Genomic DNA, 144,179 nt, shown 5'->3' with positions numbered 1-144,179 from the left:
CCAATGGCATCAATTGGTGCCACTTTAACCCTCTCTGACCAATCCATTTAATGTCTACATTTGGCAAAGCAAGGTCTCTCACCATATCTGTTTTCTCTGCATACTTTTCACTCCAGAAGACATAGCTGTGCCCTACAATCCACACTGTGAACATCTTCCAAGGAGAACTGGATGCACTCAGGAGGTGTAATTCAGTAGAATGGTAAAAAGAAATGAAAGACAGTTTGGAAATGGAGGCATACATATTTTTTTTATAAAAAAAAGAACTGATTGGCTGTTTCATACCATTCTAGAATAAAAACTAGGCTGTATGTGTAAATTAATAGAAGCATGTTTTGTATCGGTACAGACAAATGTGTTACCAAAGAACAGTACTATGGATTTGCTGTTAGGTTTGAAAAGTCAAGCACTCTTGCTCTGTGGAATTGAAACATTGTTTGGTGAACTTCTGACCTAACTCCACACAGCAGTGTTCCATGAGCTGTTGCTATGGTAGCAGGCAGAAGTCAAGTTGGGGGAAGGGTACTAGGCAGAAGTCAAGTTGGGGGAAGGGTACTTTTGGAAAAGGGTTGGTTTTCAACCAATAGAAATGTGTGATTACATTTGAAAAAAAGGGGGAAGCACTGAGATTTGAAATTAACATGTATATGTGTGGAAAAAGAGAGGGAAAGTTTGCCATTATCTGGTTCTGCTGAGAGGAGAGAGGTGTAAAGAACAGAGATCCTGGCTCTGATAATCTGCTGTTTGAGTGCCACATTTCTTTCACAGCTAACTAATTTTAAAGGTGAGTTTAGAGTTTGAGAGGGGATGTATATGGTAAATTAAGAAATGAATAATAGAAATGGAATTCCTTTTGTTGAAGTTGTGTTTATTATTTTCTGTTTTGGGAGAAATTTAAATGTGAGGAACATGTAAAATAATATGGACTATGTTTTCACGATAAATTAAGGTGTACTGGTAAAAATAAGGAATAATTTAAGGGTTTGAGGTTGGACTCAGTAATGCAAATACATACAGCATCAGTAAGGCTGGTTGCCCTTGCTGGAGTGTAGGCAGTCACCCAGGTTACACGTGGTGCTGGTCTGAAAAAGCAGTTTGGACATGTGCTTTTTTAAGAATCTGAAAAGTGGATTCAAAATGTGTCAGTCTGTAAAAGTGTTTATCACTTGCCAAAAAAAAGAGTAGTAAGTGTGCTTTCAAATTGGCAAAGAAATTTCGTTTTGTGACTAATATGAAAACATGACTCTGTGTGCAAAGAGGAATTACAGGCAGAGATTTATTGCGTATTGCTCTGGTGATTTCACAGTTGCATTAGATGGAAAGGGGGAGCCATTTGTTGGTGCAGAAGCAGACTCTTAGCACACACCCAGCTGCTTACCCTGTGGAATCATGCACAGTATTCACAAGCGAGTGGGGTTTGAGGTTTCAGTCAGTAATGCGAAAACATTCAGCATCACTAAGGCTGGTTGCCCTTGCTGGAGTGTAGTCAGTCACCCAGGTTACACATGGTGCTGGTCTGAAAAAGCAGTTTGGACATGTGCTTTTTAAAGAATCTGAAAAGTGGATTCATAATGTGTCAGTCTGTAAAAGTGTTTATCACTTGCCAAAAAAAAGAGTAGTAAGTGTGCTTTCAAATTGGCAAAGAAATTTCGTTTTGTGACTAATATGAAAACATGACTGTGTGCAAAGAGGAATTACAGGCAGAGATTTATTGCGTATTGCTCTGGTGATTTCACAGTTGCATTAGATGGAAAGGGGGAGCCATTTTTTGGTGCAGAAGCAGACTCCTAGCACACACCCAGCTGCTTACCCTGTGGAATCATGCACAGTATTCACAAGCGAGTGGGGTTTGAGGTTTCAGTCAGTAATGCAAATACATTCAGCATCACTAAGGCTGGTTGCCCTTGCTGGAGTGTAGTCAGTCACCCAGGTTACACATGGTGCTGGTCTGAAAAAGCAGTTTGGACATGTGCTTTTTAAAGAATCTGAAAAGTGGATTCATAATGTGTCAGTCTGTAAAAGTGTTTATCACTTGCCAAAAAAAAGAGTAGTAAGTGTGCTTTCAAATTGGCAAAGAAATTTCGTTTTGTGACTAATATGAAAATATGACTCTGTGTGCAAAGAGGAATTACAGGCAGAGATTTATTGCGTATTGCTCTGGTGATTTCACAGTTGCATTAGATGGAAAGGGGGAGCCATTTTTTTGTGCAGAAGCAGACTCTTAGCACACACCCAGCTGCTTACCCTGTGGAATCATGCACAGTATTCACAAGCGAGAGGGGTTTGAGGTTTCAGTCAGTAATGCGAAAACATTCAGCATCACTAAGGCTGGTTGCCCTTGCTGGAGTGTAGTCAGTCACCCAGGTTACACATGGTGCTGGTCTGAAAAAGCAGTTTGGACATGTGCTTTTTTAAGAATCTGAAAAGTGGATTCAAAATGTGTCAGTCTGTAAAAGTGTTTATCACTTGCCAAAAAAAAGAGTAGTAAGTGTGCTTTCAAATTGGCAAAGAAATTTCGTTTTGTGACTAATATGAAAACATGACTCTGTGTGCAAAGAGGAATTACAGGCAGAGATTTATTGCGTATTGCTCTGGTGATTTCACAGTTGCATTAGATGGAAAGGGGGAGCCATTTTTTGGTGCAGAAGCAGACTCTTAGCACACACCCAGCTGCTTACCCTGTGGAATCATGCACAGTATTCACAAGCGAGTGGGGTTTGAGGTTTTAGTCAGTAATGCAAATACATTCAGCATCACTAAGGCTGGTTGCCCTTGCTGGAGTGTAGTCAGTCACCCAGGTTACACATGGTGCTGGTCTGAAAAAGCAGTTTGGACATGTGCTTTTTTAAGAATCTAAAAAGTGGATTCAAAATGTGTCAGTATGTAAAAGTGTTTATCACTTGCCAAAAAAAAGAGTAGTAAGTGTGCTTTCAAATTGGCAAAGAAATTTCGTTTTGTGACTAATATGAAAACATGACTCTGTGTGCAAAGAGGAATTACAGGCAGAGATTTATTGCGTATTGCTCTGGTGATTTCACAGTTGCATTAGATGGAAAAGGGGAGCCATTTTTTGGTGCAGAAGCAGACTCTTAGCACACACCCAGCTGCTTACCCTGTGGAATCATGCACAGTATTCACAAGCGAGTGGGGTTTGAGGTTTCAGTCAGTAATGCAAATACATTCAGCATCACTAAGGCTGGTTGCCCTTGCTGGAGTGTAGTCAGTCACCCAGGTTACACATGGTGCTGGTCTGAAAAAGCAGTTTGGACACGTGCTTTTTTAAGAATCTGAAAAGTTGGTTTAAAATGTGTCAGTCTGTAAAAGTTTTTATCACTTGCCAAAAAAAAGAGTAGTAAGTGTGCTTTCAAATTGGCAAAGAAATTTCGTTTTGTGACTAATATGAAAACATGACTCTGTGTGCAAAGAGGAATTACAGGCAGAGATTTATTGCGTATTGCTCTGGTGATTTTACAGTTGCATTAGATGGAAAGGGGGAGCCATTTTTTGGTGCAGAAGCAGACTCTTAGCACACACCCAGCTGCTTACCCTGTGGAATCATGCACAGTATTCACAAGCGAGTGGGGTTTGAGGTTTCAGTCAGTAATGCAAATACATTCAGCATCACTAAGGCTGGTTGCCCTTGCTGGAGTGTAGTCAGTCACCCAGGTTACACATGGTGCTGGTCTGAAAAAGCAGTTTGGACATGTGCTTTTTAAAGAATCTGAAAAGTGGATTCATAATGTGTCAGTCTGTAAAAGTGTTTATCACTTGCCACAAAAAAAAATAGTAAGTGTGCTTTCAAATTGGCAAAGAAATTTCGTTTTGTGACTAATATGAAAATATGACTCTGTGTGCAAAGAGGAATTACAGGCAGAGATTTATTGCGTATTGCTCTGGTGATTTCACAGTTGCATTAGATGGAAAGGGGGAGCCATTTTTTTGTGCAGAAGCAGACTCTTAGCACACACCCAGCTGCTTACCCTGTGGAATCATGCACAGTATTCACAAGCGAGTGGGGTTTGAGGTTTCAGTCAGTAATGCGAAAACATTCAGCATCACTAAGGCTGGTTGCCCTTGCTGGAGAGTAGTCAGTCACCCAGGTTACACATGGTGCTGGTCTGAAAAAGCAGTTTGGACATGTGCTTTTTTAAGAATCTGAAAAGTGGATTCAAAATGTGTCAGTCTGTAAAAGTGTTTATCACTTGCCAAAAAAAAGTGTAGTAAGTGTGCTTTCAAATTGGCAAAGAAATTTCGTTTTGTGACTAATATGAAAACATGACTCTGTGTGCAAACAGGAATTACAGGCAGAGATTTATTGCGTATTGCTCTGGTGATTTCACAGTTGCATTAGATGGAAAGGGGGAGCCATTTTTTGGTGCAGAAGCAGACTCTTAGCACACACCCAGCTGCTTACCCTGTGGAATCATGCACAGTATTCACAAGCGAGTGGGGTTTGAGGTTTTAGTGAGTAATGCAAATACATTCAGCATCACTAAGGCTGGTTGCCCTTGCTGGAGTGTAGTCAGTCACCCAGGTTACACATGGTGCTGGTCTGAAAAAGCAGTTTGGACATGTGCTTTTTTAAGAATCTAAAAAGTGGATTCAAAATGTGTCAGTATGTAAAAGTGTTTATCACTTGCCAAAAAAAAGAGTAGTAAGTGTGCTTTCAAATTGGCAAAGAAATTTCGTTTGGTGACTAATATGAAAACATGACTCTGTGTGCAAAGAGGAATTACAGGCAGAGATTTATTGCGTATTGCTCTGGTGATTTCACAGTTGCATTCGATGAAAAGGGGGAGCCATTTTTTGGTGCAGAAGCAGAGTCTTAGCACACACCCAGCTGCTTACCCTGTGGAATCATGCACAGTATTCACAAGCGAGTGGGGTTTGAGGTTTCAGTCAGTAATGCAAATACATTCAGCATCACTAAGGCTGGTTGCCCTTGCTGGAGTGTAGTCAGTCACCCAGGTTACACATGGTGCTGGTCTGAAAAAGCAGTTTGGACATGTGCTTTTTTAAGAATCTAAAAAGTGGATTCAAAATGTGTCAGTCTGTAAAAGTGTTTATCACTTGCCAAAAAAAAGAGTAGTAAGTGTGCTTTCAAATTGGCAAAGAAATTTCGTTTTGTGACTAATATGAAAACATGACTCTGTGTGCAAAGAGGAATTACAGGCAGAGATTTATTGCGTATTGCTCTGGTGATTTCACAGTTGCATTAGATGGAAAGGGGGAGCCATTTTTTGGTGCAGAAGCAGACTCTTAGCACACACCCAGCTGCTTACCCTGTGGAATCATGCACAGTATTCACAAGCGAGTGGGGTTTGAGGTTTCAGTCAGTAATGCAAATACATTCAGCATCACTAAGGCTGGTTGCCCTTGCTGGAGTGTAGTCAGTCACCCAGGTTACACATGGTGCTGGTCTGAAAAAGCAGTTTGGACACGTGCTTTTTTAAGAATCTGAAAAGTTGGTTTAAAATGTGTCAGTCTGTAAAAGTGTTTATCACTTGCCAAAAAAAAGAGTAGTAAGTGTGCTTTCAAATTGGCAAAGAAATTTCGTTTTGTGACTAATATGAAAACATGACTCTGTGTGCAAAGAGGAATTACAGGCAGAGATTTATTGCGTATTGCTCTGGTGATTTCACAGTTGCATTAGATGGAAAGGGGGAGCCATTTTTTGGTGCAGAAGCAGACTCTTAGCACACACCCAGCTGCTTACCCTGTGGAATCATGCACAGTATTCACAAGCGAGTGGGGTTTGAGGTTTCAGTCAGTAATGCAAATACATTCAGCATCACTAAGGCTGGTTGCCCTTGCTGGAGTGTAGTCAGTCACCCAGGTTACACATGGTGCTGGTCTGAAAAAGCAGTTTGGACATGTGCTTTTTTAAGAATCTGAAAAGTTGGTTTAAAATGTGTCAGTCTGTAAAAGTGTTTATCACTTGCCAAAAAAAAGAGTAGTAAGTGTGCTTTCAAATTGGCAAAGAAATTTCGTTTTGTGACTAATATGAAAACATGACTCTGTGTGCAAAGAGGAATTACAGGCAGAGATTTATTGCGTATTGCTCTGGTGATTTCACAGTTGCATTAGATGGAAAGGGGGAGCCATTTTTTTGTGCAGAAGCACACTCTTAGCACACACCCAGCTGCTTACCCTGTGGAATCATGCACAGTATTCACAAGCGAGTGGGGTTTGAGGTTTCAGTCAGTAATGCAAATACATTCAGCATCACTAAGGCTGGTTGCCCTTGCTGGAGTGTAGTCAGTCACCCAGGTTACACATGGTGCTGGTCTGAAAAAGCTGTTTGGACATGTGCTTTTATCAGAATCTGAAAAGTGGATTCATAATGTGTCAGTCTGTAAAAGTACTTTTCACTTGCCTAAAAAGTAGGAGAAAGTATGCTTTGCAATTGGCAAAGAAATTTCGTTTTCTGTCTAATTTCAAAGCATGACTTTGTGTGCACACAGGAATTATTTTTAGATATTTAATTTGTGAAGGTGTTATTGTGATTTTCATTTATAGGAAAGGGGTTTATAGTATTTTAAGATTTCTAAAGAACATAAAAAATGTAGTAATATATTTAAATAAAATAAAGGAATTTTTTTTTAGTTTTTTTCAGGTATTGCTGAAGAGCAGTGAACAAAATTTAAGATGCCTACAAAATCCAGAGTAAAGAAAGACCACAAAAAAAACCTATATTTGAAGACAACTGGAGGACCTAAGTTAGTTGGAGATGCTCATGTTGGGAAAAAGAAAAAATCTTCTGGTAAGCAGACAAAAGATTTTTTAAAGAACATATTCAAAAAAAGGAAAAATGTACAAAATGTCTGTACTGGAAAGAATGTTTTCAATAGAAAAGGACAGGAAAAAATTGAGAATTTAGTTAATGCAAATATACCTTCTGCAACTATAAAGATTAACTTAAACAGAAAAACAGCGTTTAAAGAGATACGTAGAAAAATGTTTCAGAGAAGAGTTATGTCCAATTTGATAAAGGATGTGAAGAAATATAAGCAAAAGGCTAAATTTTACAAGAGAAAAAAAGAAATTGAAGCCATTGCAGCAAAGGCATTAGAATTAAAAAGGAAACTATTCATTTTAATTTTGAATAGGATGCGTACATTAGATAAAATGGTTAATGTACTGAAATCACAAAGCAAAAGGCAAAGAGTAGTGAACAGAACAAACTTTTGTAAAGTGTTTTTAGGAAAATGGATGCATAGTTCAAGTAGTGAACCTTTTTTTAATGAAGAGAGCTATTTTCAAAGTAATAGTTTGCTGCATGCAGTTGACACCAGAGGTCGTGCTTACGAAGTGAAAAATGGTTGCATAATGGAGAAGGAGATAATGGTTCCAAGAGATGAGGTACAAGTGATGGCGGATGAGGCTATGGGGAGACGTCCTAAAGCCCCAGTGTACACTTGGAATTGTAGTAGTATTTGCACTGTGCGTCAGGAATCTATTGATAAATTTCGTGAGTTTCTAAGAGAATATAGTAAAAAAAGTGTAAAACAAAAGATTAAGGTGCTTCAAAGTCTAGATCCATGCAGAGTGAGAGAGAATACTGGTTTGCAGGGTCATTCTCTGGCTTGTCTATCTAGAAAAGTGTGTAATAGTGTTTTCCATCATTTTAGGATGCTGGCTGTTCATCATACTGAAATGAGAAAGTTTGTGAGACGGTTGTATTTTGCTAAAAGTCCAGCAATAAAGTTAGATGAATTGAATAGGGCTCTGTTCCGTGGATCGGTATCAGATGTAGAGAAGGTTGTTGATGAAATTCAGTTTTGTTACTTTGGTCCTGAACAAAACAGTGCAGAAAAGGACACAGTAAATGAGGAAGAAGTGGAAGAGAATGTAGAACCCTCTGTAAGTAAGACATTTAATGATCACATAACAAAATTTGCAATAATCTCTAATGAAAGACCAAATATTACTTGTATTTGTTGCCGCAGAACTCATTATAGAAAACAAACTAGGAATGTTGATCTCTACAGAAAGAGTGAAAATGAAGATAATTATAAGTGGAAGGATTTTGCCACATATATATTTCTTGAAAATTGTTTTGAATTGGGTGAAGATCAGCGTATTTGTAAATACTGTTACAACAAGTTAGAGGAAAATAGAATGCCGACCAGAGCTGTACATAATAATTTAGAATTGGATGCTATTCCTGCTGAACTTTCTGAATTAAATACATATGAGTCTATACTCATTCAATGTGTTCATCCGTTCCAGACCATAGTACGTATGGAGCCCAAAACTGGTAAATTACCTCCTTCAGATTTACTGAGAGGTTTAAAAGGTAGAGTGGTGTATTTGCCCTTGGATTTGAAAAAAAATATGGAAACTATTGATGCGGATACTTTGGAAACTGAACCATTAATTATTCTGGTTAATGGTGTACCTACAAAGAATAAGAAGATTTGGCAGGAGCTGGTAGATGTACGGAAAGTACAAAGAGCAAATTTGTATTTGAAAAGGAATAACAAATGGTATGAATCAATTTATATAGAAGAAGAAGAAGAAGAAGATTTACAAGAAGACACAGAAACACCAACTGGACAAATTGAAAAAGTGGACAAGTCAAAGGAAGAAGAAATTTATGAACATTTTAGCATACATCCTCTTCATTCAAAAGAAGTTATGGGAGACAATATTGATCTGTTTCAGATGAAGAAAGCAAAAGGAACTCCCGTGAGTGTATGGGAGGAGAGCTTGGAAGCTCGATGTTTTCCCCAGCTGTTTCCTAAAGGAAAAGGAGGACGATACGATGAACGTCCAGAACAGATTCCAGCTTCTGAGTATCGGACTATAAGACTATATGCTGAAGATCCCAGATTTCGACAAAGTATTCCTTATTTGTTCCATCTTTTATTTGAAAGCGACTTGTCTGCACTGTCTTATGCAGTAAATCACATTTTAAAAAGTGGAGTACATTTACAAAATGTGTCTGCTAAGGAATTTATGGAGAAAGTGCAGCACCGAGATGATCATTTGGAAACACAACTGATCAATCTGATGGCTTGTCAGCGTGGGACAAATGAATATTGGTACCGACGCCATGGTGAATTAAAATGCATGTTACGGAATTTAGGAACACCAACATGGTTCGTTACCCTAAGCTGTGCTGAGTACACTTGGGATGATTTACTGGATTTTCTACGAGAGGCAAATTCAAACATTAAAAACATTGAATACAAGACAGCAGGAGAACTGTGCTCATTGGATCCGGTTAATGTTTGCAGATATTTCAATCATAGATTTGAGGCTATGATGTCCTTCATCTGCAATAAAAAAAAATCCACCTCTAGGAGAAGTAGTGGATTTCTTTTGGAGAAAAGAGTACCAGGCAAGAGGTGCTCCTCATATTCATATGCTGTTGTGGATCAAGGATGCCCCAAAGTTTGGAACAGATGCTGATGAAGCAGTGTTATCTTACATTGAAGAATATGCAACATGTGCTATACCAAAAAGCACAGAAGAGAAAAAGTTAAAGGAGCAAGTTTTACGTTTCCAAAGTCATCGGTGTGGAAAATACTGTCGACGGAAATACAAGAGCAAAGATAAATACTACACTAAATGTCGATTTGGATTTCCTAGACCTGTTCTTTCAAATGGAAGAGTAAACAGTTTTATGTCATCTGTGAGACATACTATCACAAGAAAATCACCTAAGAATACCTACAACCTTAAAAGAAAAGAAGAATCAAAAAATATAAATGACTACAACCCAGTCATTTTATCCATGTGGAATGCTAACATGGATATACAGTATGTAGCTGACAATTCCATTGCTGTTGCTCGATATGTAACGTCTTACATTACGAAATCAGAAAAAACAGAATTGAAGGAAATGTGGGAAGAGATTTCTCACGAGAAGACTGTCAGTAAGAAGCTGTACCGTTTCAGTTTAAAGATGTTATCGCATCGAGAAATTGGATCCTACGAATGTTCAGATAGGTTATCTTCTGCAAGTCTCTACTCGAAATCAAGAAGAATAATTTGGGCAAGTTTAGGCCTTGCAGCAATGAGAAATCGGGTACTGAAATCTGTTGGAGAAATTGAATATTTGGCCGAGAATGACCCAGAAAGTACAGATATTTTGAAATCAAACATGTTGGACACATATTATCCCAAGAGAAGTCATCATCTGGAGAACATGTGTCTCTATGAAGTGCTGCAGAACTACATGTATTCACGGAAAGCCGCAGAAGACATCAACAATGGAAAATATAAAGTCATTGGTGAGGAAGGATGTTTGGTGAAGCAAACAAAAGGAAGTTTGATAAATCACAGGAAGCTGAGTTGCGACAGTACTGACAAAAAGGAATTTTACTACTTGGCTCTTTTACAGCTGTTTAAACCATGGCGTACAGAGGATGAACTACTAGGAGAATTTCAAAGCTATGAAGAGTCTTTTAATGCTTGCAAAGACAGCATACAATGCAGTACATTCTCAACTTATCTGCAAATGTTAAATGAAGAAATTGAACAGGAAACTACAATTGCAGCAGAAGTAGCTAGAGACAGTTCTCAGGACAGCCAAAGTTCAGGAACACTCAGTCAAGATCCCCTAGGACAACCAATCGTTGAAAATGAAGCATCAATAGCCATGAATGAAGTGGAAACGGCTATGAATCAAGCTCAAGAAGAATTTATAGACTTACAAAATTTGGAAAGACAACTGAACGAAGAGCAGCAACAAATTTATGAAGAGATCAGAAACAAAATTGATCACGGATTTCTACATGAAAAAAAAGAGTGCTCATGCACATCATTTCATCCAATCAGGATGTATGTAAGTGGACAAGCTGGAACTGGAAAAAGTTTCTTAATAAAAGTCATCAGAAGCTACCTACAGCAAAAAACGGATTCTACTTTGTCTTGTGTGGTTACTGCTCCAACTGGGTTAGCAGCATATAACATAAAAGGAATCACCTTACATCGTTTGCTAATGTTACCAGTGGAGCATGAGAACAAAATACAATACAACAAGCTAACTGGAGAAGCATGCTTGGAAGTTTCAAGAGTATTGAAGAAGATGCAAGTTCTCATTATTGATGAGGTGAGCATGGTATCAAACTTAATGCTTGCCTTTGTGCATTTAAGAATGCAGCAAATTCTAAGGACAGACTATGACGTGTTATTTGGTGGAAAACATGTCATAGTTTTTGGGGATCTTCTACAGCTTACTCCAGTTAAAGGACAACCAGTGTTTAATACTGTGACACATGAAGACACAAAGAAGTCATTGGGAAGCATCGGTAATGCAAATATTTGGTCCTTCTTTGAGTACAAGGAACTTACTACTAATATGAGGCAAGCAAACGATGAAGAATATGGAAGTATTCTGAAAGATATCAGAATTGGACTACTCACTGAAGCTGGCACAAAAGCATTACAGAGTCGGTTGCTACATAATTTATTTCCAAAGGAAGAAATAGTTGCAGAGAAGATATACAAGAACATTGCAGAAAAGAAAAGTGTCATCTGCTTAATGCCAACTCTACGTGAATGCTCAATATTCAATGAGGAGCTTTTGAAATTGGAAAAGGAAGATATCAGGAAATTGGAAGCAGTGGACAAAATTGAGGATGGAAGAATTAGTATCACATTAACAGGCACACTGAAAAATAAATTGGATTCACTAGAGAAGAACATTTCCAAAACAGCTGGATTAGAAAAAAATCTATATGTTTGCATGAACTGTAGAGTATTTTTAAGGAGAAATTTGGATGTTGAAAAAGGTTTAGTTAATGGAGCTATGGGAAGAGTTGTGGGTTTTATTAATTATCAGAAAAAAGATGGAATTGAATGTTTAAAAATAAAATTTGATCAGATAGAAGAAGTTAAAGACATTTGTCGTTGTTCAGTTCGTTTCATGCTTGTGAAAGACTTATATGTACGTAGGAAGCAGTTTCCGTTTTCTCTAGCATATGCTGTAACTATTCACAAGTCTCAAGGATTGACTGTAGATTGTGCATTTGTGAACATTGGTTCAACTGTGTTCAAAGAAGGTATGGCATATGTTGCTTTGTCACGAGTGAAAACATTATCAGGTTTATTCATGATAGACTTTGATGACTCAAAAGTTAGTGCTGATACAAATTGTGTAAAGGAGTATAATAGATTAAGAAGAAGCTATGCTCCTCATTTAGGTCAGTATCCTGTGTTGGAGAAACGTGTAGTTTCTCGTAAAAGGAGAAATGAGAATATCTGTAATGAAGATGTAGAGAGGAGGAAAAAAAAGAGGAGTGATGTAATTGCAAGCAAAAAGAAAAAGGAAAATGAAGAACAGGTTGTAGGATGTCATTTTGAAAATAGCTCTGGTGTCAACTGCTACGCTAATGTAGTGCTGAATGTTGCATTTTATCTGGAAAGTGTGCAAGAGCAGATAATAGTAAATCAGGGAAAAAGATTCTGTTCTGAGTTGAGTCTCCTTTTTCAAAAGCTGAGTAATGATAAAACTCAAATAGAAAGTGCTACTGAAATTAGAAAACTTTTAGATGTATGTTCAGGACGAACACAGTTTTCTCAAAATGTACAGCAAGACGCACAGGAATTCTTGATGTTTTTTCTTCAGGTACTGGAAGAAGAAGGGGTTCCCATTGAAAATTTATTTGGTCTCTCTTATAAATGGGAACATAGTTGTGAAAACTGTTATAATATATGTGGCTCTAATGTTGATTCTGAAAGGTTTATTTATTTAACATTGCCAGAAAGTAAAACAGTCACTTTTGCTAAATTAGTTAAAGATGCTAATCATAGCATGGAATGCAGTGAGTGTCAATCTGACATGTTTTCAACGTTCATTTTAAAGGAATACGGACAGTATGTAATTTTAATGATGCAACGCTGTAAAGCTGATGGTTCAAAATTAGATACTTTAATAAAGAAGTTTACAGGACAGCAATTATCAATTTCAGGAAAAACTTTTGTAACAGTTGCAATAATTTTCCATGATGGACCTACTGTAACTTCTGGTCATTACACAGTTTATCTTAAATGTGAAAAAGGCTGGACACTGTGTAATGATTCCCAATTGATTTTTAAGCAACGTTTGCCTTTTGATTTAGCAAATTCCTATCTAATCTTCCTGAAACCTACATTTTAGAGAGATTTGGCAACATCTGTACAAAACAATTTTACCATTTTATTGGATTACCATTGGAATTTTCAAAAAAAATGATTTTACAAATTATCATTTGGCCTAATGGAAAGGTAACCAATTGTAATGTGGACTTTTTCAATTTTTAAAGAAACTTTGGAAAACCAAAAATTTAGAAAAAATCGGTAACATCTGCACAATTTAAATTTTGGAATGTTATTGGATTGCCATTGGAAATGTATTCCAAAAAGATTTTTAAAATTACTATTTGGCCATGCGGAAAGGTAAACAATTCTATTGTGGACTTATTTAATTATTAATTAATCTTTCGGAAACCAAAATGTTACAGACAATCGGTGAGATCTGTACAAGTTAAACTTTAGATTTTTATTGGATTACCATTGGAAATTTAATCAAAAAAGAATTTTAAAATTACTATTTGGCCTAAAGGAAGTGGAACCAGATGTATTGTGGAGTTATTTGAGATATATTTTTGTGATTATACTTCTGAAACAAAAATATCAGACAGTATTTTAAAGAAATAAGTATTGATATTAGATGATATTTTTTAAGAATATTATGCATTTCTATAAAGTTATGTTTATGCAAAAAGAGATTGTGGGCTTTTTTAAAACAATCTTTGAGATTGTTAATTTTTTTTTTGCCCGCTGTTAAATGATGAATGCAATTGCTTTCACAATTTATAGTGAAATGCAATATATTCTGAAAACAGCAAAAAAAAAGGCAATTTTTTTTGGGGAAAAATATGTAAATATGTGTACTGTATTATAAAATGTTTTATTAAATATTAATACTTTTTTCTTTTTTTTCAGATTGAGATAGAAAATTTTCGAAAACTAGAACCATTTTTAAAGCAATTAAAATTTTTTTTAAATGAATAAATATTTTTTTGAGTGGGTATGGTAAGTCAAAAATTTCATGGTCCCTTTTTTCCACTTCTCCACAATCACATTTTCAGTTTTTCATTGTAGTCTCTCAAGGACCTTGTAATGTGATAATTGATTTTTAGTGTTTTTTTAAAAAAAAAAAATAATTACGCGTACCGTACGCGTACGGTAAAAAAAAAAATTAAAAAAAAGTTTAACAAAATATATAAAAAAAAGTTGAAAGGTAAGGTTGGCTCTTAAAAGAGCCGTTGTGTTCATGCAGGGACAGAGGAAAGAAAGAATGGGAATATTAGTCGGTACGACAAATGTGCTGATCTATTTTATTGTTCACTAGGGAAATACTGGTCTGCCTATGACAAATTAGATCATGACAAGTGGCGCACCGTATTTCAACCCTCAGAAACCGAGGGTTAATTTCCAGAGGACGAGAAAAGGAGATGCTCCCCCCACAGATGAAGGGCTCACCTGACCTGTCGAAGATGGACTCGGCCCTGCAGATGATGGTCCAGGCTGAGCTGCTGTGGATGTGCTTGGTTGACTTACTGAAGGGTTACCTTCAGTATGTCGAGCATGTGTCCTTCCGTGTACATCTTTAAGGTGTCTCAACATGGTGTGATTCCCGAAGGAATACTTCTTGTTGGGATTCCCTCTTGAAAGTACACGCTTACACAGCTTACAAGTCACTAAGGGTGCATTTACCTTTTTCTTGCCCTCTGGAAAAGTAAAATACTCCCATATGAAAGAGGTCTTTTGTTTCCTCCTTCTCTGCCTCAAGGTAGTGCTGCTAGCCTCACTCTCAGAAGAGTTCTGCTGTTCTGCCATCGTATCACAAAGACAACCCAGCTCCTTCTCCTAAGCGATCACAAGCAGAAATGAGGGGAATGGGTGTGGTGTAGGAGAGTTCTAGAACTGAAAGTTGTAAAAACCAATCAAAAGTCTTGTTTCTTGATCACATGATCTACCGTGCGCGTATGTTACGCTTACGGTGCGCTTACGGAGCGCTTACGGCAAAAGTACGCATGCGCGTAAAAAAGACACGCGCACGCGCGTATTCGCAAAACAGGCACGCCCCTTCACTTCCGCGTAACGTGCGCGTGCAGCGTACGCGTTACGCGCTGTGCGCGCGTGACGTGCGTCTACGCAAATTGCGTAAATGAACGCAAACAGCGTAGAAATCTAACGTAATTAAAACAAGACGTGAGCTTACCGTACGCGCACGTTAAAAAAAAATAAAAAAAGAAAAAAAGGAAAAAAAGAAAAAAAATGTGTTATACTAATAAATCTTACCTGTTTATTTTATAAAAATGGTAAAAAAAAAACATATTGTAGAATTTTTAACATTTAACCATAGTCTTTAAAAAAGGATAGAAAATTAAAATAAAAATATGTCAAAAAAAAAGAAAAAAAAAAGAAAAATTAGCATTTAAAAAACCTTGCAAATTCACTGAAAAAACCATGGGTTTCACTCACGTTATAGTTAGGAATTAGCATTTAAAAAACCTTGCAAATTCACTGAAAAAAACATGGGTTTCACACACGTTATAGTTAGGAATTAGCATTTAAAAAACCTTAGAAATTCAATGAAAAAACCAAAGGTTTCACACATGTTATAGTTAGCTGGACATTTCACTCGTAAAAAACCAATGAAATTTCCCCGTTATAGTTAGTTCAGCTAACTATAACTCGCGCGCCCGCAATGCACTACTGATGATGTCACATATTACATCACTCATGACATGGTCACTGACATCACTCATGACATCACTGATGACATCTCAAATGACATCACTGATGACATCACTGATGACATCATCCTTGTGATAGAGTGGCAGACCTCCTCTTCCCCTAATATAACCTTTGATACACACATTCAAAAATAGAAACTAAAATGTTCAAAATAATGAACATATCAATATCAGTTACAATAACCTATTCAGTAATTCTAAGAACCACATACACATACAGTCATTCACCAACAGTCCTCTACAGTCACTCATACATGTACTCACTCATCATATGTATTCATACACCTATACATCCTGTTACACAACGCCACTCATCCATAGAGTTACTCACACACATAGTCACTCATGCTAATAAAGAATCAAACATCCATTTACTTGCATATACAGTTATACACACACCACCACACTTACTACTACAGAAACTTACATATACTTACTCTTTTAAACAATAACTTATAGAAACACATACTTATTCATACAGGAACTCTTCCATACTCTCACTCTCACATATACTCACTTATATACACCAATAGTCACATATACTAGTTTAAAACATATGTAGTTACTCATAAAGACACTATAGAGACAGTCATTCACTCACTAACACACCCATGCACACACTCATCCACCCATACAGTCCTGCACACATGCTGTATTCAACACATACAAACAGTGAGTCACTCATTCATGCACCTATGCACTAAGTAATACCCCCACCGAACTATACAGAAACTCAGACACTCATACTGATAAAAAACCAACTAATAACCTATATAGACACTCATGTAGCTACTCACCAACCCATGCAGCCACTTATACACAAAGTAAGAAACTGATACAGATATTTTCATATTTAAACATTACTCAGTAAGCCATGTATTCACTATGATACACTTAATCAGTCAGTTACACAAACATTTTTTTTAAAAAAAAGCATCCATTTAGACACTTATATACCCATTTATTCTTCCATTGACCTTGAGATATACATAAATATAAAACATATTTAATTTTCAGAAAAACACACAATCACTGGATGATGTCATCAGTGATGTCATCAGTGATGTCATTTGAGATGTCATCAGTGATGTCATGAGTGATGTCAGTGACCATGTCATGAGTGATGTAATATGTGACGTCATCAGTAGTGCATTGCGGGCGCGTGAGTTATAGTTAGCTGAACTAACTATAACGGGGAAATTTCATTGGTTTTTTACGAGTGAAATGTCCAGCTAACTATAACATGTGTGAAACCTTTGGTTTTTTCATTGAATTTCTAAGGTTTTTTAAATGCTAATTCCTAACTATAACGTGTGTGAAACCCATGGTTTTTTCAGTGAATTTGCAAGGTTTTTTAAATGCTAATTCCTAACTATAACGTGAGTGAAACCCATGGTTTTTTCAGTGAATATATATATATATATATATATATATACTTATATGTATACACAAAACAGCTTCCAAGTGTTCCAGTGAGTGTAAATGATGGGTAGTGCGATTTTTTAAACAATTTGGCTGCACGTTTTGGCATTTTCCAGCACCTTTGTCAAAGTCTCTCTTATTGTAAACAAAAGAATCATTGAGCACATTGCATAATTCTAGGATACAAAAATCGAATTTACACAATGAAACAATTTACGTACCGATTACGAGTTCCGGCAGTGCGGGGTGGGCTGTACACCACAGCCGTGCCCTTGCACCAACGAGACTAGCCGCCTCCCGCCCGCCAGATTATGACTTTAAAGTGATCTGGTGGGCGGCATGTCAATTCCACGGCAGTGCCTCTTTCAAAGGTGGCGGTGTCTTTGAAAAAGGCACCTCAGTGAGAACATGTGCGCCATGGACTTGAAAGTTCATGCCTTTGCAGGAACTGTTTGGCATGCACACAGGGAGGCACATGTTATGCCCCCTGTGTGTATCCACAAGTGTAGGAGGCACAGGGGTCCCCTATGCTTTCTCTCCTATACAGTGAACATGAGGAGGAACCTCATGACACCGCCAGCGGAAAGGAAACTCGTAACATGCTTTGCAGAACCTCGGTGGTCCCGCCAAGAACATTATTGCCTCCTGACCTCCACACCACCTCCAGGGAATGGTGGTTCCCTGGTGGCAGCAGCAGTCCCAGGGTGGTCCAATAAGCCAACTTGCAATGGGGCTGTCAGACCGCCAGTGCAGCAGTGGCTAGACCTCCACTGCCGCGTCTGCGCAAGTCTGGTGGTCCTCGAACTGTCAGACTCGTAATTAGGGCCTTTGTGTTTTCTTTTTCTTTTTCATGCTCCATGGCTTGTAAGGATTTTGTAATGCACACATGAGTGTCGGCAAGCGTGGCAGAGGGCTAGTATTCACTGAATATTATGTGGGTAAAGTGTTCCTACGTGGTTGCCATTTTGTAATGGTATCTGACCGAACTATCTACAATCTATAGTAGGTGTAACACCGTAGTTCCTTTCTATCTTCATGCACTAATACGCTTCCATGCCCTGCTAGTGAAAAAAAGGTGAACGAAAATGCAACATGGAACCTCCTCAAATTGGTCTTTTAATGATGTACTAATTAAGAAGCCAAGTATGCTGATGGATGTTTACAGATTCAATATTCATTCATATCCATTCACTCCAATGGGCAAGTCCATGAAATTAACATAACTAAAAAATGTGGTACCTATTTCATAGCTACTAATTCTCCCTGCATTCAACTCACCCCAGTGGGCCTATTGGGGGTTATGTCACCCAATGGACCTCTTTTGGTACATGTATTCAAGGGGGTATCTGCCCAGAGAGAATAAATGGACTTAACCATGTTCACCAGCCATGGCCCATATGCGTACACAAACCACCATATATCGTTACAGTCCATATTCTCATAAACTCCAACAGGGAGACCACTATAAATTACCAACATTATGAGGGAATACGTTTTCAATTTAGTCAAATATTAGTCCATGAGATGATGAGGAGACTGATTGGAAAACTTAAGAAAAATGGAATCCAAGATGATCATTGAATTAGGAATAAACAGGCACATGCATCAATGTAAAAACCGGTCGCAAACGGGCAGATTCTCAGAATCTGCCCCTTTGCGACTGGTATTTTTGCATTTGGGATGCATCATCCCAAATGCAAAAATCGCAATTTAAGGAATCTCTAAATTGCGATTCCTTAAATTGCGATTGCATTTAAGGAATCCCAAATTGAGATTCCTTAAATGCAATGCATGAAAGTGAAAAAATTAGCGATTTCGCTAATAGGGGGAGCAAATTACCATGAAGTTGAACTTCATGGTAATTTGCAAAAACTTTGAAAAATGCACTTTTGTGCATTTTTCAAAGTTTCATGTTGCGCACACACATGCCCTTAGAGCATGTGTGTGTGCAACATATGTGCACAGATCAATTTCAGGGGTGCAATAGGGTGTCATTTTGACACCCTTGCACCCTTGAAATTGCATGAACAATTTGCGAGTACCTACTGGTACTCGCAAATTGCTCATGCAATCTCCTATTCATTCCTATGGGCCTGGAGGCCCATAGGAATGAGTGGGACGGCATTCCTTAATTGCGACTCGCAATTTGCGACTCGCAATTAAGGAATTTGTAGGAATCGCTATTTTTATAGCGAACCCTACATGCATAGGCTTTTGCAATTCCTTAATTGCGATTCCTTAAAAATCGCAATTAAGGAATCGCAAAAGTCTTTATTGATGCATGTGCCAGAAAATCTCTAAGAGGACTCAATGCCGATGAGTGGCTTTCAACACACACCGATGTATGAACTCAATGTAAATACTTGGCTACATTGGAAATGCATTTCTTCACGATGTCTTAAATTTATGGTGATCCTTTGTGTAAGGGTGGGACAGAGCATTCATGAGGGTGCCACACACTGCGCACTTCTCAAAATCCCCAGTAGCTCTAATGACATCCTAGCCAATCTGAGCTTCAGTCTTGTCTATGATGTCACATGGAAACCCCCCCCCCCCTTTATATTAGCTTTCCTGTGTTAAAAAAATCGAACAATTCTATTTTGCATGAATTGGGTAAAATACATTTAGCAGTAGCAGGTACAACTAATTGTCCAATCCATAGGGTGTTATTTAGCGATAGCAACTGTTACTCTGTCTGTAATCTGTAACAACTGATCTGATTATACATTGCCACTCCTATGAAATCAAATCAATGTTTACTTCTTGCCAATTTTAGTAGCTGTTTGTTTATTATGATGATTATCAATTTTAATTGAGCAGGTTTAGTCCTCAATTTTTATTAAAAGTGGTTTCAAGAACATTGCTACTCTAATGTACTTGTTGCATCGCAGTTACCATTACAAGTGTCATTTAAGTAACTAAAATTCCCAGATGACTCAATATCATCAAGGACGCTGTGCTCTAGTCCTGAAGTTTCCTTGAATAATCTGGTGCATTCAGGGTGCTATGCCTTAGTTCACTACAGTCCATCTACATTCAATCCTTGGTGAAAATGAATTTATTCAGTAACATTACGTATAGTGCATGACTACTGTAAGTGTGGCCTTACTGATACGTTGTGGGAGACATCCAGAGGCATGCATTTACGGATTAGATCAGTGCTGGTTGGTGAAACTCTACATAGAGCTGAAGATGAAATTTCATTCTACATAGAAAGTCAAAGGTTGTGCATTGTCACTTCCTGTGATGTAATAGGAATCAAATGGGAAGCAAACTGTTATTCCTCAGGTCACATTTACTAAGACACCGTACCATTGCAAAGAGATGTAAAGTCACACAAAGTGGCACAAAGAAACCTTTATTAGTATTCATTATAAAGAGCAAAACATATTCTATTACAGCACCATAAGTAATTTCCACTGCTTTGCTTCACTTTGAGTCAAGATGACATTACTGGGTTGTTCACTGCAAGCACCAAAAAGTTTTTGACACAAAGCCCAATTTACCTAGATAGTCAGACCAGGCTTTGCAACAAAAACTAGCACCTCCTTGAAGGAAGCACTAACAAGAAGAAATATTTTAATTTCCAGAAAAATCCACGCATTGCATGTGTGCTGAAGTCCACAGCACAGATCCAGTATGTGGAGTTCTAATATTTTTCTGAGAATTGGTTTCCCATTTGAGTATGTCAAATCAGAAATGTCTCAGTAATTGATGTTGATGACCCCAAAATGGGGAGAGGATGTAGCCTTACATCCTGTGATTCTGGGCAAATCACTTAGGAGCATATCAGCAGGGGCCGGCAATAATTTTCGCTCAGCGCTCTTAGCGTGAGGATAATTATCGCCGGCCAACTCTGAATTTTATCGCGGAGATAGCGTGCTATTAGCAACGCCTATCTCCAAAGCGATAAAATTCAGAGCGCTAACAGCCAAAAGTGAGATTATCGCTGGAAATCCAGCGATAATCACACAACTTTTGGCGATAGCTTGCTGATAGGGCCTCACATACTTAGCCATGATATCCACCTTCCATAGGATATCATGGCTAAGTCAGTTTCAAAGCAGGCGTAAGGAAAGTAGCGATAACAGAGGTTATCGCTACTTTTCTTGTCGCTATGCTGCTTTGAGTGAGGCTTGATAATAGGAGAAATGTCTCTTAGCGACATTTCTCCCGTTATCCTGGGGAGGAATGCCCACTTTGCATCTCATTAGAGATGCAAAGATGGGTGTTATGGGAAATGGCGATCAGGCAAGGTTTCATGCGATAGCGTGACCTTCCTGATAAGGCGATAAAATTATCACCGCTTTTCGTCCGAAAACGGACGCAAAAGCGGTGATAATTTTTTATTGCCTGCTTGTTGATATGCCCCTTAATCTCCCCTTGCCTAACAAAAATGAATGTGTCCATTTGTAAACTGGTGCTCATGTAAAGCACTCTGGTACCCAATCTCTCGGGTCAAGTTCGCGCTATATAAAACTCTAAAAAAAAAGAAAAAAAAATACAAATGTGACTTTAGCTACATTTCAAACCAGTATTCTAAACATTGGATGGCCCTTGGAATAGACACGGCACTCAAGCATACCAACCAATTAGCAAAATAAATAGCTGATATAGAAAAGGAGATTTTAGACGAACAAAGTCTGACAGGAGTCAGAGAAGGATTCACTAATTTGGAGAAAACAATCTCTGAACTTGAATTTATCTCTTAATGCAATTTGAACTGCATTTATTTTCTATAATTAAGATTTCTAATGTTTGAAAGTCCTCCTTCTATTTCGAATTTAGCGATCACATGATAAGTGGTTTGTGGCAAATTGTTGCTTGGTTCTAAATTTACTTGTATAAATTCTCTTGTACAAAGACTTTTTGCACCTTATTATTTGCTAATTCACACTGCGCTGTCACATTTTTTGCACATATTACATGTTTCTGCATTGCGCCCATATAACATATGTTTGAATCGTGCTCGATAAGTTTTCTTCTGCATTCTACATTTTTTGTTTTGACCATTATTATTTGGGCTTACCTGTTTGTGTAGCTCACCTTCTTTTATTCTCCTCCCCAAAAGTGGACCATCTCTTTGTTGATCTTCCCAAAATTATTCTATTGGATCTTTCTAAGTTTAACTAGACATATGATTTTGTATGGGTTTGTACAAACACAATGCTAGACACACTGACTTCTGCAACACTGCGAGTCACACAAAGCAGCATTTTAGATTTCTAGCACAGTGCATGACCGAAGCTGCAGGCCAACCTTACTAGATATGACTGTTTTCCTCCCTGCACAATGCAGCAAATCTGGTTTTTGTGCTGCCTGAAGTTAAAAACGAATAAATGTGCATCCTTTAATTTTATTGAAGGGTGCTCCTGTATCATCTCTCAGCCATGCTGCTGAGCATTTTCGCCACTTATAAACAGAAACGTTTGAAGGCATGGGCAAAGCGGGCAGTTACCCAGGGGTCCCCCAGGAAAGTGAAATTTCTCTCTACTAGACTTCTATCTAGATTTAATTCTCTATCTTAAGCTCTCACCCTCTCTGCATACATCTATTTCTGACTATATTTCTTCCCAGTGCCAGCCTAAAGATTTTTGGGGACCCGCCAATATATATTTCAACTATATTTTTTGACCCTGTTAAATTTAAAATATAATTTAGTATTGCTTGGCATCATGCAGGCTTGAATGCGCAGGAAAAGTGTAAAAATATCAAATATGTTCAGTACAGGGTCCCCAAAATATGTCTTGCTCAGGACCCCAAAATCTTCTCATAAACGAAGTCATGGCGCTGCAGCATCATTCTAAACCTTGCTCTACGTACTGTCTCTGATTTGTACCTATTTCTATCCAAGCAGGTCAAGACCAGCAACAAAAGCAGGTACCTCTAGGTTATGCCTACTGAAAGAAGCCAAAAACAATTCCTGCCTTGAAATATATTTATGGGCATTGATTTGCGTACTGGCAGAAAAAGTATGATATTACTGTTCACCTATCTGCATTTAAACGGGAATTATTTGTGGTAATGGACTGCATTGTTGTTATTTATTGCATTTACCAGAGAGCGGAATTTAGGCAATACTGGAATGATAACTTCCCAAATAAACTCTGATTTCGCAAAGTATTGTCAGTTCCATGTCTTTGTATAGCACGCTACGTTTCTGCAGTCATATTCGGTATCCCCGTACAGCTGTACAGACTTTTTAGCATTATTAAACTGAATAACCTTCTCGGATTTGAGCAGAAAGGAATATATTTGCAGGCTCTAATAAACACAGCACCATTCGACGTTGCACAAATAGCTGTCAAATTATTCTGTTTTTCCTTGAATGTTATCTAAATAGCTTTTCAAATTGTTCAGTTTTTTTATTTCAGTGCCCCAGTACACCTAAATGTCTCTTAAGCAGCCTATTATAAATAATGTTTTTTATATACACAGTAATGCTGCAGTTTTGCTGTTTTTAGGTACTGTAACTAGCACTCAAATTCATTTTATTAATCTCAGGAGGCTGAGAAGCTGAGATAGGAAAAAGAGTTTAGATTGCATGCGATACATCGCATGCCATTACAACGCGGTTGTTACAACGACCGCGTTGTTACATTGTGACCCATTATATTGCAAGTTATTACAACAACTTGTTGTAGGGGCAGAAGATGTTGGATTTACAATCCAACACCTTCCCTGCTGTTGCACAAACTGGAGTAGTAATAGTAAATTATACTATTCCTAAGTCCAGGGCGCCCCCTACAGCAAGTCAATGTAACGACTTGCGATGTAATGGTTCACGGTGTAACAACGGGGTCGGTGTAACGACCACGTTGTAATGGCATTTGATGTATCACATGCAAAGTAAAGAGATATATTCAGCTGAGATGCCCTTTTATGATTTTGAACTTTTGACGTAAAAGTCACAGACACAATCAGCATGACTAACTTATAGGGCTATAATATAAGGGGTACGCTACCCCCTCATTACATTATAAGGATATTGCAAGTAACCGAGGAGTTCAATACCCATTTAGAGGAATTAGGCCAAAGGCCAAGTTCCATTATTAGGGTATGGATCTACAAGGTGACTTGCAATATCCTTATAATGCAGTGCAGGGGGTATTTTATCCCTGAAAAGCAGGTTAGTTCATGGAGCATCTGTTTAAAGCAACAAAAATTAAACCTAGCATTTCTTCCTTTTACTCTATTTTCCTAGCTTACAGTGACAAGCAGAAAGATTGTGGTTTTTTTTACACTCCTTTGACAATTATAGAATCTTTTTGCATGATTCTATAAAATTCCCAGCTACTGCAGCATTTGTTTTAAAACTGTATTGTATTAAACTGTTTTTAATATCTTTTTAGAGCAAAATCTGACAGGTTATGATGTGTTTACTTTAGCACTAGCGGTTTTATTTTTATTCTTCATGTTTGAAAACATGCTCTTTCTTTCGTAAGAAAGAGCTATGCAACAAGGTTTTAAGTGACTTGTGGGAAAGATGATGGTGTGACCATGTATTATATCACCAAGGCTGCTGGCTCTAGCAGCAGGCACTTTGACATCAGAACTCGACTGTAATAACTTATAGTAGTTGAGTTCTGACGTTGTTTCTCTAACGTGAGCCACTGGGTGCATCACAAGTCCCCGAATAAAAATAAATTAGAGAAGGGCGTTTATACAGGGAATGCTGAACCCCCCACATAATATAAAGAAATAACATCAGAACTCACCTGTGATACCTTAAGATAGTTGAATTCTGATGTCACAATGTCTACTGCCAGAGGCAGCAGCCTGAGGAAAGGCAGGTCAAGTCATGGAGCATAATTAAAGCAGCTGTTTAAGGATGAAAACATTACTTTGCTTTCTTTTATTCTGTTATTCTAGCTGTATAGTGACAGCAGAAAAGATATATTTACACCAACATGTTTATTTTGGCACTCCTGATGTAATTTTAGAAAAGTTACAATATGTCTACAAGTTTCTTCACATTCCCATTAACTCCGCCATTTGTTTAAAAAATCCGACTTGCATTAAACTGATTTTTATGTCTGTTTGCAACAAATATGTAACAGCTTTTTGGTGTGTTTAATTTTGTACTTGAGATTCTATTTTTATTATTCCTGTTTGAAAACACGATCTCTTTTTCATATGAAATAGCTATGCCTCAAGGATTCAAGGGGTTTGTGGGGAAAATCATGGTGTGACAATGTGTTAAATGGAATAAAGTAAGAGTACCCCCTGCCATACATATTATGGATATTGGACGTTACCTTGGAGTTCCATAATCTTATAGAGGAACCCAGTCTTTGCAATAGTTTCTCTATTTTGTCTTGGAAATCCTTAGTAACTGGAAATATTCTTTAAATGTATGGCAGGAGGTATGTACTCTCATATACCTTCCTGGCACCCAAAAGAAAGTTTTTGAATTTCCAGTCATTTATTTGAGGAATGGTCTTTCGAGTGACAGACAGTTTGTTGAAGCGTGCCAAGGTAGGAGAACAGCAATGTTATGCTTTCAGCAAATATTTTAACATTTTGAATGTCTTCTACTTCAACCTAGTCTATAATATGATTCAGAAAGACTTTTCTGTGAGTGGGTATGGTTCCTCTCAGAGGAGGTCTGGCATATTACAGAATTCCATGAGTGCACCTTGAGTACACCAAGAGTCAGTGGGGTGGTTGTTGAATTTTTAAAAGTGGTGGGCGGACCGTTTTCACTCGCGTTTAAAGTGCTTGGAAGCCTGAATGTAAAAAAGGCAGCCATGAATTATAAAGGTAAACTTACACTGTTGTGTAAGTTTACTATGTTTTGGTATAGGCAAACTATGCTTTAATAGTTACTTTATGACTGTGAGACTCTGCATTAAGAGCGGAGAACTCTGCACATAAAAAAATAGGTCAGGCATATTAGCAAACTATTATTTAATAGCAACTTTACTATACTATCTTTTTATATGCTTTTTATGTGTGGAGAACAAAAGTGTAAGCTTACCTTTGTGAGTCAGGCATGGAGTGTGTGGAGTTCTCCCCAGAGAAAACTGGGGGCAAATGGTGCAATTTCAGTATACATTTCAAGAAAACCTGATAAATCTTTTTGTATATGGATGCAACTGGGGGCACATACAAACACATCACTCATCATGCCCTCACACAGCCACTCCGCTATGATAAAACTCCCCCAATCACCCTGCACTCCCAAAGGCACATTTCACACCTCACAATTACTAAGGCACACTGCTCAATCTGCAATAACATAGACATGCCATTCCCCTTGCACTCACAGACCAAAGCAGTCACACCACTCACCCTGAACTTATCCAGTCACACCATTCTCCCAGTGCTTTCTCGCTACTTAGCCTGCACTCGTGCAAACACACCACTCATACAGTCACACAACTCACTCTGTGTTCACATAGGCACAAGACTCTCCTCACACACATACTCGCATTGCATGCATAGCACTCACCCTTGCACTCACACAGGCAAACCATTCACACTGTACTCACAGAGTCACACCACTGACCCTGAATGTAGTAGACAGGGAGAGAGCCAGAGAGACCAATCTGCAGCAAGATGAATCCCCCAACCTAAGTCCAGTTGGGGTCAGAGAACTGAACTCCTGCTGCAGTATGTTAGAGGAAGGGGTATTATTATGCAGGCCAAGGAGAGGAACGGCCAGACTGCTGGAGCTCAGGAGGCAGTTCTGATTGGTGCTGGACTGATTTCTTCAGTCCTCTGGCAACCTCCCTACTGACACTGATGGAGTCTAATCCTTTGATGGGAAGAGTTTCGTAGAAGCGATGGCTTAGCCCCTGACAGCCTGCCAACTCACTCAGTCTAAGTCTGATTCTGGAATATCACCCTAATAGACTGAGGCCATCACCTCTCAGTTCTCCCACGGGGAGTCAGCATTTCAAATGGGGACAGATGTGGTGAGGGTCCTAGCAGTGTTCACTCCATAAAGACGACTGCAGGAGCAGGACCTGTTCTAGGGTTTGTGGGGCCTTGGGCAGAACAGGAACATGTGAAGCCCCTCTAGGATGTGACATCACAGGAAGTGAAGTGACATCAATTGAACATTAATTTTCTTGCATTGTTGAAGCAGATTTGCAAGAAAATACCTATCTAGTGTAGATATCACTAAAATGGCTAAAAATATAAAAAATATGACTAATAAAATAAGTACATATATTTTTGAAATCTCCATTACGTGGACATACATTACCTTAATCAAACTGGCTGAGAAAGCTAGGCCTAGGTCTCTCCAAAACTGATATGATTACAACAATTTTCACTCATTGTTTTAAGATTAGGGCATGATTTACCTTCCAATTCAAAATTTTCAAGATCTAGAAAGTAGAACTTTAAATGACAATGCAGCCCTCGCTTTGGACTAGTAAAGTTCAAGATAAGCCATTTAGTTTTCAGCCTGCATTGGGGATCAGCACAAACAGATAAATGCTAGATCAGGTGAGTGACCTGAAAGAGTTGCAGCAAACACAGATTCCAAAAGATAAGAGTAGCTAGCACAATTGTTATACACAGGTAGGGCGGCTAATATATTGGTTTGCAGAAGCAGCAATGGCTGGACCACACCTGTACACCGAACGCATAAGCACAATAATTACAAACTCTATTTTGAAGAGATGCATAGGGTTAAACTAAGTTTATGATATACAGAGGAAATTGCCAAAAGAGAAAAACATTTGTGGCCTGGAAAAAATGACTGCCAAATCTATACTGGGAGCCAGTCACTGAAGATATACATTAAAGCAACAAAACAAAAAGGACTTAGGCCAGCCTATTCTCATTCTGCACATGAAAATGAACCAGTTGGCTTGGGGAGCACAGTAAGAATGACTATGCACACCAATTTTTAGGTTGCAGCAGTCTTTTGGGTTGTGCATCAGCAGCCAAGCCAGGCTATGCAAGGAGCCCAGTTTAGCCACAGTGAGAAAATAAATCATCTCACCAAGTGGCCCGGCCCTAGGCTCATCAGCTAACTGTGAATTCTCCACCTTTCCTACCTGAATCCAGCCCCATCCTTGGGCCTCGCAGCATGTACATCTTGCAGGGCGGACTACTATCCGTTATCACTTTGCAGGAAACTGCGCACACAGATATCTTGGTTGGGCATTGGAGGACTAATAGCCGTACTGGTGGCTTACTACTAGTCCTCCAGACAGTTTGGAGGACTATTATTGCAGCACCAAGATACCCCTAGGGGTCACTGTGCTGCACTGTATTGATTGATTGAGTGAACACATTTAATGGAGTTTCATTCGAATAGGACACGTTACAAAGCAAACTTTTACAACGCATGCCTTTACAACACATTTTTACATCGCAACATCCATTACAACGCATGATTTTACAATGCATGCCACCACAACGCATTTTTAGAAACTACACTTACAACACATTCCATTACAATGCATACCATTACAATGGCATGCGTTGTAGTGACATGCGTTGTAATGGCTGCGATGTAATGGTTGTTTCCTGTTTCATTCCATAGCCACCTGCTCTAAATCAATGCCTTTTTAAATACACATAGCTAGGCTAGCTGGATAAGGTGCTAATTAGGTATATTTAATATGACATACAATATTTGAGTTCCAAAATCCTCCTGAAGTAGGCTCATGCTATGTAAACTTGCCAAAGATACAATGTGGACCTCACCTCTAACCCAGACTTTAGTCTCATCCTCCAAGAATTAAAGATCAAATATTAAGCTTTAATAGCATATATAGATACCCATGTAGATACTGACTGCACAGTAAGAAACAGAAACTGGAAAAGCTAGGACCATTCCCGGCTTCCCTGCTTGAACACATTGTGCGATCCTAGTCTAATGGTTTACTTCACTAATAAAGGTTTTACGCATTCTCACCCAGCAGAGCATTCGGGACGTGCACTGTACAGACATCTCTTGTGTTTGATATAATAGACTATACTTTTGCTCCATGTTGAACCAGAAACAAGTCCACGTATAGGGCACACATGAACCCTGGCATGCCTCTTAGTCAGGGCCACTTGAATTATACGATTTTGCTGTCGCTGCATTTTCCCCATAACTATGGATGTGCTGCATTTGGCGCATAAGCCACCTTCTTCATAAAATGCAGCTTTGAACAAAAAGATATTGTTTCTTGCTCAAACGGAGCAAATATTACTGAAAAAAGTAGCACTTATTGCTGCACAGCGGAAAGCCCTTTGCAAAGGTTGACTGGTCTTATTTCTGGTGCTTATTGTTGTATTTGGGTGTCAGACTAGTGCTAATGAGAGAAACCATTTGCCCATATAGTAATAATGTGTACAAATGACAAAATAATGAGATAATGCTTTCACAAAATGTGCTGCATTATGGTCACATAATTTGCCTTTTCGTACTGCATAAGTGGTAAACCCTGCCACCTAATTAGGTCCTTTTCGGCAACATAATTCTAGTGGCCCTGATCTTAGTTCACTCATACCAATACCGTGAGGGTGGGGGTAGGAATGTTTCTTAGTTCATGTTTAGAAATGATCACTTTTGATAATAATAAATACATCTCAATTGAGGTTACAATCCAATGTTATAAGGTAAAATGCTTCTCTGTGTTAAAGAAATATAATTTCTTTCCATTTTGATGACACATCTCCCTTTGCTCCATCCTAGGTGAGTAGTGCATATTGGTGATGGGACGTGATTCTTTTGTTTTGGGCCCTGCAGTGCAGCCTGAATTTCACTCACATGCAGGGCCATGGTTTCCCTTTACACCTAAGGGCACTTCAAGCACTCATCTAATGGCGATTCAATTTCTGAAGCTCCTTCAGCCCATGGCTGCAAGGCCCAGGAGAGAGGGGGCCCTCTCCCAGCCTCCCCTGGGCCTTGCAGTTGGTGCATCTCTGCTTCTCCCTGAGCCTCCTGACACCAGAGTCTTTATAACGAGGGTGCTCTGGTGTGGCCCCCAAGTTGTGAGCGTGGTCCTGGGCAGCTGCCCATACTGCCCATGCCTTCAACCAAGGGTTTGCAATGGGCAGCACTGACACTTCTGCAGTACTGGTCTGTAATCCTGCTGCTCTGTAGGGATGGAGAATGAGGAAAAAATAAATGGCAAGGGACAGCCCAGGAAGCAGAGCGGCTGCTGTTGAGTTCAAGTTGTCCAGTGCCTATAGCAACTTGAAGTGCACCCCTTATTTTTGCCTTACTTATCTACAGTTGAAAATTCACTGTGAACTCTTCACCCAGTCTGGCCTCTTCCAACCAAAACCATACCAGCACCAGGTGAAGGAGCAGTAAGCACTTTTATTGTCACCTGACCAGCCTTGCCCCACTCCCAAAGAGTTGAACCTGCTCTGGGTCAGAAGACATAACACCTAAAAACAAGCAAGCACACTTGCATTAAAAAATGCAGTTCCTGATGCCACAAAACTGTCGTGTGCTTGTTGGCCCCCACCAAGTCCAACATGTGCAAAGTTGTGTTCCCTCTTCTTCCTCGTTTGTGAATTGAGCACTGACAATTTCTCTCTCCCAACATCTCCTGCTACTGAGCTGACAACTCACATTACAGCTCATTCTCTCTTCATTGTGGTGGTTATTGTTCCTTGTCTTTACCCATCTTTGTATTCATGCTTCAGAGAAATTACACTGGTAACATTTGCTAAATTTCAGAATTTTGCATTCTGTGAAATTTTGGGAAATATTGCAATAACTGTTTTTATGCATTTTTCACCCAAAAGAGACTGGCTCATGCAGAAACTGTCTTTTGGGAGAGACATCTTCTGTTTGAACTATTCTCCTGCCCATATTTTATGTAATGGATGCCATCATGCAAACATGTTGCATACCGATAAAACCACCTTATGGGCCATACTTTGCGTAGTTCCACCAATTTCCGGGAAATTTTGCACAATTGAAAAAAAATGCTTTTTATATACCCCCATTTTCAGAACAATGTTTTATTACTAGTTTGTTTTAATGTACAAAAGCATTGCATGTATATGCGCTTGCAACATTTTCCATTTGAAACAAATCCCTTAATGCCCTCTTTAATGCATTTTCACAATATCATTTATTGTCTTCTTCTGTGTTTCTACTGATTTGTATATACTGTTATAAGTGCTCTGACACCTATCAAGGAGGGTTTACGCTACCTAAAAATATAAGATTGAAATAATGAAGAAAAATGCTTAGATAAATGCACCATCTCGGACACCAGAACAACATTTGAAAAAAAGTAGAGCTCTGAGTGAACAATTTGAAAGCACTATGATTTCTGGATCAAACCATGTGCCATCTCAAATTTCCCGGCACAGTTCCCAGATTTTTGTATGTGTCCTGAATATTTCTTAATTCTAGGAGTAAGCAAGGACTAGTCCTAGCTTAATCCTGACATACATGCATAAGCTAGGAATACTGTGAGAGTGTGTCATGTTACCCCACCTTGAGAGCTCAACTGGGAGTATCTGGTATCCTTGTTTTTAATTTTGGACATAGCCTCACACTATTCTTGTGTATATGCAGAGGCCTAGGCCACTCCCTTGACATAAGTGAGGACCTTGACCTGGATCTGTGACCTGGAGGGGCACCCCACACCCCAAGTGTGCCCTCATTGTACAGACAGTAGACTACTGTCCTTGTCATGGGTTTTGTTTATAGAACTGGGGTGGCAGTGTGTCTTGTCTTGTTAATCCATAGTTGTGACCTAACATTTTTATTTGTATCAATGGCATGACCTATTGGATCACTCCTGTAAAATTCTGCATGAATCCCAAATGTATGTTATATGTGTTTGTACCTGTGGCCTTTGTGATACATGCATTGTGTATATGAGTGATCCAGATTATTGGAGGCTTGTAGGATCCATTCTGGATACCCACAACCTAGTCTTTTTAACAAGATGGAGGTGAGGTTGTTTTCCCAGACAGTGCAAACGTATTGATGATGCTTCTAAAGCTGGAGGGCGGAGACCTAGACACAGAAGTGGGGTAAGAGGAGTTGATGTTCCTTTGGAAATTTGAATAGGCCTTTTGCTAAGAGGAGCAATTGATTAGACTTTCTGCAGCATCATTATTAGGTAAATAATGGGGGTGAAGTTTAAGACTGTATACTTTGTTTTTCATGATAAAAGGGACTCCTTAAGTTATTTGGCCTCACCCCTGATCACTCTTCAGAGGCTGATGACATCCATCGGCCTCTGTTGTGGATTCCACAGGCTGAAGACAACCCTGCTGCTTTTATTATCACTCCACACAGAAACTATGCATAGAGTGCCACCTGGAGAGGGCACATGAAAGGAGTATTGCTCCAAACAGGTTCTAAAAGTAGAGACAGTGATATACATCTCTGTCTGATGTAATTGTATAAAAGTGGGATTCACTTTTTGCTACAGGTTCATGTTCTCTATGACCAAATAGGGAGTGCTCCACAGAATACACAGAAGGCTGCTGAACAATTGAAATAGATGTCTGTCTGACAGCCGCTTCCCAGAAGTGAGAAAACACCTCCTTGGCTCATCCATTACTTCAAGAGCTGGTTAACCAGAAGCACTTAGAAGCTAGCCTGCCTGCTAAGAGAGGGAATGAGTCTGCCCACTCAACAGAAGAAGTGACTGTCCAGGTGGAACAAGGAGTACCATGACCCTAGTGCAGCTGGACTCTGGAAAGTGATTTCTGTGCCCTGGTATTCGTGGGTCCTAGGCTCTCCAGTCTGAGTCCTGGTGGGAATCATGAAGTTGTGACGAGATCAATCTGTGAAGCTGCACTGCAACCTGAGCTGTTCAGTCCAGTCCGTGAGTTTGCAGCAGAAGCAGAGTCACTGAGCCCAATCTGTGAAGTTGCAGTGTGACCAGGTTTGCAGTGTACAAATAGTGATACTGCAGCATACCCTGAAGCCACTGCTTCCCTACCCAGTCCCAGCCTGACCCACAACTGCAGTGGGACCTGAGAATTTAGTGTGCCTAGACCCGTGGTCCATCATTCAACTAATGGGGCCTGTGTGAAGCCTCACCAACTGCTTGTACCCAACCTTTTGTGGTGGCATAGATTCAGACCTGAACAGTTATAGTAGGGTTGCACTGAGCACCTGCTGGAGTTCTTGTTAGAAGTTCCTACATTCCCCTGACCTACAGGCTCACACTCAGCATGGAAGGGGGTGAGCGAGCATTGGTGGAGCCATACAGCTGTCTAAAAGCACTTGCTCATTCACGGACAGAAGGAGACTTGTTTGGTGAGAACCAGTGAACTGAATAAAAAAGACTGTGCTAACGGAAGTTTGGAGTTAATCTGCACCTGAGCATAATCATGCAAGAACCAAACATAGTGAGGCACCCTTCTCTCCCTCCGGACCATGAGAGGGGGATCTGGGGTCAATAGTGGGAAGAGGTACCAACCTGCTCTAGTGCCAGAACACTAATTAGCACCATGTACTTTTTCTTATGAGTAGTATGCATTAAAGTATTTTTCTTCTTGAAAGTCAAATACTTAGTGGGACAATCACTTGTTATACTGATTTGCGTGTTTGTTGAGTGCTGAGCTTGAGCATCCCCCACAGTATGTCCCTGAAAAGACTGTGACAACTCGTCATCACTACCACTCAGACTTTAGTGATGAAGTAATTGTACTTGGCCTATTTTGGAGGAGCCATAGTATGCAGAACCCTGGGACATCAGAGACAAACAATCTCAAACCCTATAGTTGAGGCACAGAGGCCTCTGCTTGGGTCGAAGCTCCTTGAACAGGGTCAGCACAAGCCTTTGCAAATAAGGATCACTGTGTCCACTTGAGGACCACATGTGCATGATTGTCAGGGTCACTCCTCACTACTGGTTGGATTCACAAATATTTTACTCCAAATATGTGTGATTTACTGTTGTAGTAGTCCTTGTTCGCACCTGAATTCCATTAATAAAGTAGTAATACTACAGGAGTGTTCCTTGCTTACTTTTGGAATTAAGGTGCAAGAAAGGAGCACTACAAGGGTAAGCCAGTTCTATGTAAATTAAATCCTATGTATATCCACATCCTATGTATGCCTCCATAACACCTGACCACAATACCTCAATGACAGAATCTCCTTCCACGTACACAAGAGGAACCTCCAATCCGCCCAACTCGCCCTTGCCGATCCCCCATGGATCTGCAGAGCAAGAACATGTGGAAGAACCTTCTCCTACATTGCAGCCAAGCCCTGGAACGGGCTGCCAACCAACATCAGACATGCCCCCACCCTACACAAGTTCAAGATGGCCCTCAAGACCTTGCTCTTCGACTGACCGGAGCTGATCCGCCCCCAACACCTTGAGACCCTCATGGGTGAGTAGAGCACTTATAATTACCCTGATTGATTGATTGATCCACTTGACTACATAGTATGTACATTTATCAAACTAAATATACTGACAATCTGGCAAGGTTTGGCTCTCATAGAACAACATTTACAATCATGCATTACTGATTTGTTTGTAAGAGGGGTTTGAAGTAGACAATTGGTTTGTCAACATCTTGAAGCTGCTTGGTGTGTACTGATCTAAGTGGTTTTATAAGAGATTAAAGATGGTGAGGAGAAGGTGAATCCCCGGAATACACCACAATTTTCCATGTGGAAAACTTGATGTTGATTGGCGAGGTTGGAGGTGATCAATTACACTGCCGTCCCTGAGAGACCCATGCGTATATCCACTGTGTGGATCAATGCCTGGTCGTTGACTGTGTTGTGAGCTGCAGTGAGGTCAAACAGGATTAGGAGAAAGGTTTTATTTGTATCATTGATGAGTAATACATTGTTAACTTCTTGAAAGTTAGTAGTTTCTTTGCTGCCACATAGACAAATGCAAAATTGCAGCATTTTCCATTTGTTTCCAGCCATTGTAGGATCTGTCCAATCTTGAGGTCATCTGGGAAGGTTCTGTGTCAGAGGGAGCAATTGAGGATATTTAGGAGGGCTGTGAAGACATCTCTTTTGAGAACAGTGGGATAATATTTTTGTTGGAGGTGGCCTTGGGGAAGTTAAACATATGCATAAGTTCATCTTGTGTATGGAGTTTGGGGGTGTTGACATGGGGGGTGGGAAGCAAGATGAATGTTTGCTTAGTGGTGCCAATAAGCTTATCAATTTTGTTTCTCTTCTTGGTGAATAAGTGATTATTGAGTTTAAATTTGATTGATTCTGGGACTCTAGCAGGAGACTATTATAGTGTCATTTTGTTGCTTACTTTGTCAATGGTACCCATGTAGAAGCTGGCTTTTGCTTTATGTTGGAAGCCGGAGTCCCAGTCTTGCAATACCGTTACCGAATTCGTGACCCGGGACTCCCCACTCAAACGTTAGGCCAAGTAAGGACACCATTTGAGATAGCCCTGCTCACCCACTTAGTAGCTTGGCACGAGCAGCCAGGCCTATCTCCAAGGCACAAGTGTATAGTATGTGCAACCACGCTCACAGCAACCCCCTGGTGACACCACAAATGTACTCCACACGAATTTGATAAAACAAGTATAAACTTTATATAAAAAGATATTCGATAAGACCACACTTTGCAAGAATCAACATATAATCAAGGGTAATATTTCTTCGGTTTGGCTGGTAGGTTCAAATGCCAACCACCGCTTTCCAAACACTATGCTGGTCGTAATGCTAGAATCACACAGGCTTCAATAGACAGACAATAGTGCACTGTGTAACGATACAATACTGTGCTGAGCAAAGGAGAACTAATACAATGCGTAACGATACACCCCGGGACCTTGCAATGGGAGAAATAATGCAATGTGTACCGCTACAAACATGTACTGCTCAATGAAGGAATAATGCAATGCACACCGCTACAATCATGTACTTTGCAATTAATAAATAATGCAATGCGTAGCTACAATCATGTGGTTTGCAATGAAGAAATAATGCAATGCGGGCCGCTGCAATACTGTACTTTGCAAGGGAGAAATAATGCAATGGGTAGCGCTACAATCGAGTATTTTGTTATGCAGAAATACTGTCAGGCATCGTAAGACACTCCGGCAGTTCGTTAGCAGCAATATTGGCAATGTGTATTACGACAGTCAGCCTCTTCAATAACAGTTGCCCCCCCACAGATCAACGATGGCATGAATCACAGCTTCTCCCTCGGGCACCAGTAATGCCACTCCTTTGGTCAGTAAGGGCCCCACTCTGAGCCGAAGCAAAGGCTCACATCGCCAGAAGGACTGAGAGGCCGAGAGAGTGTCCCTCCGAGCCCGCACCCCGAACAGGCAGTCTTCCACGATACCTGGGGGCATGACCCTACTCTCCTCTCCTCCTTCAACGGACTGGGCCTTCCGTGTAGAAATTCCTCAATGGGCCTCAGCAGGTGGGCCTGGGAGCTCAGCTTCTCCGGGGCTGCCAGTCCAAGCTGCAACTGTTAGGAAGGTCTCAGGTGGTTGCAGGGCACATTTACCCCGCGCCCCTAAGATTACGTTACTGCGGGTGAACGTTTACCACAGCACCCTCCGGGTCTCCTCTGGCATGAAGCCACACACACAACGCTGATGAGTCTTTCCGTCGACTCCAAGTGCACGCTCACCAGGCACTCCTTCCTGCAGTCTCAGTTGGTACCAAGACACGCACACTGCGCTGCAGAGACTCACTTTCTTCCGGGGCACACGATGATCAGCCGATCACATCCACAGTCCCATGTTGCACCAAAGCACGCACACTGCATCACTGAGACTTACTCCTACTCCGGTGCTCCGATATCCAGGCACACTTCACCAACGCCTCCGGCCGCACTTCGACACGCTCACCGTGTCCGAGCCTCACTCTTCCTTCGGTGCACTCAATGACCAGGCGCTTCTCACCAGTGCCTCCAGTGCACCCCGACACGCACCCTGTGTGCCCTAGACTCACTCCTCCTTCAATGCACACGCCGACCAGGCGCTCTTCACCAGCGCCTGCAGTGCACCACGACACGTACCCTGCTCATCCGAGTCTCACTCCATCACCGATGCACACGCTGACCAGGCGCTCTTAACCAATGCCTGCGGTGCACCACGACACACACCCAGCGCGTCTGAGTCTCACTTTTCTTCCGTGTGTCCAAGATCACAGGGCACACTTTCCAAGGGTCTCAAGCTCCCACAACACGCGCCCACCACATTGCTTGAAACTTCTCCGTAACTTTTATGTCCCTGTGTTTCCAAACAGGGAGCCAGCTCACCTCGGACCCTTGGGGTTACAAGACACAGCACAAAGCACAGTCTTCTTCAAGCAGGTGGACCCAGGCACCCGAATCACAGTCCCAACATCCTCTTCTTGGTTAAAACAGCAAACTGCAGACCAGTCCCAGATCACAAAGCAAGGGTTGGTCCTTCCTAGCAGTCTCTTCAGTTGTTTCTTCCTTAGCAGAGGTTCCTTTTGACCACGAAATGTGTCTAAGTCTTTTCAGTCTCAATCTATTTCCATTCCAACGTTCAGGGGCCTCAGCTCTCATAGTTATACCCCTAAATGTCTTTGAAGTTTGTTGTGTTCACGGGCCCCTGACCCATGCCTAAATCAGTTCTGGGTGTCTCCCTCCCAGTGTCACCTTTCTCCCTTTGATACTGGGGGTCTGGATCCTTAATCACTCAGCAAGAGATGGGTCAATTGGTTTATAGCACCAACCCAGGCCTTTTCACCTCCCGGGCTACTCCTCCCCCTACTCTCCAGATGCAGGGCAGCCTGGTGCCATCTTAACCCTTCCCTGGGTCAAGACCTCTCCCAGTTCCTCGCACCTCTCAGATCCAGGCAGTCAATCCACATTCAGCACAGAAACACTTAAAGCACAAAACTCAGCCACTTTCTAAAAGAGTGGCTTCTGAACACACAGTGACAAAACCACTTTCATAGAAAGTTGTGTTATGACACTGTGAGTTCATACATACTAAACTTCACCTATCCATTTTAAACTTATAGGAAACTAGACTAACAAACACAATACCCAGCCTCTCCAGTTCTGTCCTATGGGCAGAATGGCCGTTCACCAGTGAAAAACGAAATGGAGTGTTTTTCACTCTCAGGACATAACACACACCTCAGTATATGCCCTGCCTTTTACCTACACTTCACCCTGCCCAGGGGTTACCCGGGACCACCACAGGGGTGCCCACAGTGTACGCAAAAGGGAAAGTAAGGCCTTACAAGTGATTGCACTTGTCAAGACAACATGTTAACTTAGCACTCTGCGTGCAGGCCCTACCCTGAGGAAACCACAGCCTGAACCCCAAAAATGGTGAGTATTCGCCCCTTTTCCTCCATTTCTGCAGACTCGATTTAGGAGTGATTCCCATTTCAATTCCCTCCGAAACAAACCAGAACCAAATATCGACGGTGGTAATCCTTGCTGGACCCGCCACAGCCTCCTACAGCGCATCCCACTGAAGTGGCGGGAGGCGAAGTACTGGCTGAGTCGGCAGGACTGAAACGGTCTTCTCACCCATTGTAATGCAGCATATAAATCGGTTGGGTGGACCGCCAGGAAGGCGGCGGGAAGACCACCAAAAATGCCCACTCTGTTGCAATCCCGCCAACATCTATTTCAAGCTCTGAGTGTTAAATAAGCCCTGGCATTGTCCTTTTTGTAACAATTTCTTTCCGCAAATGGAAGTCAGAAACTCTGATCTGTTAATGGCAGCATCAGTTTTTTCTGCACGATCCCTGCCTAAACCTCCAGGAGTATTTATGAGAATGTTCAGATTTGTTTCAAAGCATGACAGATTGTAATACAGTTATACCTCAAATTTCAATAGAAACAGAATAGTATTTGGATTGGATTGTAACTGCATGCAAACCGTTGTGCTCGAGAGAAATGTTTAAGAGATTCTGAATGTTACAGAAAATTCATTCTCTGCTACCATCTGCAATTATTGTAATAAAAATGAATATTTGTTCCTTGCAAAAATATTGGTTTATAATTTAGGATTTTGCTTGTCAGAGCTACAGTTGTGGATGTGGAAACTGCATGCTGACGAGAACTGAATAATAATAATTATACTGCCTCTACTACTACTACTACCACTACTACTACTACTACTACTAATAATAATATGAATCATAATAATAATACTAATAGTAGTTACTTTTAACAATGCTTTATACTGCACACGTGCCAGCACTTTTACATTTGGAGAATTATTTGAGACCATGGCGGCCTTAAATTGAGTAAAAATGGAAACATTCTGAGGAACATCACTCAGGAAGGGAAATGACAGGGATGGTACTGGTGGTGCAATTAGTCATGGTCCGTCGTCCATTGAGAGCATGATAATAGTTTGAACGTAAATTTAGTTGTGGTATGCTTTTTTGGAAGTCTTGTTCTGCTACCTCTAGCTTTCCCATGGAATCAGAAGTTGTCTGTAAAGACAAAATACAGGATTAGGCATCAAGCATTCCTCCATACCCTGGATATACGCATGGGGTTCTCAGGGATGAACCTGCAATTGATCACCTCCAGACTCACCAATCAAAATCAACTTTTCTAGATGTAAAATTGTGGAGTATTCCAGGGAGTCATCTTTCCCCAACACCTTTAATCTGTCATGGAACCACTTGGATCAGTAAGTACCAGCCGGCTTCAAGATCCACTAATATGACGACAATACAGCTATCAACCTCAAAACCTACTCACAAACCAATCAGTAAAGCATGATTGTAAATGTTGTCCCATCGAGACTGAACTTGTCCAAAACATGACCATCAGAAACTCACAACTAACTGCCTCTAACTGATCCAGTACTGGATTTTAAATTCCTACCTAAACCTGAAACTACAACAAAGACAGAACTCCCCCTTCTTGATAAAAGCACCAAGCAACCCCAAAGTCAAACTAATGCAAAGTACTTCCTTCAAAAATGCATGTGTTTAGTTTTTGTTGATTAATGGTTATGTGTTTATTTTTATTAATTTGAATTGAACAAGCTGGTCTTTCATTTTTTGTCAAAGAGGTAAAAAATTCTCTCTTAAATGCTTTTTGTCACTTTGCAAGAGGAGCATACAAATGCAGTTATGATTACAATTGTCACTTATATAACTAACATACCCAGATGACTCCATGTCACTAAGGACGCTGGGCTCCAGTCCTAAGGTTTCGTTGAACAATCTAATGGATTCTGAAGTTTGTATCTCTATTTCTCTCCATTCGATCCAATTGAACTAATATATATGAAAATATCGTTTTGTTATTAAACAATCCAGGACTCGAGCCTTGTATTATTTGTGACATGAAGTCACCCAGAAAACTTATATATAGCACATTACCATCCCATGTAAGATCTTATTATCTGGCTCTCTCAGGCATACAGGGAAAGGCGGTGGTTGATGAAGCTCAACATGGAGCTGAAGCTACAGGTTAACCCAACATTGAAAGTCAAAGGATGCTTGATGCTACTTCCTGTGTCATAATCGGGGTCAAATGGGAAGCATCGTGACTTATGTTACTCCTCTAATTTTAAGGATACCACTATGATAACCCCAAATGCAGGTGCGGAAAGGGAATGTCTAAAGGAAAGTTCTTAAGCAAGTGAATGTACAGACAGATTGTGGGCACAAGACACAACAATGACAACTTAATAAAATGATCAAACAATAACATGTGCAGTACAAAACATATCAGATGCTATGTTGTTTTTATATCTAAAGTGGAAAAGGGTTTATTAAATGCAAATTTTTTAGTGGTATCAAAATGTCATCTAAAAAGATCCTATGCAGACCTACTCGCATTCATACTTTCTGACATCATGATGTGATGCTGTTTGATGCCCTTAAATTCTGTGTCCAAAGGATTCAGTAAATATAATAGTGAACAATTCAACGTGAAATGCCTAATGTTCGATATTGCTAATAATTCAACATAATATTCCCAATAAACATCGTTGCTAGTTCACAGTAAGTGGTAACCAACCATAAGACATGGTACTGGAGGGCTTAGTTGTTACTACTTGCATTTCGGCAGAGTGCCTTCATCAGGAAGCCGTCAGGAGAATGTCTGTAAATAAACAGCACAATACAGGGAAGTCTTATTGATACAATAAGCCCAAAAAATGGTGATTGATATGCACTCAAAAATACATAAATATCTTAAAATTGGTTTGTGTACCGACTACTGGATTAACTACTTGCTTTAAATGTTCTTTATTTTAGTTACTGTCTCTAAATTTGAAATATTTGTACCCAAGCATTTCCAGACCAGCAACAAATGCAGGTACTGAAAGGGAATACATGACCTTCCATGTAATACCTATTGAGAAGTCCCGTCAGTCAGACCAGCCTTGAAATATATTAATGAATATTGATATGCATACTGGTCGGGAGACTTGGGTTGCAATTGTTCACATTGTTACCTATAAATGGGCTTTAATCTGCTGTACTGGGCTGCATTGCTGAGATTTAATGAATTTTCTAGAGAGCGGAATCAGAGCATTACCTGAATAATAAGTTCCCAGATAAACTCAGATTTTATCAAATAGTTGTGAGGCATCTGTCTTTATTTGTATGGCACGCTACGCTTCTGCAATCATATTCGGCTTCTTCATACAGCTGTACAGACTCTTTCGCGTTATGAAAGTGAAGGGCCTTCCGGGATTTCAACAGAAACTAATACATTACTGCTCTTTCTCTCTCACATACACACACACGCACACACACACACCCTTGTAATGTTGGTAGCAATGTGAAACACTTGTGGCCAAGGATACCCTCACGTGTTAGGACTTTGCACGTTATCTTTATTTCATGTGCCATACACGGGAGCGCCGGAGCGGTGCTCCGTTCTCTTAGGAATCGGCGCGCCTAATGCCGAAAATGGCCTCCGCCGGAAGTGCGCTGACGTCACACGCAGTGTGCGCCGACAGACTAGACCGCTACACCACATCTCCCCCTTTATAACCAAAACAACAACATAACAACAACCCCCCTTAGAGCTTGTACAGTCTTACTTGCTGTCCATAATGAACTCCCCAAATCTCCTGGGCAGATTGATTCTCCTGCCGCACCGTGTCCACCTACTGCGATCGCCAGTACTCGGAGTGGAAGCATCATTCCCCGAGCTGGGTGCATCTCTGTCGTCCCTGCGTTCTGCTTCTCTCCACCCTTCCAGATCTGTCCCCTCCTGGGTGCTGACCGCCTGTTCTCTCATCTCCTCTCTCGCTCCTTGCCCTGTTCCCGGTTGTGAACTGCTCCCTGCTTCCTTGGAACTCTCCGGGTTCACTTCCTTGCTCCACTGGGCGCTAGCCGCTAAGGTGTTATCTGACTCCACTACAGCATTACTCGAGTCTGTTGACGTACATCTCGCCATGCGTTCAAACACTTGAAGTGGGGGTGTGAACTTACTATCTCCCTTCTTCTTTTGTGTAGGTAGTTTGATTCTCACCCACTCGCCCTTCTCGAGTGTGGCCTCCTTGGTGTTGTGCTTCGCATCGTAGTGCTCCATGTACACGGTCTGGGCTTTCTCTAAGTTCTTGCGTACCACCGCTGGGGACCAGTGGCTTCGCCCCGTAAGGCGTTTCCATGCCACATTGTCCTTAGTGAATGGCTCCCTTCCTCTCAAGACTCGGAACGGACTGTACCCCGTGGTGGTAGGTTTTATCCGATAGGCCCACATCAGCCATTTCAGCTCCTTCTCCCAGTTGATGCCTTGGCCGATCGCTGCCTGCACCGACCCCATGATCACCCGATTAAATCTCTCCGCTGATCCATTTCCTGCCGGGTGGTATATCGGTGTATGTCGTACCGCGATGCCATTCCTGTCCATGAAGGCTTCCCATTTACTTGACGTGAATTGCGGGCCATTGTCACTCAGAATCCCCTTGGGGCTCCCTTCTCTTATAAAGACGTCTGTTAGGAAATCCAGTATTGTTTCCATTTCAGTGTTATCAGCCACTTGGATCTCCGGCCACTTGGAGTAACGATCTATTACCACTGTGATGTATTTCTGGGTGCCGCTCGTGTCTTGTATAGGTCCCAGGATGTCAATGGAAATCTCCTCCCATGGGTTTTCCGGACAGTTGTATCTCCTTAGGGGCGGGCGTAATAATTTCTGGGTCTTGTCCGCATTGCTGCATTGTTCACACGCCCTTACATGTCTTTCTACCATCATGTCCATCCCTGGCCACCAGTAGTCTTCTTTTGCTCTCCATTTTGTTTTTACGATCCCTAAGTGGCCTTCATGTGTGATGGATACAATACGGTGTCTCAAGGTGTTCGGAGGGACGACTTTAGTGCCCCTTAGTAAGAACCATAGTTTGTCCCCTACAGACAATTCTTCTCGGACTTCCCAATACTGTTTCAATTCTTCCTCCAACAACCTCTTGTCCGGCCATCCGTTAGTCACATACGTCTTTACTGCACTTATTTTCTCCTCCCTGTCGTATTCGGTTTCCCATTCCTGGGCGCTTATGTCTCTTTCTGGATCTCCTGTAAACGCAACCGCGTAGTCCTCCCATCCTCCTTCTTCTTGGACCTCCGCGGTCTCTTTGGATGCTGCCCTGCTCAAGAAGTCCGCCACCTTGTTCTTGTGTCCTGGTAGATACTCCACATCATATACATAATCTAGTAGCCTTAGCGTCATTTTGGCAATCCTCGGGGTGGCATGCTCATGCCCGCAGGACGTGAGGACCTTCACTAAGGGTTTATGGTCGGTGCGCAAAAGGAACCTTCTGTCCCACAGGAACTGCCGGAATCTCTCCATTGCCCACACTGCCGCGAGCATCTCCTTCTCAATGACGCAAAATTTTCTCTTGTTGGGAGCTAATGCTCTGGATGCAAAACTTATTGTGGTGATTACTCCTTCTGTGGACCTTTGCGTGAGCACCGCCCCTAGTCCTTTGTCGCTAGCGTCAGTGGTTAACATTAACCCTGGGCGCGACACTACGCTTCGCCCACGTAGTGTACGTAGCGCTGCCTGCTTCGCAGTTTTCGAAGTAGGCGAAGCAGGCAGCGCCTACGCACACGCGAGGGCGAAGCGTAGCTGCCTGCCGCCCACCACCCGCCTCTCACCCGCCCTACTTTTAAAAGCTAAAATAAATTTGTAATAAAGCAAATTAAAGGCACTTACCTGACGCGCTGCGTCTCCCGGGGCTCCCTCTTCCTGGTTTTCAATTTTCCTGACAAATGCGCATGCGCGGATGCCCGCGCATGCGCATTTCTCGCAAGAAATGCACATGCGCGGTCCTCCACGCATGCGCATTTGTCAGGAAAATTGAAAACCAGGAAGAGGGAGCCCCGGGAGACGCCGCGCGTCAGGTAAGTGCCTTTAATTTGCTTTATTACAAATTAATTTTATCTTTTAAAAGTAGGATGGGTGGGTGGCGGGTGGCGCGTAGTGGGGCTACGCGAAGCGCGTAGTGTGCGTAGATTCGGGCACACTACGTGCTGCTTCACGTAGCCCCACTACGCCCACTACTCCCACCCTTAGTTAACATGGTTTGCGCATCTGGGTCAAACCCATGTATGGGTACTGCCTCACTGATATTTCTTTTCATGTCCTCAAACTCTTGTTGTTGCTCTTCAGTCCATTGGAACGTGGATTTGTCCTTCAGAAGTGACCGCATATTATGGGAGTTGGATGCAAAGTGTGGAACGAATTTACTATAACACTCTGCCATACCCAGGAAGGTTCGGACGTCCTCCCTGTTCTTGGGTGTGGGGGCATCCCTTATTGCTGCGACGTTGGACGCTTTCGGTTCGATGCCGTGTTGACTTATCTCGTGCCCTAAATACGTGACCTTGTTCATTCCGAACCTGCATTTGTCCCATTGGGCGGTGAGTCCGTTTGGCATTAATACGGTTAGGACTTCCTTCAACTTCATGTTGTGGTCCGCTTTGGATGCTCCCATTACCAATATGTCGTCCTGGAAATATTGGATGCCTTCTTTCTTGTGGAACAACCTGTGCATCAGTTTCTGAAATACAGCGGCCGCTGAGGCGAGTCCGAATGGTATCCTCAAGAACTTATAGCATCCGAACGGTGTGATAAATGATGTCAAATAGTTGCAGGATCGATGTAAGGCAATCTGATGGTAAGCGGATGTCAAATCTATGGTGGAGAACCATTTTGCCCCCTGGGTTCTGGCTAACATTTCGTTGATCCTGGGAAGCGGGAACTTGTCTACCACAATGTTTTTGTTAAGTTCTCTTAGGTCAACACACAACCTCACCTTCCCATTGGGTTTCTGCGCTACAACCAAGGGCGCCAACCATCCCGCATTGTCGATCGCCTCTTCAACTCCGTTGTCCTCCAGTCTCTGCAACTCTTCCTGTACCGCTGTCCTGGTCCGGAATGGAATGTTGCGTGCCTTGTGGGACACCGGTCGGGCCCCCTCCCTCAGATGAATTCTATGCGTGAACTTCGCCATGCGGCCGATGGAGTCTCTGAAGACTTCCGTAAATTCTTCCTTCCATCGCTGTGCTTCGTATTCTGGTCCCTCTTCGGTCATGAGGACCTGCGTGTGTCCTCCTGGGTTCAACTTCATTCCCAAGGCTCCTTGGTCTTTCCAGCCCAGTACCGACGGTCCTTTTTCGGCCACGTAAAGTTTCCCTTTGCATTTTCTGCCCTTGAACTCGAAGGAAAAAGGGCAAAATCCCACCATGGGAATGGGCTCTCCGGTGAATGTCACTGGGTGGATGTCTGTGGGCCTTAGGTGATAACTTGTTCTCGTTACAAACTCCTTCTCCCATATTTTCCTCTGGATAATCGTGTAGGGTGACCCCGAATCTGCTACCATGGTCACTCGTACCCCTCCAATCGTCATCTCACACTTTGGCTTCTTGTCAGCGGTGCACTCTATGCCTAGAACTTGCTCGTCTTCCTCCTCCTCATTCTCTTCTTCTTCCTCCTTGCGCGGCCCTTGTGACACATACTTTACTTCGTTTCTAGGGGACTTCCTCCTGCACACTTTCTCATAGTGTCCCACTAGTCCACAATATGCGCACTTGGCGCCGAATGCAGGACAGCCTTTGTCGTTGGCGGTATGAGTGCCGCTGCCGCATCTATAGCAGGCATTCTTACTCCAATTCCGTTGTCCTTGCGGTCTTGCGGTTCTTGGATTGTACCTTTTGTAGTTCCGCGCTCCTTGCTGTCCTGGTGGTTGCTTACTGTCATGTGTCTTCCGGTCCTCAACTTTGTACACCGCTTGCTCTTGATTGCCTTCACGTTTGGCAGCTTCTGCGCACCTCTTGGACAACTCCGCCTTTTTTACTAAGGCCACGACTACCTTCAAAGGCGCATCGCCATTGGTCCACAGCTTCTCTGGAATAGAGGAATTTACCGTGTGCATGATAATTTGATCTCTTATCAGTTCTTCCTGCAGGGTTCCAAATTTGCACGTTATGGCCTATTTCTGTAATGCCGCCACGTATTCGTCGACCGATTCCCCTTTGTTTTGCTTCCTGTGGTAGAAATTATACCGATCTATCGCTGTGCATACCACGGGGCGGTAGTGGTTATCAAGGTCTTCTATTGTGTGTCGGAACACATCATCATCCGTTGATGGTCTTTCCTCTTTTACCAGGTCTTGGAAAACTCTTTGTCCCGCCGGGCCCAAATGATGAAGGAGAATTTTCTTCCGCCGTGTACTCGTGAACTCTGCTTCTCCCTCTTCTTCTAACGCTGAGAGGTAGTTCAGGAAGTACTGTTTCCAGTCCTCCCACGGCATCTCGGGTTCCCCTGCTTTTGCCAGGAATGGCACTGGGTTCGCCAGCGAGAACGTCTGAGAGCTCATTTTCTCCCCGTCTGTGGCACGCTTCTTTATAGGGGTAGAATTGTTATGGAGCTCTGCCTCCTGGGCGTCCCTGCTACTCGCGTCGTCCTCCGGGCTGGATTCTCCACTCTCCGAGTGGCTTCTGCTTGTCTCCTCCAGGTTGCAGGACACCCCTGCTGGGGACTAAAGGCTGATGGTCTCTCTCTTTCCCTTGGGCGTCTTGGGGACATTAACCCAGGTGCCCTTACTTGCAGGATGGCTGGCACCGGGGTTAGTAGCTGTGCTGTGTCCCTGGGCTTGCTTTGCTGTGGCGCGCGCCGGAGCTGTGGCGCTCTTACCGCTGCTCTGCTGCGCTCCCGTCGACGTGCTCCTGGTGGGCTGCTACTGGAGTGCAGGTCGCCTCCTCACCACCTCGTCGCCATTGTAATGTTGGTAGCAATGTGGAACACTTGTGGCCAAGGATACCCTCACACCTTAGGACTTTGCACGTTATCTTTATTTTATGTGCCATACACGGGAGCGCCGGACCGGTGCTCCGTTCTCTTACGAATCGGCGCGCCTAATGCCGAAAATGGCCACCGCCGGAAGTCCGCTGACGTCACACGCAGTGTGCGCCGGCAGACTAGACCGCTACACCACAACCCTCTCTCTCGTTTTTTTATTATGGCAAAGTATTCCCTTGTCTTTACTATCATTAATTAAAGTACTCAGGTAAATTTCGTTCTATTCCTGAATTTCGTGTTATTATGTGAAGTTTCTCAAAATGAAGTATTACGAAACTTGGGGCATATTATCAAGCATGGCGTTAAAATTATCGCCTGTGAGAATTCCAATAGAAGCCCAGGTTGACACCAGAACATGAGCTTCTATTGGAATTCTCTGCGGCATATTATCAAGCCCATTATCGCCGCTTTAGCGGCAGTTTTCTGCCGCTAAAGCGGCGATAATTTTAACGCCATTTCTTGATAATATGCCCCCAGGGGGCATATCAGGGGGGCATATCAGCAACACCCGTCGATAATTATCGCTGAGATAGCGTCCTATTAGCAACGCTTATCTCCTCAGCGATAAAAATCCTCACGCTAACTGCCTAACGTGAGATTATCGCTGGAAACCCAGCGATAATCTCACGCAATGTGGCGTTAGCTAGTTGATAGGGACTCACAAACTTAGCCATAATATCCACCTTCCATAGGATATCATGGGTAAGTCAGTCCTGAAGCAGGCGTACGGAAAGTAGTGCTTCTTTTCCTTACGCTATGCTTCATAGCGTGGGGCTTGATGATAGGAGAAATGTCGCTTAGCGATATTTCTCCTGTCATGTTCGGTCAGGATCGCCCACTTTGCATCTCATTAGGGATGCAAAGCTGGGCGTTAGGAATCCCCACGCTAAAGCAAGGTTTCACGCGTTAGCGTGGCCTTGCTAATTAGGCGATAAAATTATCACCAGCTTGTAAATATGCCCCCTTGTTCTTTTCACCCAGAAAAGACTGTTTCTTGTAGGAAACGTCCTGTCCAGAGACAGTTTCTGATTTAACTAATCTCCCCATTTCCTACGTGACCTTTCGTTTATGGGAGTTATGCCCTCGAGTGAAACAGTCACACCGTGACACCAGAAACGCGCCTTCTGCTCCAAACAGCCACATTTTGGAATTTTGTGTAATTTCATAATTTACCATGAAATTTAATTTTGTAAAACTGAAAAAAAATGCAATTTCGCAAACTACTATTTCTACATGAATGTTTAATCCATAGTTTGTAATGTATATACACTTAAGTAGTAAATGTGTTTCGAATATTGCTCCCCTGTAACATTTCCCTTGGACCCCCTTGGAATGCATTTTAATTATATGCTGTTTGCTGCTCGATCAACTTCTGTATTTTAAAGTGTTCTCACACATCTTGAGCCTTGTACACAACACGCAAGATTACAAGAATGAATGAATACGTGGATGCACCATCAGCGCCAGTAGAATACAATTTTTAATTTAGAAAAATGCAGGATGGACAGTAAGAAACCACTGTGGTTTCTCGATCAAACCCTTCTGCTATCTCAAAACCCATTCACACAAACTTTGTTATGATTTACTTCTGGCTAATTCACAAATTCACTGAGAAAGCCAAGACTACTCCTGTCTTACTCCTGAAATTCAAAAGTAAGACAGGTGTACTGCAAGAGCAAGTCACACTGTTAGATATGGGCTTCGTGGTTTGCTGAGATATGCACCCAGGCCAGGCAGGAACCACCACTCTATTCAGGGAGAGTAAGAAACACACTGCAAGTTTACCTGTGCTCACCCTCTGGCAGCTTGGCACAGAGCAGTCAGGCTAAACTAAAGAGGCAATGTGTAAAGTATTTGTACAACACACATCACACATACACACACACAGTACCACAAGGAATACACCACAAAAAGACTTTTCGCAGGTTTATAAAAATATGTTATTGTACTGTCAACAAAATAAGACCAAAACAATAAAAATGCAAGTAATTCTTTTCATGTTATGAATGTTAAGTGTGTGCATGTAAAACAATGTTTAACACGGTCTTCGTACTTCTATGGAAATAGGCACTCATGCTGGACCTCTGAGAAGCGACCACATCCACCAGAAATCTCGATCAAATAATACTCCCAAGTTACTAGGGAGTAGGCAGGTTGGTCTGGGGGGAAGCACTCGGCCAAAACAGCTGAAATGTCTAGAACTCTCCATAAGGGAGTGCCCACCGGCTACATGTTTCCCACAGGCCCCACTAATTCACAGTAACTTGCGGGACGAGATTTCTGAAGTTGTCACGCCTTGGACGGTGCCGACGCAGGGGCTGGGCTGCGGAGACAGGCTGACGTGCCTGATGTGTCTGTGTATCGGGCACACCCATGGCCTCCTATGCAACGCGGTGCTGGAGAGTTGCACTGGGAAGAGCTCCTAATGGTGTCCTAAAAAGGCGGTGATCGGCCCACACAGCTTCAGAAGGTTGCAGCACGAACCTAAGGTGAGGCGCTGATCCTGAACCAAGCAAAAGCACTCGATCTGTAAGCTGACAAGGTGCTTGATATTTCACAACACAAGGCTGGCGATTATGCCAGCTCTACTCTTTGTCAAAGTTCAGCTGCCAAACTCATGGGTTGCAGAGTTCCATAGCAGTAGTAGGACGATGAAGTCTTTGATGGGCCTGAAACTTTGGGAACAGGGGCCAGCAAGCCCTTAGAGATCACTTGAGCTTCAAGCAGAAAAGCAGTCTTCCAGAAAAGCAGTCCAGTTGAGTCCTTTTGGCAGAACAGCAGTTCCTCTGGTAGAGCTGAGTTACAAGTTGGAACTGGCACCTTCTGGTTGGCTAAGGTGAGGCCAGAGCCAGGCAGAAACGACCACTCCCATCAGGGGCGAGTGATTACACTCACTGTATATCCTGTGCCCACCGTTGGGTAGCTTGGCAATGATCAGTTAAGCTTATCACAGAGGTAATGTGTAAAGCATTGACACAGCACTCCCTCGTAATAAATACACTGAGTGTCACGAAAGAGACATCACACTTGGTGTATGTAAATAAAGTTTATATTCAACACACACATTACTTAATACATTATGAGTATCACGTATTTCTGGGCATAAATCCCACTTGCAATACTAGGCCCAACCATGTTAAAATTACATCAGCAGGATGCACAGTTGGGAAAGATCCTGCTTTACCCCCCCCCCCCCAGCACCCCTATGCGGTGCAAAACATTGTCAGACCTTGGCCCACTCTGGCAATTATTGAAACTCAATACCACAGTTATAGGGTGCACCCCAGATCACAACAATATCAAAAACATGTGCATACAAAGAATTACAAAATTTTATATCAGCATCGTGGGCTGAGGCTGCACATGTAAAACCAGTGTCAAACGTAGTGCTCTGTTGGCCAAGAATCAAGGTGTAAAGCAACACCACTGGGGGCGTGTAAGAAATTCTGGACAGTACAAAGGCAGTCACTCACAAACACACTCACTCATCACCGATAAGCAGTGCAACAGATATCAGGCAGGTTTGTATGGAACGCACTCACACACATACGCTCACAGCACCATAATGCGGTGCAAATGATATCCGACACGTCAATGGACAGCACACTGCAGATCATGTGTCCCAAGCCTCCCTCCACCTTCCAACTCACCCTGACCACCCTATGCCCATGGGTTGGAGATAACCAGTCCTTATTCGCCAGATACTAAGCCGATTGCAGCCAAAGTCACACCTAGTCCCCGGGAAGAAGGTCGGGGTAGGTAGTAGGACTAATCAGGAGGCAGTCGTCAAATGTGGGTTTGACCACCACTTGGGAAGTTTACCTAAAGGATGCAGAGCAGAAGTGGGCTGAGAGCTAAAGTGGGTCACTCAAAAGAGTTCCACAATGTGCCTTCCTGCACCAGCCCAGTTCTGTGAAGCACAAGGGGGGTGTCATGCAGTCTCTTGACCCGCTTTTGATGCTCTCTGAAGCGTTCCTTCAGCCCAGTCAATCACTCTCACTACCCAGGCCTGATCGGGGTAATACTACCTGGCAACACAATATAATCGTGGGCCGGGTGAGGAAAGGGGAGTTGGTCCCTCGCACCGAGGTCCCAAAAGGGAACAATTGGTGAATGGGGAATGAAGAAGGGGAACCTCTCCGAAGAAAGAAGCTACCAGTCAGGTACACATTGATCAGAGTCACTGCTGGGCAATCCAGGCATAATGTTTGGTGCAGGGTGATGCGATTCGCACCAGACAATTCCAGCTTCCCACAATGAAGAGTCGCACTCTCAGTACCTCCCTGGAAAGGAGGCACTGCGTAAGGTGCGCGTTGATCAGAGTTGCACCAGACAATTCCGGTCACACACAACGAAGAGTTGCAAATTCCGCACCTCCCTGGAAAGCAGCCACAACACCTGGCAAACATTGATACATGACGCATCAGACAGTTCCTGTCACACTCAACGAAGAGTTGTAAATTCGTACCTCCCTGGAATTGAAACACAACACCCGGTGCGCATTGATAAACGTTGCGCCAGACAGTTCTGGTCACACACAAACACACATGCAAGTTTAGCAATGTCACACAAAGTAGAATGAGGCACTCCAATGGAGACGTCCTCACCTTCGAATGTCTCAACCTGTTAATCGAACACCATACGCAACAAGCATGCAGTTGCACGAGAGAGATGTGGCATGATCGACAAAGTGGGCCACACAGGGTCCCTCAACCAGTGAATCTGCTCACCACCAACAAGATGCTTATGCCTATCGAGGCCCTACAATGCTGTGGTCACAATTCTTAGATGTGGGCAGTACTATTGGAGCTCTGCACCAGCCAATTTAATGCTCACACCGCACTACCAGTTGGGATCAAAAGAGACGACGTTGGCACTGAAGAGTGCACCGTTGTCTAAATGTCCCAGGAAGATGGTGGGGGTCCCTCTGGGGAGGTATTTGATGTCTCTGAGACCTCCACACAAGAACAGCGGGCAAGCCAACAAGACCTTGCAGAGCGCACTTCATGGTCCCACACAGCAGCAGGTAGTCAGCCCATGCCAGCCACTATTTAGGAAGCAGAAGACAAACAACTGATGGACGGAATGCAGAACAAATCAAAACATTCATCCCCAGTCAAGAGATCTGGGTTAAATCCATCATTCTTTTGCTCACCATGCCACCCCAGTTTATACTTGGCCATATGCAAATCAGTCTTGACCCTGTGCCTCATGGGAACAGTCCAGCCCGAACTGCCAAACCAGGTCCTCCCTGGACCAGAAACAAGCATCCTAGGACTGGTTATGGGGTTTCATCCCCCTTCAGCCAGGATAGCTTGATTCCAGTGGCACAGTGAGCCCGGAACCCACGTCTGGGCATACCACTATTTAGGAAGGGCACACTGTCCTTCCCAATGACAGTAATCCTCTTTGTACACAACAGATTCCTCTGGGGATGTGCACCACACATTTCTAGGTTCTCGATCCCACATCCACACAAGTGTATCTTTGCCCTGCTGAAGTATGGCACCAGAAGTTATAATGCTGTGTGCCTTTGAAGTGGGCTGGTTCAGAGGGTTGTCCCTGTGAACCACAGGTGTCTCTTCATATTTCAGTCCTCTCTGCCATGGGGCCTTGGAATGCATGTCTAAATCTTTACTCTGGCTCCCAGAGGCCAAGTGTCAAAACCTCCAATCCATTCAGCCACTCCCTCAAATGGCAGAGGTCTGTCATTCTAATTGCATGCCCAATGTTTATAGCTGTCTCTGGGGAATGCACAGATGTGCTGCCTCATCCTCCAGTGTGGACTAGAGTCAAACTAAAAGGCACACAAAGAGTATCAAAGCAGAAAAATCTCCACTTTCTAGAACTGGTATTTCTTAGCTAGTAAAGACAAAACCACCTTTACCCCAGGAAAAGGGTTGTCATTGTGAATCCAATGATAGGAAACAGTATGAGGCTGCTCCACTGCAATCCTCTATTTTAGCCTGAAGTAATTCCAAACATTTCCTCATGTTAGCCTATGGGAAGAGCAAACCTCATAGGTAGTGGAAACACACATGGGTATTCCTCACTACCTGGTCAGAGAAAAAGCATGTGTACCTGCCCGGCTTTTCACCTATCACTCATTTCACCCCTCAGGACTTACCCTAAGGGTGCTCTAGTGGTAGTGAATGGTTCCATCAGGATGGCTAGTGATTCAGAAAGGCCATCCTGAGCATAAGCGCAATTGCGCACACAGAGACCGGCAATGGCAGCCTTGTGACATGTTTTAAAAACATGAGGTAAGCACCACTTCTCACCATGTGTAGGAAGGGTGCACACACTTTCACTCTGCATTTACAGTGGAAAGTGACCAGAGTTCTAAGGCCACAACAAGAGAATCAGCAAAACCAAGGAGGTATCCTATGGGAAGAGCCTACCCCCCCCCCTAGGTAGAGAAAACCCACAAAGGGGTTCTTTACTACCCAGGCAGAGAACACACATGCATACCTACCCAGCTACTCACCTACCATGTGCTGCATCCCTCAGGACTTACCCTAGAGATGATCTGGTGATAGTGAAAGGCCCACTCAGGATCAACTAATATATGAGAAAGTTCAACCTAGGCTAGTCTGATGGGTGGCACAATCAGTGCTGTGTCCCACTACTAGCCTGGGCATGTGGTGTACCTTTTTACAGTGCACTCACAGGTACAACACCTAAACCAATCAATTAAGCACCCCTTCTTGGCATGCGTAGGAAGGGTGCGTGTGCTTTACCACTGCAGTACACTGGGAAAGTGTCCACCATCCTAAGGCCACAAACTGAGAGTCAGCAAAAACCAGGAGGACAAAAAGCAAATTGATTTAGACAACTCCCCTAAGAAGGGCCATTTCCAATACAAGCCCAGTAGTGTCTGATTTTAGGGGGACAGCACATGTCTCTTTTCAGCCTAGTCCTGTCTATCCTGTCTGCCAGCCTACCTTTGGGGAGTTGATCAGTGCTTTGTGTGAGGACAGGACACTACCAATTGCAGTGTAGGTGTCAGCTCCTTCCTTCCCTTTTGCTCAGGAAAAGCCATCAGAATGCAGATGCCCTGTGTTTGTGGCTGCCTAGAGGGAATGCACAAAGTGTAGCTGTCACCATACCCCAGGCATGTATTGGAGACAGGCTGTAAGGCACATAGAGCAGTAAGTGCAAAGAAATGTTCACTTTCCAAAATTGGCACTCCTTAACTAGTAATGTCAAATACAACTTTACCAGTAAAGAGGCTTTGTCATTACCAATCCAAAGATATTTTTAAAAAGCAGCTACTCCTCTGCAATAAGGAATTACATCTTAAAGGTATTTTTAAGAATCCCCAATGTTACCTATGGGAGGAGCAGGCCTCACGGTAGTGAAACACAAATTTGAGTGCTGGTCAATACTAGGACATATAAAACAAGCAGGTACATGCCCTAGCACCCTGCTCTTAGGGGTGACATATACAATAGAAAGAGAGTTAAAGGCTTGGCATGTAGGTTTAAATGGCAAGTCGAAGGGGCAGTGAAACTGCACATCAGGCACTGGAGTGACAGGGTTGAAAGGCTAATTCTGTGAGTTGTACAATCAGTGCTGCAGGCCACTAGTAAAATGTAACTTACAGAACCTGGGTATATGGTATACCATTTTACAAGAGAATTACAAGTAAATTAAATATGCCAATCATGTATACACAAGTTACACACATGTTTAGGGAAGAAGCATATGCACTTAAGCACTGATTAGCAGTGGTAAAGTGATCAAAGTACTAGGGCCAACAAAAAGATACCGCAAAACGTGGAGGTAAAAAGCAAAAAGATTGGGGGAAGACCACCCTAAGGATGCCAGGCCTAAGACACACCTATCCATACACAGGACTGGACTGGGAACCGAAACCGGCCCTGGCAAACTGCTCGGTCGGCCTCCCAAGGGGGTGAGTGGGGAGTGCAGCCGAGTTGTTTGGTAGGGACGGTTTTGGCCGATTCAGTTACACAGGGCCGATATTGACGGCCCACGGTGACAAAAACGGCTGCCCAGGGGCCCAAAACCAGCCCCCTCCATCGCAGCCCACTGGGGAAACGCCTGGTGCCCGCTATGGCCAGTCCGGCCCTGTCCATGCACCAGCCTATGTGAATCAGGCTCTTAGTGTTCAATAGAGGTTCACTTGTGAAGAAGACAAGCAAGATTTTCTGGAATACTGCTCACTAATAACCCCTTCCGAGAGTAAGGCAGAAGTAGCTTATTCCTGCAATTCAAAAGTATGTCTAGAGTAGTGCAAGAGTAAGTCTAAGCAAATTCTTTGTTTATCTATGTATATTCATTCAGATTAACAAACTGCAAATTTATCAGATTAAATTTTCTAAACATCTAGTAAAGGTTGGTCTCTCTGGGACAATGCTTACAATCATGCTTTATTTCTATGAATCCTTAAAACTGCATTTTGATGAACTAGAATAACTATTACAGACAAATGCAGCTATTAAGGAAAGCTAGAGGTTGCGGAAAAACACTCCCTAAACGGGATGTAATCTATCCACATTCAAATTATTGTCACACTCTTTATTGACAGAAGATCCCTGACTAACTGCACCGCCGTCCCATCCTTGCAATTTTCCTTTCTGCGCAAATTCCCTAGATTGTTCCCTCAATTTAAAGGGCCCCTAATCACATATGACTTTCTACATGCAAATACAGTATAACACGCTAAATAAAAACAAATCTGTAATAATATTATTGTTACTGCTATTATTCGCAATTTCCGCAGACATCCACAGATACACCTAAGCCAAGCACAAATCCTAATATTATAAAGTAACGTTTTTTTGGTAAGGAACACATGTTAGTATTTATTACAACTGCTTATGATGGTAACAGAATTTGCATTTGCTTGCACATGCTGTATCCCTGAATCCTGCCTCCAGTACACGACTGTTTGAAGAAATTACAATTCCAATAAAATACATTTTAATTTTCATTGTGATGTATACATTTATTGCAATCTGTCATGCTTTGAAATACATCTGTGAACTCTGTAAAACACACCAGAAGTGCTGGCAGGATCTTAAAGAAAAAATGAGAACTTTAGGAAAAATCTTGGTTTGGACTGTGCTGCAGCAGAAAGACTGCTGCCCTTCAAGGAGTCTAAAACCAAGGCCTCACCAATGCCACATATGACTGATGCAGCTGGCAAGCTGTCAAAACCTTTACTTGACACATAAACCAATTATGAGACATTGTAAATAACGTGCACCAATTACACGATAAAGAAGCTTGAGAGATAAATTTGAGAGAACGTATTTACTGCATTGTAAAAGCATGCCGAAAATGGTAGAATAGATGAAATCATATTGGTTTGAAAATTATATATTCATATTTTTTTAGCCAGTTTCAGCATATTATTTAAACGTGTATTAGAATGTTAAAGTGATACAGTCATGTGTAATGAAATTCCTACTTATCCTCAAGAAAATAATAATGCGTGCGAAGAATTGATTAAATATAATGTAATCTAGTTGTTTTCTCGTCGGATGTTGAAGGGTTTCATTCTGAAATTTATCATTTGCACATGTGAAATGGTGCTGCAGAGCAATATTGAGTGTAAACGACACCAAACCTTCAGATCATAATCTTCATAAATGTACTAATGTCAAACACTTGAAACAATATTAATATTTCATGATTAGAAAATAATGTACATGTTGGTACTTTGAAAATGTAGTAACGTGTCAAAGTTACGTCTGAGTTTTACAACCCAACTAATGATACATTATGAGTGGTTATATTTTGAGAGGATTATTAGAATATTGGTTTCCTCTATGAAAAACACGTTTCTAATACTTTATATTCTGCAATGATCTTGATTTGACTTTAAAGTAGGCCTATGTTTTCTCATTGTGCCTTGTCTCACACTTGTGAGAAGTTTTTCCAAACTTACAATGTGAAGCAAAACTGTGTCTTACTAGAAGAGTTCTCAATTACTTACAAGGACTGATTGCAACAAAGTTAATACTTTGGGACCATTTTTTGATGGGAAATTGTGTTCTTGAACTACCTCCTGTGCCTGTCACTAAAGGATCGTTGTTTAGAAGTTTACACATACTGGATGATCTGACAATTTACCTGATCTGTACCACCTCTTTCTAAATTATGTGTCTTTCTTTATGCCGCATGACAATTATCTTATATGAAGTGACCAATGCACTGAGTGGTCTGACATACTGATGTGTACAAGGAGATGTTACCCCAGAACTAGAGGATCATATCCTACTTTGATTTGATGTCATTGATTTATTTTCCTTCACCTGTCCATTGGGAGCCTTTTAGCAGACTCTATTTGGTTTTCTATCAGACTGACACGCACGCTATGAGTGTCAATCTTGGACTCTATTTCGATGGGACACTGCTCATGAGCTGTTGTGGGCAGCCTTTGCTGAACTTTCAGAAGCACTTTATCACTTTATGATAAGCCTAAACTAGACTGTTCTGTATTCGTTTGCTCCTAAATATCTATTAAGGATGTATTTGCCCTTTAAAATACCTTTGATAAAATTTTACTTTAACTAAACCATAGACTCTGCTTTATCATGACTTAAGTTGATTGTGCATTCCAATTCCTTCATTAATGACAGGGAGAGATCAGCACAGATAAATCTCCAAAAAATCAGGTACTAATGTTATTGTTCTGTATTGCCTTAACAGAATTATTGCTTCGCATGATTCTACCCTGACTAAGGGGTCTATTAGGATGGCGGTCGCAAAATCTCCCCGAACACCATGGTAGTGGGAAAAGACCGACCGCAAGGACCGCAGCATAACTGCCGGTCCAATTAGGATGCTCCGCTGTCAAAATCCGACCGCGGTGATCGGATTCTGCCGATTAACATTGCAGCGGTTGCTGCCACCAGTAGCACTGCCGCGGTGTGAAAAAAAGCATGTCATGCATGTCACTGCACTGCATGGCAGGCACTGCACAGTGCCTGCCACCTTTACAGGGACATGTAGAGGGGGACCATGGCTACCCCCGTGCACCCACACCCCCCCCAAAACATTGGGCCCCAGGAGACATTCTCCGCATGCCTTTCCATGGTGGTTCCACCACCGCGGAAAGGCTTTCTACCGCCGGCATCATAATCATGCCAGCGGTGCTTGGCCCTGATCCGCAACAATTGTAGTGGTCCAGCTCCGCCTGCCAGGCAAGTGGGCGGACTGCAACAGGTGGAAAAGTGGCGGGCGGAAAATCACACCACGGCGGTCACGACCGTGATGCTAATCGGACCGGCGGTTTTCAGGGTTGCGATCGCGGGTGGATGTCCACCGGCCCGGCGGCAGCCATCCACCCGCCATCCTAATAGACCCCTAAATTTCTCAGGAGTGTCAAACTAGCAGTGATAATTCTTTAATTGTATAGTCTGGGTTTAAGAGTTATATTCATGAATGTAATTACTGGTTTGTACATTAGTTGTCCAATTCCTTGTCCTCATTGGATAGCCAGAGTTTGGATTCCCTGTGTGCAACCCCTCTTTGGCACAAAGCAAGGTCTATCGAAGGACCAAATGAGTGATGTAGAGATTAGAGGAACAAGAACACCAAATTGATTGTGTTTCCTAAAAAAAGGGGACTAGTATCCGCTGGCATCATACTCACCTGCATGTGGAAGAACCAAAAACTTTACTAGATCAGTTTTTCTAAATATATCTATGTTTACATGAATTATATTTAAAAAATATTGCTATTTTGCTTTTTTTAGCCTGTGGGTTTCGATTACAAGTGAAAGGAACAAGTACCTCAATTTCATTTTATGTAATATCTATAAAATGCATTGTTCACCAACACAAGGAATATTGGGTGGGGGAGAACAGGCCTAATCAGATACAAAGAAGGCTAAAAAGACAAACTGAAAAACCTAAAGCCACCTTCAAAAAGCTAGCAAAATAGAAAACATCCTGAGAGTTTTCCCGAACACTAGATATCTCTAAGGCAATGGAGCTGAAAACATAGGTCAGTCTAAAACCTATGAGCCACACGTGGAAATGTTTTGTAATGGTTGCAAAACACTGAATCAGAGTTTTCAGCCATAAAAACAGTTTTTTATATGTACCAATCCCATTTGAGGATTCATTAAAGTTTACCGATCTTCTAAAACGGTGGTGCAACTGGATACCAATTCAGTATTTGGAAATGTCGTGCTGTGGTTGTTCCTATCCCTTCCAAATACCAAATCTGCATCTAAGATATCCATGATTAGCAACTGTAAATTAGGTTGCAATCCATATAAAGGTTACTGACTTGTAAGTTGGAGTGGTAATTCATTTTCAAAGGTGACCAAAGGTGACCAAAGGCAACTGTAAGTGAAAATTTAAAAGTTTGTTATTTTTTAAGCAGCACTGATTCGGGAAGACGGTCTGCTTAAAAACAAAAGAAACATTATTTAAAATCATCTGCAGCCATAGTGCTCTGCTGACGCTTGAAGGTCACCATCCCTCTGATTTTGTCAAATTGAAGTAACTCACAATGTGTGACCTTTTTACATAAATATTAATGTTAATTTGTTTTTGTACAATTTTGTACAATTTTGTTTTTTTAAAACATATAGGGCCTCATGTAGGTAGCCAAATACCGGTCGGTAACGGCCGATATTCGGTAAATATGCCGTCACCGACCGGTATTCAGACAAGTGAGATGTAGGAGTCCAAAAACCACTTTTCGGTAAATATGAGGCGGTAAATACCGATTCATATTTACCGAATTCCAAAATACCGAATCAGATTTACCGAATACATAATTAACGATTCGGTAAACATGAAGTGGTAAATATGAAGTGGTAAAAATTAAAATGACATGTAGGAGCACTCGGTAATTAAGAAATCCAGGAAAATCGGTAAATAAGAGTCGGTAATTAACACGGATTGAAAGCAGGTGGTAACCATCAACAGTGCAGATAAGCAATCCCAAAATGCAACAGCGTGGACAACATGGCCGCTATGTACGTCATTGCAAGGCGCCTACGTCTACAGGCAGCAGGACTGAGGGTGTGGCGACGGGAGGAACAAATCTACAGACAGCGCATCACACTATTCCAGCTGACTGATGCAGAGATACATGAGAGGTACAGGCTACACCCCGAAACCATCATGGACTTAATCAGGGACCTACACCCACTCCTGGACCATCCAATAAGAAGGGCGCACGCCATACCCCCACATGTGCAGGTGCTCTGCAGCCTACATCTGTTGGCATCCGGCAGTTATCAGGTGGTGACAGCTGCGGTGGGTGGGGTATCCCAGAGTTGCCTGTCACGTTTCTTCAGGAAGTTCCTGGATGCCATGATGCAGAGAATGCACCACTACATAAGCTTCCCAAACACACAGGCTGCACTGCAGAAAACAAAAACAGACTTTTATCACATGGCACAGTTCCCCCATGTCATCGGCTGTATTGATGGTACACACATCCCAATCTGTCCACCAGCTGACACAGAGCACATCTACAGGAACAGGAAGTCCACCCACTCCATCAATGTGCAGGTGATCTGTGATGCAGGGAACATCATCACAGATATTGTTGCAAAGTTCCCTGGGAGCACCCACGACTCTTACATCTTCCAGAATAGTGGGATCTACACACGACTGAGTGCCGGAGAATTCGGAGAGGGATACCTGCTAGGTAAGTAACAGTGACGCCCCTTGAAACCTGCAAATCATAGTGTATAGAGGCATGTTACTGATGGTTCCCTCTTACTCATCCATGCGACAGTGCATATGCATGCCGTTCATTCATCCTCACTCCCTACCTACACCCAGCAACCCAGAGTGAGAGACGATACAACGTGGCACACAAAACAACACGCAATGTGGTGGAGCGCACGTTTGGACTACTGAAGAGCAGGTTCCGCTGCCTGCACAAGAGCGGAGGCGCACGCCAGTACAAACCCATCACCTGCTGCAAGATTATTGCCACTTGTGCAATGCTGCACAACCTTGCCACGAAAAAAGGTACAGATGTGGAACTAACATATTTTGAGGACAACGAGGATGAGTCAGGCCAGCCAGAGGGCAACGCAGCTAGAGTGCCAACTGCAATCGATGGGAGAGAGAGACGGGCAGAGATCACATGCAACTATTTCTGAGTAAGTGAGGGGACACAGCGAGTTGTGAGAAGTCATGACGTAGTTTTAATGTGGCACCACGCCATGAACACATGAACAGGCCAATCTGGCAATATACCATCTATACAAGGAGTATGTCCAGGGTTACGTCACCCAATGGGAAGTGGCTAAGCTGGGCTACATCAATGTTTGCGCATACGCGCTGCAGTGGTGGATTGCACGGCCTGTGCATCCTCACTAGAGCCAACCCCAAGCCGCCTGCTGCTCCTGCGTCCTTCTGGGACGGGGGGTGTGATGCTGCTGCTGGTGTCGATGCTCTCCGCAGCATCCCCTGCAGCAGTTGTCGACGCCTGACTAGTCAATAGCACCCCTAGTGCACTTGTCACCTGCACCATCCCCCGAGACAGGTCGCTGCAGCACTGTGTTAGGCCCTCCTGCATCGTCACAGAGCGCCGGCACAGTAGAGAAGTCGCAGTTGCCAGATGGTTGAGTGCCCTGCTGGTAGTGTCCCTTCTCTGGCGTTCCCGGCGCCGTGCTTCGATGTCAGCATCTAATTTGCTGCACAACTGCTGGATTGACTGGGACATGTCCCGAATGCCCGCAGCCATGCCGCTAATGTTACTGTCCATGTTGACTAATGTTGTCCTCATCACCCGCATGTGCCTCTGGACTGACATGACTGCCTTTGATTGCAGGCGCTGTTGCTTCAACATTTGGCCCTCGAGACCCAAGAAGACACCATGGCCGTCAGTGGGTGCTGGTGGACTCTGGACACGCGACCTGCGGCGCCCTCTTGCTCCCGTCTGTGCTGCCTGTGAGGTGTGGGGCACAGTGGCATGGCTCCCTTCCTGGGGCCCGGTGCGGTCTTCTGGGCCCATGCTGTCGTCTGACGAGGTGTCTAAGGCTCGTAGCCTGGCTGCTGGACGCCTCCTCATTCTCACACCTGCAAGCGGAGATGTGGCCGGTGATTCGAACATGAGTGGCGATGCTGGCTCTGGTTGTGGTGATGCTGGCTCTCGGTGAGGTGATGCTGGCTCTGGGTGCGGCGAGGCTGGCTGTGTTGGTGGTGCGGCTGCCAGTGGGCCTGCTCCCTGGTCTGAACTTGTGCTGGCTAGAGGTGATATTTGTGGCCGGTGTGCCGTCTCTCCTGCAGCATGCCCTGTCCTGCATGATGTCACATCTGTGGACAGAAATACAACATTGGCTCAGTGTCCCCGAAGGGCTGCATTGCAAGCGTCACAATAAAACATTTCACATTCCAATATGTCCTCTGTCTCCTTGTGCCTCGAGTGCGTGACATGCCTTGTTGCCCTGTAACATTTACGTCATGGTTAGTGTTGCCCTGACTACATCTCCCGGAATGCATTGCCTGTCTGCACTGACACGTGTGGACTGCAGTGTGATTCTCGTTTCACAATGGGGGATGTGGGATAGGGGTAGGGGGGGCTACATTGCTGTGCTTTCGTCTTACCTTGGTGTGTTGCGGCTCTGCCAGAGCTGTCGGCGTCCCCAAGACCCACGACGCTCTCCTGCTCGATTGTGGCCGCCACCAGCTCTTCCAGTTCGGTGAGGGCAGGTGCCCTGTTGGTTCCACCTCCGGTCTGGCTGGCCTCCTTCTGGATGTCGCCCATCTTCCTCTTGGTTACAATCCTCAGGTCATACCAGCGCTTTTTGAGGACCTCAATGTCCCTGTGGGTCACTCCCACAGCATTGACCTGCGCCTGGATGGCCAGCCATATGTTGCGCTTTTCAGCCTCAGGCACTTGCAGGGATTGCCTTCCAAACAGCTTCTGGTGCTGCTTCACCACCTCCTCCACCAGCACCTGGAGTTCCTTGGGGCTAAATTTCAGCTTCCTCCTCCTTTCCCCTCCGTCTCTCTGTGTTCTCTGGCTGGACATGCTGTTCGTTTACCCGCTCGCACATGCAACGGCTCCCTGCCTCTCCTCTGCACTCCAAGCCTCTCCAGGGTCGGCTAATTATGTACACCTGCCTGGGTGTGGCCACTTCGGCTAATTATGTACACCTGCCTGGGTGTGGGCACTTCCTGGTTGGGTGGGCTGTCGTTGCACAGGATTAGCTGTTTCGTCAAGTCATGTGATTTTATTTACCGAATCCGTACATACCGATTCGGTATTTTCCGATTCGGTAAATACCACCTCGGTATTTTCCGATTCGGTAAATACCACCTCGGTATTTTCAGATTCGGTAAATACCACCTCGGTATTTACCGATTCGGTGAATTCCGATTCGTAATTACCGAATGTTACCGAATCGGTAACTGTTACCGAATTTTTACCTACATATAACTTACCGATTCTAATTTACCGATTCGGTACGGCTCGGTATTTAAGAACCGGTAAAATTTATTTACCTACATGAGGCCCATAGAGACCAATTGCCAACATATTTTGTAGACTTAATTATTGCATAGGTGGTGAAAAGTTGAGTTTTTGCACCATAAAGTAATTAATCAGCACTCATAGAAAGAAGAAAATGTATCTAAGGATTGGTTTTCACTTCCTGCACAAAAACAATCCTGTTTGTAATGCAGGCAACCTTCTGCTACGGTGCAAGAATGCCTTCGTTGGCACTAGGCCGCACACAGTGTGCCAACGCAAGGAGAGAGCAGAAATGATACATATCTTTGTGTGGTTGGAGCATTTCTGCCTGCTCCCTTTCATGCAACACAGCACAGTAACTTACTTGCTGTCCTGTGTTGCATGATAGTTTAGTAAATATGCCGCCCAAAAACTACAAAAATCTGAAAAGGAAAGGTCTGAAGCATACATTTCCATACCACAACACAACTTCTACTGATCTTACTTTTTTATCCAAATGCTCACTGAAAAAAACCAAAAACTTGTGAGATTCTCTCAGTAGACTTTTGTGAGCATAAAATCTCTCTTTGCAAGTCATTTTCTGTGTAAACCAATCTCCCACTGATATCTTGTAAGACTTTTTTCTCAGTGATGCGTGCAAGGGTAATAACGTTTTTTTAAATCACATGATGCAAAATTGTGAGAAATCGCTTTGAATTTCGCTTAATGGAACATTACAGAATTTAGCTCAGGTATCTAATTCTAGCATATCTAATGTTATCTAATGAAATGTTATTGAAAATAGTTCTTATTTAATATACATCTCAGACTTTTGTAACACTAACACACGTTTTGGAGCAGCAGTACAATGTACATTATTAAATACACGACTAGCTTGTCTAAGAAAGGCAATAGAGGGGCATAGATAAATCTGGGAAATTTGGAAAACTTTGCTTTCGTGAAGCTTCTCCATCAACAATCCTCACAACTGAGTGGCTGGTCTCCAGTCCTATAATGCACCAACTATGGAGGACAGACATCTTGTAACTTGAAAGCAGCTTAGACATGAAGGAGTGGCAGTTGCATTGCTTAATTTAAGCCTGTGGTTTCTGGTACTCGGCACTGACACTTAATTGTCAATAGCAGCACTTCTAGTAGTCTGCCACATGGTGGCACTGCTTGTCTAATTTAGAGATGAGCACAACAACAGTTCTTTATTATTTCAACATACATTAAAAATTACAAATACCTGCAGCCTAAGCCATTCTTATAGTTTTGGGGACACAGGTTAGTCTGAAAATGTCACTTGTAGTAGTGTAATGCCAATTAGTTGTGTTAGTACTGTCATTTGCAGCGTTAGCTGGAGCAATAGGTGGTGCAAGCTGTGGCGGTCAATTGATGAGGGCCCTGGCACTTATTAATTTACAAATTAAGCACTGCCCACAGATGACGAGGCATGATATATGACTGGCCGGTGGTTGGAGCTTGAGCTCCATTATGGTGCCCTCATGGACCTTGATGGTTGATATAAGGGTATCTTGGCAGGACTACACTAGGTAAAGCTGAAGCAGGGGACATCTCTGGATCATCGACTGTGATGGAGAGGGGCTGTAGTCCAACTGCAGCCTGTCTTCATATCTTGAATCTTTGCAAGATTGGCACACTTCAAGTTTCTCAATATATACCACCCCATTATTAGACACCTCAAATTCAAACTCAACACAGACAGAAAGTTCCCCATCATGGGCACCCAGGCATACAGACCACCGGGACCATTCCCGGCCTTCTACAAGGACATCCCCGACTTCCTAGCCCCCCTGGTCATCCGCTTCGAGAACTTCATCTTCCTTGGAGACCTCAATTTCCACTTCGATGGCCAAAGCGACGTCAACATGGCAAACTTAATAGAGAGCATGAATAAACTTGGGCTCACTTAAATCCTCACCAACCCCACACACATAGCTGGATACACTCTGGACCAATCATCACAGCCAGCAACGGAATCAAATACAGCCATTTCTCAGGGATCACTTGGTCTGACCACTCAATCGTCCACTTCTCCATTTCCACCACTTCCAACATAAGGGTGGGCGGAGCTCACAGAGTTCAACTCCGTGGATTTCCATGTAGGTAGCTGGAAACTCTGTGGGATTTCATAGCCCACCCGTGGAGTCACTGTAATACCTTTTGAATGGCACAGGATAGGGGAGATTTAACTTTATTTACACACAGCTGGCATCATCCAGAAGCGCAGCAGATGGCAGTCCAGCAGGGAACCAGTGGCTGCAGTGGTGCAGCTACCTCTGTTGGCCCCAACACCTCCCACTAGCCGACGCTGAGGGGCACTTACAGCATTTACTGCAGCGCTTCTTTCAGCACCTCTGGCCGATCAATCTGCTGAAGTTGCTTTGAGTTTCTAGCTGGTGGTAGCTTGGGGCACAGCCTTCCTGGCAAAATCCTGCGGAAGAGAAGGCTTGAGAGCAGCAGTGAGTGGCCATGGCTGCAATCGTGCATGAGGAGTAACGCATTACCAAGTTGTGACATCAATTCCTATCGTAGCTGCACTTATTGGCTGAGCCGCGGACGTCGAAGCTCTGCAATGATTTTGCTCTGATTGTAAAAAAGAACCCTTGGACCCTATAAGAATCTCAGTGCCCCAGGGGCACCAATAGATTGCACAAGCAGTCGCTGATTGATGCCCCGATTACTTACCGGTAATCTTCATTACTCCGAGTTAGTCTTCCTCGCCACATGACTAACGAAGTGAGCTTCAGCTCCACCACAGAACCCTCCAAAGCAAAAGTTAGCCTCCCATGCCTCCCATCCCTTCCCAATATGGCCGACCCCTACCCCCATGGACACTACAAGAGGCGGGCCGGCCCACCCCCAAAGCCTGAAACTACCAAGCCAAACATGAAGGCGATAGCCAGACAGGGAGGGAGGGACGGGAACTCATTTGGCGAGGAAGACTAACTCGGAGTAATGAAGATTACCGGTAAGTAATCGGGCATTACCTCCTCGTTAGTCATCCTCGCCACATGACTAACGAAGTGAGCACATACCCAAGCCAAACGGCTTCATGGTATACAACAAAACACCACCAAGGCGCGAAAAGGTAAACAAAACAACTTTATTCCAACGTGTAATGAAAACCACAAAAGAACAAAGCCCAAGAAGGACATTCAAGGGGTGGCAGAACCAGCACTCAGGACAGCCCCCGCAAAATCCCCAGGAAGAGAGCCCCCCAGGACCACCTGGTAGTGCTCCATGAACATGTGGGGAGAGGACCACGTAGCCGCCCGGCAAATCTCCTCAGTGGACACACCCTTAAACGAGGCCCAAGACACCGAGACACCCCGGGTGGAACGCCCCTGGACAGACCCCGGGAGGTCAGACCCCTGGGAGCTGTAAGCCAGCAGGATAGCCTGCTTCAGCCAGCGACTGAGAGTGGAAACGGAAGGCTTGTGCCCCGACCGCACCGGGCCAAAGGTCACAAACAAGCTATCACACTGACAAAAGGAGGCGGTGCGATCCAAGTAGATCTCCACCGCCCAACGGACATCCAACAAGGACAGGAGAACACTCACCGAGGGGGAAAAGGAAGGCAAGGAAACCTCACGAGAGCGGTTAGCCAAGGAGGGAATCTTAGGCAGAAACCGGGGATCATGGCGCAGGACCAGCCGGTCCGGCAGGACCCTCAAGAAGGGGGGAGACCGAAGAAAGGACCCCAGTTCGCCCATGCGTCCGGCTGAGACAATGACGACCAAGAAAACCACCTTGAAGGTGAGGAACTTTGGATTCACCGACTGAAGCGGCTCAAAGGGGGGACCCTCCAGAGCCCGAAGGACCAAGGGAAGGTCCCAAGGAGGAGAGAGGCAAACAGCCCTAGGCCGCCTCAGAGAAAAGCTGCGCAGCAAGCGGGCCACCAAGGAATCTAGGAGGTCCAGGTCAGGACTGCGGAAGACCCGCAGGGCAGCCCACTGAGCCCTAAGAGTGGAGGTAGCCAACCCCAGGGAAAAACCCTCCGCCAAGAAATCCAGAACCCTCATGGGATCCACCGATACCGGGTCAGAACCCAGCAAGCCGCACCAATGGGAAAAAGAGGACCAGTGCCAGGAATAGGACAACAAGGTCGAAGACTGCCGGGACCCCTGCAATAAAGCAACCACCCCCGGGGAACACCCCTGGGCCAACAAGGTCACCCTCTCAACAGCCAAGCCTGCAGATGGAGCCGGCGCAACACCGCCCCGGGCAGAGGAGGGTCCCGCAAGGGGAACGGGTGATCTGGAATCGGCCAGCAAGACCGAATCGCCAGCTCGCCCAGGAGAGGATACCAGGAGCGGCGCACCCAACCGGGAACCACCAAGAGCACCAGGGCCCGGTCCAAACGGATCTTGCAAAGGACCCGAGGAATCAAGGGAAACGGAGGGAAGGCATAAAGGAGACCCCGAGGCCACAGGAAGGACAGAGCATCCACCCTCCAGACCCCCGGACACGGATGGAGAGCGCAGAAGCAGGGCAGGAGGGCATTGTCCGACTCCGCGAACAAGTCCACCCGGGGAAGGCCAAACAGGCCCACCAGATGGCGAAAGACCGACGGCGACAGGGAGAGGGCACTCAAAGGCGCAAACACCCGACTGAGATGGTCCGCCACCACATTCTCCGACCCCGGGAGATAGACAGCCCTGATCGACAAGACCGCACCCTCCGCCCAGGACAACAGTTCCCGGGACAGCAACCACAGGGAGCGCACCCGGCAACCCCCCTGGTGGTTGATGTAACACCTCACCACCTGGTTATCTGTCCGAACCAAAACATGATGACCCTGGAGGGAGGGAGCAAAATCCCGGCAAGCCAGCAGGACCGCCTTCAACTCGCGGTAGTTGGAGGAGCAGCGGGACAGAAGAGGACCCCACTGACCCTGAACCGACCGGGACCCCAAGGTCGCCCCCCAGCCCAGGTGACTGGCATCGGTCATGACAACCCGGGATGGGGAGACCAGAAAGGGAAGACCCTCCGAGAGATGGGACGCCACAAGCCACCAGCCCAGGTCGGACCGGATCTGGGGAGACACCAGAACCGCGGCTTCGTAGTCCTCGGAGCGGGGGTCCCAAAGTGATAGGAGGTGATTGACCAAGGGGTACAGGTGAAGGCGAGCCCAGGGGAGAACATTGATGGTTGCAGACATCAACCCCTGAACCCTCAACCACAGACTCACAGGAGCAGAATCCCACCCCAGAAGAGCCCCCAGATCCCGCCACAAGACACTGCGGCGTGCCAGGGGCAAGAACACCTTCCCCTGAAGCATGTCCAACCGGCCCCCAATGAAGATCAAGTCCTGGGTGGGTTCGAGGTGGGATTTTCGGAGGTTGATCAGGAAGCCGTGGGCAGACAGGACATCGCAGACCCTCCGGACGTGAAGCCTCCCCTTCGAAAAAGAAGAAGCAGAGATTAACCAGTCATCCAGGTAGGGAAAGACCCTGACACCCTCCCGGTGAAGAACGCCCACCAATGGCGCCAGGACCTTGGTGAATACCCTCGGGGCAGAAGACAAACCAAAAGGGAGTAGCTGGATTTGGAAGTGGCAGGAACCCACACAGAACCGGAGGAAGGGCTGAGAAGACAGGTGAACCGGCACATGGAGGTAGGCATCCAACAGATCCAGGGAAGCCACCACCTCCCCCTGGACCAGCAGCGGCAGAATCTCCTGCAGAGAAAGTATTTTCAATGTAGCGCGAGGAATGAATGAATTCACCCGTTTCAAGTCCAAAACAGGCCGAAAATCCCCAGACACCTTCCTTACCAGTAACAGAATGGAGTACACGCCGAGGCCCCGCTGCGATGGGGGAACAGGCCGGATGGCCCCCTTCACAAGCAGGTCCTGGATGCCAGCGAGCAAGGCCGCCTGTTTGTCCAGAGAGGAAGGCAGCGGGGTAGCGCGGAAGGCGCCCGGAGGAGGAGAACTGAAGGAGATGGTGAGACCCTCCCTCACGATCCGAAGAACCCAAAGGTCCGTGACAGAGGACTCCCAAGCTGGAAGGAAGTGGCGGAGACGGCCGCCCACCGGGAGCCCACCCGGCGGGGCCAGAAGGTAGTCAGGACTTGGGGGCGGGGGCGGAAGCAGCAGGCTGAGACCGGGATTTTGAGAAGAAGGGAGCGCCACGGCCACGACCCCTACCTCGAAAGGGCGCACTCCCCCTGGGAGCGGAAGAGGTGGAAAACGCCCTCTTGGGACCCGGAAAGCGGGCCCTGGACGAACGAAGGGGGGTCAGCAGTTTCCGGTCCTCAGCCGACTCTTTGATCATGTCCTCCAGGGAAGACCCGAAAAGCTTCGGTCCGGAAAAGGGAATCCTCATCAGCAAGGCTTTCTGGGCAGCCTCAGCCTTCCAGTTGCGCAACCAAATCTGGCGCCTGGCCTGAATAGCAGCGCCCCCAGCAGCAGCAGAAGCCCCCAAGGTGTCGAAAGAAATGTCAGACAGGAGACGAGTCTGCTGTTCCATAAGCGCCAGGGTAGGCACCACATCCGCCCCCTGGTCCATCAGTTCCGCCAAGGACTGGAAATCCTTCAACAAGGACTGCACCGTGTAAGACAGGTAGGCAGAGGCACGAATGGAAAAATTGGCGGCCGAATATAACGTCCTCGCTTGGAGAGGAGGGACCTTGCCGCGAGCGCTGCGCAAAAGCAGCCGCCACCGCAGCCTGAATCATCCCCTGAATAGATTGCAGGGTGATCGCCTCAGGAGGAACCTGGGGGGGAGGGTCCTCCCCAACCGGGACATCACCATGTTCCATGACAAAACACAAGCAAGGACGCGAGTACAGCCAGGACACCAGAACAGTGAAACGAAACTGAAAAACTCCCGCTCCTAAATAGCAGAGAAGAAGGCGGGAGAAAACACCTGAGAGAACCAGCGCGGGACCAGTGCCCACTTGGCCGCATCCTCCACCCGCCTGTCAACAGGGTCCGAGGGCGAGGCATCCTCGGAAATGATGGAACCCTGCGAGGAAAGCCCCGCCATCAGAGATTCCACCTTGACAGAGGAAGGGTACTCCTTGGCAAAGTCCTGGATGGCATAGCGCTTCGCCAGGTACCTCGGGAAGGCCTGCTTGTCAACCTCCAACCATTCTCCCTCCAACACCTTTCTCACGGAGGAATGAAGAGGCAGAGACTCCGGTACCTTACGCTGATACTGTAAGAAAAAATCCTCCGAAAGGTCCGAAGCCGCCGGAGCCGGAAAAGCCAAGTTCTGCTTAATGTGAAGAAGAATATCACGCAACTACTGACCCTGCACATAGCGCCCCCGGAGATCCTCCTCCTCCCCCTCAGCGTCTGAAACAGAAGAGGGATCCAAGCGCCCCCGGGACAGGGAGCCGGGCCCCGGACAGGAAATTGACGATCGGAAGCCACGCCTAACAGACACGGCATGGGAAGACCCAAGCAGGAAGGACCAGGGCAGAGACTCCGCCGAGACCAACACCATCGTGCCCCTGAAACCGGAGATTTAAACACCCGGAAGGCAGGTAAGCCAGGCTCCCCAGCCGCCACCCGCCATGGCACCCGGACGGGAAGGCGGGCGGCGGCAGCACATAGACCCGTACTGCGTTCACGGGTCGAACCCTGCAGACTCGCCACCTGCCCCCGCGCCGAAACGGGAGGTGCAATGTAACCAGTATGCAAAGCCCCCGCCCGAGTCAGAGACCGGCGGGCGAAAAAACATACGGACATCGCCGCACAGCCGCCGCCTGCACCTAGGCAATGAAAGGCGGCGGCGGAGACAACGGGAACGGAACCCGCATGCAAGTCCGTGAATACGCCTCCAGAAGGGGGGAACATCCCAGCGAGCCCCCACACTTGAGAAGAGACATATAAAAAGTCCGCCCCCCCCTGACAAACCCACAGCACGCTAAAGCAGAGCCTAACCGGCTCGAAGGCGAAATATAACAAAAAACGCCCCCAAACATACCGGGGGCCAAAAGCAGGGGAACAAACAGAGTCCAAGCCCTAGGGTCTGCTAGAGCAGGACCTCCAACCCGAGACCCACGTACCTGCTACAGCAGGCACCACTTACCTGACGCGCTCTGGAGAGACGTGTGCAGAACAAAAAAAAAACAGGCTTTGGGGCTGGGCCGGCCCGCCTCTTGTAGTGTCCATGGGGGTAGGGGTCGGCCATATTGGGAAGGGATGGGAGGCATGGGAGGCTAACTTTTGTTTTGGAGGGTTCTGTGGTGGAGCTGAAGCTCACTTCGTTAGTCATGTGGCGAGGATGACTAACGAGGAGGTAATCACCATCCCTGCTGCAAGACCGTGAAGTGGCATGTACAAGTGCAGTGTGGAGTACACTGGACTGCAGCAGGAGAATCCAGTGAAAGGTATGGTGTGACGTCTCAGTTGTTGTTTTCTGGTGCCAGCTCTCCCACTCCGCACACTGCTGCCCAGAGCAGTGAGCTGAGGCCCACTTTTAACAGGGAGCCCTTTCACCTCTCTTTCTTTTTTGTAATCCTTGCAAAGACTCCAGTTTTAGCTTTTTCTTTAAAGGCTTTCGGATTATTCATAATGAATCAACAGCACCATTTAATACTGATTTCCAAGTGGTTGTTTTTCTTTCTCTTTACTGTAGCTTTGCTGTCATTTCTGCAGCAGCGTGGCATGTTGATGATTCACAGCATTTGTCATAAAAAAAGACTCAGCATACCATCTTCGAAAAAACATCCAAAGCTTGATTATTTAATTTATCATACAAGAAGGGCCAAGAGAGTGGCTATTAATAAGCAAAACCTAGTGGTGGGCGGCCGCACCGGTAAACTCCGCCAGGCGGCGGAGCAGAGTTTTTTTTGCTGAACTCTGCACTCCAAGCAGAGCACGGAGTTGGCAAATCTCTCAGAACTCCCCTGGTAGAGCGGAGTTTGCCATCCACCCTTACTCCAACACTGCCGCCGAACAGATGAGCACCGCACATAGGAGTTGGAGCAAGGTAATGGAAAAATCAATGGACCAACACCCTCAACACCTCTGCTCCATGCACCACTGCCGACCTCAAGGGGGCCATCAAAATTGTTAACACCTGGATCACTGAATGCACCGACATAGTTGCACCTCTCAAACCTGCAAACAAGTCAGGCCTTACAAACAGAACAGCTGGTACACTCCTGAATTAAAAACTCCAAACACAATTGCAAATGACTAGAAAGAATCTGGCTCACCAACAAAACACCAAGATACCAAGACAACTTCAAAGTGGCTCCCAATAAATTTTACATAAGCCTAAAACACGCCAAAAAGGAAGTCTTAGCCACCTGCTTCAAAGCTACCTCCAACCATAGCAAGAAACTCTTCAGCATTATCAAAGAGTCAACCAACCCTTTAGCAACTGAGAACAACGTAACCCCCTCGCAGCAGCTCTGCGACACTCTTGCAGACTTCTTTTACAACAGAATCGTCACCATCTATGAACAATTTGATCTGCAACCAACCAACTACAAATTGGACAAACTCATCAACAGCAGCGACTCCACCTCAAACACTATAATCACTTTGTGCGATCACCTAAACATGCAAACCACTGCTACCATCATGAGCTCTATCAACTCAGGAGCACTCAGAGACCCCTGCCCCTACCACATGTTCAACCTGGGGAGCAATTCCATCAGTAAGGAACTCACCACCTTTCTCAACTCATCCCTCACCTCTGCCTCCTTCCCAGAAGAATGGAAACAGGCAGAAGTAAAACCTCTGCTAAAAAAACTATTGCTGACCCAGAATAACTCAAGAACTACCTGCCCATCTCCCTGCTGCCGTTTCTGGCTAACGTTCTGGAGAAAGCAATAAAGAGCCAATTCTCCAGCCACCTAGACATCAACAACCTCCTGGATCCATCCCAATTTGGATTCTGCGCTAGTCACAGCACAGAAACCACCCTTATCGCAGCTACAGATGACAGCTGATCTCTCTTTGGCCAGGGAGAGACCTGCAGCCCTGATCCTCCTCAGCCTCTCTGCATCCTTCAACACTCTGTCACACTACAACCTCCCACATGGACTCCACCATATGGGGATCCAAGGAAATGCTCTTAAATGGATCACTTCCTTACTCACCGGAAAAACCCAGAAAGTCAACCTCCTGCCTTACACCTCAGGCCCAAAAAACATCATCTGCAGCGTTCCCCACGGGGCCTCACTAAGTCCAACCCTGTTCAACACATACAAGGCCCCCCTGGCCACACTGCTCAAATCCTATGGTATGAACATCATATCGACAAAGGTGCATGACCAGCATAGCCAGCTGGATGCAAAACAAATGACTTAGTCTCAACACTGACAAAACAGAGTTACTCATCTTCAGGAGCATCACCTTCCCATGAGGTGACTCCTGGTGGCCGGCGGAACTGGGCCCCTCACCCTGCCCACTCCCACAGACCACACGAGAAACCTCGGCATCATACTTGACAAAAAGATCACCATGAAAACACAGATAAATGTTGCCTTCTCAGCCTGATTCCTCACTTTCGGCATATTCTGAAAAAATATTCAAATGGCTCCACATCAACCCCAGAGGCACCATCACCCAAGCACTCATCACCAGCCCCCTGGACCATAGAAACTCCCTCTACATGGCATCATCTCACAAGTTCTAAACAAGCTGAAAACCATCCAAAATGTTGTAGCCAGGCTCATCCTCCACCTCCAGAGAAGAGCCCTTATCACTCCCCATCTCAGAGTGCCCCACTGGCTACCAGTCCAAAAATGGAGCCAGTTCAAACTGCTGACCCATGCCTACAAGGCCCTGCACAATAAAGGACCAGCCTACCTCAACCACAGACTGACCGTACACCAACTCGGCAGACAACTACACTCCACCTCCCTCTCCTTTGCCCACACGTCCAGCTGCCACAAAAGCAGAAGCGTCAGCCGAACCTTCTCCTACCTGGCCCCCAAGACCTGTCATGGCCTCTCACTCTACCTGTGGACTGCACTCACCCTACAGAAGTTCAAATCTGGATGTTTGACTGACAACTCCCAGCAGCAGCCCCCCTCAACCCCCCCCCCCCCCCCCCCCAGCACATGGATACCCTCACAGGTGATAAGCAGTGCTCTGCAAATCATTGATTGATATTTTTAAAACATTGCTGAGCTATAACTGAAAAGACTTCCCTACTTCATAAAACACTAAGGATTTTTCTGAAGAATGATTTAATGGACAACAAAAGCAGAGGGTTTCAGACAGGAGGCATTTCTGAATTTGTAGCAAACAAAGCAGCACTGTACTTGAGTTAATGTTATAGTTTCCACTAAAGCCTGGCCTGGATCTGTTCAAGTTATCTACTGTGCCATGAATTTCTATAATATATGAAGCATGTTGCTTGTGCACTTTAAAGGGAATTTGTTTTTCAGAACAATCCATTTTGCTGAGAAAGATGGGTTTTAAATTTCACTGCCCACAAGCTGAAATGTACCTGTGTGTTAGTTTATTAACTGTAGGGGCATTTGGCATCCTGCAGGGTGTCTCCAGATTATTTTATAAGACTGTATTAATATATCTTGACCAATAAACAGCCTTCCAGTAGATGTAGTCTGACCCCTTAACTTAGTAAATTGTTGTCTAACTCTGTGCCATCTCTAGCATTTAGGTAAGGCCGGGGTAAAGTCATGTGAAAATAGCATCTGAGGATTAGAAGTTGGATAGTATCTGTGGATCACTCTGTCATTTACATCACCAGAGGATAAACCTTAAAATCATGCATCTGGGAGCGCCATTACAGTTTTAGCAAGATTTCAGTAAGCAGGTGTAATCAGTTTTTTACACTTATAAAAGCCTACTCTTGGCACCTGTAAGTAGAACATTGGAGCTCACAGAACTTAGGTGCATAATGTTGAAAAGTGGGGCACAGCACATTTTGGACTGGTTATCCCTCTGGCGACAATATACAAAAGCACTGTTTTACTGCATAGGTGTCAGCAATGTTTTATTATCCTACTTAAAAATCAAAGCATATTTCCTTAGGTTACCTTATGTAGCACCTAGAAAAAAACCCTCGGTTTTGTGATATTTATAAAAAATAAAATTCAAAGGTGAACATAGATTATTGGTAAATATACTGCAGAGATGATTTTGTGAAATGCAAACAATTGCTGGACAGAATGCAGAGCAATGTCATACATTCACCCCAGTACAGAGATATAAGCCTAATCCATCGTTTTTTCGCTCACCATGCCATTCCAGTTTGAACCCAGCCAAATGCAAATCAGTCTTGACCCTGTGCCCAATGGGAACAGTCCAGCCCGAATTGCCAGGCCAGGTCCACCCTGGACTGGAAACAAGCATCCTACGACCAGTTGCGGGGTTTCACCCCTCTTCAGCCAGGTTAGCTTGACTCCAGTGGCATGGAGAGCATGGGACCCACGTCTGGGCATACCCGTCCCAATTGGGGGGACAAATGCAAAAAGCAACAATTGATGGACAGCATGCAGAACATTGTCATACATTCACCCCAGTACAGAGATATGGGCCTAAATCCATTGTTGTTTTGCTCACCATGCAATTCCAGTTTGAACCCAGTCATGTGCAAATCAGTCTTGACCCTGTGCCCATTGGGAACAGTCCAGCTCGAACTGCCAGGCAAGGTCCTCCCTGGACTGGAAACAAGCATCCTACGACCAGTTGCGGGGTTTCACCCCTCTTCACCCAGGATAGCTTGACTCCAGTGGCATGGAGAGCACGGGACCCACGTCTGGGCATACCTGTCCCACTCCGACTGACAAATGCAAAAACAACAATTGATGGACAGAATGCAGAAAAATGTCATATATTCACCCCAGTACAGAGATCTGGGCCTAAATCCATCGTTTTTTTGCTCACCATGCCATTCCAGTTTGAACCCAGCCATATGCAAATCAGTCTTGACCCTGTGCCCAATGGGAACAGTCCAACCCGAATTGCCAGGCCAGGTCAACCCTGGACTAGAAACAAGCATCCTAGGACCAGTTTCCAGAATAGCATGACTCCAGTGGCATGGAGAGCACGGGACCCACGTCTGGGCATACCCGTCCCACTCCGAGTGACAAATGCAAAAACAACAATTGATGGACAGAATGCAGAAAAATGTCATACATTCACCCCAGTACAGAGATCTGGGCCTAAATCCATCTTTTTTTGCTCACCATGCCATTCCAGTTTGAACCCAGCCATATGCAAATCAGTCTTGACCCTGTGCCCATTGGGGACAGCCCAGCTCGAACTTCCAGGCAAGGTCCTCCCTGGACTGGAAACAGGCATCCTAGGACCAGTTTCGGGGTTTCACCACTCTTCAGCCAGGATAGCTTGATTCCAGTTGCATGGAGAGCACAGGACTCACGTCTTTTCATACCCATCCCAATCGGTGTGACTAATGCAAAAAACTGCAAATGATGGACAGAATGCAGAACAATGTCATACATTCACCCCAGTACAGAGGTCTGGGCCTAAATCCATTGTTGTTTTGTTCACCATGCATTTTCAGTTTTAACACAGCCATGTGCAAATCAATCTTGACCCTGTGCCGAATAGGAACAGTCCCGCCGAACTGCCAGGCCAGGTCCTCCCTGGACTGGAAACATGCATCCTAGGACCGGTTTCCAGAATAGCATGACTCCAGTGGCATGGAGAGCACGGAGCCCACGTCTGGGCATATCCGTCCCACTCCGGGTGACAAATGCAAAAACATCAATTGATGGACAGAATGCACAACAATGTCATACATTCACCCCAGTACAGAGATCTGGGCCTAAATTCATAGTATTTTTACTCACCATGGCATTCCACTTTGAACCAAGCCATATGCAAATCAGTCTTGACCCTGTGCCCATTGGGAACAGCCCAGCCCGAACGGCCAGGCAAGGTCCTCCCTGGACTGGAAACAGGCATCCTAAAACCAGTTTCGGGATTTTACCCCTCTTCAGCCAGCATGGCTTGACTCCAGTTGCATGGAGAGCACGGGACTCACGTCTTGTCATACCCATCCCAATCGGTGTGACGAATGCAAACAAACAGCAAATGATGGACAGAATGCAGAACTATGTCATACATTCACCCCAGTACAGAGATCTGGGCCTAAATCCATTGTTGTTTTGTTCACCATGCAATTTCAGTTTTACCCAGCCATGTGCAAATCAGTCTTGACCCTGTGCCCAATAGGAACAGTCCTACCAAACTGCCAGGCCAAGTCCTCCCTGAACTGGAAACATGCATCCTAGGACCAGTTTCCAGAATAGCATGACTCCAGTGGCATGGGGAGCACGGGACCCATGTCGGGTCATACCCGTCCCACTCGGGGTGACAAATGTAAAAAGAACATTTGATGGATAGAATGCAGAACAATGTCATACATTCACCCCAGTACAGAGATCTGGGCCTAAATCCATTTGTTTGTTTGCTCACCATGCCATTCCAGTTTGAACCCAGACATTTGCAAATCAGTCTTGACCCTCTGCCCAATGGGAACAGTCCAGGCCGAACTTCCTGGCCAGGTCCTCCCTGGACTGGAAACATGCATCCTAGGACCAGTTTCGGGGTTTCACCCCTCTTCAGCCAGGATAGCGTGCCTCCATTGCCATGGAGAGCACAGGAGCCACGTTTGGGCATACCCGTCTCACTCGGGGTGACAAATGCAAAAACAACAATTGATGGACAGAATGCAGAACAATGTCATATATTGACCCCAGTACAGAGATATGGGCCTAAATCCATTGTTTATTTGCACACCATGCCATTCCAGTTTGAACACAGCCATATGCAAATCAGACTTGACCCTGTGCCCAATGGGAACAGTCCAACCTGAACTACCAGGCCAGGTCCTCTCTGGACTGGAAACAAGCATCTAGGACCGGTTTTGGGGTTTAATTTCTCTTCAGCCAGGATAGCTTGACTCCATTGGTATGGAGAGCACGGGACCCACGTCTGGGCATACCCGTCCCACTCGGGTTGACAAATGCAAAACAATTGATGGACAGAATGCAGAACAATGTCATACATTCCCCCCAGCACAGAGATCTAGGCTTAAATCCATTGTTTCTTTGCTCACCACGCCATTCCAGTTTGGACCCAGCCATATGCAAATCAGTCTTGATCCTGTGCCCAATGGGAACAGTCCAGCCCGAACTGCCAGGACAGGTCCTCCTTGGACTGGAAACAAGCATCCTAGGACCGGTTTCATGGTTTCACCCCTCTTCAGCCAGGATAGCTTGACTCCAGTGGCATGGAGAGCACGGGACCCAAGTCTGGGCATACCCGTCCCACTTGGAGTGACAAATGCAAAAACAACAATAAATGGACAGAATGCAGAACAATGTCATACATTCACCCCTGTCAAGGGCTTAAACAGTAGTTTAACTGGCACTGCAGGCTCCACCTCTTGCAGTCACAGTCATTTCTTTCCCCCTATTTTGTAAAACAGGTGAGAAATGGTCCATCAAATAACTACAGGCATCTGCGAGTACCTGTCGTGCTAACAGGACTCTTGCAAAAAAGACGGAGGAAATTAACTACAGGTTAGATATCTTTGAATGTGACTGGAGTGGAGTAATTATCAGGTTGGTGTCGCAAAGGGTTTTCAGGGATTCCCACTGCATCCCTTTATTGTAAATTATGCACTGGTGTCATGTTTGCCTTTGAAACTACTTAACTCCAGGCTGTCTCTGCTAACCATAAGGGAGGTACTGGTCTTAGAATCAGCTCGGATTGGTTTTGCAATGGATGAGAAGAGAGATTTCTCATTTTTAATAGGCTGAGTGTTAAATGAATCTACCATCGTAAAGAACCTCATGAAACCCCCTATTACCAGCACCACAAAACACAATTGGACTTGAAGAAGATCAGAACTTCAAGAACCTGTGTCGGCCTGTGGAGAAAATTATGACATGGTCTGCTATATCCTATAAATTAGAATAGGAAATAAATCTCAAGAGTCAGCTCACCAGACTTGCTGAAGTTCTGTTAATATAAATAGAAAATGTACCCCTTTCAAGATGAATCTACAAACCAATTGACTTTGAGACCTGCATGGGAGCCCTAGCTAGAGTGAGTTATTCAGCCTGCCTCCCATGACTTTATATGACTTGACACTATAAAAGGTATCAGTGGGAGTCTTTAGAGTGGCCATGGGCAAGATATGCAGCATCTGCAGGAATTGGAACTCATGGTGGTAGGCCTAAGGAATCAGGAGGTATCAGGAGGTGTCTTTCTATTGAAGAAGGCACTTTTGAAAATGTACATACCAAATCAGAAGCAATAAGAATTTGCAGTGGGCACAAGCAAGAAGGGGTATAGTGGTCTGCCTCCTTATTAGATCTATGGCTGGGGACACTGAGAAGAGTGTCAGGAAGACTAGAAGTACTTGAATATACCAGCCTGCAAGTCAACTGCTTTTTCCTAAAAACTCCGTGTGGAGTGGAGCAGAGTGCTTTTTGCTAGCTTTCGTTTTTGGTGCAAGTATGGCTCCCTGGTCACTGCTTTTGGAAATGAATGTAGAATAATATTGCTTTTACAACTCTAGTGTCCTCAAGGTTGTTTTTAGAGATTTTGACCCTGATTTTGTTTAAAATATATTTATTATGCTACTTAGCCACCTTTTGTCATTTTGAGTTTATTTTGCTTATCGTGTTTCCTTCTCTTAACTAGAATGAGTTGGTAACTTTATTATTTGAGCTCTTGACTTTGATGTTAGTTTTGTGCTGCTTTGATGCTTGCATTTCTTTTGACCTGTGACAAACCCAGGTTTTCTCATTGAGACTCTATTTTTCTAAGAATGTGCTTGATTAAGAACTTTGTTGGAGGGCTTTCAGTGCTCTCCCCTTTTATGACTTTATGGTCTTACTTTAAGCATTCATCAGTTTTTCAATATTTTCAGTTGTCCTCATTGATAAACACTTGACCTGGAGCTAATTTTCTTTCTAGTTCAGCCCATGTCCTATTGAGCCCTCAAATGTCTTAAGTGTATATTTTTTGTTGGAACCCTCTCTCCCCTCAGCACTCTTACATCATAGACTCATCAGCAAATATCAAAGCTCCTACATGCACAGCATTCAGAGTACAATCACACACCAACAACCTTAATTTACACAGAAAGCATACATATGCAACACACCAACAAGAGGCAGCACTGATTCACTTTTTCTGCTCTTACATAGGACAGTGAATTGTTATTTGGTGTGGATGGTAGAGTGTGAGAAGTAATATGGTCACTATCTTGGCAGGTCTAGTTAAAGGTTTCAGTAATTTAAACCTGTGCACAACCCTTGTAGCTATGGAACAGAGCTGACAGGCTTAACTTAAGCAAATGCATAAAGCATTTATAAGTATCAAAATAATTTAAAGTCAAAAACACAACACAATAAAAATCCCACTCCAATTTATAAACATAGAGAATAATTTAATGAACAAAATTATTCCAAAATGACTAATATCTAATAAGAGGATCCAGAGATATATCTTTGTAACATTTTTAATTAAAATAGCACCAAAAGTATTAAATGCAAAGGTGGCTCAATTGATCACGATGGACCTGGACCTAGTGGCAATTTCAGGCCAGCCGTGGTGGAGTGCGGGGTAGATACATCAACCAGGTTTGACCAGTCAGAGGTTTTCCCTTTGGACTTAGTTCCACAAATGTAAGCCACAGTCCTTCAGTTCAGTCAAGGCAGCAGGAGGGCTCCACAGCATTGGATATGCATTGAATAAGGTCCCAGTCAAGCTGTATTGTTTGCAATGAAAATCTCTGATTGGTAAAATTGGAATTTTGCACCCAGGAAAATCCTTTTACCTGCTGGATACTTTTGATGCCTTCTCCTTCTCAATATTTCTACGTTTGGACTTAATCTATTTTTCAGAGCTTAGAGTACTCAAGCGGGGAAAGGCTGTGGACTGTATTTGAAGAGGGTCTTGGCAAGGTGCAGCTGAATTGGGTTTGCATCTGCTGAGAAGCTCCAAGTGGAAAAAATATACTTCTTCAGGTCAGTTGCAACATGTCTTGGGATGGGCTTGACAGTTTTTTTCCGGTCTTAATGTCTAGAAAGTTTCTAAGTTTGAGGTTTTCAGGGATATTAGGAGATGTCCAGTTAAACAAGGCTAAGGGTCCCAGGACCTTAGTAACAGCACTTGGGGGTCAAGACTCACTCAAGCAGAGGCCACCAGCAGGGTCAAAGGCAGGTCCAGTTGGAACATGTCACCTGGGATTTTCAAGATAACGGAGTCCTGCAGCTTATGGTGGCCCTGTAGCTTACACAGGAGGTCAGCCAGCTGACCTTTGGATGCCACTTTTTGTTTTGTACTGGGTACAAGTGGGAGCAGGTTTGGCAATTCAGGTCTCCACACAGGTCTCAAACAGCAGGTGCAAACCTTCTTCAATTCTTCCATAAGTCCAGTACTGTTTGCCACAATAACACCATTTTGTGGTTGGGGTAACTCAACTCCTTCTTAACCAATGAGGTAAATGTTCCCAGGGTTCATTGTCCCCACTTTGCAGCAATTCCTGTATGCCCTACTGCAAAGAATCTCACGGCATCTGTCACTCACTAAATCTTCTTATTGATCTTATACTGAGACTGTGTGCCCACCCAAAGTTATGACCACAGTAATGAGGAGTTCTCACCTTCTTTGTCACTCCAAAGCAGTTATGGGGAAAGGGTTCCACACTGGGGTTTATGCCTGCCTGACCAGTAGTAGATTGGGAAACAAGGAAACCCTACCCACAAGGAGCCTGGGTATTATGTGCTGTAAGGAAACAATAGCTCATGCGGATTGATACTTAATAATATAGTATATAATCTAAAATAATGATCAAAGAAAAGGGGATTATGAAAGATGTCAGAAGAAAAGGCAAAGCCATACACGTTGGATCTTTTTTATGAAGAATATTTTCCGTTTATATTTCTGAAATATTTACACAAAAAGTGGACATGAATTTACGATACAAATTAACATTAAACATACAAATTACAAAATAGTGTCCCAATGAAAAAAACCTTACACAAAAGATTAACATAACATACAACATACAAACAAGGTTTCCATTTCTCTTTACAAAGGCAATCACCAGTAATTAATAATTCAAATTAACAACACTTAATTAATGTAGGTGTTGATTGAGTGATTTGCCTATCGCGTCAACGGCGTTTCGACCCTATTCCAAGTTTAAAGGGTCTCGTCAGGACAGTCTAATATAGGGACACCAAAAAAAGGGAATTACGAAAATGTATCAGAAAAAGGGCCAGTGGGTCTCAAGAAATGAAGTTAAATTAATATAGGTGATGCGCCTCTTTACCTTAACGTCCAAAACTGGTCTAGCGTGTAAATGTACAGTGACACCGTGTTTAAAGTGAAAGTATAAAATACTCACAGGTACCCAGCCGGGTGCTGTGTGCAGATAGAGAAACAACCATTACTGTCAGTGCCATAGTTCAGTCATATATTTGTATAATGGATACCTAAATGTCTACTTACCCCTGTGAGAGAAAACTCACACGGAGGCAGTTGCCCACTGTAATGCGATTCGGTTGTGAATATCACGTAAGGTGAGGGTCCTTCAAGATACAGAACCTCCAAACTGCTATATTAACGAGTCCGATCAACTGTACAAAAAATAATAAAAAGGCGCTAGTATCAAAAAAGCATCCAGTGGAAATTGGCCTCTTCAGTCTATGAATGACCTGAAATGAAAAACAACGAAGTGGAGACGCAGCTCCTACCTCATTTCTTCCTTCCGGGTTTCTGAATATCCCACGAAGCGCTGCAGCAGGCGAGCAAGGTCCTGGCTGCTTGGTACGATCACAGTGGTTGGTGGGGGTGTAGAATACTTAAGCCTGATACGTTAAGCAATAGCCAATCAGGAGTACCTAACAATACTGTAGCGCGAGCGTGACGTTGCCTAGTAACCGAAAGCTACCGTCAATCACTGTTACGTGATTCCACGGCATGTGAGTGAGGTTAATTGTTTTGAAAAAACGTGGAAAGAAGTGAGCGCTGAACTCCGATTTGTACCGCTGTGATATTAATAGTGTAGGAACCGAGAAATAAACGGGTTTGTCGGATAAAATATCTTAATTGCCTAGATGATGGTGAATTTATAAATGTACACAGTTACCGAACTTGTTGGCAGCGCTCCTACATTCAATATCCGTAAATGATCAGTTGGTAATTAAAAAAGCAGTGGAGTACAGAAACGATTAACGTAACAATTACACAATTACATGGGGTTTTACAGGGGTTGCAAATTTTAGGCTATTTGTTTGTTAATTGGTTATGGCATGTAACAATGATAATTAATTCAATTCTTTAGACAATAAACAGTGAACGTTACGATTCAACACCAACACAATTGTGAAAATAATCACTGATTTAAAGCAAAAAAATAGTAATGCAGATGCATGACTTGCTATACAGAAAGGCTTAAAATAATTATCTTATCCAGGACAATATGCCATAATCAGTAGTCAACTATTCCATCAAAGACATTAAAGTAGTGTACATTCGCATTTACATAGTACATGTGACAGTAGATCCCTAACCATATACATTATCCATCAGTTATTGTCACACAAGTATGTTTCAGGCTATTTATGGAAAAGTATGTCGGAACCTCTTTGAAATTACAGCTAAAGCTGTATTGAGAAAAGTATTTAGAAATACATGCTAGGTAATCAAGCAACACTGATTCAGGAAAGGGTAGTGATAAACCCACGCCATTCCTCAGCTGTGTTCAGCCCTTGTAGTATGGAATTAGTACGCTCAATCCAACGACATTCCAGGCGTTGCAGTATCTGCGATAAATCTCCGCCTCTTTTCGGAGCAATCACTTTATCTATTACCTGCCAGCGAATGTCATTTGCCGTGTGCCCTTTCTCTTCAAAGTGATTGACCAATGGGGCATTGGGAACAGAATTCCTAATCCTACTGCGATGCTGCCCTATGCGTGCTTTAACAATTTGTTGGGTTTGTCCAATATACGGTAGCCCGCAAGGACATAGTATGCAATATACTACATTTTTGGTATTGCAGTTGGCAAAGAAATTTAGTAGTTGATCAACTTTTCCATGAGTGAATTTCTTAGTATTTACTGTAAATTCACAGGCGACACAGTTGCCACATTTATAGTGACCTTTAACATCTGGTAACCCCCAGGTTGATTCCAATGATCTCAAATTTTGGCATGGACCCTCCATTGACGATCTTACAAGATGATCTTTAATATTTTTGCCTCTTTTAAAGGCAAACATTGGTATGTCAATACTGGAGTCTATATTTCGAATAAGGTGCCAATGTTTTGTGACCAATTTACGAATGGCATTCGTGTGTATACCAAACGTGGTGACACAGATTAATTTGTCAACCTTGTTTTTTTCTTTAGGAATGAGTAATGTCTCTCTGGGGCAGAACCAGGCTCTTTTCAAAGAGTTCTTCACTAATTTTTTTGGGTATCCCCTAGATAACAATTTGTCTTGCAGAATATACGCCTCTCTCATGTAGTCCTCTTTTTTGGTACAGTTGCGACGTATTCGCAAAAATTGTCCATGAGGCAATCCATCTCTCAAGGCACGAGAATGATGACTGTTGTAAGCGAGTAGTGTATTACGCTCAGTTGGCTTCCTGTGCAATGAAGTGTAGAGTTTCCCCTCATCATGTGAGATGTTAAGATCTAAAAAGGCGATGCAAGAGTCATGTATGGTGGATGTAAATTTGAGGTGCGGTTGAACTGAATTTAAGTAAAACACAAAATTATTAAACTCAGAAACTGTGTCAGACCAAATCAAAAAAATGTCATCAATATATCTTTTCCAACAATTGATTTTTGAGTGGTATATGTTTACATCATTGAGGACAAATTTGTGCTCTAGGTTATCCATAAAGATATTTGCCAGATTTGGCGCAAAAATTGCGCCCATACTGGTCCCGGAGCATTGTTGGTAGTACTTGCCTTCTGAGACAAAGTAATTGTGTGTCAATGCAATCTGTAAAAGTGTGACAATAAAAGAAGTGGGGACCTGGTGGGGTTTTGGTCTAGTTTCAAGTAAGTCCTGGATCACCTGTATACATTCCTGCTGAGGTATATTAGTATATAATGAGGTGATATCTAGTGTCGCTAATCGGTCTTTAGTGATGTCATACGGTCGATCTTCCAATAAATTGATCATATGCATCGAATCTCTTACATAGGTCTCTTGAAGAGGAACATAGTCTTTTATAAAAAAGTCTATGAATTGACCAATAGGTTCAAGAACTGAACCACATCCTGATAGTATAGGACGTCCCGGGGGATGGGTGATGCTCTTGTGTATTTTCGGGAGGGTGTACAGAACCGGAGTTCTAGGACAATCGATATTCAAGAATTCAAACTCTTTTTTACTTAGGAAGCCTTCTTCTAGGCCTTCCGTCGTTATTTTTAGTATCTCTTTTTTGATATCCACCAAGGGGTTCATATCTAATTTTTTATAGTGTTTTTCTTCTCCTATTTGTTTTCTGATCTCGATGTCATAGTCGTCCTTGTTCTGTACAACAATCCCACCGCCTTTATCAGCAGGTTTCAGAACAATTGATTTGTCATTTTTTAATGTCAATAAGGCTTTTCGCTCATCTAGACTGATGTTATATGGGATGAATTTTGTACTCTCTTTCAGTTTATCGATCCCTGTTAGGATTACTTTTTCGAAAGTCAATAACTCAGGTGGCATCAACCCATTACTGGGATAGAAAGTTGATGGTGGCTTGAGGTTCGTGTTAGAATACTTCATGGGGATATCCTTATCTGCAAAAAATAATTTAAGACGAATCTTTCTGAAAAACTGATAAAGCTCTGTTTTTAAATTGAAAAAATTTGTGCGTTCTGTGATTACAAAAGATAGTCCCTTGCTCAATAATGAAATTTCTGAGGAGGATAGCAGGTGGTGGGACAGGTTAAAGATGGGAATACTATCTGTCTCTGTATCTGCTAATAGGGTTGGGGTCCCCATTGGTAATGTTTGTTGCGGGTCTGCCGTTCTCCTGCATATTGATGCCATGTTCTCCCTCTCCCCCTCCTCTTGTTGTCTCGATCTAAAAAAGGCTGACCAGGGTGACTATCAGTGCGACTGGGACCAGGTTGTACGTCGGAATCACTGGATCCTCCTGATGATTCCGAGAAGTTGATAGGTTGATTTCTTCTAAACCTACCCCAAGTGTTCTGTCTGTTTAAGGTGCCAGTCGTGCTATAGTAGTCTTCTTTTAAATAAGGGTAAATCCTTTCTTTAGAGAAGCTTTTTATGTCTTTGGACACTTTATCAGCTTTTTTCTTTATTTCAAATGTATTGAATTCGTCTATTGATTTATTGATCTTGTCTAAAATATTTTTAGTTTCTTCCAGATTGTCGCCCAATAGCTCTCTCTCTAATTCCTCAATTTCTTTCAATTCAGTCTTAGCGTGGTCAAGTGCCGTTTCCACCCCCAGCACCATCCAATGGCAGGAGCAGGTTGTGGAAATTCCACTGAAACCCCCTTTGAATTTGGGGTCGTCACGAAAGATGCCAGGAATGTTCCTAACTACCAATCCTTGGGGGATTATCCCTGCCTTTAAGTATTCAGTCAGCATACGTGCGTGTAATTCTGTTCTTACATGCTTTTTCTTAGTTTTCTCTATTTTTTCACATAAAACTTGGCGTGGACTCAAGGTGGAAGAGACTTGGCTAGAGAATAAAGAAGGCCCACTTGTTAGTTTAGCAATCTATTCTTCCGTGTAGAGGGGTGCTTCTCCCTCTGACATCTTACCCCAACACAAAAAATATAACCCTATATATCATAGGGTGAAGGAAAAGATCCTGCGTAAGGATAGTATCCTTGCGGTGCCGCCACCGCTCTAACTACTAGATTGGGAAACAAGGAAACCCTACCCACAAGGAGCCTGGGTATTATGTGCTGTAAGGAAACAATAGCTCATGCGGATTGATACTTAATAATATAGTATATAATCTAAAATAATGATCAAAGAAAAGGGGATTATGAAAGATGTCAGAAGAAAAGGCAAAGCCATACACGTTGGATCTTTTTTATGAAGAATATTTTCCGTTTATATTTCTGAAATATTTACACAAAAAGTGGACATAAATTTACGATACAAATTAACATTAAACATACAAATTACAAAATAGTGTCCCAATGAAAAAAACCTTACACAAAAGATTAACATAACATACAACATACAAACAAGGTTTCCATTTCTCTTTACAAAGGCAATCACCAGTAATTAATATTTCAAATTAACAACACTTAATTAATGTAGGTGTTGATTGAGTGATTTGCCTATCGCGTCAACGGCGTTTCGACCCTATCCCAAGTTTAAAGGGTCTCGTCAGGACAGTCTAATATAGGGACACCTAAAAAGGGAATTACGAAAATGTATCAGAAAAAGGGCCAGTGGGTCTCAAGAAATGAAGTTAAATTAATATAGGTGATGCGCCTCTTTACCTTAACGTCCAAAACTGGTCTAGCGTGTAAATGTACAGTGACACCGTGTTTAAAGTGAAAGGATAAAATACTCACAGGTACCCAGCCGGGTGCTGTGTGCAGATAGAGAAACAACCATTACTGTCAGTGCCATAGTTCAGTCATATATTTGTATAATGGATACCTAAATGTCTACTTACCCCTGTGAGAGAAAACTCACACGGAGGCAGTTGCCCACTGTAATGCGATTCGGTTGTGAATATCACGTAAGGTGAGGGTCCTTCAAGATACAGAACCTCCAAACTGCTATATTAACGAGTCCGATCAACTGTACAAAAAATAATAAAAAGGCGCTAGTATCAAAAAAGCATCCAGTGGAAATTGGCCTCTTCAGTCTATGAATGACCTGAAATGAAAAACAACGAAGTGGAGACGCAGCTCCTACCTCATTTCTTACTTCCGGGTTTCTGAATATCCCACGAAGCGCTGCAGCAGGCGAGCAAGGTCCTGGCTGCTTGGTACGATCACAGTGGTTGGTGGGGGTGTAGAATACTTAAGCCTGATACGTTAAGCAATAGCCAATCAGGAGTACCTAACAATACTGTAGCGCGAGCGTGACGTTGCCTAGTAACCGAAAGCTACCGTCAATCACTGTTACGTGATTCCACGGCATGTGAGTGAGGTTAATTGTTTTGAAAAAACGTGGAAAGAAGTGAGCGCTGAACTCCGATTTGTACCGCTGTGATATTAATAGTGTAGGAACCGGGAAATAAACGGGACTGTCGGATAAAATATCTTAATTGCCTAGATGATGGTGAATTTATAAATGTACACAGTTACCGAACTTGTTGGCAGCGCTCCTACATTCAATATCCGTAAATGATCAGTTGGTAATTAAAAAAGCAGTGGAGTACAGAAACGATTAACGTAACAATTACACAATTACATGGGGTTTTACAGGGGTTGCAAATTTTAGGCTATTTGTTTGTTAATTGGTTATGGCATGTAACAATGATAATTAATTCAATTCTTTAGACAATAAACAGTGAACGTTACGATTCAACACCAACACAATTGTGAAAATAATCACTGATTTAAAGCAAAAAAATAGTAATGCAGATGCATGACTTGCTATACAGAAAGGCTTAAAATAATTATCTTATCCAGGACAATATGCCATAATCAGTAGTCAACTATTCCATCAAAGACACTCACTTCTTTCCACGTTTTTTCAAAACAATTAACCTCACTCACATGCCGTGGAATCACGTAACAGTGATTGACGGTAGCTTTCGGTTACTAGGCAACGTCACGCTCGCGCTACAGTATTGTTAGGTACTCCTGATTGGCTATTGCTTAACGTATCAGGCTTAAGTATTCTACACCCCCACCAACCACTGTGATCGTACCAAGCAGCCAGGACCTTGCTCGCCTGCTGCAGCTCTTCGTGGGATATTCAGAAACCCGGAAGGAAGAAATGAGGTAGGAGCTGCGTCTCCACTTCGTTGTTTTTCATTTCAGGTCATTCATAGACTGAAGAGGCCAATTTCCACTGGATGCTTTTTTGATACTAGCGCCTTTTTATGATTTTTTGTACAGTTGATCGGACTCGTTAATATAGCAGTTTGGAGGTTCTGTATCTTGAAGGACCCTCACCTTACGTGATATTCACAACCGAATCGCATTACAGTGGGCAACTGCCTCCGTGTGAGTTTTCTCTCACAGGGGTAAGTAGACATTTAGGTATCCATTATACAAATATATGACTGAACTATGGCACTGACAGTAATGGTTGTTTCTCTATCTGCACACAGCACCCGGCTGGGTACCTGTGAGTATTTTATCCTTTCACTTTAAACACGGTGTCACTGTACATTTACACGCTAGACCAGTTTTGGACGTTAAGGTAAAGAGGCGCATCACCTATATTAATTTAACTTCATTTCTTGAGACCCACTGGCCCTTTTTCTGATACATTTTCGTAATTCCCTTTTTAGGTGTCCCTATATTAGACTGTCCTGACGAGACCCTTTAAACTTGGAATAGGGTCGAAACGCCGTTGACGCGATAGGCAAATCACTCAATCAACACCTACATTAATTAAGTGTTGTTAATTTGAATTATTAATTACTGGTGATTGCCTTTGTAAAGAGAAATGGAAACCTTGTTTGTATGTTGTATGTTATGTTAATCTTTTGTGTAAGGTTTTTTTCATTGGGACACTATTTTGTAATTTGTATGTTTAATGTTAATTTGTATCGTAAATTTATGTCCACTTTTTGTGTAAATATTTCAGAAATATAAACGGAAAATATTCTTCATAAAAAAGATCCAACGTGTATGGCTTTGACTTTTCTTCTGACATCTTTCATAATCCCCTTTTCTTTGATCATTATTTTAGATTATATACTATATTATTAAGTATCAATCCGCATGAGCTATTGTTTCCTTACAGCACATAATACCCAGGCTCCTTGTGGGTAGGGTTTCCTTGTTTCCCAATCTAGTAGTTAGAGCGGTGGCGGCACCGCAAGGATACTATCCTTACGCAGGATCTTTTCCTTCACCCTATGATATATAGGGTTATATTTTTTGTGTTGGGGTAAGATGTCAGAGGGAGAAGCACCCCTCTACACGGAAGAATATATTGCTAAATTAACAAGTGGGCCTTCTTTATTCTCTAGCCAAGTCTCTTCCACCTTGAGTCCACGCCAAGTTTTATGTGAAAAAATAGAGAAAACTAAGAAAAAGCATGTAAGAACAGAATTACACGCACGTATGCTGACTGAATACTTAAAGGCAGGGATAATCCCCCAAGGATTGGTAGTTAGGAACATTCCTGGCATCTTTCGTGACGACCCCAAATTCAAAGGGGGTTTCAGTGGAATTTCCACAACCTGCTCCCGCCATTGGATGGTGCTGGGGGTGGAAACGGCACTTGACCACGCTAAGACTGAATTGAAAGAAATTGAGGAATTAGAGAGAGAGCTATTGGGCGACAATCTGGAAGAAACTAAAAATATTTTAGACAAGATCAATAAATCAATAGACGAATTCAATACATTTGAAATAAAGAAAAAAGCTGATAAAGTGTCCAAAGACATAAAAAGCTTCTCTAAAGAAAGGATTTACCCTTATTTAAAAGAAGACTACTATAGCACGACTGGCACCTTAAACAGACAGAACACTTGGGGTAGGTTTAGAAGAAATCAACCTATCAACTTCTCGGAATCATCAGGAGGATCCAGTGATTCCGACGTACAACCTGGTCCCAGTCGCACTGATAGTCACCCTGGTCAGCCTTTTTTAGGTTGAGGCAACAAGAGGAGGGGGAGAGGGAGAACATGGCATCAATATGCAGGAGAACGGCAGACCCGCAACAAACATTACCAATGGGGACCCCAACCCTATTAGCAGATACAGAGACAGATAGTATTCCCATCTTTAACCTGTCCCACCACCTGCTATCCTCCTCAGAAATTTCATTATTGAGCAAGGGACTATCTTTTGTAATCACAGAACGCTCAAATTTTTTCAATTTAAAAACAGAGCTTTATCAGTTTTTCAGAAAGATCCGTCTTAAATTATTTTTTGCAGAGAAGGATATCCCCTTGAAGTATTCTAACACGAACCTCAAGCCACCATCAACTTTCTATCCCAGTAATGGGTTGATGCCACCTGAGTTATTGACTTTCGAAAAAGTAATCCTAACAGGGATCGATAAACTGAAAGAGAGTACAAAATTCATCCCATATAACATCAGTCTAGATGAGCGAAAAGCCTTATTGACATTAAAAAATGACAAATCAATTGTTCTGAAACCTGCTGATAAAGGCGGTGGGATTGTTGTACAGAACAAGGACGACTATGACATCGAGATCAGAAAACAAATAGGAGAAGAAAAACACTATAAAAAATTAGATATGAACCCCTTGGTGGATATCAAAAAAGAGATACTAAAAATAACGACGGAAGGCCTAGAAGAAGGCTTCCTAAGTAAAAAAGAGTTTGAATTCTTGAATATCGATTGTCCTAGAACTCCGGTTCTGTACACCCTCCCGAAAATACACAAGAGCATCACCCATCCCCCGGGACGTCCTATACTATCAGGATGTGGTTCAGTTCTTGAACCTATTGGTCAATTCATAGACTTTTTTATAAAAGACTATGTTCCTCTTCAAGAGACCTATGTAAGAGATTCGATGCATATGATCAATTTATTGGAAGATCGACCGTATGACATCACTAAAGACCGATTAGCGACACTAGATATCACCTCATTATATACTAATATACCTCAGCAGGAATGTATACAGGTGATCCAGGACTTACTTGAAACTAGACCAAAACCCCACCAGGTCCCCACTTCTTTTATTGTCACACTTTTACAGATTGCATTGACACACAATTACTTTGTCTCAGAAGGCAAGTACTACCAACAATGCTCCGGGACCAGTATGGGCGCAATTTTTGCGCCAAATCTGGCAAATATCTTTATGGATAACCTAGAGCACAAATTTGTCCTCAATGATGTAAACATATACCACTCAAAAATCAATTGTTGGAAAAGATATATTGATGACATTTTTTTGATTTGGTCTGACACAGTTTCTGAGTTTAATAATTTTGTGTTTTACTTAAATTCAGTTCAACCGCACCTCAAATTTACATCCACCATACATGACTCTTGCATCGCCTTTTTAGATCTTAACATCTCACATGATGAGGGGAAACTCTACACTTCATTGCACAGGAAGCCAACTGAGCGTAATACACTACTCGCTTACAACAGTCATCATTCTCGTGCCTTGAGAGATGGATTGCCTCATGGACAATTTTTGCGAATACGTCGCAACTGTACCAAAAAAGAGGACTACATGAGAGAGGCGTATATTCTGCAAGACAAATTGTTATCTAGGGGATACCCAAAAAAATTAGTGAAGAACTCTTTGAAAAGAGCCTGGTTCTGCCCCAGAGAGACATTACTCATTCCTAAAGAAAAAACCAAGGTTGACAAATTAATCTGTGTCACCACGTTTGGTATACACACGAATGCCATTCGTAAATTGGTCACAAAACATTGGCACCTTATTCGAAATATAGACTCCAGTATTGACATACCAATGTTTGCCTTTAAAAGAGGCAAAAATATTAAAGATCATCTTGTAAGATCGTCAATGGAGGGTCCATGCCAAAATTTGAGATCATTGGAATCAACCTGGGGGTTACCAGATGTTAAAGGTCACTATAAATGTGGCAACTGTGTCGCCTGTGAATTTACAGTAAATACTAAGAAATTCACTCATGGAAAAGTTGATCAACTACTAAATTTCTTTGCCAACTGCAATACCAAAAATGTAGTATATTGCATACTATGTCCTTGCGGGCTACCGTATATTGGACAAACCCAACAAATTGTTAAAGCACGCATAGGGCAGCATCGCAGTAGGATTAGGAATTCTGTTCCCAATGCCCCATTGGTCAATCACTTTGAAGAGAAAGGGCACACGGCAAATGACATTCGCTGGCAGGTAATAGATAAAGTGATTGCTCCGAAAAGAGGCGGAGATTTATCGCAGATACTGCAACGCCTGGAATGTCGTTGGATTGAGCGTACTAATTCCATACTACAAGGGCTGAACACAGCTGAGGAATGGCGTGGGTTTATCACTACCCTTTCCTGAATCAGTGTTGCTTGATTACCTAGCATGTATTTCTAAATACTTTTCTCAATACAGCTTTAGCTGTAATTTCAAAGAGGTTCCGACATACTTTTCCATAAATAGCCTGAAACATACTTGTGTGACAATAACTGATGGATAATGTATATGGTTAGGGATCTACTGTCACATGTACTATGTAAATGCGAATGTACACTACTTTAATGTCTTTGATGGAATAGTTGACTACTGATTATGGCATATTGTCCTGGATAAGATAATTATTTTAAGCCTTTCTGTATAGCAAGTCATGCATCTGCATTACTATTTTTTTGCTTTAAATCAGTGATTATTTTCACAATTGTGTTGGTGTTGAATCGTAACGTTCACTGTTTATTGTCTAAAGAATTGAATTAATTATCATTGTTACATGCCATAACCAATTAACAAACAAATAGCCTAAAATTTGCAACCCCTGTAAAACCCCATGTAATTGTGTAATTGTTACGTTAATCGTTTCTGTACTCCACTGCTTTTTTAATTACCAACTGATCATTTACGGATATTGAATGTAGGAGCGCTGCCAACAAGTTCGGTAACTGTGTACATTTATAAATTCACCATCATCTAGGCAATTAAGATATTTTATCCGACAGTCCCGTTTATTTCCCGGTTCCTACACTATTAATATCACAGCGGTACAAATCGGAGTTCAGCGCTCACTTCTTTCCACGTTTTTTCAAAACAATTAACCTCACTCACATGCCGTGGAATCACGTAACAGTGATTGACGGTAGCTTTCGGTTACTAGGCAACGTCACGCTCGCGCTACAGTATTGTTAGGTACTCCTGATTGGCTATTGCTTAACGTATCAGGCTTAAGTATTCTACACCCCCACCAACCACTGTGATCGTACCAAGCAGCCAGGACCTTGCTCGCCTGCTGCAGCGCTTCGTGGGATATTCAGAAACCCGGAAGGAAGAAATGAGGTAGGAGCTGCGTCTCCACTTCGTTGTTTTTCATTTCAGGTCATTCATAGACTGAAGAGGCCAATTTCCACTGGATGCTTTTTTGATACTAGCGCCTTTTTATTATTTTTTGTACAGTTGATCGGACTCGTTAATATAGCAGTTTGGAGGTTCTGTATCTTGAAGGACCCTCACCTTACGTGATATTCACAACCGAATCGCATTACAGTGGGCAACTGCCTCCGTGTGAGTTTTCTCTCACAGGGGTAAGTAGACATTTAGGTATCCATTATACAAATATATGACTGAACTATGGCACTGACAGTAATGGTTGTTTCTCTATCTGCACACAGCACCCGGCTGGGTACCTGTGAGTATTTTATCCTTTCACTTTAAACACGGTGTCACTGTACATTTACACGCTAGACCAGTTTTGGACGTTAAGGTAAAGAGGCGCATCACCTATATTAATTTAACTTCATTTCTTGAGACCCACTGGCCCTTTTTCTGATACATTTTCGTAATTCCCTTTTTAGGTGTCCCTATATTAGACTGTCCTGACGAGACCCTTTAAACTTGGAATAGGGTCGAAACGCCGTTGACGCGATAGGCAAATCACTCAATCAACACCTACATTAATTAAGTGTTGTTAATTTGAATTATTAATTACTGGTGATTGCCTTTGTAAAGAGAAATGGAAACCTTGTTTGTATGTTGTATGTTATGTTAATCTTTTGTGTAAGGTTTTTTTCATTGGGACACTATTTTGTAATTTGTATGTTTAATGTTAATTTGTATCGTAAATTTATGTCCACTTTTTGTGTAAATATTTCAGAAATATAAACGGAAAATATTCTTCATAAAAAAGATCCAACGTGTATGGCTTTGCCTTTTCTTCTGACATCTTTCATAATCCCCTTTTCTTTGATCATTATTTTAGATTATATCCCGCCTGACCAGTAGGGCAAAGGAATGGACCTGTGCAGGCATGCTCTGACATCTGCTTGTGACAGGGGAAGCCCCTTTTAAGTAAATTAAGTACCTAGATGCTGCCCAACTGGTCATACGGCCAGAGGAACAAAACACCTCCCGACACTCAGGCATTATCTCCGCTCTGGGAGCGGTTTTCACACCTCATCAAGGCAAATCACCAGCTGGGTGATAGTTGGAGGCTCACGCTAAAGATTCTTCAGGAGATTCAGGCAGGGAAAAAAGTACAATTCAACCACTTCATTTTACTTACTATATATTAAAAACACAACTTCATCATTATTAGCTAGGAACCTTTCTGGTACCACTTTCGTCAACCTCAGTCTACGTGATTTATCCTTGGTGCTAATATCAGAATTGTAGATACCCCTACTTCATAAAAGGCAGATTGTACATTGGATTCATTGCTAAATAAAATAGGGCAATGTTCTGAGTGATCAATTATTCTGCAAATATCAACACTAGCACGATAAAGGTTGCAGTGATCAAACTGCTAGGTTCTTTTAAACTGGCTTGTTATGTATGGCTCTGATAGTAAAACTCGTTACCCACTGTTGCTACATCATAAAGGCCTTCCAGTCCAGGTGGACAGGGCTCTTTGAGAGCCCTTCAGCAAAGCTCTTCCTAGCTACTTTGACTAAAAGATGAAAGCATAGCTCTGGGAGGGAGAAGGAAAACAGGGAAGTTGGTGGGGGATGGTTAAGGATGGCAAGGAAGGTATTTATTTTCAAATATGGATGAAGGAGGAAAGGCCAAGTTACCTATTGCTCTCCCATTACTTATTAGCCCCTGCACAGCAGCTAAAAGCAGGGTTAGATGTTTTTGGGTGCCATACGAGCCAAAAATTATAAATGGGTACAAAGTGAGTTACGGAGCTGTTTTCCAGTGCTTAATGTGAGCTGGTGGTTTCCAGTATTTGACATCAGCACTTAATTTTCAACACCAGCACTTATGACAGTTTATCACATGGCAATGCTCTTTGTCTAATTTAGAGACAAGCACAGTTGTTTATTATTTCAATATACTTTAAAGATGATTAATATCTGCTGCACAACCATAGCTTTGGGGGCCTGGAATAGTCTATATTGTCTCAGTTGCGCGAATGTAATGGTTAGTAGTTGGTTTAGTACTGTCATTGTCAAAGCTGAGAAGGGCAATGGATGATGCAAGCAACAGTGGCCTTCTGATAAGGGCTCGGAACTTATTATTCTACAAATTAAGCACTGTGTTTTTCACCTTTGGGTTCTGAGTATCACCATAGACAACTTAAGCTACTTCGCTCTTGTTGTCTATTTGATGTCACTCAGAACTCCAAGGTGAAAAACATCCCCGTAATTGACTGTTACATAGCAATAGTACTATATGCTATGTATGGCTTTCATTGAGAGCCTCTTTTTTTTATTTTTATTTCTAAATCTGATAACTCACTGCTATGACATAGCAACAGTTGACAACAAAACTCATTACCCACTTTTGCTACATCATAAAGGCCTTGCAGCCGAGGCTGACATGTCTCCCTAAGAGACTGTCAGTGCAGCAATGCTTGTCTGCTTTGAATGAAAGCAGAAAGCACAGCTCTGGGAGAGGGGGGTGAAAGAAGGCAGGGAAGGTGCTGGGGGTTTGGTCAAGGATGGCAGGTATTGCATTGTTTTTTTTTTTATTTTCACCTTTGGTACAGAGATACATAATATAGGTCATGTTATGTACGGCTCCCCTAGTACTCTTCTACCACTGTATAGCAGCCAAAAACTGCTTCTCACCTTGGGTTCATTGAGACATAATACACAACTCGAGCTTCCCTCTTATTGTCTTTTCGATGTTACTCAGAACGCCTCCTGGAAAAACAACCCCATAATACTGTTAACCATCCATAATTCTATTTATTCTTTATGTTTGGGTTCAGAAAGATCTGTAATAATAGTCATGTAAGGCTCTTCCAAAATTCTGCCCAGCTCATTGAGCGTTTCAATGGTCTCCGAGTCTCTCTCTCTCTCTCTCTCTCTCTCTCTCTCTCTCTCTTTCTCTCTCTCTCACACACACAGGACAGTCTCACATAATCATTCTAACTCCCAGCACGGAGCCTCATACCAGAAAGTCATGCAGAGCATGTTTTAAAGACACATAAGTTGAGGTTGACCAGTGAGTGCAAGAGGGATAGGCTTAAGTGACTTCCTGAATGTGATCAGGGAGTAGTAAACATCAAATGTCGCAATATCACAGATTCCAGTGAAACTGTGGCAAAGAAAGTGTGCCTTTTACTCAGGAATCTCAACCTGGACTTCAACACATGCTAGTTAACTGTTTGGGTGGGGTTGGGATGACCAGACTAGTTATTGAGTGAGTACAACATGGAGTTATAATAGGTTTCTTTCTGGATCTGGCTTATGGGAAGAAGAGAAAAGGGTAGACAAATTCAATTAACATAGCTGATTCTGATGGCACTCTGAGAGAACACATGTGAATGTAATCTAATGACTAGACTTTCACTCAGGGCACGCTTCATTTACCCAAACATTAACTGGCGCAAGCACTACCTAAGCATATGTTTGATAGAGTAGATATATTTATCTTAAATTAATAGCATCATTTACACTAGGCATTAACACGACCATGCTCAATAGAATGAAACGCAGAAAAATTTGCCTTTTCTTAAACGTGCAAAATTAACGTGCAGCGTTATTTTTGCAGTAAGCAATCATTTCTATCTTAATTACACTGCTAGGCCAGACTAGGCCTCTTCTATCTTTCTTTCTTTCAGTTAATATTCTTCTTTAATAAATAAACAAATGTTTTTAGGAAATACTGAACTATGCAACATTATTTGATATACGATTCACACCTGACTTGTTTAAAGTGTCATCTCTGTAGAATGTGCTGACTTTAAAAATGTATTTCTTATTTACCTACGCCATGAGGTCTCATTAAATTTAGTTAGTTTTCTGGCTGCCACTTATTCAGAATGCTGAATGCTGACTAGTATATTGAAACAATAATGCTTACATGCAAAACGTGAATCACATGACTTAATTGCATAGGTTACAACTAAAATGTTTCTGCCTTTAGAATAGTTCATTGTTATACAGTGGAATAATGATAAGCTAACAGTTTAGACTGCAGGATATTTAGCAACTAAGTTGACTACCCGCCGTGCTCCTTGTCCCTGGAGCACGTTTTTGTGGACTATAAGAGCAGGAGCTGTCTTCTTAACACTCAGGTGCCAGCAAGGGGAACTGCTGCGGCCCACAGTCGCTGGGGACTACAAGTCCCAGAATCCCCACAGCAACACACCTGCTCAGCTAATCAACCACTCAGCGCTGAAGTTGCATTGCAGTCCCGCGTCTGTGGGGGTTTCCACACCGTGCTTCGTGTCCCTGGCCATGTTTGTGAGAACGATCAGTGTGGGAGCTATCATCTTAAAACTCTGTTTTCAGCAAGGGGAACTCTGCGGGAAGAGCCCCTGCAGCCCGCAGCTGCTGGGGGCCACGAGCCTCAGAATACCTGCAGCAACACATATGCTCAGTTAATGAGCCACTCAGCGCTATAAAGGTGTGCCGCGGTCCCACTGTTCGGTCGTGCCTGGGCAAAGCCCAGGCAAAGGGCGGTCCTATCTGTGCACGTCTGGACAAGACTGGGCTGGTCCACCCCTCTTTTGTCTGGCAGATTGAGGTGTTGAAGGTAAGCCCCTGTGTGATTAGCCAAACAAGATATTTTTTTCTGCTCAAAAAAATCCAGTAGTCATTTTGTTTTGTTTGGTATAATCTTTTCTCAGCTTGTCCAGATAATAGGCAAAAGAAAACTGCAAGGTGTGGGCCTGTGAAAACAATTAAATAAACTGCACCCATCGGTATTTAGACAAATTATCGAGTTGGAAATGTAGACATACACAAATATCGAGGTGTAAATATTGTGACACAAGAATATTGACCGCAAGAATATGATTGTCAAGAATATCGAATTTAAGGGTAAGAAATATCATTTTTAAGAGTATAGAAGTCATTATTATCGTTTGCAAAAATATATTTGTTTAAAATATTGATTTTTTAATTAGTGGTATGTTTTTTAGTACATATTTTAAATGTATGTGATCTATTTTTTTTATAGAAGTATTGATTATGGTTTTTATATATGTGTTACATTTTTAGTAGTTAGCAATTGTATTTCAATTAAATGTTGCATTTTTAAGTTCTGTAGAGGGTTGTGGGTTTATAGGGAATATGGTGGGAAGTAATTTAATTATAACAAATTATTAATTCTTTTTTTATTGATTAATATTTATTTAATTGAGATTTGACAGTGTTAATTGTGTTTTTATTTATTGTTTTGTAAATTTTATGTGTGGGTTGTGGGGTTTATAGGGGTATAAGTTAGGAAGTAGTTTATTTGTAATTATTATTAATTGGTTGTTAATTAATATTAATTAATTAATTGGTAATTAATTTATGGTAATTGTGTAATTATTTTTAGGTGTGGGTTGTGGGGTTTATTGGGGTAAAGGGTGGGAAGTAATTTTTTTAAATTTATAAATAATTAGTTGTTAAATAATATTAACAAATTAATTGACAATTAAATATGGAAACTGTGTAATTAATGTTAGGTGTGGGTTGTGGTGTTTATAGGAGTAAAGGGTGGGAAGTAATTTATGTTTAATGAATTATTAATTAGTTGATAATTCATATTAATTAATTAATTGATAGTTAATTAGGGTAACTGTTTAAGTGTGGGTTTTGATTTTATAGGGGTACAGGGTGGGGAGTAAATACTTGTTACTTACATTATAAATAGTTGTTAAATACTCTTCGTTTTTTAATGGAAAACACATTTTAATTGATTAAATAATTTTTTTACAATTTTAAAATTGATTTTTAGGTGTGGGTGTGGGGATTATAGGGGTAAAGGTAGTTATGGAAGTACATTTTTTTAATTTAGATGTGGGTTGTGAATTATGTGGTAGGAAGTAGATGAACTAAATTTATGTAATAATTGTGTTTGTTTATCAATATTTCTAACTAAGAATATTGTTTTGTTTGCAAATACTTTTTTGTATTTAATATAATCATTGCAGATATTTGTGATATGTATTTAAAATTATAATATGTTCTTATACTTTTAATTTTTAATCTTAAATATATTTGTATTTATTATTTTTACATTTCTTGCTGTATTTTTTTATTTATTTTGTTTTTTAAATATATTTTTGTTGTTGTTGATATTTTGTCTATCTTTGAACTGACTGGAGCAGGAATAGTTATTTTTACACCTCCACAGACCAACACTTCCCCTACTGTTGCACTGACTGGAGTGGGAATAGTAAATTTAAAACCATCCGCTATCCAACACTTTTCCTACTGTTGCACTCACTGGAGTGGGAATAGTAATTTTGTACCCCTCCGCTATCCAACACTTTCCCGAATGTTGCACTTACTGGCATGGGAATAGTAAATTGTATTCCTCTGCAATCCAATACCTTCCCTACAGTTGCAATGACTAGAGTAGAAAATTTAAGTTTAAAGATTTTTATAATACTTAGGGGTGTATTCACAAGAACTTGTGCTAAACATCACCAAAAAAAGTTAACGCAACTTTCCACATCGCAGCCTATCGCGGAAAAATAACCCTGTGTCAACGTGGAATTCACAACAAGGCGGTACCATGCGATAGTCTGCCGAAACCGCGGACAATATCTGTGATACAACCTCCTCGATGGAGATAAAAACACAGACGATAACGCAAAAAAAGCTGTGATGGGCCAAAGCGCGATGAGGAAATCAGCGATAAGCAGCGCCAGGCCTGCAAGACACACCTGGCAGGCGGGAAAAATCACCATAAAAGTAGAAAAAACACCCAAACACAAACTGACCAACACCCAAGCACCATGGAGGCAGCCGGAGCAGGTGCAGAGGACGAGCGCAACCCCACAAGCACCCCGGACAACCAGCCCGGGACCTCGGGGACAGGGAAGGGTAAGGACAAGAAGAAGAGGAAGACGAAGTTCAGTCCGCAGGCGAACAGGATGATAGTCACGGAGGTGATGGAACACCATCAACAACTGTTCGTCACCTCCAACGTGTCATTGGGCACCAATACTGGAATATGCTGGGACATCGTGGACAAGGTGAATGCCGTCGGAGAGCACAAGAGGACAATGGACGAGGTCAAGAGGCGATGGAATGACATCAAGCGAAAGACCAAGGAGATAATTGCGGCCAACCAGAAGGCAGCAATGCAGACTGGAGGTGGGGGCCCAGCACCATGGCTCGTGCTGGATGACAAGGAGGAGCTGGTGTCGACAGTCATCAGTGTGGATACTGTGGCCAGAGTACACAACACAACCGCAACTACCAGGTACTGGGGGGGATGGGTGGAGATGGCCACTATGGCACACATGCACAATCAAGCAGAGCACAGGGCACACCCTCAATGACTCTGGGTCATTGCCCAGCTCTATAGACTGTCACAATGTACAATGCCATGCTGTCTGAATGTCAACATGTAACATGCGGCTACATACATATGGACACATTGCAAAACACCATCTCCCCTTCACATTGCAGGGCCACCGTCAACACCCCCTGCAGAGCAGTCCCAGCCACTCTTCACTGATGACAAGGAGGACAACCCCAGCATTGACGCACAAGCCCTCCTAGACACCATTGACATAATCCGTGACTCACCTCCTGGATCAGGGCTGCCCAGCTGCATCGAGGAGACCCCATCCACCACCCAAACCACCAGCAGGAGGTACCCACGGCCCCAGCAGTCTCCCAAGACCCCCAGGAACAACAAACGGCCTTCCAACACCATGTGCTGGAGGCCCAGAGGGAGACGGCTGAGCAGATGCGGGTTCGACCTCATGGCTACCAAACTGGACTTCATCCATGGGTGTCTAGGCCCGCTCCATGGTCTCCAACGAGCCCTGACTGACATCGCTGGAGTCCTGACGCAGAGAGAAGAACACCTGTCCGTTCAGAGGGTCACCAGCGATACCAGCCGTGAGCTTGCACACATGCGGAGGCTCATGGAGGACATGGTGCGGATAGAGGCGGAAAGGATGGCAGCCACCGCTGCACACCAGCGAAATGTAGCTGGGATCTACCATGCCCTGCAGATCATCATCATGGCATTGCTGCCACAAGGCGTGGCGTGGATGAATGCTGCTGCCCCCACACCATCCACATCTCCGCCCCCTGGTGAGCCATTCCCTCACAGTGCGGCAGACGTATCCACTCCGGCACCTGATGTGTCAGTGGCACATAGTGCCTCAGCCGGTACTGCAACACCTACAGGTGGGGCAGGGCACACATCCGGGGACAAGGACATGGATGGGTTTGTGATCAGGAGGCACTAACATTCATTTACGCCACCTGGCCTGTTTCTGCTTGGTACCGCACATGGTCCCATGACCTCCCACTGACCCCTGATACACTCCAATGTACTCACCTTGGACAGCGACATGGACTGCCATATCCTGTTTGATGACCAATGACACAGCGACCAGATTGCGGACTACACCCTTCCTCTTCCGCAGGACTTGTCATCCCCGGATGGACTCTTGCTGGCCCTCCATGGGCCCATATTGTGTAGGGTGGTCAGCATTGCCGTGTACCACTCCAGCTGCAGAACTGCACTGGATGTGCGATAAACATCCAGTGACGCACTGCTGTGTTATGTCTTACATCATTCATGTATGAATATGTGGATGAATGTAGGGACAGTGATTTCCCTTGAGTCAGTGATGCCAGTAAGGGGGTGCTGCATTGCATATTGTGTACCGAGTGCAGTGGACGCTACAACAGGGTCACACGCATCAGTCACTTCCATGTTTGGACATGAACTGAACTATGCCCAGAGCCCATGAGCCGTCTTTGCAAGCCCTGCACTGGTCCTGCATACGCCAGACCAGACCACTCTGCTTACGCTCTGAGGGGGGGGGCCCACATAGCTAATTGTCGCAGGCGTACTTGCTGGTGGTGTGCAGATCACTGGTCTAGTTGTCAGCATGTCACAGCCACTCCCTGAGGGCAGGTTTGCACACACACCACACCCTTCTGGCACAGGCATCACAGGCCATGTGACTCCGTCACCATAAGGGGCCGACAAAGTCACATTCCCCTCTGCCGGTGGTGACTGGATGACGGGCGCTCCACAGTTCTCAATCATAAAGGGCCCATGAATTGTTGCACACAGGGTTAGTGGCACCCAAGGTCTTGCGGCTGTCACAGGCCTACCACCATGTGGCGCTGACTGGGGTTGCACAGGGTTAGTGGCACCCGGAGCATTGGGGCCAGCACAGGCACCCTGCCACAGGACGGTGACTTTGGGTGCACTGAGTTAGTGGCACCTTAAGCTGCTGAGCGAGTGAGCAGCCTGTGATGATGCCCCGTCTCGGCAGTCCGGACAGCTCAGGTTTTGTGTGCCCTGCTGGACCGCAGTGTAGGCCAGAGCCAGCGGGCAGCGCGGGCCTACCGCCACGTGGCGTCGCCTCCGGGATCCCAGAGTTAGTGGCACCCATTGGGCAGAGCGGGTGTGCAGCCTGTGAGGATGCCGGGTGCACTGGGATGTCCTATGCCATAGAGTAATGAAGACCCAGCACCAAACGTGAGACCTGGTGGCCTGAGGATCGGGGCTGCATGGTGTGGAGGGTGCCATGTCCGTGGGCCCCGGGCTTGTGGCTTGCAGCGGCATGTGGTGGGTCCAGAGGACCACGAAATATATTAAAATAATGACTGCAATGATGGGAAACATGAATTACGAAAATACTATATTTTACAAGTATCAGCTTGAATGAAATTTGAAAGTAGTACTCACCATCCTTGTAAAAGTGAAACCATTCAAAACAGTTTGCTGTTTACTGTCGCTTTAATTCAAACTTATTCTTCAATGTTTTGAGCTACGTTATTTAAAAACTAACGAACCCACCTACAGAACATTTGGCATATGATTAAGACTCGTGAGAGTTGAAACGCGTAATGCTTTTTCTGCCTCGGAATAAAAATGTATTGAGCATTGTTGGTGTGGCCCGTCTCACGTTACTGAGGAGTACGTGTGTGCTTTTGGAATATACATATATATATATATTACCTACTGGCGGTCGCCAGTAGGTAGTTATAGTTAGGACCCCTTTTCCATAGGAAAACCTCAACATTCTATTTTGAATAACTTTGGCGCCGGTCGATGAATCCTCGCGAATTTCTCAAAATAGGTGGGGCGCTACGCTCCGCTCCTACCCTGAAAGTCTCGGGGGGATCCGTCAAGCGGGGGCTGAGATAAAAGGGGGGTCCCAAAACGCGTTTTCCCCATGCATTTTTCCATAGGACCTTTAGAACGAGCTACAGCCCGAACGGCTGAACAGAATTACTCGAAATTTGGCAGAGAGGTAGTCCCTAGGTCAAGGAAGTGCCTTTTGTAGGTTTGGTGTAAATCTGTTCAGTAGATTCTGAGAAAATAGCCTTTAAATCAATATATATATCTGAGCCCGCTTACGGTACGCTTACCGTACGCTTACCGTAAGCGTACGGTGGCGTGCGCGAGCGCGATTCTGATTGGCTCTTAGATCTTAGTAAACATTCGAATCGGCCGAAACCAGGAAGCGGCGGCCGCCATTTTGTGTATTTCACTCAGAAAAAAAAGAGTGAAAACAAGAAAAGGGGGCAATGAGGAGAGTTACAGACCCCCTTACATTTGTGAGGGGGTCAAAGAAGGACTGTAAAGTACAAAGAAAACATTTATTGATTTTAAAAAAAATCATGGGGTACGCGTACGGTAAGCTTACGGTAAGCGTACGGTAGAAAAAAAAATAAAAAAAAATGAAAATCAGATTTAAGTGTTTAGATATTAGGGGGCTCTAAAAAGAGCCGTTGTGTTTATGAAATGATTTTTTAGTGGTACCTACAAGTAAGTACCGATGCAGAGTCTAAGGTTCAAGAGGAAGACTCTGTTCCCTTCATCATTGAAGTGCACACCATCTCCTCTATAAATGTCTTGCATGTCATAACGCAAGTTGTTGTGGTAAATGGCACCCATACCATAGTCACGGAGGAAAGCAGAAACAGATTTGTTGACGTGCTTTCTTGCTTTGTCATCGCACCGCGTGCCCACCGTGCGTGCACGGCACTAACTGCGTAAAGTGGGCGCGCACGCCACGAATGGCGTAAAGTAACTTAGCATTTAAAAAACCGTACAAATTCACTGAAAAAACCATAGGTTTCACACACGTTATAGTTAGGAATTAGCATTTAAAAACCTTGCAAATTCACTGAAAAAACCATAGGTTTCACACATGTTATAGTTAGCGGAAATTTTACTGATAAAAAACCAATGAAATTCCCCCGTTATAGTTAGTGCAGGCAACTATAACTCACGCGACCGCAATCTTCTGCTGATGACATATGTGTCTTTATGAAAAAAAAATATTTGTAATATATGTATAGCTAAAAATGTATGGAAGAAGACATGGGCAAATAAGTGTCTAAATACAGTATTAGCATCAGCAGAGGATTGCGGTCGCGTGAGTTATAGTTGCCTGCACTAACTATAACGGGGGAATTTCATTGGTTTTTTATCAGTAAAATTTCCGCTAACTATAACATGTGTGAAACCTATGGTTTTTTCAGTGAATTTGCAAGGTTTTTTAAATGCTAATTCCTAACTATAAGGTGTGTGAAACCTATGGTTTTTTCAGTGAATATATATATGTATATATATATATTACCTACTGGCGGTCGCCAGTAGTTAGTTATAGTTAGGACCTATTTTCCATAGGAATTCCGCAACATTCTATTCCAACTAACTTTGGCGCCGGTCAACGAATCTTCGCGAAATTTTCAAAACTGGTGGGGCACTCCGGTCCGCTCCTATTCTGAAAGTCTCGGGGTGATTTGTCAAGCGAGGGCTGAGAAAAAAGGGGGTCCAAAACGCGTTTTCCCCATGTAATTTTCCATAGGAACCTTTATTCGCAGCTACAGCCCGAACTGCTGAACGGAAGCTACAGCCCGAACTGCTGAACGGAATTACTCCAAATTTGGCAAAAAGGTAGCCCTTGGTTCAGAGTCGTGCTTTTTAGTTAAATGGTGTAAATCCGTTCAGTAGTTGCTGAGAAGATCAAAAGTAAATTCATTTATATATCTATGGCAGCGCGGGATCCGCGCATCCTTCCGTTCACGAGCTGTATGCTAATTGGCTTTCAACACTCCAAATCAGGAAGTGTTGGCAGCCATCTTGTGCTTCGGTAGAACCGAGGCACAAAAAAGCACAGTAAAAAATGCGCAAAATGCAAGAAAGGGGCAGGGTAGAAACACCCTGACCCTCTAGGCCTGCTTAGGGGGTCCCACAAAGACCCCCAGGGCCCCAAAACATTGTTTTTTTTTTTAAACGGCATAATCCACGCTGGGTGGATTTATAACTCGATATTGTGGTATGGGGATACTTTGGATGTCGATATTGTGTCAGTGAACCCATCCATCTTATCTAGAACACTTCTTATAATTGATTATTTATCAACAGTTATGGGTGCTCTGAAGTTTGAATACTGAAATTGGCCGGGTTGAGGAAAGAATAAATTCGGTGAGAAAATGCTCATTATCTTCATCAAACACTCAAAATTCCCATGCTCTATTGCCCAATGTGGACATACCGCTTCCATCTGATGATTTGCCGAGCACTAGTAAGGGACTAGGAGCAGTGAATACAAGTCCAACCAGGCCTGTCATGTCCAATAAAGACTGTATCTGCGTGGTTGAGGAATTTTTGGGCAATTTTAGAGTAGCAGTAAATCGCACTCAAAATCTGCTTGCTACATTGGCTGTTCCCAGCTCCCTGCTATGCTTAACTTGGGTGCCCAACATGCGATTTCTGCAAATTTGTGGGAAAGATCGTCGCCCAGTATGGACAGCAGTTCTCTAATTCACAGAGTGCGATTCGCTCTAAGAGTAACTTCACCTTCACTTTACCTGTACACCTTTCCACGGCACCGGGGACATGTCATCCTAAGCCCATATATCATCAACCACAATTAAATGGGACTGCCACCACATGGTCTGCCTCTGATCATTCTAATGCAAACCATGCTGCTCCTCAGATATTATCTGTTCCTCCTGTGAGTGCAGAGCTGTCCTCATCAAGGCCGCCTACTAAACGCCAAGGTCAGTCACATCTACATCTCCCACCTGAGTCAACACCCAATGTTATCATTGTAGATCATGTTCCTACGTTATTTGGATGGGGGGCTTGAAACAGGAGAATCCTCGAAACAACAAATTCTTACATTGGTTTAGCAGTAACAGTGGGAGAAGTATTGGACTTAAACATGAGATACTTACTGTGCAGTGAGTCACAGGTATTGGTCACCACCCAGCTTTCCCTGTGAGGTGGTTAACTTTAGAGCACCAGGGTTGGTGAGGAAACATTTTTCTCTTTTAAGGCATTCTTCTGTTTTCCATAGCCTGGTAAGAACGTTACCATTGGGATATTTTAAGTGCCATCCATGGGCTTGCATGGAGGTCCATCTGTTAATCCCAAGGTTCCTGCATGCTCAGTGGCTGGCCCTTCTCCCTCTGCTCTTTATCTTCCTAACCATTATTCTGCCTTACACACACTGGAGGACAATGATTGAATGCCATTAACCTGTGCGTATTCAGGCCCACAAGCTATGCGATTACCACTGAACTCTGATCCATCCATTGGAGAAGTTCTGGCTCCTTTAATTATCATTACCAATCCAAAGGCTCCAACAAACAGGGATTTGCAGCATGGCACTAACCCCCCTGTAAAGTACTATCCTGGGACATTGTGGGGATATGCACTAAGCTTGGAAACGAGAACTAGTTGAGTTCTTTTCAAGCCATGAGCTGATCTGTTTTCAGGAGACAAGGTTCCTTAACAGATTTTCGTATGAATGGGTTCCACTCCTATTGCAATCCTGCTCTATTTGCTGCTTTTGGGAGGGCAAAGGGAGGCCTGGCTGTCCTGATTTCTCACAAATGTATTAATGTCAAAATTAAACTCTGAGATTCTTCACCCTGGTTCCAACTACTGTTGATAACTGGGCTGGGCATTTTGTGCATCCTGGTAAGATATTTTTATCATAACTTATTTGACCAACAAAATACTCAAGTAGCTGATATCCTGTATGAGGAAGTTGTAAAAGTTAATGCTTTCAGTTGCACCCTGTGTACTCTGTGGGTAGGGGATTTAAATTGTTCATTATGTAATTTTGACAACACAAGGGTATGTGGTCTTGAAAATGAGGATGGGGTCTGCTTGATCTTTTTACAAATAATCCCGCAACTGGGCCCCAATTTTGGTCAACTATTTGATTGCCGCTGTTCTTTGTTCGCTTCATGGAAAGAGGCAATTGTGGTCTCTGTATTCAAAAAAGGGGATAGAAATGACCCCGTATGCTATAGATTGTTCTCTCTGCTAGATACCACGGCCAGGGACCTGGAGAGGGTGTTATTAGCCCATTTGGAAACAGGGGCTAGTGGTAATAGCATACTCTCAAGAACCCAATATGGTTTTACATATGCTTGAGGAACTGTTGAGCAGTATCTAAACTTAGCTCTAATCGTTAATAAGTACACAAAGTCCATGAAGTGCTCATTACATCAGCCTTCATGGACTGTTCATCTGCTTTCGACACTGCTGCGATCAGCTCTGGGGCATGATAAGGGCATGGGGGTGGAGGAGTATAACCGTGACCCATTAGGCTAAGTCCGGGGAGTACACCAGGGGGTGTCCTTGCCCCCTACATGTTCTTTGTATACATAAATGGACGGGAGGATTTTTTACAGTAGAAGAAACTAGATCGTCCAAAGGCCGGTAATATGTTCATCTCCTTGCTTGTTTATGCAGATGATGCTGTCCTCCTAGCGAGGACAGCAAACAGCTTACATAAAGCCCTTGATGATTTTGCAGACTTTATGTAATCTCTAGATTTGAAAGTAAACCTAAAAAAATGTATGTAATGGTAAGTGACCCAAAATCAACAAAAATGCAAACCTTGCATTTGCAAAAGAAAAATCCCATTGGATAAAGTCATAAAATGTTGCTATTTAGGGATCCTTTTTAATAATTTAATTAAATGGAATCCTCTCATATTATTAAGGGCGCAGCAAGTTAAAAGAGCGAAGGAGCTCTTTTTCACTTTGCAACTAAGCTGGGCCAGATGCCGTCAGGGAAATGATATATAGAGCAAAATGCATGTCAGTTGCTACGTATGGGGCAGGAGTATGGAGGTACACAGACTGCTCCAACTCTCAGAGATTGCCTTCCTTTGGAGGCTTCTCATGGTCCCCCAGGGGTCCTCAACCTTTTTTGTCATTCTGAAGTGGACTTGAACTGCCTTGTGGGTTGTGTAGCTCTTGCTCTGTTATTATTATGGGTCAAAGTGTGGTCTTCAACTGACATAAACTTTTCCAGGCAATTTCTATCTGACTGTTTATCTGCCTGTGTAATGTTGAGAAGATCCCATAATTAAGATACGTTAGATGTGCACATAGTGATTTGGGCCCCGTTGCTCTATTTGAAGATCCAGTTCATATTTTACCATCAGCTAAAGCTCAAGTCAAGGGGCTTACGGGGAAAGGATCCTGTCCAATCGTCAAAGATTTGTCCCCAAGCGATGTTATTCAATTTACCTAAAGTGATTACTTCCTCCCCAGTGATGCAATTTTATTTGATGCTTGTTTTAAACTCTCAGCACAGATTTTATAGGACCAGATTTCACCTTGCCTCGTGCACTTTTTAGTGGAACTTCCATTACCATGTGAATGGGTGCAAAATCTTCCACCATGTACTTGCGATAATATATCAAATCGATCTACTGTACACTTTTTACTCGTTTCTCCTTTATATCAATCTGTAAGAGCAACCTTTCTTCTTTCCTTACTAAGACCACATAGGCCACTTTCACATCAAGATAGTTTTAGACTTTTGTATTCATTGGAATTACATGAAATCTGTTTTTTTTGTTCTCAATTATATAAGGAGGGCACTTTCTATAAGAAAAAAATATGGCTGCCAGTTGTCTTGAGACTGATAAGGAAACTTGATGAAAGGATTATTGCTTTTTTGCACTTTGTTAACATGCACATTGCACTATTTACTGCTGACCTATGATGGTAAAAATGTGGAGGTCCTAGTAATTGGTATTGATATTTTAATTTATGAATTTTTAACATTTCTGTATTGTTGCTGTATTTTACTCATGTATTTATAATATGCTTTTATGATTTCTTGAAATCGAATAGAGTTTTTATGACTGACTGGCTGAAGTTGACACTTTTAGATAGCACCTTGCTGACTTCATACGTTTACCGTGGGAATGAAGGACGAAGCAGCACACCATTGGAAAATCCTTCCTTATTGGCACAGGATGACCTAATACCAGCATGGATTATTACATATGTTTTTATGGACATATTATAGTGTTCCTAGTTAGAATTAAGGCAGTTAAGGCAGTCCATTCCAGCCAATTCTTCTGCGACCATCCCTTTTCCCTTAGCACTTTTTTCCCTATCCGCTATGAGCAACTGCTGACAGTGATTTCTGTCACCTACCACTCTGTGTATGACTATTTCTTTGACAGTTATGGCTACTGCTGTGACTATTTTCGTAGCTTAGCTTTGAACATTTGTTACTGCAACTGTTTCCTGATGCTCATTTGAAAGAGGAGACTCGGATGAGTTTCTCGAACTACTCTTCATGAGTTTGGCTTCAATCTGATTCTATTTCAATGCTCTAATAAATCTTGCTCTTTTCCAAAGGAACTCTTTATAGCTTCTGGTAGGTTCAAATCTGCTTAGAGTAGAATAGGGATTCATTTCCTTTGTGGAATATGGTGCAATTTTATTTATTGACTCTAACCATGATTCTGTAAACTGATTTATCTGATTTACTCATTTGAATAAAGAGACGAAAACAATATACTAATTCTTATTGATAAATAAAGGTTTCCAAACTGATCCAAAACTCTCATCATGAACTGAAATAAATTACTAAATTGATGATGTTTATTGAAATTATTTTGATTGAAGTTCCATTCTAAAATGGTGGCAAAGATTCATTGCATAGAAGAAGAATTCGGTGCAGAGCTGGAGACCCTGATTTTAAGTAACATGGTGAACTGATTAAGTTATAGAAAACGCTTCTGCGCCTGCATGATCATACCGTGGCCATCCATAGCTGACCCTTTATACACCATCCATAAATATGCTTAGTCCATACACATTAATACAGGGTATTAACTTCCAGTAATCAGGAAGAAAAACTGCTTGAAAGATGATGACCCACAGACTACAGGACTGACACTGTGGTTACTCATCAAGCCACTGTACATTACAATCCTCCTTTGGGATCAAGTGCGTATCGTATCTATCATAAAGGAAGGTGAGCTTTCCTATCTCACAAAGCTACATGCCCTTAGATAAGGTCAGTGAGACATTCTGCCAAACCATGTACAGAGAGCGCAGAAGCTATAATTACCCTTAAGGGTTCTAGTGGTGAGTTTGATGGTCACTTGACCTTCTAATAGCAAGCTTGGTTGGTTTCTTTGTCATCAGATATCTTGTGTGTAATTGCAGGTACTTTCAAAGCCTCATCTATGAGAGACCCAATTTCACCCACCTTTGTGCGTCTTTGAATCATACTCATTCATACACTGAAAAGCATCCAACATTCTGCTAGTGTTCATTTAGAAGCAATGTTTTTTCTATCTATTATTTGAAACTATGCATGTTATCAGGCAGAATATTGAAAAAGCTGCACTCTCTCTCTCATCGATTAATGTGTGCATTTAAAAATCAGTCTGTAGTTAATCTTAACGAAAGAAACAAGAAAGACACAGTTATTTCAAAAATGAAATATTTGATAACACAACATTTTTGCTAAGAGATGCTCATAAATGAGACAAAAACAATTATGATCATGCATTGGGGGATTAATTCAGACATGTAAAATTGGATATGAGCGCATTTTTTGTTGTTTGCAACTCTTACAAACTTTACACTTTGTGAACATTGGATTTTTTTGCTGATTCAAATAATTCTGACTGTAGAATTACTTTTTCTGAAGAATTGTACGGCAACACATTCCTTTTATGTGAGAAAATTCTCCCATTACAGGTGGGCTGTAGAGAGATGCTTTTCCCCTCACTTTTAAACCCCCCCTTCCACCCGAGTTTAAAAAGTTTGCAAAGTTTTGTTAAAAACTTATTGAAGTTTGCAGAGGAAAATGTTCTTCATGACCACATTGTCTCATCACTAAAGAAAACACTGTAATTGAAAAATAGCTCAAAGGAACTCTATTTACACATTGCACAATATTTCAATGGTGAATTGTGATCACATCATAATGGATTATTGAAACACAACTTTGTAGTCTTTTCTCAATAACATTGGGGCAGATTTATGTTAACTGGCGCATCCCTGCATATCAGCAGGGATGCGCCAATTATTATGCGCCACAGTTGCGCCACCATGGATGCGCCGCATTTATAATGCGGCGCACCATGGGGCAAAAACGGCACAGATGCGTGACGCATCTGTGCCGTAAAAGTGGCGCATTGCTGGAGTTGCGTCGCAACCGCGACGCAGCTCCAGCAATGTTCTGGGGGGCCCTATCTGTACAATGCTGCGTCAATCCTTACGCCTGCTTCAAGCAGGCGCAGCGTTTTGACGCAGCATGGGCCTAAAAGTGACTGAGTGAAATCTTGTAGATTTCACTCAGCCACTTTTAGGAGGCGTTCCTGCGCCGGAACGCCCCCACCTGCCCTGGAACGCCTACATGTGGCGCAGGGCTTTACAACGTGACGCATCTCCCAGATGCGTCGCGTTGTAAATACCCCGCACCATGGCGCAGGATTTGCGTCGCTGCTGCGTCACAAAAGTGACGCAACGGCGGCGCAAAAGTGGCGCAAGTACAACATAAATCTGCCCCATTGTCTCTAATTTAAAATAAATCAAGATTAACTGGTTGCCTTTGTCTAATGTACTTTCGCAGCGATGTTGGCTGACTGGCATAGTTGTGTGACATCATTTGGTGTACTTTGAGAAGAGCTAACTCGTCGCTGCAGTAAACCTTGATCCTGTGCATGGAAGGGTGCAAGAGCAGCAGTTTGAACAGGTTGTGTACCCTAATTATATTAAAGGATTCAGAACTCTGCAAAAGTGTCTTATTGCCAGATAACGCACTTCTTTTCAACTTGATTGATCTGATGGGGCCCTGAAGATTCCATTACATGTTCTATTACTCAATGCAGTAATTAATCATTGAAGTGTTTTTCACCAGCTGTGCAAGCTGTATTGGAGTTTATGACTCAGTGCGTTCATACATCCAATGTCATGAACTTTAATAGAGTCAATGTCTCTCATTCTTGCAGGAATGAAAATATGAAAACTACAAAGGTCTCTGTCAGAATATTAATACATTCAGCTAAATAGATTTTACAAGGAAGCAAAATCTACCTTTACTTGGGCTAACCAATAAATGGTTTAATTGTAGAAACCGTGGGGCATATTCTCAAGGACCTATCGCTGAGTTATCGGCACTTTATCACAGCTAAAGTTGCGATACATTTATCGTCCCATTCACAAACTGGTGCAAACAGCCGATATCACCAGTTTTCCGGTGATAGCAGCCGCGAAAAACATCGCCACAGATGACCCCGGCAACTAACGTTAAAGAGATGCAGAGTAGGCGTTACTGAGCAAAACCCCGCGACAACACCACTTCGCACACTTCCCAACGAACAGCCGTATCAGCGATAAGATCACAAAACAGGCGATAAGGCGCGTTAGCAGCAGGAAACTAACACATGCTCTGACCTGGTGTAAAGTCGGACGACAACCGGCAACAGACAAGGGAGCACAGCCCAGAGCCACACATGAAGAACAACAGATGCCATGGAGCAACCTAACATGCAGCTGGGAGCCCCAATACGGCAACAACACCCACCGCCACCCCCACCCCCCCCCAGGACCTCACCCCACCCCCAGGGGCCCTACCCCAGGCACCCCCCCTTTGACAAAGATATTGCACATCAACTCGCCGAAATCATGAACCACACAATTCGCCTGTAGTCGCACAATCACAACACCTAACATACATGTGTGGTCAGAAAAAGGAGAATAATACATTCATCTTAGAATATCCAAATAATCCATTTATTATAGAATAAACACAAAACAACAATTCAGAAGAGTCATGTCGGGTCTTCTCAGGACATTCTGTAAGTCACAGCCTGCAAGACAAATACCTAGATAAGAAGGTGTGTTATGCGCTCATCAAAGTACAGAGAGAGAGAGAGCGAAAGAGAGAGATGAAGAAAGAAAGGGAGAGAGAGAGAGAGAGAGAGGGAGAGAGAAAGAGAGAGAGAGAGAGAGAGAAAGAGGGAATGAGGGAGAGAGAAAGAGAGGGAGAGAGAGAGAAAGAGAGAGACAGAGAGAGAGAGAAAGAGAGGGAAGAGAGAGAGAGAGAGGGAGAGAGAAAGAGAGGGAGAGGGAGAGAGAAAGAGAAGGAGAGAGAGAGAGAGAAAGAAGGAGCGAGGGAGAGAGAAAGAGAGGGAGAGAGAGAGAGGGAGAGAGGGAGAAAGGGAGTGCCGACACTGCAGACCCAGGCCTCACTGCTCACCTGCTACCACCGGTGTGTCTCTAACCAAGTGCCGGTACACACTGCAGTCCCCCAGGTCCCTTATCTGAAACAGTTTCCAGAGACATGGATGGCAGAATCCATACAGTAGCACACGCCATCATCGCTCACCTGCCCCTGAGCACAAAGGCTGATGCACTCCAGCCCTTCCCGCCGCCCAGCGGTGATTGTCCGCCCCGGCGCAACCAGGCCTCATTGCTCACCTTCCACCACCAGCGTGTCTCAAAGAGGGCCCACCGCGTGCCGGTGGGAGCTCCAAGCCCGGGGCCCGCGACCATGGCACCCTCCATATCATGCAGCCTCGCACCGCGGACCACCAGGTCACACACTTGATTCTGGGTCGTGATTTCGCTATGGCAGAGAACATATCAGTGCACACCGCATCATCGCAGGCTGCACACCCGCTTAGCTCTTGAGGTCCCACTAACTCTGTGAACCGCGAGGCGACGCCACGTGTCGGTAGGCCCGCACTGCCCACTGGCTCTGGCCTACACTGCGGTCCAGCAGGGCGCACACTAATCCTGCCAGTCTGGATAGCCAGGATGGCGCATCATTGCAGGCTGCACACCGGCTCAGCACTTAAGGTGTCCCTACCTCAGTGCACCGAAAGACACCATCCCATGGCAGCGTGCCTGTGCCTGCCGCAGTGTATCCGGTGCCACCAAGCCTGTGCACTGCAAGCCATGGACACTTTATGATTGAGTCTCGTGGTGGGGACGCCATCATGTCACCCCCGGCACTGGACAATGTGCTGTGCCTGGGTACTTGGGCCTCATACATAATTGATAACCACACAGAGACACCCAGCATATGCCAGGCCAGCGCACTCCGCTTACGCTCACAGGGGGGGACGACAACGCTACATGTCCCAGGTCTACCCTGTAGGGATCTGCAGCTCACAGGTTTAGTTGTCAGCATGCCACAGCCACTCCATCATGGCTGGTTTGCATCCACACCACACCCATCCAGCACAGCCGTCACAGGACATGTGACCCTGCCTGGCGCAGGCTTCCCTCGTCTCCATCGCGTCTTCTTCTGGGAGCTGCACATGCCCGGGAGAAGAAGACGCGATGGAGAAGAGGGAAGCCCGGGGACGCTGCCGATAAGGTAAGGTTATTTTAAATGTTATTTCTAATGCCTTTTTTAAGTGTTAATACTGCAAGGGGAGGCGGGTGGGAGGCCAACTCTGTTATGCCAGAGTGTGAGGAGATGTGCCTTGTTTCCCCGCCTACATTGCGGAAGGGGCAAATCTCCACACATTCCGTGGGCGGAACGGAGTTGTCCGCCCAACCCTAGTGTGGTAGTCCTCTTCGTCATTGGAGAAGACAGGTTTGGGCTGCTCTGCAGGAGGTGTTGGATTTCCCCCTGCAATGTGAAGGGGAGATGCAGTTTAACATTTTGTTGACATGTGTGTTGACGCATTGTACATGTGTACATTCAGACTGCATCACAGTGTACACTGTGAGTGTTTGGGGGGAGGTGCCTATTTGATGCGGGACAGTGGATATTTCGACAACATCACGGATGTGTGTTTGTACTTGCATATTGTCAACTCACATTTCCCTGCTATGCCAAATGTGATTTGCCAGTTTCTGCACACAAGCGGCACCAGTTGTGTCCTCTGTTCTGTTGTGGACGTGTTGCGGTTTGTACCACATTGTTGTCAATGTTGCTGTGCTCTGCATGTTATGTGTGTGTGCTGCATTTTGGGAGAGTCGCCCCTGCAGCCCTGATTTGGATGCCCCTTATCCCTTTAATGCAGTGTGCCTTTGACTTCTGTGCTTATACAGTGCTGGGATGTTGCGGACTTGGGCTCTTGGTGGGAGTTGAGACTCTGGGGCATGGTTTGTCCACAGCTGTGCTATGCTTAATTGTGCATGTGTGCCATTATGGCCATCTCCCCCCATCCACCCAGTCCCTGGTCGTTACTCACCCTGTTGCTGTTGTGTCCGGTCATGTTGAGCAGTGTCTGGTCCCCCAATTTCTGCCACCGTCTCCCCTCTGATGACTGTGAACACCATTTCCTCCATCTCGTCCAGCTCCTCCTGTGGCGCTGGGCTCCCTCCTCCAGTCTGCATTGCTGCCTTCTGGTTGTTTGCGAGTTTCTGCATAGTTTTGCGCTTGACATCATTCCAGCGCCTCTTGACCTCTTCCATTGTCCTCTTCAGCACTCCGACGGTATTCACCTTGTCCACGATGGTCTGCCATATTCCATTTTTAGTTGCCAGTGACACAGTGGAGGTGACGAACAGTAGTTGCTGGTGTTCTATCACCTCCGTTATCAGGATCCTGTTTTCCTGAGGACTGAACCTTTTCTTCCTACTCTTTTAGTCCTTGCCCTTACTTGACCCCAAGGTGCCAGGCTGGTCATCCGGGGGGCTTGTGGGGTTCTGGTTGTACTCTGCACTTCTGCACTTGCTTCGGCTACCTCCATTGTGCTTCGCTGTTGTTTGGCTTTTGTATGTATTTTTTAAAAAACTTATATAGTGCATTTTCCCGCATGACGCGTGGGGATTGCAGGCCTGTGGCTGGTTTTCACTGATTGTTGTATCGCGATTGGCGTCATCGCCGCTTTTTCCGTGTTCAAGTTTGGCATTTTTGTGGCATCGCATTGATTTTAATGCATTCATTTGACGCATTATCGTGGGTCTATGGCATGGTGCCCCGGCTTGAGAATACCACGTTAACACAGAGTTATTTTCCCGCAATAGACTGCGATGTGGAGAATTGCGTTAAGCTATTTTTGCGATGGTTATCACACATTCTTGAGAATATCCCCTAGTATTTGTCGGCATTTTCAACTACTGAGCAGTAAGGAGTTGCTAACCAACTTTTGCTTTCATGAGTTCCACCCCTAAAATGCTGCAACGATTGGAAAACTCCAATTGGCATGTTTGGCTATTAAGAATATCCAAGTTAAAACTGCACAAGAACTACCCAAGGGGAATTACATTTAAATACATGCCTCTTACGCCCATGGAATGTCACTTTTTCCCATATTTAAAGTCATGAAACAGCGGCGCAAGGGGCTTGTAAATAAGCTTCACAAAGTAGGACGCAGTGATGCACTACAGCACGTACATGTGGGATTTAAAACTTAGTAAACAGGATCGCCAGCTACTGTGTGACTAGGCAAAATAAGCAATGGGAATTTGCACAATTAAACTGTTTTGACAAGTTTAAGCAAACTTCTCTTATTAGTTAACTCATATGTATAGTTTGGTTTGGATTTTCAAGAAACAGTTGCATAATGTTAAGATCTAAACATAAAGGATGTGCACAAATGTGCTATTAAAAGACAGGCTTGTGGCAGCTTTCTGTTGGGCAAACCTACACTAAATTTCCAGCATAGTTTTATATTTTGTGCAAGGAAAAGAGTTTTTGGCCTTTCAACGTTTCACTAATTAGTGACAATGTAATTCAGTGAGGAACTTAGATAAGTAGTGTAAATGGCACCTTTTTGTATTTCTGGAGAGGCTGTTAAATTCTGCCTTCACTGAATTAAAATGAAATGCGTACAGACAGCCATGGAACCCCTCAGTGACTTTCATTAGACTTTTCCGCAACCAAGAGCCCTGTCAAAAGGTGTGAAGTGATATAATTAGTGATCCTACTGTGCTTTTTGGATCAGTGACCCCTGCTGTGATCCCCCAATCACCAACACAAGGGACATATACTTACAAGGAACCACCCCCTGTACTTGTCAAATTGATGAGTATGGAAATGGGGAGGTTTGGAGCAGCTTCAGCAGTGCTATGCACTCTTACATGTAAAAGGCAGGAGCCAGACAGAAAGGACCTACAAAGCTCACTTTTTCGCAACAATAACTGAAAATTCACCCCGTGGAGGCGGCAACAAATAAGTGATAAGTTTGAGGAGGTTAATAGTGTTTTGAAATGGTGCTTGCTAGCATAATGCCAGACAGAAATTACAGGACGTACGGAAAGATAAAGGAGCCTACAGTATGGAAATAGGTTAGGAGATAGGTTCAAGAGTCACCACCAATTGCCAATGGGCTATTGCTATAAAGATAGCTGCCCACCACCTGGAAATCAGAATATCTAAATGTGATGTTGTAAAGAACAAGTTTGCCCATGGGTATATCCACTGAACAATAGATGATTACTGTTACTTAAATCTGTGGTATTTAGTTTATCACCATCAAGATGAAGTAAGGCAGCTTGGACACACAATGATTCAAACCTCTAAACATGACTTCGAACATAGATCGCTAAATAATATAAATTAGCTCAGTGAGCCATTGTTAGAAATAGGTGTCTCTAGTTGGCAAAGGGAGGTACCTTTGTCCAAATAGGGACCCTTGCTTCTAGTCAGGGTAAGGGCGATACACTCCTAAAATAACCCCTGCTCACCCCCTTGGTAGCTTGGCACGCGCAGACAGGCTTATCTTAGAGGCAGTGTATAAGGCTTTGTGAACACATACAGAAATGCAGTGAAAACACTACAAATGGACACCACACCAGTTTAGAAAAATAAGTAATCCTTATCTAAACCAAAACAAGACCGAATGACCAAAATCCACAATACAGTATTAAAAATAAGGCTTTCAAATGGTACAAATAGTTCAGTTCAATGAAAGTTGTAAGTGCAACACTTTTCTCAAAAGTACCTTGGATACGTCACGCAAAACAAACAAAATGGCCGAAGAGAAGGTGATGCGTCGGTTCCTTATTCTCAGGGGAGGTGATGCGTCGATTACTTACTGCACGGGGAGTTGATGTGTCTGTTTCTTACTGCGGCCCCCAACGATGCAACAGTCTTGGTGCCTCGATGCGATGCATCGATCCGGTACGATGTGTGCTTTCGTGTAGCTGCACAGCAGGCTTGTGGCGGAATCGGTGTAGTGATCTCGCACCTCAGAGAACGTTACACCCGATGCGTCATGCAGTGAGTTCTTGAGCCACTGCAGGCGCTGCAATGGTTTCTTTAGCGATGGTTTCTTCAGCGATGCATCGGAAACAGGTAAGGATGCATCACTCTTCATCAATGTTGCGTCGTATTTCCATCTCCTAGCAACAAACTGTCTCCAGAGGTCCTAAACAGCAGCAGGCACCTCTTTGCAGGTTGGAATTTACAGCAAGGAAATTCAGAGGAGCTGGTGGTGAGGTCTTTGTGTCCCTGAGACTTCAGAACAGGAGGCAAGCTCAGTTTCAAACCCTTGGAGATCTTCCTCAAAATGACAAAGCAAACAACAAAGTCCTTTTCTCCTTTCCTTGGCAGCAAACATCCGCTGCAGGCCAACCCCAGACAGCAAACAGGACAGGGGCAGAATTCCTCCTCATCTTATCCGGCTCTTGTCCTTGGCAAATATTCTTCTTGATTGCCCAGAAGTGATCTAAAGGTCTGGGGTCTGGGCCCTACTTTTTATACACACAAATCCTTTGTTCTTTGAAGGTTGGGGCAGGAAAATGCTAACTATGTACGACTTTACCATTTAAGAGGATTTTACATTAGAATTCCTCAGACACCGGACATGATATTCCTACCCAAATCCTAAACAAAAGTTATCACTTATTAAATGTAATTAGATAACCAAATGTTATACTATGGAAGAGGTAAGCCTTACAATTCTAAAAAAATAATTTGAGAGTTTTTAACTACCAGGACATGTAAAACTTAAAGGTACATGTTCATCTTTTTAAATAAAATGCACACTGCCCTATTGGCTGTTAGGGCCTGCCTATTGGTGACTTATATGTTTTAAAAAGGAAAGTTTAGGATTGGAAAAAGGTTTATCGTGCCAGGGCAAAATAAATTAAATATGCAGATTGGTTGTAAGCTAATTTTTCCATGTTTACAGGAGTGACCACAAGCACTTTTGCACTGGTTAGCAATGGCAAAGTGTTCAGAGTCCTGGAGCAAAAAACACAAATTCATCAAAACAGGAGGAGTGAAGGCAAAAGGTTTGGGGGAAAAACCACACCAAGGATGTCAGGTCTAACATAGTGTGACATTTTTATGTACCCAGAGTGCCTCCCATACATTATAAATCTAGGCCGAAATTTACAAACATTTCATGCAATGCATGGTACCAAGTGAAGTAGCTGCGTTGTGTGAAATGGAGATGCAGAACTGCGCCATATTTTCAAAGAAATGCAGAAGTTATGCTCTCTCCCTTCGTTGGAGTACTTTGGACTGCCTAGCACAAATGCAGTCACTCTTGCACCATAGTGCCAGGCAGGCCGCGTAATGGTCAGGATAGTTTTTGTGCAGGCAGGGGTACCTTCTTGCACACAAACTATCCTTGGAGGCATTTTTCTCTCTGTATGTGTGGTGTGGAATGCAGTACACATGCAGAGGAAACATTGAGGAGAAAAAAAGGCAGTTCTCCTTGTTACGCCAGCTTCTGGTAGGAGCAACATTTTGATGCAAATCCATGTCTACAACTCTTTTTAAATTCTGGGTTTGTGTCAAAATCCATAGGTGGATACACAGGAACGCCCATACACCACCCATGGAATGACTCCCTTATGCAAAGTGAAGAAAGACAGCACAATGCACTGCAGTGGTTTACTTTTTTTTTGCAAAGCAGCTAAAATTTACATTTGTTTTGCTTTGTAAATGCCAAAATGGATTTTGTGGTAACATCCAAAAAGTGGGGCAAACCTGATAAAAAATCTTTGTAAATCTGGGGCCTAATTCTTTTGGGATTTTGCAGTAAAGTAGCACTAACAATTAAGCCTGGGCAAAGCACTACGCTACGCTCACGTAGTTTGCGAAGTTTGTCCTACTTCGCACTACGCGAATTGCACGTAGCACAGTGCAAACACGCGTAGCATAGCGTTGCGTAGTGCAGCAGTCATTTTTTGCTTGCTCGCGGTCATCAACGTCAAGTTGGTGACCGCGAGCAAGCAAAATGACATCCCGGCGAGACTTTTTCCTCGTTCGTGATCAGCAACCTCAAGTTGGCAATCGCGAGCGTGGAAAATAAACCTCCTGGCGAGATTCTCAACGTGGGGAGGTCAGGTTTCTCATTGCGAGTGGTCGAGAATGCTCGCGACCGCTCGTGATGAGAAACTACCAGTCCGCGTTGAGAAAGCTGCCGCTCGAGTAAAAATCTTCTCGAGCGGCAGAAAACTACAGCTCGCACTGTGCAAGATGCCGTTTTCAATGATTGCACAGTGCCGGATGCTTGTCCGCACTGTGCAATCATTGAAAACTGCATCTTGCACAGTGCGAACAGGGTACTACGCAGTTCGCGAGGTGCTACGCGTAGCTCGCGTAGTGCGAAGTGCACTTTGCGTAGCTACGCGTAGCGCTACTTCACGAACTACGCCCAGGGTTACTAAGAATACTTTAATTAAACATGCAAAAGGTGATCATAGGAGACATAGTTAGCAAAAGAAGTAATGGTTTGAAATGCTAGTTCGATTTCCTGTGGTTAAACTATTTGCAAACATTTCTCTCATCACCTTTTGTGTGTTTGATATATCACCCTAAGGGGCCAAGAGTACTCCCAGATGTGGGTCTCTTGCGCACTGTCACTCAACCTATCTGCACCCACCTTAAGAGGCACAACAAGGCTGAAACCAATCTTTGGCTTGCTTGTGTTCTTTTTCATGGAGGAATTGGGTTGGCATTTTGGGCTGGACTATTCCTAATGAAGCAAAGCTCAGGCTGATTTGCACATGGCTGTGTCTAATCTGCGGTGGCATAGCAGGAAAAATAACGATGGTCTGGAATGCTATTCTGAGCCATTCCCCATGGTTAGACTATGTGCAAACATTCCTTCCATCACCTTTTGTGTGTTTGAAAAAAAGCTAAGTACTTCACTTTATGGAATTACAGCTGACTGGGCCTTAATTTACACTTCCTATGCACAGTAAAGTAACCTAGCCATCAGTACATATTTCTGCAAATTTAGGGGCTGATTAGGATGCGTTTGGATGTAAACAGGACCGCCCGACAGGCAATCGCCTGTCCCAGCAGAGGTATTACGATGCAACAGCCACCACGGCTGTCACAATGCCTATGTTTTGCACTGCAGCAGGTGCTGCTGGCTGCAGCACACGCTGCAATGCAAAAAAGGGATACATTACATATCCCTGCACTACATGGCAGGCACCATGTGGTGTTTACCTCATGGTGCAGGGATATGTAGGGGGACACCATACTGTCCCCCACAACCCACAGCTTAGGGCAAGGAGGGAAAGAGGGCCCACTACATACCCCTAAAGTCCCTTTCTGCCTGCCTTTTCATGGCGGGTAGGCGGGCAGAAAGGAACATCAAAATCCCTACGGTGGTGCGTGGGAGGCACCACCACCATTGCAGGGATTGGATGTCCCTCCGACACACTGGCAGGCTCAAGGAGCCCGTCGGATGCGTGACGGTTGGTCTTTTCGTATTTTGGAGAGACTGCAGTTTTTTTATTGAGTATTTTGGAATACCTAGATAGAGTAATCTAGCTTTGACCCAACTAGGGCCAACATTACGGTCTTCTGAAGTTCATCCGGAATAAACTGGAGTATTTTTTTAAAAATCTGTATCAAATAGTAGCCCCCGGAGGTCACTGCATTGATCTGAGCACTGAAACATACCTTGGTGTCAAAGATGACTCCCATATTTTTAGCCTTCAGAACTGGCTTCGGTATATCCCCCAACTCCTGGGGCCACCACAACGCATTCCAGAAGGAGGTTTAATTCCCAAAAAGCAATACCTCAGTTTCCCCGGAATTTAGCATTAGGCAGTTCTCCTCCATCCAGCCTGCAACTGCGGACATGCAGCTGCGGAAGTTGTTGGCATCGTTCTCAACCTCGGATGTTACCGACACCACAATCTGTGTGTCATCAGCGTAAGAAAGTACGGACAGGCCAAAGCTCGCGATAAGCTGTACCAAAGGGGGACCCCACATGGGAGAGAGAAGGGGCTGGATTTGACCCCTCCCAACTCAAACCCCCAGGGTCTCCCGTAGGTGTTCCGGGTTGGGGGGGGCAGGTATCTATAAGGTAGCCCCTTATAAAAATCATTTTAATGTGCCCTGGGTAAAGTGAAATATCACATTTCACTCCCCACATTGTGATAAAGTGCTGCGCAAAATCGACTTTGGTGGTAGGAGCACTGTGAAGGGAGGATCTGCAATGTTTCTGTATATTTGGAACCCCTAAAATCTCCCCTAGGTATACCAGGAGTGGGGGTCCTGTAGATATAGGCAGAGTACTTATAAAATATGTTTTATAAGCCCTGGTGCTGGAAAAACCGCCCAAGTCCTTTTTCACATTGCAAATCCACTGCCACATAGGTTAGCATGGGAGAAAGTTACTATCTGATAACTCTTGATGGGAGAAGGCTAAAAGTACCATTCAAAAACTTCCCAGAATGGTATTAATAAATCCAACAATATGATATTGTTTAATTTCTCCTAAAATTAACATACAAGACGTTATAAGACTTTCTTGTTTGTAAGTCCAAATTCAGCCTTCCAGTGGTCTGTCCTGATTGGTCAGAGTTAAGGGGATTAGCCAGGCTTCTTTGACCAGGTGATAAAGACCCCCTTGGGGTTGAACAGCTGTGCTGGCAGGGCAGGGTTCTGTTGCACTGGAATGCCAGAGCAGGGTGGAGGAGCCCTAAACAATGGACTTCAAGGGAAAGGGATGACCCCAGTTTCATTTACAACTCTAGCCTTGTGAACCCAAGCCAGATGCTAGGATTGAGGAAGGAATGAGCGGTTGCAAGGGGGAGAGACTATGGAGATTAGCTATCCTAGGGGTTTGTTTAGCCAGCTCTTCTCTCCCTGCTGGAAAACCAGCCATTATGAATTTGGAAGAATTGGTGCACTCTGGGACAAAATAGTGCCACACTCAGCAGGAAGTGATCAGACCTTTGGGTGGAACCCCGCAGCCCATTGGACAAGAGTGACCTCCTGCTTGACACAGAGAAGTTGGAATAAGTATCTGAGAAGGGCAGAGCCCCTCAGGTCTACTGCTTGAAACCTAAGCATGCAAGACGGCCATGCTGGAAGTTTGATGTGCATTTTCAAAGACCGGCACTCTGAAGACTGCAACTTCTGCACCATCTGCAACTACAGCATGTGGATTACTTTGCTGTAAAAGGACTAAAGAGTGGACTCCAGTGGATTTGTAAGGGTTTTGTCCAAGTGGATTGTGGGAAATGGCGTCTTCAACTTTCAAGGACCATCTTGGAGATTCCAGAACCTTGGAGTGAGTTTGAGACACTTTGGGACCCTTTCGGGAACTTTAGGAAGAAGTTCCAGGAGTTTTGAGAACTTTGGAGCAACTTTTGAAAACAGCTCCATAAGGGGACCGGCTCAACCTGGCCATCCAAGCCGCAAGCCTTCAACCACGAGCCGGCCTGCTGTCCAGGTTTGTCATGCTGAAAAGCTCCATAGTTTGACCGGGAGTAGGCAAAATCCGAGGCCGGCAAACCCTCACCGAATTCAGCCTGGTGAAGAGCATCGAGGGACCCCGCGAGAAAAAGCTCCAGAAAAGTTTCTAAGTCTGAAGGTAAATACTGTGACCGGGGCCTACCGCAAGTGGTAGCCGAGCAGGGCTCCATCGCGGTCGGCCTGAAACTTTGACTTTGACCCGGTCTATCGCGACCAGATGTCCCGATAGTGTGCGATAGGTTTCTGTCTGCTAGAATGTATGAAATCTTTTGAAAATTCATATCTCTGTTTCCCTACATTGGATATTTATCGTTTTGGTGTAATTTTAAATATAAACATATTTCCTATTTGTATAAATTGATGTTAGATTTTTCTTATGCATTGTGCCTTAATTATGTACTGAATTGGTGTTTTTAAATGCTTTACATACCTATCTTTAAAGTTAAGCCTGCCTGCTCGCAGCCAAGCTACTAAGGGTTAAGTATAGGAATCATTTTCTAAGACCTATTCTGAACCCAATACTGTGTTAGTGGCCTTATTGTCAGTGGCAGATATACATTTGCCCTTACTAATAATCCACTGTCCAACAATGGCAGGCTCTATTGGTCATTGGTTTTCTTGCTGCACATTGTGTTTTCAGCCCCTTAGATGAGTATGTTTTGATGTGAATCTTTAATACTTTGTATAAAATGTTGGTGCACAATATTAGAGCATGGCAGCATGCAGAAGCCACATGAAAGTTCAACCTGTGTTGGGTTTGAGGGCTGAAGAAGACCTCAAGGTGAGCCAGAAGCAATCTGAATTGGGCCTCGCTCAAGGTTTCAGTGGCTCGTCCAACTCTACTTGCACAACATTAAAAAAAGGTGAGCAGCCAGAATCTTGGTGTTTTGTTCCTGAGCTCATAGACCTACTTTAGCCCCCTAAGTGCCTTGTCTTCCATTGGAGCTGGGGCACACGCTGGAAATGAGCAGAATGAGGGTGAAAGAATGAGGGAGACTGATGGTGGAGAGGAGGCGTCTATATCCAGGTCTTCATTTCAGTTGTTGGCACGTATTATTAACACTACCACAGTCTGACTTCACCCCATCCCACTGCAAAAGAAATGCATTTTTCTACCAAATGCTACCAATGTGATATGATGTCTGCTTCGCATGAGGTCCGATTGCATGGAAATGTGTCAGACTCCAAAGGCTGGGCCCAATGGTACCTTTACAGTCATCCACATCCCAGTCTTGCCTTCAAACACTAGCTTTGTTAGAAATGGGAAAGCTACCAAACTAACAGAGGGATTTTATTGCATGCTATTGATGCAATAAAATATGTAAAGTTGCTTCACAATTCAGAAAAGTGTATTTCATTAAAATGCAGAAATGTTTCACTAAACTATTTCAAATTACATCACTATATTGACAGTCATTAACTAAAAGTGATAGCTTGAATTTAGTGTGAACTTAGAGACGTCACCCTCCGCCCTGACAACAATGCTATTAAGGAAATAGGAGGCAAATCAATTGTCATGAGCACCCGATATGTGGCCTAAATTCCTATTGTACATGGAGCAACATTATTGACTATTAGATCAAACACAAGGGAAAAGAGTTGCCCAGATTCACACAGTTTGATCAATTGGGAAAGTCAGAAATCATCTCAGTTTTTCTGCTCGTAACTTGTGTAATTCTGCCACTAGATGCACATTGGTTTAATTCTCCTTTTTTATCTCAAAAGTTAATGCTTTGTTTTTAATTCATGGTGCATGAGGTAAGAGCATGGGGCAGGAGGAAGCCACATGTGAGTCTATTGCCGTGTGCACCTTATATGTCACCTAGATTCTTAGTATACATGCAGCATCATTATGGTCCACTAAATAAGACAAAGTTTGAAATTGAGTAGGATCACACAATTTGGTCAAGGGTAGTAGTTAATATTGATCTCAGGTTTTCTGCTTTCACATTGTAAATTCAGCAACTTAAAGGATATCTCTGTATTTCTCCTGTTTTACATCAAAGGGTAATGCTTTGTTTTTAATTCTTGGTACATGAGTTTGGACCATGGGTGGCAGGCAGAAGTTACATTCAAGTCAATAGTCACGTGTACCCTATTTATGACCTAGATTCTTATTATACATGTAACAACATTATAGTCTATTAAATCACTGAAAAGTGTAATCTGCCTATCAATTATAGCTAAACCCCAGTTCAGTTTGCACTTATTGCTATATGCTTGTGAAGGTGCATAGACCGATACATGTATGTTACACTTATCAACTTGAACCAATTGTTTTATATTTGGTCAGTACCACAGAAATGATGCATGCCTCTTTGCCAACTTTTAGAATTTGGGTATTTGTTTAATCTGTCATCCATGCTGCAACTGTGAATTTGTCTGTTCGAATAAGGCCTGTCTCACAAAATCCTGCTTTATTCTCCATTACCCAAACATATCAGTTTTGTGCAGAAGTATCCAACTCCGTCACACCAAAACAAAAATGATTTCAAGCGTTTGTAATGTTGCTCTTTATTTACCAGTTCCAATCACTAAATGTTGAAGAGCTGTTTTCCCTGAAAGGAAGACAAATTGTTTTTTGCAGCTCTGGAAATTCCATATGCAGTGGTGCAGCAGAGTTTACAATGTACTGTACCATTACCCAATTACACAGGGTAGCTCGCATGTTACACCGCTCTTAGGTTTGATAGGATGATGTAATTCAGAGTTATGCTATATATAAGATGACATATCATGGGAACTTACTCAGGGTAGCTCCATCCGGATGAGGTTACAAAGAACAGGTGAGACCACAGGTCAGCATTACTGTAAACAAATAGGCCTTCTCTAGTGCACCATGTTGGCAGTGTACCATGTCTAGGATGTGCAAAGGTCTTATTAGCAAGCAATGTCTAATGTAGATTCTAATTATAGGTTCCTACATCTCCACACTTGGGCAGTTTTTCTATGCAAACTTGTAATATTTCCTTGTGAAAGCCAATATTTTCTTGAAAGTGCTATTTGGGACTTCAATTGCATGTGCCATTTTCTTGTAAGTTACCTTTATCGCCATTTCCTTCTCATCCTTGGTGAATGGTCAGCTTCTATCTATTTTGTGCGGAGCTGATACCTCTTACTGTGAAATGTATGGGGTGGTGCAGATATAGTAATGCCACAAACAAGAATATGAGAGATGCCTGTTGCTAATGTAGAGTTGTCAACTTTTTAGAGGGGCAGCAGTTTGTAATTTATAAAAGCATAAATCCAGAGCCCCAAATGTTTTCTTAGGGTCCGCATGCTGATTGCCAGGTTTGTCATTACCTTTTTCTTTTAATATTCTACAGTTGTTTTGACTTTATTTTATTCGTTCAAGCTCCTTTTTCATCCCCATTTCTGTCATCATCATTGTATTCCTATCTTTCTTTCTCCTTCTTTCTTCCCTTCCTGATTTTCATTCTTGCTCTGTTCAATCTCCTAAAATTAGTGAATATTCCTACAACAGATGCATTAAGTTATGGGTAGGGCTGGGTAGCATACTTCACACCGGAGGACAGTCTCACATCTAGAGAGCGCAGGCAACTAAAGCAATTACATCTACATGGAAAATGAGCTTCATATTGACAGGTACTGCTATTAGAGTGGACTGGCAGCATTATTAGTTTGTTATATCCTAGGGTAGTGGAAGATTTACACTGACAAGAGCCAACATTGTTTTACATGTAGCTTTCCAATGCATGGTTCTGGAGGTTTAGAGGACTAATGCACATACACTGTAGGGGCCTGTGTTCAAACTCATGGATGCAGGTTCTAATTCTGGTGGGTCCGCTCATCATTCTGAGGTCAATAGAATGAGTACCATTGAGTTGGGTAGCAATAAACATCTGTTATCCAGCACCAGCTTTTGGGTGCATGTTAAGCTATGAGTCTTTTGCCAAAATACCAAGTATTGGCATATGTACATTGCTTATGCCATGGCTTCATAATCCACTTCACAATCTCTGCAAGCATGCTGAATAGTTTCCAACTACGGTAAGGATGGTGCTTACTTCGGGTCCAATGCCTTGACCACTGATCTGCCTAACAAGTTTCAGCATTGTTTTCTGAGATTAGTAGTATCGCCCTCCTGTCAATGTACGTACCTCATAATTTTAGATGTTCCTAATTCATTTCTGCAGTTACATTTTCCACAATAGTGATTGTCTGAGGTTGCATAGCTATAATTTAAATAAATCTGCATGCTACACGTAGGTCTCTGCAGTAGTAGACTTTTAACTCAAATGGCGAAATGATCAGCTCACCACTCTGTTTCAAGATTTGTCTTTGCATTTGTAAGCCTCTTACAGATTTAAAAATACCCCTCAATGCTCTATATTTTGACCACTTGATTTTTGGATGCAGAAATATTCTTCAAGTATTGCTTTACTACTTTTTCTTAGGACACTGTAAGGTGTGGGGTTAAAGCTGAGAGAGTCATGCCCACAGACCATGCACAGGCAACCTACTTGTGCTTGGCAAGTGGTGGATGTCCATGTACTTCAGGACCCTGGCTACACTGATGGCTGTAGCAACATGCTCCTATCAGACCCCTCAAACAAATGCATAAGAGAGTAATGTTGAGTGTGTGTAGTGTGGGTGCAGAAGAATCTCTCCTAATTGGAAACTAATATGAGAAGGTTTCAGCGAATATATTGACAATGGTGGAGATAAGATTACAGAACAGCTGCAACCTTTTTTGAGGGCAATAAACACACTATCAGTGACTTCAAGTTACTACAAAAAGGGCTTCAGCCCAATGAACTTGATGATATCACTTTCTTGACATCTTTATTCACTAATGTTCATAAATCTCATGGTCCCTCCTCTGACTCTTTGGAATCCATTGCAATAAATTAACTAATGGCTGACTGATCATCACCATACAGATGGATGTTCAGTCTAGGATGGAAGATCCAACTGCCCATCACAACAAAAAATACCAGATAAATTGGATTTTTTAAAGCTATTTTGGTACCCACATGTCAGGGATTCAAATATGTAAATGGTCTCACACATGACTCCTTTCTTATGGTTAAATTCCTTTGACACCATAACATGATCCATAATGTCTGAATTTATATATGTTCAGAAAATCAAGAGATAACTTTGTCTGTCATAGAGAATGTAATTTGCTATGTGCAGAATACCAAATGCAGTCTGCAACTTGCATTTTTTTATAATGGTGAAAGTGTGCTAAAATTGTTAGTGGCTAATATATAATGTTGGCATGTTTGTTAGATTAATACATGTTATAACTTTAATTTTTGCAATTGCAGTTTCTAACATTTTCAATGCAATGCATGAACTATGTTTGTTTTTGTTACCAAGTTTAGTATATCTAGCTTGAAGCAATATACACATTGGGATGAGTTTGTTGTATGACTAACTAGAGTAGACAAGCCACCAAGTGCTACAAGCTAGGCATAACAAACTTGGCGCCAAGAACAAAGCAAAGTGCATGCATTGCATTAAAAATACTAGAAACTTGAATAACGAGTATCAAGACAATAGAATTTACTAACCTAGTTACCATACTACCATTATATACACTGACATGTTTAGCACACTTTAAACACTATCAAAGAAATGCAAGTTGCACATTACATTTGGTATTCTGAGCATGGCAAATGATATTCCCTATGAAATACACAATATTACCAGGATATTTTGGAAATAAACTCAATCAGATGTTCTAAATCAAGCTATACTGCCACAGGCTGGTTAACCAAAAGAAATTAGTAATTAGTAAGACCTTTTAGATAATTGAATCACTAATATGTGGGTAACAAAATCACTTTAACAAATCCTATGCATCTGGTATCTTTTGTTGGGCAGTTGGAACACATTTCCTAGACTGAGTATCAGCCACACGGCGATACTCTGTTAACATATGGCAATGGATTTCAAAGAGAAGGAGAATGAGATCTTTGAACAATACAAGAAAGATGCGTGATACCAAGACAGTTTCGTAAGATTGACATATCTAGTTCATGGCACTGATACCTCTGTCATCGTCACATGAAATTAGTGATTGTGTGCTTATTACCATCAGAAAACATTACAGTTGATCTGTCATCTCATTGCACCACTGTCAGTATAGTCTTTAACCCCTTTGGTACTCCTACCAGTGTGCATGTGCTTATGACAAAACCATTTCGCATGTGCACAGTAACATGAAAACCCTCTGCTGTAAACAATAGAGGGATTTCCTTTTTTTGCATCTGGAGGTGGGGAAGAGCTTCCCCAACCTCCAAAGGCATTTTTTTTGTTTCCAATGTAATGACGATTGCGCGCCTGGAATCATTACATTGAAAATAAAACTGAAACTTAGTTTCAGTTTCACTGTTTCAGGTGCTCGTGGGCACCGAAACATGCGGGAGAGGTATTATTGGAAAGTGGAGAATCTCCTCTTTCCAATCGTACCCCTCCCTAGTGGATGCCTGCTTGGGGATCATCCCAGCAGGGGGATACCCAAGCAGGGATCCACCCACTAGGCACTAGAAAGAGGGGAGCGGCCCCTTGGGCAAGGGTCTTTGCTCCACCCATGTTATTAATGCAATATTCAGCCTTTCTGTACCCCCCCAATCTGCCCCCGGGGCGCATAAAGCACCCTAGCCACCAGGGAATATTTTTTTATAGTTCAGAGGTTGACCAGAATGAGCATGCCAATGCCCTCACCCAATAAAATACCAAAGTCTTTCTTCCCCCCCAGGAGGCAGATGGGGGTAATAACCCCTGATCTGCACCCCGGATGGGGCAGAAAGCCCTCTAGGCACCAGGGATTTTTTTTTTCAAAGTTCAGGGGTGGGGGATGCCCAGAATGGACATGCCCATGCCTCCTCTGCCCCCACAAATGCTGCAATCTTTCTGCCCTCCGGGAGGCAGATGGGGGCAATAGCCTTTTATGTGCCCCGAGGGTCAGAGAGCCAACCAGGCAGCAGGAATGATATTTTTTCAAAGTTGAGAGGTGGGGGCTGCCCAGAATGGGCATGCCAATGCCCCAACCCCACCAAAGTAGTGCCACAGTCTTTCTGCCCACCAGGAAGCAGATGGGGTTAATAGCCCATGATCTGCCCCCCGGGGAGCAGAAAGACCACTAGGCACCAGGGATTATTTTTTTTATACATAGGGGTGGGGGGCTGCCTAGCATGGGCATGCCAATGCCCTCACCCCCCAAAAAATTGCCACAGTCTTTTTCCTCCCCTGGAGGCAGATGGGGGCAATAGCCCCTTATCTTCCCCCCAGGGGAGCAGAAAACCCACTAGGCACAAGTTTTTTTTAAACTATACATAGGGGTGGTGACTGCCCAGAATGGGCATACCAATGCCTCTACCCCCCAAAACAATGACCAGTCTTTCTGCCCTCTTGGGAGAATATTGGGGCAATAGCCCTTGATCTGCCCACCCCAGGGCGGCAGAAAAATCAATAGGCACTGACCTTTTTTTTTCAATATGCCTAGTTGTGGATTTTGGGCCATAGCGCAGCCGGAACCTATGGAAACCTAACCAACCTGTACATTCTTGAAAATTAGACACCCAGGGAAATCCAGTATGGGGTGACTTGTGTGCCTCTCACCAGGTTTTGTTACCCAAAATCCCTTGCAAACCTCAAATTTAGTAAAAGAAAAGAAAATTCCTGCGATGGAAAGTCCAGAATCTGTGTGGAGCCACAAACTTACACCCACCCAGCATTTCCTTAAGTCTCCTGATAAAAATGGTTCCTCACTTGTGTGGGTAGGCCAAGTACCCGCGACAGGAAAAGTCCCAAATTGCAACATGGACACAACACATTATTCCACTGAAAACTGAACCTTTTTTTGCAATGTACCTAGATGTGGATTTTGGATCCTAGCTCAGCCGGCCCTTAGGGAAACCTAGTAAACCTGTACATTTTTGCAAACTAGATACCCGGAGTAAGCCAGGATGGGGTGACGTGTGTGGCTATTACCAGGTTCTGTTACCCAGTTTCCCTTGAAAACCTCAAACTTTGTAAGAAGAAACACATTTTCCTCACATTTCTGTGATGGAAAGTTTTAGAATCTGTGGGAAGTCACAAACTTCCACCCACCCAGCATTCCCCCAAGACTCCTGATAAAAACAGTGCCTCACTTGTATGGTTAGGCCTAGTGCCCCCAACAGGAAATGGCCCAAAAAAAATCTGTGGAGACTTCAAAATTATCGATCACAAAAAGACCTGGTATTGCAAGGGAGTCACCTGCATTTTTGGTCCCAGCTGGGTGGGCATCTAGCAAAACCTACCAAACACAGATGTTTCTGAAAACTAGACACCCTGAAGAGTCTGGGGAGGTGTGACTTGCGTGGATCCCCCAATGAATTACTACCCAGAATCCCCTGCAAGCCTTAAAATTAGTTGCAAAAAATCACTTTTTCCCTACATTTCTGCCTGTGAACATTGCGCCAGCACACATATCCTACCACCCAGCATTCCCCTTGGTCTCGCGATGAAAATGATACCTCACTTGTGTGGGTGTCTATTGCAGAGTCAGCCTAAAACACATATAAAAGAAAAAATAGTGCTTACAGCTCGGTGTGCTATCCCCTCAATCCCTATGCTTATGGCCCTTCCCAGTCGCAGACCCTCGGCCCACCCACTTAAGTGAGGTATGATTTTTTGTCGAGAGACCGAGGAGAACGCTAAGTGGTAGGACATTTGTGCCTGCAAGTGATGCCACGAAGAAAGTAGGGAAAATGAGATTTTTTTAACTAGATTTGCAGGGGATCCTGGGTAGGAAAACATTGGGGGATCCACCCAAGCCACACATCCCTGGACTCACCGGGGTCTCTAGTTTTCAGAAATGTGTGCGTTTGGTAGGTTTACCTAGATAGCGTCCGAGCTGGGAACAAAAACTCATGTTCCCCCCTTGCATAACCAGGTTTAAAAAAAAAAAAAAATTTTACGGAGTTTTATATAGTGCGAACTTGACCCAAAGGTATTGGGTATCAGAACGCTTTACACAAACACCAATTGCATTACATGAGGACACATTCATTTTTGTTAGGCACGGGGAGATTAAGTGATTTTCCCAGAATCACAGGATGTTCAGCGTCACTGCCGAGACTCGAACCCAGTTCCCCAGATTCAAGGTCGATAGACCTAGCAGTTAGGCCAACTCCTCTCCCTGTGCTCCCCCGGATGTCTAGTTTTCAGAAATGTCTGAGATTGGTATGTTCCCTAGATGGCCACCGAGCCCTGAATGTCTCTCTCGCAAAACAAGGTATTTTTGTACTCAATAATTTTGAAGTCTCAACAGTACATTTTGGGCTGTTTCCTGTTGCGGGCACTAGGCCGACCCACACAAGTGAGGTACCATTTTTAATGGGAGGCTTGGTGGAATGCTGTGTTGGAAGTTTGTGGCTCCCTGCAGATTCCAGAACTTTCTGTCACAGAAATGTGTGGAAAATGTGTTTTGTTTTTTTGCAAAGTTTGTGGTTTGCAAGGGATTCTGGGTAACAGAACCTGGAGAGAGGCACACAAGTCACCCCATCATGGGTTCCTCTGGGTGTCTAGTTTTAAAAAATGTACAGGTTTTCTAGATTTCCCTAGGTGCTGGCTGAGCTGGTGCCTAAAATCCACAGATAGGTACATTGCAAAAAAAGGGCCAGTTGTCTGTGGAAAAATGCAAAGTGCCCATGTTGCGTTTTGGGCCATTTCCTGTTGCGGGCACTAGGCCTACCCACACAAGTGAGGTACCATTTTTATCAGGAGACTTTGGGAAATGATGGGTGGGTGCTTTTGGCCCTTCCCAGTTGCAGACCCTTGGCCCACCCACTAAGTGAGGTATGATTTTTATCGGCAGACCGAGGAGAACGCTAAGTGGTAGGACATTTGTACCTGCAAGTGATGCCACATAGAAAGTAGGGAAAATTAGATTTTTTTAGCTAGATTTGCAGGGGATTCTGGGTGGGAAAAGATTGGGGGATCTACCCAAGCCACACATCCCTGGACTCCCCGGGGTTTCTAGTTTTCAGAAATGTGTGGGTTTAGTAGGTTTACATAGATGGCGACCAAGCCGGGAACAAAAACTCTTGTTCCCCCATGCAAAACCAGGTTTAAAAAAAACAAAAACATTTTACGGAGTTTTATATAGCGCGAACTTGACCCAAAGGTATCGGGTATCAGAACGCTTTACACGAGCACTAGTTGCGTTACATGAGGACACATTCATTTTTGTAAGGCACGGGGAGATTAAGTGATTTGCCCAGAATCACAGGATGTTTAGCGTCACTGCTAAGACTTAAACCCAGTTCCCCAGATTTGAGGTCGAACGCCCTAGCCGTTAGGCCAACTCCTCTCCCTGGACTCCCACAGATGTCTAGTTTTCAGAAATGTCTGAGATTGGTAGGTTCCCTAGATGGCCACCGAGCCCTGAATGACTCTCTCGCAAAATAAGGTATTTTTGTAATCAACAATTTTGAAGTCCCCACAGTATATTTTGGGCCATTTCCTGTTGGGGTTACTAGGCCAACCCACACAAATGAGGTACCATTTTTAATAGGAGGCTTGGTGAAATGCTCTGTTGGTAGTCTGAGGCTCCCAGCAGATTCCAGAAATTTCCATCACAGAAATGTGAGGAAAATTAGTTTTTTTCTGCAAAGTTTGTGGTTTGCAAGGGATTCTGGGTAACAGAACCTGGTGAGAGGCACACAAGTCACCCCATCCTGGATTCCTCTGGGTGTCTAGTTTTAAAAAATGTACAGGTTTGCTAGGTTTCCCTAAGTGCCGGCTGAGCTAGTGCCCAAAATCCACAGCTAGGTACATTGCAAAAAAGATTGTCAGTTGTCTGTGGAAAAATGCGATGTGTCCACGTTGCATTTTGGGCCATTTCCTGTTGCTGGCACTAGACCTACCCACACAAGTGAGGTACCATTTCTATCAGGAGACTTTGGAAAACGATGGGTGGGTGGCAGTTTGTGGATCCACGCAGATTCTAGAACTTTCCATTACAGAAATGTAAAGAAAATGTGTTTCTTTTCACAAAGTTCGAGGTTTGCAAGGGATTCTGGGTTACAGAACCTAAAGAGAGCCACACAAGTCACTCCATCCTGGCTTCTCCTTGGTGTCTAGTTTACAAAAATGTACAGGTTTGCTAGGTTTCTCCAGCTGCCAGCTATGCTAGAGGCCAAAATCCGCAACTAGGCACATTGCAAAAATAGGGTCACTTTTCACTGGAAAAATGTGATGTTTCCACATTGCGTGTTGAACTGTTTCCTGCCGCACGCACTAGCCCTACCCACACAAGTGAGGTACCATTTTTATCAGGAGACTTAGGGGAACATAGAATAGTTGAACAAGTGTTATTATCACTTCACTTTCTTTGCATTTCTTCCTTCCAAATGCAAATAACAACTGCTTTTAAACAATTTTTTGTTCCCATTTTGGAAAAATATAGGTTTTCTTGGTACCTTTTTTTCACTCGTCATATTTTACCACATGAATTTCTATATACCCAGTACACAATGAAAAACCATTGTATGACACAGCTCAGTTATTGGCTCTGGGTGCCTTGTGTTCTTGGTGAACCTTTATATCCCCGCAACCAGAAGGGTCCAGCAGACATAACAGGGTATTTCTTTAAAAACTTTGCCATACTTTGAAGAAGTAGGTGAAAATGTTGGCACAAATGGCTGTTTTTTCAACTTAATTTCAATGTATTTCTTTTTCAATTGTCATTTTCTATAGAAAAACCTTTAAGGATCTACACAAATGACCCCTTGCTGAATTCAGAATTTTATCTACGTTTGAGTAATGTGTAGTTATCAAGGATCCATTATTGCTTTCACATCCATTACTACAACTAATTAGAACGAGGTTAAAAGCACAAAAAATAGGAAAAATAGACTATGTCTCAGTAAAATGCCAATACTGTGAAGAAAAACTTGTTGGTTTTCTGACAAATGTCTGCCTGTTCCTGATGTGTGGAAAGATAGTGATTTTAGCACCACAAACCCTTTCTTGAGAACTTTTGCAGGGAAAAAACAGATGCTTTCTTCTACAGCACTTTTATACATTTGTCCAAAAAAAAGAAATTAGCTGTATTTTGGCCAATATCTCGGTTCCCCTCAGGGGAATCCAAAAACCCAGGGTACCTTAAGAAGCTGTACAAAAGGGGGTGGTGATGGACGGAGCATCAGAACCAATCAAACAATCACACCCAGTCAACAGATCTGGGTTTGATCAATCACCGTTCGTTAGCCCACCCTGCCACCCCAGTTCAGACATGGCCATATGCAAATCAGTCTGACCTTGTGCCTCATGGGAACAGTCCAGCCCAAACTGCCAAGCCATGCCTTCCCTGGACCGGAAACAAGCTTCCTAGGACCGGTTTCTGGCATTTCAGCCATCTTCAGCCAGGCTTGCTTTAATCCAGTGGCAAAGTGAGCAAGGGACTCACGTCTGAGCATACCCTGCCAACTTATGGCGAATAAAGCGGTACAAAAGGGGAGGGTGATGGACGGAGCATCAGAACCAATCAAACACTCACACCCAGTCAACAGATCTGGGTTTGATCCATCACCGTTCTTTAGCCCACTCGGCCATCCCAGTTCAGACATGGCCATATGCAAATCAGTCTGACCTTGTGCCTCATGGGAACAGTCCAGCCCAAACTGCCAAGCTATGCCTTCCCTGGACCGGAAACAAGCTTCCTAGGACCGGTTTCTGGCATTTCAGCCATCTTCAGCCAGGCTTGCTTGAATCCAGTGGCAAAGTGAGCAAGGGACTCACGTCTGAGCATACCCTGCCAACTTATGGCAAACAAAGCGGTACAAAAGGGGGTGGTGATGGACGGAGCATCAGAACCAATCAAACACTCACACCCAGTCAACAGATCTGGGTTTGATCCATCACCGTTCTTTAGCCCACTCTGCCACCCCAGTTCAGACATGGCCATATGCAAATCAGTCTGACCTTGTGCCTCATGGGAACAGTCCAGCCCAAACTGCCAAGCTATGCCTTCCCTGGACCGGAAACAAGCTTCCTAGGACCGGTTTCTGGCATTGCAGCCATCTTCAGCCAGGCTTGCTTGAATCCAGTGGCAAAGTGAGCAAGGGACTCATGTCTGAGCATACCCTGCCAACTTATGGCGAACAAAGCGGTACAAAAGGGGGTGGTGATGGACGGAGCATCAGAACCAATCAAACACTCACACCCAGTCAACAGATCTGGGTTTGATCCATCACCGTTCTTTAGCCCACTCTGCCATCCCAGTTCAGACATGGCCATATGCAAATCAGTCTGACCTTGTGCCTCATGGGAACAGTCCAGCCCGAACTGCCAAGCCATGCCTTCCCTGGACCGGAAACAAGCTTCCTAGGACCGGTTTCTGGCATTTCAGCCATCTTCAGCCAGGCTTGCTTGAATGCAGTGGCAAAGTGAGCAAGGGACTCACGTCTAAACATACCCTGTGAACTTACGGCGAACAAAGCAGTACAAAAGGGGGTGGTGATGGACGGAGCATCAGAACCAATCAAACACTCACACTCAGTCAACAGATCTGGGTTTTATCCATCACCGTTGTTTAGCCCACTCTGCCACCCCAGTTCAGACATGGCCATATGCAAATCAGTTTGACCTTGTGCCTCATGGGAACAGTCCAGCCCAAACTGCCAAGCCATGCCTTCCCTGGACCGGAAAACAGGCTTCCTAGGACCGGTTTCTTGCATTTCAGCCATCTTCAGCCAGGCTTGCTTGAATCCAGTGGCAAAGTGAGCAAGGGACTCACATCTAAGCATACCCTGCCAACTTATGGCGAACAAAGCGGTACAAAAGGGGGTGGTGATGGACGGAGCATCAGAACCAATCAAACACTCACACCCAGTCAACAGATCTGGGTTTGATCCATCACCGTTCTTTAGCCCACTCTGCCTCCTCAGTTCAGACATGGCCATATGCAAATCAGTCTGACCTTGTGCCTCATGGGAACAGTCCAGCCTGAACTGCCAAGCCATGCCTTCCCTGGACCGGAAACAAGCTTCCTAGGACCGGTTTTTGGCATTCCAGCCGTCTTCAGCCAGGCCTGCTTGAATCCAGTGTCAAAGTGAGCAAGGGACTCACGACTGAGCATACCCTGCCAACTTATGGCGAACAAAGGGGTACAAAAGGGGGTGGTGATGGACGGAACATCAGAACCAATCAAACACTCACACCCACTCAACAGATCTGGGTTAGATCCATCACCGTTCTTTAGCCCACTCTGCCACCCCAGTTCAGACATGGCCACATGCAAATCAGTCTGACCCTGTGACTCATGGGAACAGTCCAGCCCGAACTGCCAAGCCATCCCTTCCCTAGACCAGAAACAAGCCTCCTAGGACCGGTTTCTGGCATTTCAGCCGTCTTCAGCCAGGCTTGCTTGAATCCAGTGGCAAAGTGAGCAAGGGACTCACATCTGAGCATACCCTGCCAACTTATGGCGAACAAAGCGGTACAAAAGGAGGTGGTGATGGACGGAGCATCAGTACCAATCAAACACTCACACCCAGTCAACAGATCTGGGTTTGATCCATCACCGTTCTTTAGCCCACTCTGCCACCCCAGTTCAGACATGGCCATATGCAAATCAGTCTGACCTTGTGCCTCATGGGAACAGTCCAGCCCAAACTGCCAAGCTATGCCTTCCCTGGACCGGAAACAAGCTTCCTAGGACCGGTTTCTGGCATTTCAGCCATCTTCAGCCAGGCTTGCTTGAATCCAGTGGCAAAGTGAGCAAGGGACTCACGTCTGAGCATACCCTGCCAACTTATGGCGAACAAAGCGGTACAAAAGGGGGTGGTGATGGACGGAGCATCAGAACCAATCAAACACTCACACCCAGTCAACAGATCTGGGTTTGATCCATCACCGTTCTTTAGCCCACTCTGCCATCCCAGTTCAGACATGGAAATATGCAAATCAGTCTGACCTTGTGCCTCATGGGAACAGTCCAGCCCGAACTGCCAAGCCATGCCTTCCCTGGACCGGAAACAAGCTTCCTAGGACCGGTTTCTGGCATTTCAGCCATCTTCAGCCAGGCTTGCTTGAATGCAGTGGCAAAGTGAGCAAGGGACTCACGTCTAAACATACCCTGTGAACTTACGGCGAACAAAGCAGTACAAAAGGGGGTGGTGATGGACGGAGCATCAGAACCAATCAAACACTCACACTCAGTCAACAGATCTGGGTTTTATCCATCACCGTTGTTTAGCCCACTCTGCCACCCCAGTTCAGACATGGCCATATGCAAATCAGTTTGACCTTGTGCCTCATGGGAACAGTCCAGCCCAAACTGCCAAGCCATGCCTTCCCTGGACCGGAAAACAGGCTTCCTAGGACCGGTTTCTTGCATTTCAGCCATCTTCAGCCAGGCTTGCTTGAATCCAGTGGCAAAGTGAGCAAGGGACTCACATCTAAGCATACCCTGCCAACTTATGGCGAACAAAGCGGTACAAAAGGGGGTGGTGATGGACGGAGCATCAGAACCAATCAAACACTCACACCCAGTCAACAGATCTGGGTTTGATCCATCACCGTTCTTTAGCCCACTCTGCCACCCCAGTTCAGACATGGCCAGATGCAAATCAGTCTGACCTTGTGCCTCATGGGAACAGTCCAGCCCAAACTGCCAAGCTATGCCTTCCCTGGACCGGAAACAAGCTTCCTAGGACCGGTTTCTGGCATTTCAGCCATCTTCAGCCAGGCTTGCTTGAATCCAGTGGCAAAGTGAGCAAGGGACTCACGTCTGAGCATACCCTGCCAACTTATGGCGAACAAAGCGGTACAAAAGGGGGTGGTGATGGACGGAGCATCAGAACCAAAGAACACTTACACCCAGTCAACAGATCTGGGTTTGATCCATCACCGTTCTTTAGCCCACTCTGCCACCCCAGTTCAGACATGGCCATATGCAAATCAGTCTGACCTTGTGCCTCATGGGAACAGTCCAGCCCGAACTGCCAAGCCATGCCTTCCCTGGACCGGAAACAAGCTTCCTAGGACCGGTTTCTGGCATTTCAGCCATCTTCAGCCAGGCTTGCTTGAATCCAGTGGCAAAGTGAGCAAGGGACTCACGTCTGAGCACCCCTTTTTGGACTGCTACCTTTAGAAGCTGCAAGATGTTGGAAGAAAAGTACACAAATTTTGCGTGGATACCTTATGCGGACAAAAAGTTACTGGGGCTGAGGCATGAACGACCCCAAATAGACAGAAAAAGGGTTAGCAGGTGGGTGGGGAAGAAATAGCTGCAAAGGGGTTAAAATCATCTCACATGAGATTATAATTAAGCATGATTAGCCTGCATAGGTCTGTACATTAACACAAATTAGACACACTCAAAATTTCTATCTTGTGAATTTATTTGAGGGGTCTGCTAGGAGGATGCATCTGCACACATACGTTGCCCATACATGATCTGCAGGCACAACTCTTTCAACTTTAACCCCACACTTTAAAATTTCCTAAAAAAACTGTAAACGAATACTAAAAGAACATTTCTGCATCCAAGAATCAAGTGGTCGACATCAGTAAAGATAAAAAATAAACATTGGAGATTTTAAAAAATGTAAAATGTTTAAATGTATAAAGTACCATATTGAACAAAGTGCTAAACTGATCATTTAGCTTTTTGGGTAAAAAGTATACTACAGATTAGACATACGTGTAGCATGCAGATTAATTTGAATCCTAGCCCCCTCAAACATTCACCATTTTGAAAAACATATGTATTTCGAGCCACAGAGTTGAATTAGGAGCTTTTAAAGTTCTGACATAGGGACATTGACTGGAGTGAAACACTTGTAATTGCGGAAAGTAGTGCTGAAATGTGTCAGACAAAGCAGTGGCCAAGAAGCGAGCACTATACTTTCCATGTTTGGAAAACATCAGCATGTTTGCCTGAGATTGTGAAGTGGATCATGATGCCAAGGGGCAAGAATTATACACGCAAAGACTCCTGATATAGGCAGGAGACTCACTCTTTTGTAAGCATCAAATATTTTTTTGTGCCTTTTTTTCAGTGTAAAACTTCCTTCACCCAAAAATTGAATAAACTAACTCCACCGCAGCCTACTCCACCAATGATAATGGGAAAGATGTATGACGGTTTTTACATGCAAAACAGCATGGGGTATGCACAAACCCTATTTTGCTAGTCGCAATTTTTTGCGACTCGCAAAATAGGGTTTTGGGTCTCGCTATTAGGAAGGAACGTCCCCTTCCTAATAGTTTGCGCAACCCTATGTTCAAGTGTTTGTGACCGAATTGCGGTCACCAAACTCTCGCAAATTACCACCCTCTTCAACAGGGTGGTAATGGGGTTGCAAAAGGTAAGGGGTGCCCTTCCCCTTTCCAAGCGCAGGGGAAAATATTTTTAAGGGCATGCAGTGGTCCCAGGGACCACTACCTGCTCTTAAAAAATGAAACAGAAATGTTTCATTTTCTTTTTTTTTTAAACGCAAACAAAACGGGCTTCATTAAAAAAAAAAACCTGCTTTATTTAAAAGCAGTCCCAGACTACGCTCACTAATAAGAACTGTGCACTTCCTAGATATGTTACACTGCCAACATGGTGCACTGGAAAAGGACTACTTGACTTAATTGTTTACAGAAGCACATACCTGTGGGCTTACCAATTCACTGTAACCTAATCCTTAAGGAGCCAACAATATGTAAGTATAAGTTATTTCATCTCATTCAAAGCATAACTCTGAATTACACCAGGCTCCGAGACCTAAGAGCAACATAACAACAAAACTACCCTGTCTTGTTGTCTTACATTGTCAGTACATTGCAAACTCTACAGCATTGCTTCAGTAGGTAGAGGTGAGAAGGGCAAAGAACAAGACTACCCATACCTTGGCAGGGTAACAGCTTGCCAATATTTTATATTGCTGTTGGAATTGTTCCTTTCTGCAGGATCATCCCCAGACTTTTTACCTTCCTCCACCCATTTCTTTGCTGAATTCGTTTTTATTGGCTTTAGGATTCTGTACACGTAACACTGCTCATCAGTGCTAAAGTGCTTGAGCTCTTTTCTCTAAAGCAAGGTAACATTGGCATATTTAATTACTTCTACGTCACTTGTAAACTGGCACTACATGTGCCTGGGGTCCTGTAAGTTAAATGCAATTATTAGACCTGCAGCACTGATTGTGCCACCCACTCAAGGTACTTGCCACTGCAGAGCCTGTGTGTGTGCAATTGAAACTGCCATTTCTACCTGGAAAAATAAACCTTCTGCCAGGCCAAAACCTTCCTTTATAATGTATATATGACACCCCTATGGGAGGCCCTGAACAGCTAAGAGGTCAGGATGCAATAAATTTAAAAAGGAGGACAAGTACTTTTAAGTT

Source organism: Triturus cristatus, chromosome 3_2, assembly GCF_964204655.1.
Source record: "Triturus cristatus chromosome 3_2, aTriCri1.1, whole genome shotgun sequence".
In the NCBI taxonomy this organism is placed as follows: Eukaryota; Metazoa; Chordata; class Amphibia; order Caudata; family Salamandridae; genus Triturus; species Triturus cristatus.
Note: the sequence above shows the minus strand (reverse complement) of the source record.